A 132112-nucleotide genomic window follows, 5' to 3' on the forward strand; every position below is an offset into this window, starting at 1 on the left:
ATTGCAACCGTAATTCATAACATCAATTCTGTAATAATGCTTCAATATAATTTTCACGATCACACCATCTCAACTAGCGCAGTGTTCACCAAATATTCTTGTATTTGGTGCCACATAATATCTAGCGAGTTGGTTTAAGTAATAATAATAATAAGAAAAATATGAAAAAGCTAGCTGTTATACTAATAGCAACATAAGCATTGTTTGATATCGGATCATTTAAATTACTTGTAATATATTTTTATATATTACATATTCAATATTTTACGTTTTATGTTACGTTCTGATAATATTTACATTTTAATTTCATATTTGGATACCATGCATTCAAATAGAGAACAGACAAATACAAATTTAATATAAAAATATACAATTTAAAACTTGATTCAGTTAAATCGAAATTTATTTGTTTGTTTGCTAGAAAAAGTTACAGACCACTTATATTTTGTCTACAAATTCACGTTATCAACAAAATGTTATTAGAAAACGAGTTTTGTTTTTAAAGGATAAACGCTAAAACAGTTTCTAGATTGCAATTTCTAGATTATTTAAACTTTCCCTTCTGCAAGCTTGATAACAACGAGAACTTAAAGTATCGATAACTTAACGCCTGTTTACAATAACTCCGATTAAAATAACTTTCAAGATAAAACTGTGTGTTTTTTATTGAGAGAAATGAATAAGAAAGGGAAAACTATCGTGAATTAGATTTTAGAAACAAATAAGTCTAGTATCTATATTTGATTAGAGGTAACAAAATTAATGGATGCTTATTTTTGTATAAGTAACGTTTATTGTGATATTACGAGCATAATATTCTGAATAGAATTAAAGTCTGGAGATGCTGTAATTATATATTATTATTTATAAGAGACATGAAGCAAAATTTCAGATCTTGTCTGGGCTTAAATGACCAAAATTTACAGTATTCGTGTTACGATGAACATTTAAAGTGACTTTACAACTTGTAGTACAAAGAAATTAACATAAAGTTGTGGATCGGAAATAATTAACGATCTAAGACTTTCAAATGCCTGCCAAAGCACTTAAATCACAATTTGGAAGTTGCTAGCTACAATCGCCAGTTTCCCGTCAATCATCCATAAATTGGTTAAACTGCCATTTACAACGTTTACAACTATTACTGATTTATAGTTTAGTGGATTTAAAGCGTACACATAAATCTATTTGTCTGCCTTATTCCTATCTTAAGAGATATAATAATACAGTAATAAATTGGCACAGATTACTTCCAAATCAAACTGTCTTTACGAAATAATATTACCTAAGTAATACCTATATTAGTGCTGATAAAATAATAATATATTACACTAATAATATGTAATTCTCCGTGTTCATATATTATTATAACTCCGAGAAATTTCTGGATATTTAATCACGTTAGAATATGTATAATTTGAATATACGTGTATAACACTACTACTGCACACAACCAACTGTATGATGTACTGTTTTATAAACGCATTTTAGAACATTATTGATCGTACAAAATCCATACACAAAATACACCTTGGCTCTTAGTCTATTCCGAAAACACTTGACACAAAGCCAGTCAGCTGTTGGTTTAGGTTTGTCTATAAAATTAAACTAATATCGATCTGCAGTATGCTAATGTTTAGCGCGGTAATGGCCCCCTAATGTGGAACAAGCAATTACGTGCTACCGTTCTTGTAGCCCAGCTCAATAAACAAAATTAATAATACAATAATTACACGGCCTGGTTAAATTTAACGAACATGCTGGTAATTGAATCAGTTAATTTTGGCTAATGGATTGTAGAAATTAAAAATAATGTGTTGTGTGCAAAATTGCAAAAAAAAATCTTGAATATCCATGATCAATTAGTATTTTCGAGATAATATTCCAGTCTAAATAAATAAAAATAATATATTTTGACCGTACGATCTACTACACAAAATAATTTAAAACATGTGCACCTGATTGTATTGTACCTAACCTAATGAATACATAATATATAACGTAATATATTTAGATAATAAATGTAAAAAACAGTAGGTATACGAGTAATGGGCGATAAACATTTCCAAATTTACATCGCTCTGATTTACCAAAATCGATATATAAACGAGTAGGTATCGATATTATGAAACAGTGTTTGCCGACTCTCAATACAATCTCCTCCCTAACGACTCAATCTATCTGTATTTCTGACTATTGGTGATAGAGATTTATTTTACATGAATTAATTAACAATTGTCGTAACAAATACAGTAATTTAGAACAAGCCATTTGACAAGTAATAAGATGAAATAAATATTTTTGTTTTTATGTCATTCAAATGCTAAGTATGTATATAAATAAAGAATAGAAAAAATTCGATCACGAGGCGGGACTCGAAGTAATAAGATATTGATGTATAGGAAAATAGATAAACAATACATTTTAAAGGTTTAGATTTTTATAAAAAACAAAATAATTATCCACATAATATTAGGAACACATCGCTGAAAACAAATCTCATATACCTACATATTATAAAGACACAGTAAGACAATCTCGGCATTCTGTGAGCTTCATTTTAAAACGGAAGCTACTTAAGCTACTGCCTTATAAATTAATTTGTACGTCATCGCGACCTGAATAATGGCCGCGCTCTCTGCTTTATGTTGTTTCTTTTAATCTTTTGCTTTGTGTAACATTATCTTGAGTTTAGTTATTTAGCGACTATTCATATTATTATGCTTTTATAAGTGCAGCGTCTTTGTAGTAAATACTTGAAAACTAACTTTATTTTTGCATTAAATATTATGAACTCATTTTGATACAGTGCCCGCTAAAGTGCTTCGTGCAGGAATGTTTTCCTCGTTTATAGATGTGCTACTTTCTCAATATTCTAACATCACATTTTCCTATAGCTATGTAATCGAATATTACTTTGTGTCATAGGTTTTTCATTCCCAACTTTTAGAAATTGATTATTCCGTTACAATACAGTGAGTACACAAACGCATAAAGTTCGTACCGCTAACAAATATCTAACAGAGCTGTAGGCGTCCTTAATCACGCTGTACAAACATCGCGCAATAAGTGCTGGCTCCGACAGCGCGCCAGCAGCCAGCAGCCAACTAGTCGCCGCTAATTTATTGCAGCTCTTAATTACTGGGAGACAGTGTAGCAGTGGCCAACGGTGGCCAGCGTTAGCGCCAATGCCGACAACAATATGCCAATGTCAATGTAACTTAAACGTCACTTATTCAGAAATGATCCCTTTTTGTTCTCTTAAAAAGACATCGAAAAGGCTTATTTTATATATGTATTACACTAGCTTTCCATCCGCAGCTTTGCCCGCGCAGTCAAAGAAAAACCCGTATAGTTCCCGTTCCCGTGGGATTTCCGGGATAAAACCTATCCTATTACCCGGGATAAAAAGTAGCGTATGTCCTTTCTCGGGTATCAAAATATCTCTATACCAAATTTCATGCAAATTTGTTAAGTAGTTAAGGTGTGATTGAGTAACAGACAGACAGACAGAGTTACTTTCGCATTTATAATATGTATTAGTATAATTACATTAATCATTAAACAAAACGGAATTAAAAGCTCTACCTAACTAAGTTTATTAATAAAATACATGATTTAAAAGACCTGTCTCAGCTATACTAAGCTAAACTTTATCCTCCAATGATCATTTATAGAAAAATCTATACACAAAGGAATACAACAAAATGAGCATCACTAGTATTAATCTACCGTCTAAATTACACAGCCCACATCCACATCCACGGCAAACAATCAAAGCAAACCTCAAAATAACCAAACACCATATCGCGAACCAATCAAATATTGGCTAATATTAAAATGTAGTAATTAGAGAGCAAAGCAAACAGGTGCGGTGTGCGCACTGCACGCGTGCCCGCCCACAGCCTCACATAATGCACTGATTGATCTGTCCGGCTTATCTCATTAATGGAACCGTGTTGTCTTTGCCCACTAATTGTTATCTGCAAACACTGATTTGCTGTGAGTATGTACTAAGATTTATATCGAACCTTATCTTGAAGGGATAGATATGCATTTTTTAATTTTTTAAACAAAATCTTAGTGTCATGTCTAAGATGATATTTGCTTGATTGTATAGTGAAAACATATAGACACAGCTATAATATATGTTAGAGGAGATATACACCGTCATGTATACTAGCAATTTCCGTCATTGATTCCCAATAAAGTAATGATTGTGCTCATGTTACTCATATTACTCTCATTTCAAAAAGTGTTCTAGATTTTAAATTAAATATACAATGATGTCGTCGACATTAATGTTGAATTGAAAATTTGATTTATGCAAAAGTTCAGAGTTCAGGCATTCGATATAAAGATTTCTAAGAAAAGGTTAGTTATTTGATTACAATTTTCCTGGAAATAGGGCAAGTATTGTTGAATGGCTATATATATATTGTTAGTTTGTTATCCTTCAGTCACATACGGACTATCAATGTAGAACATAATTTACAGTGTAAAAGGTATCATTCGTTATATTGTCGCCCGTAGAGTGATATTCAAGACCTACTTCACAATCAAAAGAATTCGAATTTATATATTACTAGCTTTCCACCCGCAGCTTCGCCCGCGCAGCCAAAGAAAAACCCGCATAGCTCCCGTTCCCATGGGATTTCCGGGATAAAACCTATCCTATTTCCCGGGATAAAAAGTAGCCTATGTCCTTTCTCGGATATCAAAATATCTCTATACCAAATTTCATGCAAATTGGTTCAGTAGTTAAGGCGGATTGAGTAACAGACAGACAGACAGAGTTACTTTCGCATTTATAATACATATTAGTATGGATATAGAACAGCAAAATTTATATTGGCTTGTGCTTTAATTGTGAAGCGATTCAAAGTTAAAACGTTGTTGCATAATGTGTCAATTAATCTAAAAACGCATCTCATGATTTATGATAGAACTATTCAACTAAAAGGCAAGAAATAGATGCACCTTGGATGCATCTATGTAGAGACGGTGCTGTTGTCTTTATTAGATTTTCATTTACTGCAAAGACCAAATCAGCAGATATCTGACACATTTATAAACATATTGTATTATAAGTTGTGTATATAGATATAGAGCGAGCATCTAAATAGCAAAGTTTATGTGACGCATAGTAAGTCGTAACAGGGCTCTTTACACGCACTGACTGCTCTCCCGGGAGTCGTTCCGGCGTCGTGTCGGCCCCGTCCCATGCCGAATCCCTTTTTTATAACCTATTTACACTTTACGATTTAACATGTTGTTTTAAGTAGGATATGGATTGATTTGATTTATGTGTTCGCTGAATATCGTTTCTACCAAAATATGTTTTATAATTTATAAAATTTTCATTAATACATTTTTTAAAGACGACGACATTAGATAAAAGTTGCCAGAATGTTCCAACTTTCATCCTATTCAGAAATTATTTTGATAGTATAGTTATCTTTCCAGAATATAGTTAGTCCCCTTAAAGATAATAAAGAAAGAAAATATTGTTTATTTCAATGATATTGAGTCAGTTTACAAAGATAGCTACGTAATGTCATTAACACGACGACATAATTAAAGAACACAATCCACATAATCCCGTCAAAAGGCAAAAAAAAATGAAAACATTTTTAATTCCAATTACGCTAACAGTTTGGATATTCGATAAAGCAACATTTATCTCTATCCGCGACACGTCTGCGAATATTTGATTAAAATTAAATTTTCGCCCAAATGGTAATTTGGTTCCACGATACAATTACTATATAATCACAGCACGCATTGTGCCTGTATCGATCGGTGTGCCTTGCATAATATGCTTGTTCGACTTTACAGAAAACCAAATACGAATATGGATGATTAGATGTCCTGGTGAACTAAATAGCACATATTATTTGTCCACAAATATTTGAAGATTAGACTTCTTTCAAGTCATAGCAAATGGAAGCTTTTCCTAAAGTCAGTACCCAACGTTTCATGAATAATGACTAAACAAATACTAATAATAAGTAGGTAAATCATAGAAATGGCAGTAGTGCAAAATGTGACTTCGTCATATTGTCTGCTATGCAAGAATGAATACCTACCATTTTCCAAGTGATAAGTGCACCGGCTTCGAATTGCATTTCCAATTACATTGTTTAATGTGGAGGTGAAGATAATAATCACCAAATAATGGGTCTGTCAGTAAGCTACGCTCCAAAACGGTACACAAAGATCAATTTACGTCAGATTATAACATAAAGTTAATACAATATTGCCGATACACTGTCCCAGAATATCAGCACTAGTAAATATAGCTGAGGCATTATTACCATAACTAAATAGCCGCTACGTGCCTTATCTCCGATCCACATTACATGTGCATCTGACGGAGCAGTATCTATTTCCACGTCCGAGATTAATGCAATCCTCTAGGTGTGATTTTCGATCGTATCTTGTGCAATATAATATTCCTTCGAACGTCCGATCGAAATGGTGTGAATTCCACAAAACGCAATGTCTATTTGTTTCTAGAAATTTGAACATAAATTTCATGGAATGGTCATCGAAAAAGCGAAGCTACTTGATATGTGATTTTTACAACAATTATTAACTTGCTCATATCATTACGTTGTTGTATTGTATAATGTATATAATATTATTTTGTAGATTTGAAAAGAACTATTATTGTAAGGATTAAAGTGTAAGTAACCCGAATAGGTATGCAATCACACAGTAAACGTGATAATAAGCAAAATGTAAATCTTATACCTCGTATATTGTATGATAATTTAATAGAGATCCACACATACATTAAGCGTAATTGATTACAGTATAATTGTGAACGCGCTGTGAACATTAATAGACAGCTTCCACCAGATTAGATCAAATTAAATTAATGAAAGCAAAACAAAAGTTAGACAACGGTTGAAAAACGTAGACCTTAGATCTCGTTGTAAATTAGTAAGAGAATAAATTTATTGCACTTTTTTTATTTTAACTTTTTAAGATTTACATAATATTTTCGACAAAGAAGTAACCGAATGGATGGTATTTCTGTTACGTTTCTACGCTTACGCTATTATACCGATTCTAATGAAATTTAGTGCGGAGACAGAATATATGACCTTGGCAAAGGACATAGGCTACTTTATTCATATAAACCTAACTATAACGGAGTGGAAAAGGGGAAAAAATATGAATGAGTTACGATAAGCTATAACATTAAGAAGAGCAAGCAAACCGCTCTACTATTTTTATTCTGCATAATCGGGGCAGCGCAGCCGAAATTAAAAGAGCTGTACACGTTGCCTTATCCGGGAGCCAATAAACCGATAAAATAAAGTAATTACCGGTATCTAAAGGTATCTAAGCGGAGGAGGAGCTGGCGCCGCTCCAGGTGAGCTGATTTATGAATCTCGGTGTTACGTGCTTCATGTTGCTTCCATGTTCCACGATATTTCAAAATAAATCGCATCGGCGACGTCCCGAATGGACTGCGAATGTGCCGCTCCTATTAGAATATCGATTTCAACGTATTTATTACTGCATTCGATTTACCCGACGCTTTTATTTGACTATTATTTGAGTGTGTACATTGTAAATCTAGTGTGTTTTTTTTTTGTTCCGCAAATTTTAGTTTCATAGCTCGGTGTTTAAAATGGTTTACAGTTTCAATTCTAAACGCTGGATATAACATGACAGATTTTTTTCCGTATGTACCGTATGCACCATGTATTAAAATGTATCAGAATGTTTACAATTGTGTGTTAATAATTATAAATGGAATACAATTCATAAGGATTTTATGTCCAGTCGAGTAAGACACGTGAGTCAATTAAATTCGACATAATATTCTCTGCCAGAGTAAAATTTCATTTATACGAGTATTACTGTTGTATTAAGCTGGTGTTGGAAACGGTTGTCAGATTGTATTTTTGCAATGCAATTGATCGCTAAGACAAGACATGTTGCATCATTAATCCTTGAACTTAATTTCCTTCACTCTTCCTGATGCATGGCACATGATCGGTGTAGTCACATTCTTCAGTTCATTTTATATTATGTCGTCAAATATTATGTCTATTAACACAGTCTCCAAATAATGTCGACACTCTACATAAGTAACTCTATCACAATTTCTCCGTTAACAACAAACATTACTAAGTTTGTTATTTTTCTTTAATTTTCATGAGACGATAATAACATCATATTTTTACAAAACAGTTAGTTGTACTTCGAGCACATCTCAGAAGCAACGAATCGAAAGATGCTGTAACCCAGATTCGAAATTGAGTTTGAACCGCACAAGAGGGAGTTTCCAATCTCTTTGTAAGTTGCAGTAAAATTCCGATAAGTTATAACAACTTGCAGTTACAGGCTACAGCATACATGAGCCGATGTTGCGACGTGCGATATACTGCAGTTTCTTAATCGGTACACATTTAATATATTTTTTTTATTTATTATCATTAGCTATCATTAGCGTGATATCCGTGTAGGTAAAAATAGCCGATTTGCTAATTCAGGCTATAATCTATTCCGGTACAAAATTTTGTACAAGTAAAGCTTTTTTTGATGAAATAGTAACACACGTCCAAACATACTGTCACGTTTAAATTATTACTAGGTATTTTACAGTATCGCTATTGTTTCAGGTTTATTATTCCGAATAGTATGAAAACTTATGTTTAAATATCTATGAAGAATTTCTTTTCAACGAAGCGAAAAGTTGTTCCTTTTAAGAATAGTCAGTTGTTTAACTTTCTAATTTCCAAAAGAAATTCTTCATAATATGTATACATATTATTATATATATATTAAGTATACATATTAATATATTAAGTAACAACAAAATTATCGAAGGGATAAAAATAATAAATATTACATTTTTTATATTTATTATTTTGCCAACTTTAAACATGCTATCGAATTGGTTCAAATTATTATGTGTTATTATACTTCGCAACTGATACCATAAAGTATTTTTCGTTTTTGTACAGAATTGAAAGCGTTTCTTTATAAATAATTATTAATACCTACCTAATACCTATATTAAAAGAGTTCCCTTCTCACGTATTTCCGTTTTCCTGAAATTTTCAGAGCCGTACACCTTTGTAAAGCCAAACATGATTAATAAACCATAACTCGTGTACGTAAAGCTTTTAAAAATCAATTTTCCATACAATTTTTTCCTCAAGTATACTGTTTACGTACGGTTGTAATTCGTAACGGGCTTATGGCCTATTTAACAGAAAAATACATTTTCCATAGAAAATTCCATGTATCAAACAGAAAATAGAATCTTTTCCAAGAGAACATTCTGTGTAAAGTCCGAATGCAACCTCCCCAGCTGCTATCCATCAAACCCACCGAAACGCGCGCCATAAAAACTTAACGACCAACTATATTTTTATCTCCAATTTGTTTCCCACGCGCGTGAGAAATGGCGAACTAAAGCCTCACATTTACAGGAATATTCTTAGGAATTTATAATGCTGAAGCCCCGAAAATAAAAACATAATCCAGGACCCGCAGCCGCATAATTAAGCACTTAGTCTGCGTTCGCGGATTACGAGACGACCACGATATCGTACGCGCGGTTGCACCTTGAGTGGAGTGGGTAAGGTCTATAATTGTTTGTAGAGCGTGTTGTTATTGTGTTTGGTTGGTAGTGAGGCTTTGTCCCTCTGTATTATAATTTTTCAACCTGTCCCATTGCGCGGCTGCTGCGCTTTGTTCGAGATCCCGTTTATTAAGGAGTTGTCGCCAACTATGATGCTCCACGCTACGAGCGTCATTTGAATAATCTTTTTTAAATGCGATTTTATGGTAATAGATAGACGTTTATTTTTAGTTTAATTGTTTAGATATTAAACGATGCATAAATAATATCTACTTAGCTTAATAAAAATGTACTACTAAATGTATCATTTATTTGTATTGGAATATTACCTACTAATATACAATAGGTAAACAGGAAAAAAATATATAAATAATAATATTTTAGATAAAATATTCAGTACCTTTTAAATTAAAATTAATAATTTTTATTCCATGTTCGGTTTTACACCAGCACAAATTGTTTAATTACGTTTAAATGTAAATCCAAGTGCAAGTACATATTTTACCAATTTAATTAATTTATTATTAATTATCGTCACAGCAATTTATTGATTTCAATACACTGCACCATGAATAATATTAAATTATACATTTGAAACGTAAAATAATTTCATAATTATTAAATAATCCAAAACTATAAAATAATTTATCTTAAATAACGTTTGTATAGTATATATTCCCTTTAATTAATGCTCATGAAATTTTAAAAGGGTTTATCTTTTGGACGGTCTCAGTAAAAGCGAGACAGGTACTTAAAAATTAAAACGACAAAGAAGGATAACAAAGCGCTGTACAGACGCTGAAATAAGTCAACAAAGTCGCTAAAATAAAGAGCGGTAAGTGAGTTAGAGTTTTTGTACACTTTCAGCGACTAATCGCGAGGTAAAAAGCGCTGGCAGCGCTGTTTGGCGCGCGGCCAAGTGTCGCGCGTCGCCGGCCCGACACCGCACGCGACACGACTGCGACATAATATAATATTATGACGAACATTTCGTTATGTACACAGGTGTTTCTAGTTGTAGCTACAGTATCCAATGTTCCTAACTTCGCTTTTCATTGTAGTTATTGTTTATACTATACTTTATGGAAACAGTGACCAATTTTGTTCCATCTACATAAATATATTTAAAAAAATTTCAAAAGTTATAGTACTTATTCAAGTTGTTGTAAAAATAAAATTTTATAATTTATTTATGATTTCAACTACATAACCATAGGTAGGTAGCACACACATTATTGTACCAAGAAATGCTACTCATACCATTTACGGTCCTAAGTGGTTTTTAAAGCTGTTGTGCAGTAGTTTTTGATTTTATCACGCACAAACAGACGCAATGCAGGTTTGTTTTATAAAAATATGTAGAGATAGTAAATTAAACCTATTTAAAAGCTTATTAATCGTTTAGTTTATCATTTAGTGTCACAACTCACAATAAAAACACGCCATCCTATGATATCGTGTCGCATCCGTGTCGCATGTTGTAAATGCCTCACGATATCCTACCACGTTTGTTAGAAAGACATTGACGTGTAAGAACTAGAGTTAGGTGCACTAAATATTTCCACATCAACCACTATATTTTGTAGCTGTCCGCTTCCATCGTGTTTATTCTGTCTCGAGCTGGTTTTTAGACCAGCAAGGTTTACTCGTAAAATAGCCTGAAAACAGAAACTTACGATAGATATTTAGCTTTATTATTTATGTTAGATTAAAAACATAGTGGAATAAAATATTTCAGATAATAAATAAATAGTTATTTAGCGATATCTAACTTATAACAATTATTAAGCTTATATTATAAAAATATAATATCGAGTTTGTTCTATATTTTTTCTTCGTTTCAAAATGATGCACACATTGACATATTTTTCGCATAGGCAGATAATTTCACAATTTATATTCCGAGCCTATGCCTATTGTATGTATGAATGAATTTTGTGAATGTACGGTAAATAACAAAATGTGTTATATATTTAATAGTTCATTATATTTTCCAATACGCCAGCATTATACTATGACATGCTGATAGATATTATCATAAGAATTAACAAAACGTTACCAATGATAGCCATTAACAGTTAATTAACATCTTTACAGTACAATAAGCTCAAGTATTCATTAACAATTAAATGAAAGAGCAATTCGCTGATTGGTCGACGCGCGGCCTCTGTTAATAAAAGTTTAATCAAACTTCAGTGAATACCAAAATCCATACAATTGCAGCTAAATGAAATTACCCGCGGATCCTAGACGCCGAATGGAACGGGATAAAGGGATCATTTGCGATACATGTTTTCATTTAAATGTTACGACAATTAAGTCTTTTGGCCCAAGGCTTATTATACTTTATCGAAATTTTCACCTATAACTTATTCAAAAAGGACTCTCGAAAACTTCTTATCTACTCGAAACCAAAAAAGCTTCGTGATTGAACTATCAAATATCACAATACATACAAACAATAGATCATAGTGATCACTAACTCCTATGATTTTCTATCTAATCATACTACCAATACAAAAATTCTTAGTTAACATTCCAAAGTATACATTAATCTATACAATTATACATATAATTCTTAACCCAGTGTACTGACAGGCCACACTAATTTCACACTTACCCTGGCTAATGGGTCGCCACACCGCCGCGATAAAAGCAGGATCACTTAGCAACCATCGCTCTATCGCATTACCCTGTGGACCCAGGGCTGCTAACTATTAGTACCGGTATTTAATAAGGACCAACATGTAAAGATTCCCTTCACGTTTATGTAACTGATATAGAATTACGTATAGAGAATAATAAGTTCGAGCAATTCCCTCTCTAAAATACTTCACTGCCATTTACATAATATACAAATTTCTTGAAAATTCCATTAAATGAAAGCTTGCAAGTCCTCATTGATGATAGAAATGACGCCTTAATAAGTATACAGTAATTATAAAATTTAACGTAGAGATGATGTAGAGTAACAAAAATAACGCATCGAATATTAATAAAAAGAAAGAATTCGTTAAAGAACGAAACCTCCATTAATACGATAACTCATCTATTTTTTGAAAATCACACATCAAAATACGACTTCTAGCAAATGCGATTAACACTCATTTATACATTTATAACCCTTATATTTTCCAAGACACTCAACTCTGTATTCCGGTAAGTTTTCCGACCAAACTAACCGTTCTATTGAGTTCGAGATCATAGTTAGCAGAGCTCGCCCGTCTTAGCGGGATTACCACTACTTACGATAAGCTTTGTTAAGCCCACTATGCATCAACTATTGAACCATTACCTTATTAGTTTAGGTAATAAGCGTACATAAAAGTACTTGAAAAGCAAGAAAACATATCGATTGCATAATTAATATTCCATCTCATTTATTTCTTATTAGCTGAAGTATAGAAGTCTATTTTCGATAAGACTCTTAGAAAGTAATTAGATGTGAATTAATAATAAAGTATTTCCTGTACAATACGATCATAAGAAAAATGTAACTGTGCCAGACTGGATACATTCAAAAGCTCTCCTTATTTTCTACACAGAAAGAAATGATAAGTGGAATTATAATTCTCAGGCGCTTGGGATTCAGCGTGAGGCACTCTTAATACAATTTACAATATTTTATTCAACTGACTGCAACTGTAATACTTTAAAATGTTTTCTAAACCACTTTCGTTTTATATAAAATATGGTGTTGGTGCTAAATGTAGAGTGTTCAATGCAATGACCACCGAACACTCTAGTATCGCCTTACACCCTATACTAGGTATCGCGGGCGGCGTTTAACCCAAATTAAGTCAGTCAACAAAACAACTTTTTACCGTCGCGACGCGCAACATTTAGCATTCAACATATTATAACATAATTAACATATAATATAACAATTAACAATAGCATTAACAAGTGTAACAGTGTTATAGCAGTGATTTTAGTAATAAATTAATTAGTGTATATTTTACATAGAGTTATTATGATTTAAGCGATATGTTTTAACCTTTTGTAATACTACACAAACATTGACTATATTTATCAATTAAACAAAACAAAATATAATGTTTGAACTAAGAAAAACTAGCAATAATAATTTATTATTTAGGACCACTCTTCTAATTAAATACACCATCTATTAATTTCCACAGATTCCCCAAACATAAATTTTCACAATTTAATTTGTATTTACACAAACTAAATAGTGAACAGCGCGATTACTATTTGCAATAAGGGACAATAGATTGACACAACACGAACGGGCGTACAATTTCCCTCACGCGGCCTGACGTGTGTTTTTCTTTATTTGATCGTTACTTCCCCAACTGTGTACACATTTTACTAACGTTTTATGACAATACTATTTGTTGCAGCGAAACAATCAATAGGTATAGATTGTACTAGATTTCCGCCCGCGGCTTCGCCCGCGTTTTCAAAGGAAAACCCGCATAGTTCCCGTTCCCGTGGGATTTCCGGGATAAAACCTATCCTATGTGTTAATCCAAGTTACCCTCTATATGTGTGCTAAATTTCATTGTAATCGGTTCAGTAGTTTTTACGTGAAAGAGTAACAAACATCCATACATCCATACATCCATACATCCATACATCCATACATCCTTACAAACTTTCGCCTTTATAATAGTATTAAGATTAAGATATTAAGATAGGATATAGAAAGCAATCGTCCCTTGATGCATTTTAGACTCAGACAAAAATCAATTATAGTTTTGTTGGAAATACCGTTAATATTTTCAGATTCATTGCATCAAAGCTGTTATTTTAATCCTAGCTGTGCCCGCAGTTTTACTCGAGTTGTTTTGCTTCTATGGGTGTTAGTGTGCTGATAAATACCTAATAGCTTCTATCGATAATTGAGATCACTGAGCACTGATAAATTTTTCATATCGGAACAAACAAACAAGCTCTTCAACTTTATAATATTAGTATAGTTTATTAGTAGAGTAGAATAAATTAACATTCGTTGCCAAACAACAAACGTTTTAAATTCATAGAAACATTTTATTTTGTCCAAAGTGTGTACGCAGCGCTACGCGTGGCCGCACAATCAATCCAACGCGATTTTCCTTCACGGAATTCAGATACAGTTTTCCAAACGCCCTGATTAAATTCCTCCACTTGAGAGATAACACGGCCATCCCATGTTGTGACTTTGGGGAGTGTTTTAATCCGTACCCATGTCATTATTCCTCACTTCAGTAAACCCTCGCAAATAGAAAAAAATACAAGAAATACGAAGCTTATAAGAATGATCAAGTGCTGTAGTTATCACGTGAAAATAACTGAATAGATAATGTTGGTAAGGTTTATTCTAATGTGAATATTTAACTATGATATAAATGATATGATAATGATATTCCTATCATTTTTAACTGCATAATCAATAGTGAGCTTTTCATATTATGTAATTTAATTTTTATCAATATATCACTGGTTTCATTTAAAGTGTTGATAAATTGCAGACAATCCTAACTATTATGATAAATGAGAAATTAAGTAGCACAAAAAAAATACTCCGTCTATTTGACTGCATCTTCTTCACGTCTCAATCACTGAACTGATTTGGATGAAATTTGTTAATAGATAGCCTAATACTGGAAGACAAGAAAGAATTATTTTTGCATTAATAATATCAGTAAGGTTAACAAATGCTTTAAACCGTTGAGTAGTGTATACGAAATGTACCACATTAATAAGCTACATAGTTCCAGAAATACGATCAGATAATTATCGTCAATATAACTAAGCTTATTGACTCAAGATCCGGACTCTGTATTCAAATCCCTTAATCCAACTAATTGCTGATCGCTACCAAAAATTACCATTTATTATCTGAAGCAGCTCAGTGGATTTAACTTGGCCATTTCAAAGTAGATCATTGATTGTTGGAAGAGTAGATACTCTTAAAATGTATTTTTTGTTATTATCCACTTAGTTTTCTCTTAGTGGCACTGACAAGGTTCAGCTTAAAGATAATATATTCTCATTAAGCAACTACAGTTTCACTTAACTGAGAACTATTTTCAATTTAAAAATGTCTATATTTAAACAACAGTATTAAACCAACATATTGAGTTGCACACAACATATTGTATAATACCAGAAAAACAAAAGTAATATAATATAGAATGTGAATGTCTCAGTGAGCCGCGCTCGCCGCCATTACGTGCGATTTAACTCGGATATCCCTGCGAGTGACACTCTTCTTGTTTCCGTTATGATTTAATATCTGCTGATTGAATATACTTCTTTGAATCAATAACGCTAGATTAGTAATTCTATAGCCATGGTGATGCTTCCTCCAAAGGAAAAGGAGATAATTATTATGTTATGCAAATTAAATGACTTAAGTTTATTTTAGTAAAATGTTTTATAAAAATAGCACAGCCACGTTTTATGCTATGAACTTGGCCCTATGTGAAATATTATACACACCTCAACATATTTTCCTTTTAAAACAAGCTCTCAATACGGAAGCTAATTCACACAAAGCTTCATGCTAACTGCCCTTGCTAATAGCACAGTCTGACAACCAAATAGTGAACATAAAGCTACAAGGTGATTAGAATAAATATCGCGAGGCGACCACGCCAGCCGGCGGTCGCGGCGGGCGGCAGGCTGCAGGTGGCGGGTCAGCCGTGATGCATGGCTAATGTGTGCTGAGATAATTGCACTTTCATTGTTTGCTACGACCTAACTAGTGTTGGAATATTTTCCTTAAATATTATTTCTGTTTCTTTTAAGGGGTTCTGCCTTTCAGTAAGGATTAAGGATGTCTTTAGTTAAATATATAGAGACAAAAAACTTATTCCCTTGCCGTTATGCAGTATGCTTATGTGTTTTAGCTATAAAAATGTACATAGGTAATATTGGTCTGTTTATATTACCATATGCATACCATTCAGAGTAATAAAAATGGTTTGTTTGTTTGTATGGATACAGCTCTCTACTGGACTGTTTTTTGAAAATTAACTTTTACTAAGGTAAATTATTATTCCTGAACTACGTTTGCTATGTATAAATATTTTTTTTTACCTGTCACAACCCATGCAAAAGTGGCGGGTGAGTAGGTATAACCCTAAAAATTATAAAAAATATAATTTAAGCTGCCTAATATCTATATTACTATAACACAATCTCTATTACTTCTCTATGTACTTCTTGTGTAAATTGCTTTTAATAATATTACTCCAATATTTAAGCGATTTTCCCTACGAAAGGTAGTACGTTAGCAATAGGCTTAAGAAATTCCTGGAAGAGAGCGATAGTATGGATTATACAAGCTACAGGATTGGACTTCGTTAGTTTCGATCCAATATTGCCTTTGAGAGATTTAATACTTTTAAGACTTCCCGATTATAATTTGTGTGCTTTTAAAAACTATTTTTTTTAGTATCTTTGTAATTGGTTTGGAATACCGTTTTTGTTATCTTACTAAGTAAAGTTAGAGTGGTACCTATCGTTTAATCTTTTAAATGTTATTTTCTTAATCTTTCATAAGAGTTGGAAACATTGGAAAAATGATCACTCAGGCTAATAAAATATTTATATACCATGACAAATGAATATAACGATTTATGAAACACACTTATTAAACATTTATACGAGTTTAGTACCAAAATGCTACTCCAAAGTATCGCTTCCCCTTTATCATCAGAAGATTAACAAAACAAAGCACAAAGAGTGGAATGATTTGAGACAACGTCTGTCGTTAGGCGTAATGTCCCCACTTGTGTCCTGCCGCCATTAGCTTTTACACGAAAACTTCCAACCTTCACTTCACAACTTACGTGATTACGTTGACGACTCTTTGAGCAGTTGCAGTGCGTTTTTAAGGAGAGACTTTTGGCCTTTTTCACAAAAATTCCCGACTCATCTGATGGTTGGCGATTGTCACAATTTGGGGCTGTAAAATCATATCATAGAGCAAGTTAATTTACCTGCACCGAGTTAGTTGAAATACGTTCAAAATATTGGGCTTAATAATATAATGCTACAAAATTTATTTTACAACTAGCAGAGGACTTAAATTGCGTGTAAGTATACCCAAGTATTAAACCGCAATTATTTACATTTCTACATTTGTGACGTTTATAAATCTCACTGTCTAACCTTCGTAATTCATAAAGTGAACAGATAGACTGTTAGCTGGCCGGCATTGAAATCCTCAGAACAAGTAAGCCCTTTAAGACGCGATCCACCAAAGTGATTAATAAAATTTCAAAAGGTAGTTTTAATTTAGAAAAGAAAATATAAATTACAATTCGTAATGAGGTCCAATTAAAATGGATGAAGGGTTATTTGGAAGAAAAAAGCAATGAATGTAATGAGAGGACGCTAATCGTCGACGCGGAAATGCCAATTATGTAGATTATACTAATAAGACGAGCTCGCTGCAACCCGCTTAAATAAACATTTTACGGTGCCATTCCTTTCACTTTCTTTGTTCAACTTTATGTCGGTTATGATGAATAGAAATCAGCTCTTTGGGCATTACCTCTTACCGTCTCTATTGCTCTATTTCATATGCTGCATGCTATACCAGGATTATCTTCTTTGATAATTTTATCAATATGTAGCTTAAATGTTATCGAAGTCAGGTGGAGAGACGTTTCTATAATCATCATCTAACAAACTTAAATTTTTGTATTTTTTGTAGATAAAACAACATGATCTGATTGATACAGTTGAACAAAGTGTATACCTACTCTGCAGATTACTGAAGTAAGACAGATAAATTTACTGTACTTTATTACGTTATAAATAATTATTGTTATTTATCACTACTTCCATTGCATATTTAACAATTTAAATATGTCATATCAATTTTTATTAACGATATCGACGATGACAAATACAGTATCTTTATACAAGTCCTAATCGTACTTTAGAATTAGCCCTCCGCAAACGCAACAGTTAATACCTTGCAAACATATCCGGGCACCTCACTGATACCTATTACGATGGTATAAGGACCATAATCGCGTGCATGGCTGACGATATCGCTTGCCAGAATTATCTTTAGTGGGATGTCAGTAGAAGTTGGTTTAATTAAAGTTACAGTGAGCCGGGCGCCGGTTAAGACTCGATTCCTAAGTTCAGAATTGCAGTTCGTTAAGTATTTGCATTTTGTAAAGCTGTATTGTGAGCGTCTTCGACTGTATTTTGTAATTCGTTTAGGAGATGTAATGACACTCGCGTACTTGCGAAACGCCTTTAAATTTACTAAGCAACAGCGCTTCTTTGTGGTTACTGTACAATCAAATAACTGTCTGACAAACTCTATTTAACTAGGTATTTCAAGGGAAGAATAATATAAACTTCTCATTATTTTCTAATAATTTCAAAAGTCGTACTAGTTGCGTAATTAGTTACGTACCCATAGTTTTCACTATAAATATTTAAGCAAATAGAATCCTTTGCTTTTTGACTAAAATTATCACCATGGTATTCTACTAAAAGCAATTATTTTACCTTGAACATCACATAATATATCAACTAGTAAGTAAATTTTCACATCACACTAAACATTTCCAATTATTGTAAAACCTAAATTTCTACTCCATTCTGTAATTAGTAGGTACTGGCTCTATAATATATTATTTTCACCGTGTAACCTGAACTACATCGAAAACTCATTATAATTTTATGTAGGTACCATTCGAACCCGACACCACGCACCAAGCATTTTAGATCAATTTAACGTCTAGTCTAATCTTCATTTAAATAAACATAATTAAACGCGACTCAAAAATAGATTGTGGTACGTTTGTAACCTTTGAAGGTTGGAGTTTAATGAAAGGAAAGATTAATGGGAATACGTGCACGCTTTTCTTTCATTATTACATTCGCGTGTGTGCGTGTGGGTGCTACAGCCAATAACATGTAAATTAGCACATTAGGCTGGTCCAATATCGGACCTTTGTTAAAATGTGAGTCCGGAATTATACCACATATTTTCTCATCTCCAATTTCGCTTTTGGTCATGATAATAATAGAATATTATTTTATTCAAATTTAATATTTTTAGTTTTTACCATTAACAATAGAGCCTATGTTTTAGGATGTACCTACATCATTAACTAGATCCCAACTTAAATATTATGCAGTTAAGCTTTAAGCAGTATTCTGATATACAAAAGTGGAAAAAATAATGAAATCCAGGTTTAAATTGATTATTTCATAATTTACATTGTAATCTAAGGTAAATATTTCAAAAATGTACAGTTACTACTTCTACTACTTCCATCTTAATCAAGATATTACTTCCAAATCCACAATTTTCACAAATCGAACCTCTATTAAATATTATGATAAATTCGCTAATCTATCGAGTGAATATTCGGCTCAGTCAAACTATGAGAGCTTAACACGTAATTAGGCCAAGCCGATGGCAGGCCATTAGCCCGCGCCCGCGAGATGGTGCCTCCGCCGTAACTCACTACAAACGACTGCCTCCGCGATTTATCTGTCTGTTTAAAATTTAAAATTACCATTTGATTTCGTTCCCATTGTTGTGGCGAGATACAGCGAGACAAATGCGTCGCGGCTTTGTTTGCGGAGAAACATAATAAAAATGTAAGACGATGGAACGGACTGATTTATGATTACGCCAGCGCCATGCCACCTCGTACACTCTGAGGCACTCCAACGTTTGTGTACAAATAGCTTAGTTTTCTTTCTATGTCTTATAATAGTACACGTTTATAATTTACCACCATTTTACGATACATCTCTGAATTAAATTCCATAAAAATAGGTAATAATGAATATTATAACCGCTACAGAAAATGAATATTGCCACTAACGCGAACGTTCTGAATTGGCCTAAGTAGGTAATTTATTTTCTTAAGAAGTTAATCTTATTATTTTTACACGATCAATAATTGAAAATAATATTTATTTTAATTTCATTAGAAACTCATTACCCTTTTGCACAAGAAGTTGCTAAGCCAATATCAGCTACAGTTCTAACCGATTCCCAATACGGCAGCTCATTACAAACTTCGACTCGTGATCATCTGCAGTGATCTGATAGAGATGTCGTCCAGTCGCCGGGGACAGATCTAATGCACCTGTTACATAGCTAGCTACACAACATGCTATGCTGTAGCTACACAACACACTGTAGGTAACTTCGAAGGACCAACTTTTGTCATTTCACTGTTATCTTATAGGGTCGGAGTTGCAAACGTTTTATGCTCGCCTTGTATTTGATTTTATGTAATTTTGGTATGACTCTTTAGAGTTTAGCTGATATTGGTATTTAAATATTCTGTTTATACTTTTTATAATGTATATAATAATTCAATGATAAGTTAATTACTTTAGCGTGTTAATTGTGTAACTGAATCGAAATAGAATCACTTGAATTAATTCTATTTTCTTAAAATATTCAAAAACTTGTAAACGCTGTCTAATAGGAGTTAGAATGAAGATTGGTTGAAGCAAATATGCAGGCCAGTCACGTCGAATAGCTGATGTATAAACAACAAGAGTCGCTCACGAATGGATTAGCATTCATTCTGTACGTGTCGACGGACGAACAGAACGATATTGCTGAAACACGACACTTTAATATCCGTTAAGATGATCATTGTTTTCAGCAAAATCAAAATTATTTTTAAAATTTAAGATTTTGATCATTTGTTTAGGAGTAAAAACACTAGTAGTCGCTCCCACTGGCTCCATCTGAATTGATTCAACATGATTTTAAAAATAAAATAATTTTTATACCTCAGGTAATAATATACCTACGCTAAAGTGTAGACAATTTATTTTTATTCGGGTTTATCTTTTAACAAATAACAAACATAAACACAACGACATGAACATAAATAAAACTGAATGTGAATAAAATTTACAGGCAGATCAGAGCAATTCAAATTATGTATTTATTTTAATAAGAATACTTTCTTAGTGACTTAGAGAATACAATGCGATAAATTTAACTTAATCTCAAGCTTCAAAATTACTTACATTAAAAATAGTATTTCTATTTATAAAAGCAAATTAATGAAATATCTTCATAATTTAAATAGACTCACGGGCTAATTATACCAATCTCTGCAATGAATAAGAAAAACATCACAAACTTTGGTTCATTTCACTCCAAAATCCGCTAGGTGAATTTCCATAGTCGTTTATTTTAATTAACTGAAATCTCATTATAATTACGTTTTAGATTTATCTAAATACTATCAAATTAGTTCTGCCGTGAAATTATGTTGAATAATTAGAAACGTTTCGCACTTATAATTTCCATTAACCAAATACTGCGTTACTAATATAGATTAGAATCATTTATAAATTACGCTTTGTAAATTAGAGCCTTATTACGAATAATGTTGACTTCTGTGTTCATTACAAATGTAAAAAAAATATTTGTATTAAATTATATGTACACTACACGAATATAAGGTAAGATATTTTAGTCCAAAGATTAAGATATTTATAACAACAAATCAATAGAAAAGAACCTGCTCTATACGCTTGTACTAGTTCCCTTACCTTGAATTAGCCATCGAATCTTGCGTTTTCTTACTGTACTATAGAGCGTGTAACTTGTAAGCGTGGACTTACCTACAATCGAAAGAGTAGTTTTCGCGAGCATCTGTCAAACAAGTTACTCTTGGTACCTACTCTCTATATAGAAAACACTACATTACTCGCTACCGATAACATTTCGGAAGGTTATTTTTTTGTTTTAAGACTCATACTAACGAAATAAGTTTTCTAAGTCCTGCTGGAGGCGCTGTAGGTATAATTTTCCAAACAATCTTTTTATTATATATAGTACAGGAATACAAATACAGTCAAATCGCTATAATATTTATTTATTAATTTACCTTACCACCACCAATATAATATTACAATGTAACAATTTTAGTCTTTGAAATCACAGTATTATCAACATAGATTCGTAGGTATAAAAAATATTATTATACTCGAAGCTACTACTATAGCTCTAATAACTTTTTCACTCACAATACTTAAAAGGCTATATTGAGCTGACTAATTACTTCAACATAGCATATTAGTAAGTATAATGGTTTCAAAATAATATTTTCCGGCTTCCTTGTTCGTTCGCGGTTTCCACCTGCCTGGACAGCGCGCTGTCATTTGCATATAATAACTTTAGGGCAAATGTTAGCAAGTCAATCTCACCCTTAAGCATTGTAGCTTATAAGTGATAATTGCATGCAGGTAATTCAACATAGAACCTTGCTAACTGCGAGGTTGGTTGGCAGTTTCTAATTTGGCAACGTGTGTACTCCCGCGTGCATTGTAATATAATATTATATTATGCTTTACTGTCTAGAGAATTTTAACTTCGTCAGTTTATAAAATTATTATTGAAAAATATTCAATACTATTTCTAAAGGTGGAAAAAGGAACAAATTAAGGATTTAAAAAAATAATTAATTTTAAGGTTGTGATAATGAGTAAAATTCTATTTCAATCGCCTAGTTTTATGGGAGTATTTCGAAATAAAAACCAGAAGTGGGCCCGCGTGTCTCGTGTTATCCCATTATAATTGAGCCAAATCTAACAAGCAGACAGAACAGTATTATGACAGAACGTAATTATGCATACTTAATTCGTCTGCATCAGTTCACTTTTCCAAACAAAATTTATTCTTGTCTAGGAAGCCCAAAAATGCCAAAGATTAACCATTTTTCATAACCAAAAGCCGCGTCACAGTTCATGCACGTACTTCAGTGGCATCGCTAATCTCTACGAATGGAAATCTGCTCTCATCTGAATATTCTGCGGCAGATTTGCTGTTGATTTCGCATTACACTCGTGTAAATTATTCATCCTCCATGCTAACGAGTTGTCATCGTTACACTTGCTATGCTCTTTTTTGTAAGAAGTATCTATTTTTCCAACATTTGACCAAAGTGAATAATTTTGTAATAATTGATAACTGATAATATTAAAAGGTGTTATAGTAGCCATAGATTCCCCAAATGTTATTGTTTTAATTAATTACATACTACAGGCAACTATATAAATGAAAAGAATAAAGAACCTATGCACTATAGTATTATCTAGTAGAAAAGCCTAGTGCTGGAACAATAAATTACTGTAAAATTAAATCAAATATAATTATTCTGAGAAGCAGTTGTATTCAAGAGCACAAATAAGCTAACAACAAAAGTTTGATGCGGACTTTATTCCATATATTCAATTGATTATACATATCATGAACAAACTCGGACAGCTCTCTCGTAATTTACATTCAGTCCCAAAACAAATTCGTTTTTATTTCATGTATTCTACAAATCGTGCAATGTTTGCGAAATTCTAACCGACAATAGTTGTTATTTAGTGCACAAAGCCACGCCGAAATAATTTGTTTGCGCCTCGATATTTGTGAAACAAACGAAACGACATTTATTTCGCGCTCAATTTTGTAAAAAATGTCAGCGACAAACAATGGCTCGTATTTTAAATTAAAAAGGCGATAAATTAAACACGCACAGAAAGTCGGAACAGTTAATGTTAGAGGAGTCCAACGGAGTATAACATTTGTACAAAAAAAAATAAAAGCCATAATAACAGATATAAAAAAGGAACAAGTAATAAAAAATCTTGGATTGTGTGAAAATAATTAACGACGCAACACTTATTTTTTATCGTAAATCATGATTGTCATAATCACTTCAATGTATCTTAAATTTAATAAATTGTAACTTAAATTATCTTATACATACCATAGACAAATAGGTACCTAATAACCCGACTGTAACAATTAATATTTGAAAGAACCGGGTTAAAAACTCCTCTCCTGAAGCAGTTTCCCATACAAAGATATGGTAAACACAAGATATCAGTAGTTGCATCGTTTTGTTTAGAATTTCTAAATTGTTTGCCGAAGCGACTCGCCTGAATGCGCTGCCGGGGCACGTATCTACGTTTGAACTTTAAATTTCTATTTGCTTTACCGTTTTTTGTGCTCCAGCATAATCCTTTCACGTGATATTGCTTGTCTTCAATTAAATGATAGGATACAATCTACGGATAAGAACGATATTTTCTTCGTCAAAACACATGAGAGACGTATGACACGAGTTCTCCGGGATGAAATCAGAATGAGCAACAGCTTTTTTTTTCCTTTTTTAAAAGGCGTGTTTAAAATATTTAAAAAAAATGCAATAAAATTCACCCATGCATAAATTGTAAATTTAATACTAAACAATAAACTATAGATATCTTAGTTCCAACATGTAATGTATGCTTCTAATTTGTGAATCAGCTATCAGTTATCAAGAGTTCTCTATATTTTCCGGTGCACGTATTTGAAACACATCACCACCACCTCTTCTCCGTATAGAAGTCCGAGCCCAACGTATAATCATGTTTAATGTACGCCCACCTCTTCGGTCTGGGAGCTCCCCACTGCGTGTCGTCGAACCTGAAGTCCAGGTACTCATACGGTAACCTTCCATTATAAGCTTGGTACAGAAAGTCCAGCACTGGGTGGCAATCGAGGATGGTGTAGTAGAGCAGCATGTCGTCGGATCGCAGCTTCATGCCGAAGGAGTGCATGGCGACGAGGCCGTCGTATCGCCAGCTGTAGCCCTCGAAGCAGCGGAACAGCGGCCCGCCGGAGTCCATGCCGAAGCGTGCCCACTGGTGCGACGTCAGACATATGAACCAACCCCATTCCGTCTGAAATATTCGTTAGATATAATATAATATTATTCAGATGCAATCCTATTTAAAACTGTTTCAAACCATGCATGCAATCACTGCAATTCCTACAAAAATGTCGGCATAAAGAAGTTATTAAAAAGCAGAGGAATAGCTATCACACATTAATAGCTAACAACACTATACATGGTACACTATATACTATACACAATACAAATAGAAATAAAATAGATTAAAATCCAACACTGAATACATAAATATATTTTAAAAGCAAATATTTCAAAATAGGTAATTCTGAAAGTTCTTACCTTTGGACATACGACGTAATCTCTTGTACGAACGAAATACTTATGGAAGGGCGTTGGCTTTCTCTTTGTGGCCCACATGAACTGGTAGCCTACAGCAAACACCATCTCGTCCCTGGGCGTCGGTGGATACGCCTCCCACCTTCATACCAAATGATTAAAAGTTATATCATGGCAAACTGATAGAAAATAATAATAAAGTGTTTGCGATCACAGACCGTTCACAAGTATAGGTATTCTTGTGCTTAAGTATCGAAGAAATTTTCATAAATTATTGTTCTATATTCTCTAAAGCTTACGTAGAATTTATAAGGAATGTTGTAGGTTGTCTGGTAGATTGCTGTCTATAATTACCCTGCTTATGATGATTGTTGATTATGATGATGATTGTTTCTACATTAATAGGTAGCACATTTGATACTAACGTATGTCCCGCCCCCCTGGGACAGATGGGTGCACTACTGGTCCACAGGTAGTAGCCGTAGACGTTGTAAGTGGACGCCATCACGGCCAGGTCGAACACTGCCGGCAGCGGGTGGGAGCGGTTCACCAGCTCCGGGCGACTGAACTGGAACAATTCTTATATATGTATAAAATTAAATTTGAAATGTTAAGTGATTAAATAATTGAAAACGAAAGTTACAATTTCCAGATGTCACAAACTACATACTTACTTGCGGATGGTAGTGAATGCGAGCTATGGAAGCGTAGAAGCTGCTGTTGCCAACATTCTGGCCGTGGTCGTACCACACGCCGAGGATGTTTTCCAGGGTCTTGAGGTGGCCGTGGCCGCTCAACACCAGCGCCACGGAGGAGGCAGACGTGAGGAAGTGGCGTGAGGTGATCACGGCGCACGCGCTCAGCGGCGTCAGGCGCTTGTACACCACGCAGCACCCGCAACCGAGGGTCGACGGTATATCCTGTACATAGTGTTGTTGATAGTTATCTAACACTTAACAATGGTCGCTCTTAAGATAAACGAAGTAGATAACTAACTATGAAGGAATACAAATACAACAATGTACTTATTTTAGATGACCTACTAAAAACCTTACACAATCCTTTTACATAATAAATTGGCAAGTTTATCAAAATTGTTAAAAATTTACGAACATATTGCATTAAGCTATGAAGAAAAGTATTAGAAAGTTTACATCGTATAAACGTACCTAACAAAAAAGTGCTAAAGTCATAGACTTTCATACGACAAAATCATGTATACATGTTTCAATAAAAATAATATTTTATATTATACTAGCGACCTGCCCCGGCTTCGCACGGGTGCAATGCTGATACTAAATACACTACAGAAAAATTGTTAACGTTGTATAGGTATAAAAATATAGCGGCCCGCTCCGGCCTCCGGCATCGCACGGGTATAAAATACATAGCCGGGCGGCCGCAAACGCTACGTCCTGCAATTTTTAAATCTGTAATATCTTCGAAAATATTCACTTAAATCATACGGTGTAAAGGGCCATATAGATCTATATTAAATGAACAATGTATCCATGGTATTTAATTGGTTAAGGATTAATGCTGTATTGGTTAAAATCGCTTCGAAAATTAGCCATTATTTGTCGTAAAAAGTAAATGACAAAAAAAAGTTATTGTGGGTTATCCATAAGAGATAGACATATACCATCGCGGACTTTTCTGTAGACCTTTTCAATGTGTATAATACTTAGTACATTATTTTGATAAAACTCGTAGGGTTCAGCCTGCGTTTGCAATGTAAGCGGAATAAATGTAATTTTTTACGACATCACATTAGAAACCTCAAAAATAACAGTACTTCTCCACTACTTAATGGATCTTATTATACATATAAACCTTCCTCTTGAATCACTCTATCTATTAAAAAAAACCGCATCAAAATCCGTTGCGTAGTTTCAAAGATTTAAGCGTACAAAGGGACATAGGGACATAGGGATATAGGGACAGGGAAAGCGACTTTGTTTTATACTATGTAGTGATTTATGAAAATAGCTGACATCGGGTACACAAGATCACCTTAGAAACCAGATTTGAAAGGGATTAAATCTAAAGTTACAGACCAGCGTCTTACATAACTTGAAAATTTTTTCGTCATCTGCCAGTATGGAGACAGCCTGTAGGGTCTGTTATGTTCCCTGTACTTGTAGGTGTGCGCGGTCCAGGGCGGCTCCTCCTCGCGAAAGTCCGGGGTCATGGTCCTCGAGTTGTCGAGCGTCTCTCCACATTCCAGCTGTGGGTTCGGGCGTTTGTATGTCTCCCAGAAGTAGTTGTGCTCTTTCTCGATGGGCGCTATCCAGCCGACGCATTTCAGACCGATTGATAGAACTATCGTCGTGGTGACTGTTAACCTGTGGAGAATTGTGGACTTGGATGTGTTATTAAATATACTATTTTTAATTGAAATTTTTAAAGAATAGAAAGAATTCGATCACGAGGCAGGATTCGCCTTATCGAAATTATGGTCGATTTTTTTCTATTCTTTAAAAATTTCTCATTTTTTAAACATTTGGATGCTATAAAACTAATTTAATACTTTATATACTCTTATTTATTTCATCCGACACCTATAAATATCCTTTCTTGAAAATAAGCCCTAGGTACCTATAATTTTTATTGGGTGGAATTTATTTTGAATTGAATGATAGCTTACTCAATAAACTGCAATAATTCTTTTTCCTGCAATATTTAACAAAAGCACACATACCTAATATTAACATGTTATAAAATAGTATTAAAATGTAATGCAGAAAATATCTTAAAATAAATTAAGAACTAGGTATAGGTACATTAATTTAAAACTAAAATTAATTATTGCTTTAACTAAATGTAACTGAATACGTACCACAGTAGAGTCATTCTCTGGTGTTGTACCTCGAGATGATACATTTTACTACTTTCATTGGGTTGCACTGTGTTGCCGACATCATTTCTTCAATTCACAATTTGCGATCAATATTCATTTAAGTTTATTTTTGAACCGCTTACATAGAAATAAAATAATATAATTATTATAGATGTAGAAAGAGAATTAATAAAAATTTAAATCTCCGAGCTGTGTGCTCGGCATATCGAAATATGCCAAGCACACGTGTCAGAAGTGAAACTTCTTTGACAAGATTCAGCGATTCCAAAATCGTCGCTTTCCTACGTGACGTGACGGTATTGCCATGACGTGACCTTAAAATTTGAATATCAACGCGCTTAAAGAAGGTCCACTCCAAAAATTTTTAGCGCAAACAGAATGACTTATTTGCAACCAATAACCAAAAATTTCGTAATCTGAAAATATATTCATTAAGAAGCGAATACGACATCGCTTGATCAATTCTCACTTTTATCCAAATTTAGGATAACATAATATGAGCTGGTATCACTATATTGTTTATGCTTACACAAAGTTTTCCCGGCAAGTGCCTAAGAATTTTGCTCTATTGAAACGTGAAAAATGAGAAACAAACAATTTGGCCTTCATCAATATGACGATAAGCATATCCACATATACCAAATATTATTCGAAAATATTTAAATTTTAATTTGATTTATAATACCTATTCATTCATCATAACTTATATCTCTACCAGCTTTGTTTCTGCCATAAATTGTCGCCTACGATACTGTTGCTACAGGACTGAGGACATAAAGTAGGACATTAATTTAATTCTATTGTTTACATCATTAACTTCCCATATTTCACTTCCTCATTTACGTTTCCCCACCGCCAGCGCGGTAACAAAGTTTTAATCCCACTCGTATTTGAGATAAGAAAATTTAATTTTTATAAGAAATTAGATTTTATAAGGGCCCCGTGATTTACTGAGACCGCGGCGTGTAACCGAATTATTCGCTTGTTCCAATTAATATTAATTTACGTAAAAAATGTTCGATCCCAACGTTTCATTATCCTCAGCTTCATAAATTAATTCCTCTGCCAACAGATTAATTAAAAAACTTAGCGAAGACTTAACAATTTGAAAATCGGTTAAAATAAAGCTAGGTATTTCGAGTTTCGTTTTCTCGTAGCCAATAATTGTATTCGTTATTCACTCTATAAATATAATTTTATGCCATTATTATATTTGGAAACATCAACGTCTCCAAACGTTACACAGATACGTTTATCATTTTCACATAAATTAGCGCACATAAAATTTTATTCAATAAAATTACAAGGTCAAAGGTCGAAAGTACACACATCGCTTTCAGATAATGTACAAAGGACGAGCCACAATCAAAGTGGTATCAAATAAAGAGCAATTTTAAAAGTTTTAACAATATTTCCCTGAGTTAAATCCCCGCGAGCGTGAAAATATATTGCAATAGATTTATAAATACTGGATATGAGGTTGTTTTAATCAACTAGGAGCTATTATAGACTGGGGTAGAAACAGACCTTTAAAAATAATGAAAAGATGAAAAAAATCGCAGTCGGATGAAACCCATTAGAAAAGGAGAGGAATATGATGAAAATAAAAGGAAAAATAAATTACGGTCAATCCGAGTTCGGGAAGTGGGAGGGGGGAACTTTTAAGAGAAAAAAATGGTTTCTCTCGATTTCCGACAAAACTACAAGTCCTACGGAAAAAAATTCAATGGCAAAGTTGTAGGTAATTAAAAGTTCTACAACTTTTGTATTTACAATTTTTTCACATAACCTCAAAATTTAGGTGAAAAATTCAAAAAACCAAGTTTTTGGTTTTTTATTTTTATCTACTTCAAAATTTATTGTTTTTCTACGAAATTTGGTGGAAACTTACTTTATTATGTCCCAAATACACTGTAATTTATTTGATTGAAAATATTTATTTTTTTCCCCTTATTTTGAATTAATACCAAAAAAACAACCTAATTTTCAATCGAAAAGTCACCCGTCAAAATATCAGCTTTTTTCAAAAAATGGGGGTGCCTTTTATTCATTGAAATCTCTACTTTCATATGGTGTAAAAAAAAATAAACACCACTATAGTAAATGTTCTCAGGAAATGCATACAAACAGTGTGATAATGAGCTTTTACTAAATCAGGCACACTTCTCGAACTCTATATCTTCTCTTGTATCGGCTTTTCGGTAATATTTCAAAAGAAAAATAATTATCTGTTCTAAGTTTAATATTTTACAGCATATTCAAAAGCAAAATGATGTCGATAAAAACATTTCAGGTAGTTCGAGAAGTGTGCCTGATTTAGTAAAAGCTAATTTTCACACTATTTGTATGCATTTCCTGAGAACATTTACTATGGTGGTGTTTATTTTTTTTACACCATATGAAAGAAGAGATTTCAATGAATAAAAGGCTCCCCAAGTTTTTGAAAAAAGCTGATATTTTGACGGGTGACTTTTCGATTGAAAATTTGGTTGTTTTTTTGGTATTAATTCAAAATAAGGCGAAAAAATAAATATTTTCAATCAAATAAATTACAGTGTATTTGGGACATAATAAAGTAAGTTTTCACCAAATTTCGTAGAAAAACAATAAATTTTGAAGAAGATAAAAATAAAAAACCAAAAACTTGGTTTTTTGAATTTTTCACCTAAATGTTGAGGTTATGTGAAAAATTGTTAATACAAAAGTTGTAGATCCTTTTATTACCTACAACTTTGCCATTGAACTTTTTTCCGTAGGACTTGTAGTTTTATCGGAAATCGAGAGAGACCATTTTTTTCTCTTAAAAGCTCCCCCCTCACACTTCCCGAACTCGGATTGACCGTAATTTATTTTTCCTTACATTTTTATCATATTCCCCTCCTTTTCTAATGGGTTTCATCCGACTGCGATTTTTTTTTGTTTCAAAAATTATCTACTCTAGTCTATTATGCACTATATTAAGCTTAGAATAATTATATTTTTCGATAATGTTTAAATCAATAATATTTTAAATAAAGTTTTATTGCTCCTAAAATGAAAAAAAAACATTGTTTTATTTTTCCAAAAGTAGAGCTAATAAATTTTTATATAGTGGGTACTTGTAATTTCATAGCTCCCAGCAGACGTTGTTCTTGTCTGTATCTTATCATTTAGGGGTATAAAAAAATTGATTTGATTGACACACCTACCCGTTATGCGCACAACATTTCATGAGAATCGGTCAAGCCGTTTCGGAGGAGTTTAACTACAAACACTGCGACACGAGAATTTTATATACATATAAGATAGTAATTCCAGAAAAAGCATATCAGTGAAGGAGCCAATATGATATCCATACGCGAGTAGAGCTCTCGCTGTAAAAAGTTAAATATGAATGACTTTCAGCTACCAATAACTAAAAATTGGGAAAATTTCACAAAATTGTTAAGCGTTAAAAGAGCCTTTTATTAATACAGCATTTTTCATTTCGCGGAATGGATATTGATAAAATTTTAAAATATTATGTGGAAAATACATTTTTTGTGTTAGCACGGAAAATTATTAATAAAATGGGTCATGTTGGAACAATAAAACAATGATTGTTGATTGAACAGAAATTTCTATTGCTTTAGGCACCAGTCCAAATTAAAATATCATATAACGCTATTAGTTCTTGAGGTAAACGTTCCCTATGTAGGTATATTTTATTTGAGTAATACAAATGCTACACTCTATTTTTTACTATTTAAACTGAACTAGATGAATATTTTACTAAATTATTGAGTAAGCAAAAAGACAACTAAATATTTTTCTCCATCTATTTTGTAAAGTAAAATAAAATTTAGGAAACGAAGTAATAAAGCCAGATTTATGATAACAATAGGACTAAAACAGCCATAAAGCAGCTTAACAAGGTATTGTAGTGATATAAGGGCATATAGACACCATTTTCTATGCCTAGTAATACTTGTTAGGTCGTAATAGTCGTTTTACGTGTACATTGAGTATCAGTGAAACATGACACCTCGTGTAGCAATCACCGGCTAATTACAGCAGCCATAACTCCGAAGACACACGCCGTACCGTGTTGCCGGGTGTTGCCGCGTGTCGCCGCGTGTTATCGAGATATGATCACACGCCAAGTAACGACCGACGATTAGCCTAATAGTCGCAGTGTTCGATCATTTGGCTAATGTCACTAGCGAGTCAGGTGCTTCCTTCTATGGCTGCCTCTTAAGACGCGTCTTAATTACACCCTCCACAAAGTTATTACTGAAATCTATTTCGGTGGCAGAATCTAACATTATTTTCAGGCGTCAAGAAATATAATGACGAAAGTAAATATTACCTATATACGATAACTGTTTTAAAAATGTGTATGATTATTTAATATTTACTATTGAGAACCGTAGATCGAACCTGTAAAGGATTAAAAAAGTCTTTGATAAATTATAACTTAAGGTTGTAATAATAAAACTGAAAGAGAAGCAAATACGTTTTAAACAAACGTAGCTTTATCAAAAGTAGCAGGCGTTTCAAGTTATTTTCAAGTTCCAACGCAACATCTTTATCACGTTGTTTACTTTACTGAAAGATATTTTTACACGTAAAAATGAAAAGTTCGTCCCTAATATATGTACGTTGAACATTACTAAGACGTGGAAGCGAGCCAGGTAAGTAACGTGACGTATCGTGTGTCCCGCCGTGCGACACGGGAATCTTTTTAGCGCAAATCCCCGCCTTAGAAGTTCCGAAACTACTTCCATGATACAACGCCATTAATATTATAAATGTTCCTACTTTATGCCTTTTGTCATTGCAGATATATCTGTACTGGTGCGAAAGTAAGCAAACTTGCTTTACCCTGGTTTTGCCTGCAATATTTTTGGATTTTCGATTTAAAAATAAAAATCCGTCTATTTTACTCTGTTATGTCGAGATGTACCCAAGACTGTGTTATAAGAAAGGTACTTGTTCGTAGACGTCAGAAGAATTTGAAAATAACATAATATAAGCATTAATATAAGTTATAACTTAGTTATTCAAAACTCAACAAACTTATTTGATTAATAAAAAAATATTAACCTAAAAATCAAAATTAAAATTATCGACGCTTTTCATCATGATTCAAACATAATGTCTATAAATGAATCGAGAACGGAAGCCAATCGTGGAGTTTAGTTATAAAATGGAGATAAAAAGCACTTATCGACAGCCTGGGATCTAATTACGCGAAATCGGAGAAATGTCGAGCAGCGAGCTACAGCTACGTGGCTCGCTCGCTCCTCGACACGTCGACACTACGTGGATTTCACCTTAGTACAATTGCAATCGCCATCAAAATAAAGCATTCATTTATTTATTTAAATATCTCTCTAAATATTTATTCTTGTCACAAAATCTACTGATCGGATTGGCTGATGTTTTAGGCAAATTAATCCACTATTCTACGTTGTATTCTGCTACCAACATTTTAAAAAAAAGTAGACGTGAACAGAAAGGTCAGAAGTGAACATTTTAAAGTTTATGCGATTGTATATTATTATTGAATATTTATACCAGAGTTATTTTCCATCAATCAGCAGATAAAACCGAATCATCATGTAATTATATCATTAAAGGCGAAGTAAGTAAGTAAATTTGGGATGTAGTTCGAGTACCTACCTAATCCACATTTAATTCTAACATTTATACCGAACTTCTAAACACATGATACACAATGCTTCCAATGCTTTACTAGTTATTCCGCTATTCAGGGCGGAGATTATGTGTTAACCCATTGACCACCGTAAGCCCCGATCGGGGCGCGACACAATAGATTTTCTATTGTGTCTGTGATTCCGAGGACTGATGGATTAATAACCCCACTTTGTTGTACATTACATGATAGAGTATATCTCAGTTTTTAAAATATACTATCTCTTCTGTAACATATTTTCGGATTACATCGTCCTGTATACACAATATTATACATTTTCAAGCATTCTTATAGTAATGTGAGTAATACAATAACATTGTTGATACAAGGCAATGCGAAGAAAAGATCGCAAAGGTCAAAGGAACAACATGATCGCAAACAAAGCCGGGTGTATGGAGTCACGTAATGGGGATGAAGCGGTCAATATCTAATGGAAAATGAAACCAGCGTCGAGAAGTGGGTACCTCTGCCCACACCTTGCACACACTAACGTTATATTGGCGAAATATAAGGCCTTACTTCTCGTTTATTTAAAAGTTATCGACAGGTGCGTCTGCAATTGTTTGAGTATGTTCTACTAATTGCTTTGCAAAGGCTATTAGGTAATGAAATTGTCCATTATTCCTGGCATATTATGTCGTGGTGGTTTGTTCAGAAAATGTTACGTTCAACTCAGTATTTTCTTTGAATTAATATCAAATCAATACCAAACCACCATCTATTCTTTATAAATTTATATCAATACCAAACCAATTCATATAGAACAAAGAAAAAATATTGCGAAAATTTGCGAAGAAAATAAACTAAAGAAACACGCGATTCTATCACAAAGTTTAAAACTTTAATTTGAAAGTCATATATTTACAAGAAAACACGTCTCTAATCAGCTTATAAAAGTCTACATCAATTTGTTAACTACTTTCCTTAATTCCTCGAACACAGGTTGCCTCAGGTTGAATCAGCTCAAACTCACGAGTTTCTAGAATATTTCAAACAATACAACAAGTTTAAAGTCTTTATATTATACGTGTATGATGTTAGAGGAATTCTCTCCATTCAAAGTTCCTCAAAGTTGTTTCCTCGGCCGATCTCTCCTATGCTACAACGTAATTCCTAATTGAACGTCCATTACATTAAATTGTAATTCATTTGAATGAAGACAACAGAGTTTCTGATGCAAATTCGATATCGCAGTTAATGTTAACAGCTAATATTGATGCAACTAATTGAGTGAAATAGAGGCACTGTCTATTGTAACATTATCCCTTTAGGGCTATAAATGGATGTGCACTGTCATGTAACTAGCGGTAATAATTATTTAGTTAATATTGAATGATGATTTAATTCTACTGAAGCATTCATTTTCCTCAATGTACTAATATGATGAAAAATATTATAAAAACATAGATTAAAAGTATACGTCATGGCTGTGTGATTATTGATTGTCGTATTAAAAACTAGCTAGTAGAGATCGCGGCTTGGCTCGCTTGCAAAAGAAAAAAAAAGCATTACGTAATATTATTATATTCTTGAGCCATAGATTAACTTACAATTTAGGATTTCATACATCGATTTGCATATTATAATTAATAATGTCTATTCGAATCAGCAGAACAATATTGTGATTCAATTTTTGCTAAACGTAAAATACTAACGTCTTAGGTCTTAAAGTTTTTGAGAGTTGTTTTTAAACAGACGCCACGGTCGTTCGGTACGGCACAGTATCGGTCAGTAATTTCACTGATTTCCGAACAGGGTTTATTTCAATATCGAACAGACTTTTCTGCGAATTAATAAGTATTCGCCAGTTACTGAATACATTATATTTGTGATGTGCAAAAAAGAATTCACTTTTATATTAATCAATGTTTCATATTATTTGAATTGAAAAGCTTCAAACACATTTAATATTATATTCCAGGTAAACTCAAAATTATTGAAATATTCTCAGAGAAATAAGATAACAAAACGTACCTAGTTACTCGCAAATTGTTAAGTATTACATACATATTAATAGTAAATAAAAATATTAATATAAAGTTAAAGGTATCACTTACTTTACTTTAATATCTAAATTTGAAAGTAATGTTTGATATTTTTAACTTTGCAACTCGCTAAGTAAAAGTAGTCTCCTAGTATATTGTGACCTCTGCGAAGGCGCTCAGTCCATTTCACAGGTTCGCTTTCACGTGAGATGCGCTCTTGCAAGCTGATCCCACATCCTTTCACAACCAGAAACTGACATCGGTGACCTTTGCTTGTTTTCTTGTTTTATTTTACAATTTAAAAGTTGCTTGATATTTTTTATTTTGTGTTTATATATTGATTATTGATTATGTTTCAATTTTTCGAGTTTAATAGGCATGACGAAAGATTTTGAAATCCTCTTCCATAATGTGTGTATACGTTTACTATACAAGAAAAACCCTATATTTCGGTAATATACTTAAATTTAACGAAGATAAAAGCCATTTTTCAAAAAATATTTATTAACTGTGCCAAAACAGCTCGCAGGTGTCATGGCGTAGGCGTGACGTCAAACTTTGGTAAATACGTAATTATTTGTACGCATTGCGAAGATAATTAAAAAAGTCTGTATTTAATATGTGTTATAGAAACTAATTTAAAAGTTTATGAGTGGTGTGCAGTATTGCAGTATGAATCCACATAAAAATAATGCTAAAAAATGTGTTAGTAATTATTTCAAGCGAGAAATAATAAGAAATGATTGTATAAAGTTGGTGCGGAGAACCCCGAACCACGTATTCGTGAATTCGCAATTGTATTTCTGTTCTGAGTCGATAAAGCATACGTGAAACAATAGAAAATAAATAAAAATGCGTATTCTCAACATATTCATAACAACAAAACACATCTGACGCGAGTTGTTTACTTAAGCGTGACGTCACGCGTGTTTTAGTCAAAATGGCTAACTACAGAATTTCAATGTTTTATTTTATTAAAATAATTCATCCGGATACCGCGCAGAATAAATCGTAGAATTTAAGATAATTATCTGCATAGAGTTTGTACAATGATATAAAAATAAACCTATTAGGTATCACAAATTCATGTGATCCTCACGTTTACCTTTTCAATTAATTCTTTACAAAACAATTATGATTTCAATATTAGTCATACGTGATACATCATTTATCAGCCACTCTAATCTTACTTTAAATAAAACAACATTATTTTATTTTTATTATTTTTTTTTTTTGATGTATGACTTATAAAAAATTATCTTAATCTCATCTAAAAATAGTTCAAGATATCATCAATCACAAAATGAGCATATATGACACATACAAAAATATACGTATTTTTTAAATTAAAATCTTAATACTATTATAAAGGCGAAAGTTTGTATGGATGTATGGATGTATGGATGTATGGATGTATGGATGTATGGATGTATGGATGTATGGATGTATGGATGTTTGTTACTCTTTCACGTAAAAACTACTGAACCGATTACAATGAAATTTAGCACACATAGGTATAGAGGGTAACTTGGATTAACACATAGGATAGGTTTTATCCCGGAAATCCCACGGAAACGGGAACTATGCGGGTTTTCCTTTGAAAACGCGGGCGAAGCCGCGGGCGGAAATCTAGTATAATATACTAAGTAACGTCTAGAGATTGTCCGATATTTTTTATGAATTAAGGGATAATTTTTATCTAAAAAATTTTCATCAGTAAGTAAGTAATTTTCTTCAGACCAAATCGAATTAAATTTCTACTTTCCTAATAGCGATTGAGTTAGGTTTAGCGGTGCATTTACATCAAAGGAACGAATGCTCATTCTAACCCCACTATGTCAAAATATTTAAGTGTAAATTACAGGCGGCGTAGAGCATTCTTTCGTTGTTCTTAGTGCGCGGCGTTCGAAAAGATTCTATGCAATGTTTTTATATTGAACACGAGTTTTCGTTTACACTAAAAGATCACAAAAGATTATGCTCTTGCTCTACCTCTAGCTCTATGTTCGTTTGATGTAAATGCACCGTCTCAGGAAAGCTTTCACATAGATAGTTGTAAAATCATTATAATAATAATATAGTAATATCTGAAATTTTGTCATATTATACCAGAAAATGAACTGTCTAACTTGAAATGTTTATATCTCGTATTATTTTTGAATATAAAATCACAATATGAGCTATATTATAATTTCAATAAGAGCTCTACATACATTATATTAAAGTATGTGGAACTTGGAAGCTGTTTTTAAAGCTCTGATACCGGTAACCTTTGTAGCGAACAGTCGGCAAGTACGTGATTTGGTTTACAGGAATCGCGCAATATCTGAATAAAAAATAATATTATTTTTCGTCATTGAAACATGTAGTGATAATAAAATCATTAATCATATACCTAGTATTAATCCCTATTTTGTATACTAGTCATTCTTTTTATATATGTATAAAATCAAAATATATAACAATGAATAATTATGAAATAGAGATACTACGTAGAGATACATAACTTGGATCAGTTCGTAGAATGTCCCCTATCAGTAAATGAACGCATGATATTATTCTTTGTTATGGTTATTCTTGCTTTTATGCTCTCTTTTTCCTTAAAGATTACTGATTTAACTAAATCTATAAAACGATAACAAATATAATCCCTGTGCAAAGTCACACATAACCGATATCTTGAACATCTGTTTTTAATTTAAAGTTTCCTTATTTATTCCGAGCCACGAGGATATTATTTCGGTAACAGAGATCCATTAAACAGATTAACATTGAAATACAGAGAATAAAATAATATGGATTTAAATGAAATATATTATATTGCACGTAATTGCTGCTAAATTCGAAATTAAAATCAAAAAAATGTTGTGTGGTTTTATGAAACCACGGTAAAAGTGAAACTGTTCGAACGGTTCCGAACACTGCTTTGTGTAGCGCATGTCGCGTGACGGTCGGCTGCCGAGTAGGTATACCTACTCGGCAGCCGCGATACACGCGACATGCGCTACACAGACCAAAAAGTTTGAGACGATGTAATAAAAGTTTCACTTTAACAATAAGGAGTACACTTTATTCATTGTTTTAAATGTATTCTACAGGAACTGCGTTCGTACTCATTATTACTGTTTCCACAAAATATATAATGATGAATACTCGATCAATTCCTAATAAAAGCCGTTGAACTCATTTTATGTCTGAGTTATTCCAATGCAGGCGTTATAAATATAGCATAAAAAGAATGGAGAGGCAGTAAGAATTGTAAGAGCAAGTTGGTTCAATCCGCGACTCAGTTTATAACATTCGGCGGCGATCTCGCCCGCAATAAAGTTTCGATATCAAAAATCGAGTGTCGATCGCGGCTTTCGACAAAATGCCCTCATAAAGCCACGCTCGAGTTTATGACGCCTTGCAGTCTCCCGCCGCGCCGCGCCGTCCCGCACTCCCGCGGGAGCGCAGCCGGCGCGCGCCATGACTGGCCCCGCTTCACGCCCCGCACTGCACGTACAGTACCTACGGCTACGAGCCTCCACACTCCACACTTTATTTTATTCAACTGCGGCTGAAACGATACAAATAAACTTGGCAAAATTGCAGATTTGTAAAACTACAAACCGGGAATCTCTTTGAGTGATTTAGGTGCGAATAATTTAACTTTGCGGGGCCTTTGTTATTTATTTAGCGAACTAAATAATTTATATCAGTACGCCTCGTGTAGAATTGTGCGAAAATGTACGGTAAACTTTTCATAAATTAATAATGTTGTCAAAGACAATATAATTAGTTCGAGCGCGTCCCTTGTGGTGGAATACATTATTTTGTGCCTGTTTGTAAAACCACCTCTTGTGTGCGCTACTTTGTCTATTTATACGGTGATTAATGATAATTAAACTTTAATTAAAACTCTAAAGGCGTCAAGTCTAAAGGAACACGTTACACGTGATCATTTATAGTCTTCCTGAATTCTATTTCATGTTTCTATTTAAGACTTAACACCAAGTAAATGGTTGATTGCAAGTAGCTTGTGGATGTGTGGATACAGCTCTGTGCTAACTAAAACAATATAAAAGAATTGATGATTTTGTGATTAATAATTTAATGTACCTATCTACATCAAAAAACCTCTCTGCTAGAGATAAATTTTCCGGGAAAATTTTCATGAATTCGAGGTAAAGACATATTGGATGTGTGTGATGTAGCTTCGTCTTGCTGCAACCATGTTCTCTGGTTAAGATAGCCAGGAAATTTTTGCAGTGCAGGCACTAAAAACTCGTCTACCTTCGCTCTGAATTTACTGTAACTGCACGCCCCCTTTCGTCTTCGAAAAAGTAAGGGCCAATAATTCCTCGCTAATTTCTATTCTCGATAATTTCTTGTGGGGGTATCTTAAATCTAAAGAGTATGCCAACAAACCTACTTCTCTAGAGCATTTAAAAGAAAATATCCGGCACGAAATGGCAGCTATCACTGTGTCTACCTGCCGAGCTGTCATAAATACTGTAATTTTAGTGTTCGATTAAATGAGTGCCGTGAACGCAATGGACTGCATTTGGACGATATTATTTTTAAGAAATAAATTCCCATATTATGCACTTTAATAATTAATAAACATTTTCAATACACCTCTTAATTTTTTTTTTTTATTCATCCACAAATTTTTATTTAAATATAAGCTTTCTTTTGAGACACCCTGTATAATATCAACTATGAACCATGTAGTGTAATAACATAACTGTCTACCTTACAAATTACATGGAACTTCGCTATTGATCTATAAAAATTTTAGTACTACAGACACGGGACACCATTGCCCAAAACTATTGATATTAATTTAAAGACCAAAATGTAAAATATAAAGCTAAGAATGCATCCATTCAGCCACCCTTTTCCTAACTATTGACGTGTTCGTGAAGTGAAGGCAAGAGGCAGTCCCCCCCTGAAAGCCTGCACGACGTTGGCAGTGGGGCTGAGCGGCGGGCGGGGCGGGTTGTGCGGGGCGGGGCGCACCGAGCAGTGACGCAGCACGGCCACCAGCCCGGCCAGCGACTGGACTGTGCCCAACCGCTCTCCTGTTTGGGAATACAGTGGGACATTACTCTATTGTTGTGATTATCTATAATATAATTGGATAACCCGACGTTTCGAATACTTTGCAGCAAGTATGGTCTCGGAGAGACTAAAAGTATACATATTGAATATAAAATAAAACATTAACAAATAGTGACTTCTTGCAATATAATTTGCAAGTATTCTTTTTTAAATTATAAACCTTTAAATTGAATTAAAACGCGACTTTACGAGATCCGAGCTTAGTGACGTTTATCTGCCATGACTAAGTACACTGGGGTAGATACTCGAACTCTATAATATCTTCTCTTGTATCGGCTTTTCGGTAATATTTCAAAAGAAAAAAAATTATCTGTTCTAAGTATAATATTTTACAGCATATTCAAAAGCAAAATGATGTCGATAAAAACATTTCAGGTAGTTTGAGAAGTGTGCCTGATTTAGTAAAAGCTCATTTTCGCACTGTTTGTATGCATTTCCTGAGAACATTTACTATGGTAATGTTTATTTTTTTTGCACCATATGAAAGTAGAGATTTCAATGAATAAAAGGCTCCCCAAGTTTTTGAAAAAAGCTGATATTTTGACGGGTGACTTTTCGATTGAAAATTAGGTTGTTTTTTTGGTATTAATTCAAAGGTATTAATTAATAATTAATATTCAAAGGTTTTTCGCCTTAATTTGGTATTAAAATTAAGGCGAAAAAATTAATATTTTCAATCAAATAAATTACAGTGTATTTGGGACATAATAAAGTAAGTTTCCACCAAATTTCGTAGAAAAAAAATAAATTTTGAAGGAGATAAAAATAAAAAACCAAAAACTTGGTTTTTTGCATTTTTCACCTAAATTTTGTGAAAAAATTGGAAATACAAAAGTTGTAGATCTTTTTATTACCTACAACTTTGCCATTAAACTTTTTCCGTAGGACTTGTAGTGTGGTCGGAAATCGAGAGAAACCATTTTTTTCTCTTAAAAGCTCCCCCCTCCCACTTCCCGAACTCGGATTGACCGTAATTTATTTTTCCTTTTATTTCCATCATATTCCCCTCCTTTTCTAATGGGTTTCATCCGACTGCGATTTTTTTTTGTTTCAAAAATTATCTACTCTAGTCTAACGCTCTACATTACATATTACAGACACATTGAATTTATAATCAAAGTATTTTTAAACTTACCGATACACGTACGAGGTCCAGATCCAAATGGATTAAAAACATCCTTATCCACAGCCCCGAAATCACTCGATAAAAACCGTTCAGGAACAAATTCATCTGGATTTTCAAAATGCTGAGGATCATTATGAAACGCCTGCAAGGGAATCACAATAAGGACACCTTTGTCTATTGTTAAATTAATGTCAGGGAATGCATACTTCTTAGCGCATTCCCTCGTCACGTAACCGATAGGTGTCAACATTCTCATCCCCTCTTTAAAGACACATTCTAAATAAGTCATTTTCTGTATTGCTTCATAAGTTATTTCATTGCCATGTTGTGCGAGCACAGTATCTATTTCCGAGTGCGCTTTAGCCTGTACGTGTGGATGATGAGCGAGTTGGTGTAACGTGAAACTTGTTGCTACCGACGAAGTCTCGAAGCCGGCTGCAAAGAATATAAAAACTTGAGCAGCCAACAGCGCGTCGTCCATCTCCAGAGATATCTTAAGTGGTGTTCCGTCTTCATTTTTATGTTCCATTGACTCGCTAGTGATGACACTTCTTTTGCACTCCATAAGAATATCTATAAAATCATTTCTTCCGCTCGGTCGACCGCCACGATCCTCTTGTATGTCCCTTACGAGTTTTATGAGCTCTCGCTCGACTTGATGAATATACTTTAGGTGTTTGAAATACGATGGAAATGTATCTTTGAGAAAAAATAACAAAGCTTCCCTTAGACCATATTTGAATATTCTTTTGCCCAGACTTCGAAAAGCGGAGTCGTCATCGTTGAGTGAATCAGCATCGATACCGAAACCGCAGCTGCCAATGAAGTCGGTCGCGTATCGAGCCATAAGCTCGTGCGCATCGGTGACACCACCATCGGCGGCCACTTCGGACACTCGGTCTTTCAAACGTTCAGCTTTTTCAGCTATCAAAGGAAACATAGCTCGTAGTTTAGCCCCCGTGAAGGCGTGAGTCATGCGCTGCCGCAGCAAGCGCCACAGGTCGCCGTCAGCGAAGAACAAGTTCCGTAACATCGGCTCCAATAGCGGCTTGTGAGGGTTCAGGCCTCGCAGGTAAAACGAACTAAAGTCGGTGATCAGAATTCTCTTCAGGATGCTGGGATCTCTAACGAGGAGAACCGGCTGCGAAGAGCGAAATAGTCCGACCACTTTTTCATTTGGGTAATTTTTATATATTGCTTCAGAGAACTGTGAAACGCTTTTTTTCATTAAATAAATATCACGACAGCTGCCGAAGAATGGATACGGTTGAACGAATGGCACTTTTCTTATTTGCCAATAGTTGAAATTTCTAATGCTATAAAAATACGCGAGATACAATAATACCAATACAAACGAAATAACAAGCATTTTATATGTAAATTTTTATGAACGTCGATTCACAACCACGAAAACTTCGTAAATGAAAATAATTTTAAATTATTTAATATTACGCATACTGTTTAAAAAGTCAGGTTTATATGTATATTTTAAATCTAGGTAAGTACTTAAAACAATTCAAGAGTCAAAACACGTTTAAATTATTGTTTTTTAAATAAAATAAAACAACAAGAAGTAAATAATATTCTGTAAGGCCGTATTTCATAAAGATTAATACATAATAGCCATTGCAAAATATCTCTCTAGTAGGTTTTGTACTTATAAAAGCAAACCTTCCTTTCTCACCCTTCCGTACTTTTATGAGAAGTTATATATAAATTATTATGCATATTTATAATGTAAGTTATTAATCGTATAAATAAATGTAAATAATAACTTCCGTGTTCAGTTACTTACTATTCGCAAGCATATAAATTTCAAGGTTTAATAAATTCCTCGTCTCTTAAAATTTGTATTTTTAGTATTACAAGTTATAATTGAATGTCAAGTGAACATAATATTGTAATTAAAAATAAACAGTTGAACCTCCTTCTTTTTTTAAATTGGTTTTCTAATAATTTTACAACGTTGTCCTTTCATTTTATGTTTAATAAGTTAAATTATAGAAATTATGACTATTTTATAAAGACTTGATGCTTATTGGATTTTTATTTCTGTGGTGGTAACTGGTAGTGATGCCATTTTGTGTGGATTTTGAATCGGACGAAAAAATAGGGGACGCTTTGTGAGCGGCTTGGCAAACAAACACTCTTTGTGTAAAATAATAATTATACAAAAGAAGTTCTAGGTACTTAATTATTTTAAACGTTATTTCCTGTCTGCAATTTAACTGTAAATTTTATCGATAATTTAGGAATAAGATCGATGGTTTGATAAGGAACATGTTGGTTGTAAATCTACGATTTGAGTTGTTCTTAACTTAGATTTAAAAAATGTGATATTAACAGATTGGTTTTTAAATTATTTTTCTTAAAATACAAGTAAAATGGTGATATATATACACGGTCAAGTAACTGTGTGGTTATTATAACATTGGCTTGCTATGTAATCAATTTAGTTCTTTAATACTGAATTATTATTTGAATATCAGACAAATTCTGGTAAAGTTCTTAACGCAAAAACGTTGGCTATGGGCTAATCAACTCAAACTCAAACGTTTATTTATTCAATCAGACTTCTTCTAGAAGCATTTTTGAATCGTCATAAGATAGATATTTTTGTAGTGAAACTTCTTTATCGGGGTTGGAAAAAAATTTTGTGTAACATTTTTTCGTTACGCGCAATCTTTTTCTTGTCCCTACCACGCGTATTTCTGTAAAGTTGCATTTAGTAAATTATTTTTTGAAAAATAAGGTCATAAAGAAGTTTCACTTCTTACGTGTGTACACCAGTACACGCACACATTTTTTAACATTTACCACCTAAAACCATTATCTATGGTAAAGAACCGACAAGAAACTCCATAGCTGCTCTTTTAAAATCATGTCAATATTTGTTAAGTATTGCTACTCTCGCAGGATTGACTCCATTTTATAATAAAACCTTCTTAAACATGTAGGGGAAGCGTTCATCGTTCTTAGTATAAATGAAACTAAAAATCCATTAAAATAATACGTGGATATTATACAGCAAGAATAGAAGAAAGCAACAATTAAATTAACTAAAAATGTAGAGAATGCGGTTATGCGCGTGTGTGTGTATCCCATGCACACACACATCTACAGCCGGTAATAGCTGAGCCGCTTTTAGCGAGCTTATTCGAGCGCGTTATTTTCAGACCAGGGTAGACTATGCTTCGCGCCTGGTTTTGTTTCTATATATTATGTACACTGTATTTTCCAGTAATATCAATAAACTTAAGTTCAAAATGGATTTTTTAATTTCTTTTATATTATCGGGTAAATATGAACTTATTATTTTGTCATCATTCTGATAGATAATAAATTTGTAGTAGGTACTAAGCCAGAACTAAATATGTTATCATTAAAATTACATATAGGTAATATAATATTCTCTTTTGGATTCGCATCAATTCTTCTAATAAGTAGAGTTTTAAAGAAACTCCTATAAAATCTTATATCTTATATATAAAAATGAATCGCAAAATGTGTTGGTAAGCGCATAACTCGAGAACGGCTGAACCGATTTCGATCATTCTTTTTTTATTATATTCCTTGAAGTACGAGGATGGTTTTTATGTAGAGAAAACGTAAATATTATGTACCACGGGCGAAGCCGGGGCGGACCGCTAGTAATATATAAAAATGAATCGCAAAATGTGTTGGTAAGCGCATAACTCGAGAACGGCTGAACCGATTTCGATAATTCTTTTTTTATTATATTCCTTGAAGTACGAGGATGGTTCTTATGTAGAGAAGACGTAAATATGTACCACGGGCGAAGCCGGGGCGGACCGCTAGTTTTTTATAATAAAGACAAAATTGTAAAGCATTCCTTAGAATTAGAGTATGTGTGTAACAATGAAAGATTAACGACATAAACAAGCAATTAATTGGGGTCCACTTTGTTGCAAGACTAGTGTGCAATGTATATGTAATATGTATTATGTGTTGTGATCGGCCCGATATAGTACCGCGCGTGCCTCGCCCGTGCCAGCCCTCCCACTCTCAAATCAAACGCAACACTTCGTCATTCAATCATTTATTTACATCATATAAATAACTGTACAATATTTACATCGAGTTCGGTTTTTCACATCGTTCCTAACGTGCAATGACCCTAGATCTAAGTTTGGCTCGCGTCAGTTCCCTGGGTAGCCAAAGAGTCGGAAGACTGACTGTCACGTAACAACCATTCGCAGCAAACAAATTGCTGTTAACACGATGCCGCTGCTGTGAACGGCCGCAGCGCTGACCCTGGCGTCCGCTTGGTCTCTCTGCATCTCCATTTCACCGTCTGAAATATTAAGGAAATAAATAAGGAAAATGTTTTAAGTATTAGATTTTACTGAGAAACTGATAAAATCAAAATATTAGCTTATCACACACCGGCGTATCGCACCCGGATAATACATGCACGTTTGGATGACTAATTCATATAACTATTTATATTTCGTGATAATACGTTGGCAAAATTACACATTTATTATAATTTTATCAAAAAATGCTTAGTCAAACATTTATTTTTAGAAGACGGACTTGTTTTTGACTTGACTATCCAACACAAACATTTTTGCGTTCAACAAAACAAATAAACAGCTTTAATAATATAATCCGTATTACTTTTACCAATAACTATTTAGCTAACTATTTGTGCTATAACTTTAATAATAAACATTCGAAAGCACTGGCATCGTTTATAATTCTTTCAAGTTACAAAATATTGAAATATTTTACCGCGTTGAATCACATGAGAATTCCCTTCGACCACGCTATCGAAGCCGTTGTTAACATTTAGTACTAGCATATACGCAAGCAGTAAATGCTCACCGATAATATCATACTCCTGGTCGTCAGCGCCGTCCCGGTAGAGGTGCACGAAGAGGTCGGCGCTGGCCCCCCCTCCCCCCCCCACCGCCGCGCACGAGTAGCGGCCCGCGTCGCCCGCCGCCAGCTGCGCCAGCGTCAGCCGCGACACCGCGCGCCCCGCCCACCGCTCCGTGTCCAGCGAGATGCCGCCGCGTGTGCTCTGTTGTGGACTCATTGTTTTTAGACATCTATAGGTTCTTAATGTATAAACGGTATTTTATTATTTGATACTTTTGGATAATCACGTTTAATTTCAAATAAGTATGTAGCTAGCAGAAAGAGTCTCTAGCTTCAGTCATTAATAATAACATATGTAGTACCTGTGGATCGAGCGTCTCCCCCTTGTGCGTCCAGCGCAGGCGCAGCGGCGGCAGCGCGGCCAGCGCGGCGGGCGGCAGCCGCGCGCCGGGCGCCGCCACGTAGCGCGCCTCGCACGCCAGCCGCGCCGCGCCGCCCAGCGCCGCGCGCGTCACGCTGCTGCCCAGCGGCGACACCGACACCTCGGGTAGCGCTGTGTCTGAACCGTTTACGACTATATTGATACCATTAACTATGAAAAGACACGTATGTGAAGGTATTTTCATATATACCAATACAAACTTGATTACGTAGACCATCTGGCTTCCGGGTGGAATTTATCACATAAAGTTATATTAATTATATTAATCAATATTGGGTATAATTTGAATATCAGCGTTTATGATCGACACGATAAGGTGCTTATTAGTACTTTCCTTATCACTCATTACGATTCATTCGGCATCACGCAATACAAAGCACAAATATGAAATACTTACGCACTAAACGTACCTATTACGGTAAGATTGTAGAATAAGCTGAGTTTAGGTTCCGTATTGATCTGGCACTCGTAGCGGCCCGAGTCGCTCAGCCGCAGCCGCTCGATACGCAGGATGTGCAGGCTGGCGTACGGGTCCCAGTCCTCCTCGGAGGTGAGGATGTCGTCGGCGTCGAGCGGCTCGTCCAGCCCGCCCGCGTGCAGGCCGCCGCCCGCGTGCAGCCCGTGGCCCGCGTCGCGCGCGCTCGAACACGACACGCGCGAGTCCGCCGTGAATACCGCGCCCGCGTGCGTCAGGATCTGCAAGTCGCTGGAGCGGACCCATGACACCTGTATAATATCATTTATATTATAGTTATATATGTCACGGCTAAAGGTAGGTGAGAACATAAACTTAAGATTAGCCGGCTAAACTTAGGTTTATTTTCGACGAGGTGTTAATGTTAGTTTGTTCTATCTTTAGCCGGCTAAACTTAAGTGTAACCGCAGGCCCGTGGCTAAAAATGTCGGGGTGGGTAGATTTGGTTAGCGCCGGGCCGGTGGAGGGCTTGAGGGGCCCGCACAGTGCCAGAAAACACTCGCCCTGTTCCTTACATGTATTATAGTAACCAAATCTACCCACCCCGACTCAGGGCAGAAAGCTGGTGGCTAGGTTAGGTTAGGTTAGAACTCTTAAGACCCGCACGAGCCGAGCGAGCGCAGCGAGCGTGCTGCGGCAGCAGCCGGCGAAGTGCCAGAAAACACTCGCCCTGTTCCTTACATGTATTATAGTAACCAAATCTACCCACCCCGACATTTTTAGCCACGGGCCTGCGGTTACACTTAAGTTTAGCCGGCTAAAGATAGAACAAACTAACATTAACACCTCGTCGAAAATAAACCTAAGTTTAGCCGGCTAATCTTAAGTTTATGTTCTCACCTACCTTTAGCCGTAACATATACATATCATTTTCAATTATGAGCTCATTGACATAAAAATAACATTTAAAACGAGGGAGTAATAGCTTTCAGATAATAATTCGCAATAATGTGAGCGACCAAAGTATAAACTGTAACAAAATGACTAATATGGCGATAGCACTTTAATAATGGAGCAGCAAAGCGGCACAAACGGTTACGCATTAGTGTGGAGCACAAGCAGCTCGCGGTATTTGGGCCACGGCTCCGCGCTACTCTATTGCAAATTTGTCGTAAACCACTCACGTGTGGTAAAGCATTCATTTTCATGTACTACCGTATATTTAGGTTAAAGCGAAACGGTTTGTCAATAAATTTTCTTTTATTCGGTATTTTAATCGCTATTTGTCTAGAGTTATGGATGACTCTACCGTTTAAATTAGAGTAAGTTTATATGCGTTATCTTTAACTCTCTTGAGTTTCATTCAGCGTAGTGTCACGATGATAAATCTCATCAATATTAAGCGCAGGGTAATAAATTATAATCACACATCGAGTCGGATGGGAATTGACACACGATACGAATCTGTTCCGGGTGCGCGCTATTCCCAGAGCGAGTCGACGACCGGTTTGCGTAGGTCTTATGGTTCCTACGAGCCAGCAACGTACTGCCAACAAATAATAGTATTCTATTTATTTTCTACGTTCAGCGTGACGATAAAATACCTACTATTTTCTTTTATACATCAAAATGCTTACATTTACATACTACAATGTACAAAAGTTCCCTCCCGCTTGTTATGCGGTAAAAATGATATTATACGTAATGATTGTCATCTAATATCTAATATATTTATCTTAATCTTAATACTTACTATTATAAAGGCGAAAGTTGGTAAGGATGTATGGATGTATGGATGTATGGATGTATGGATGTTTGTTACTCTTTCACGTAAAAACTACTGAACCGATTACAATGAAATTTAGCACACATATAGAGGGTAACTTGGATTAACGCATAGGATAGGTTTTATCCCGGAAATCCCACGGGAACGGGAACTATGCGGGTTTTCATTTGAAAACGCGGGCGAAGCCGCGGGCGGAAATCTAGTCTAGTCTAGTATATTATAAAGGCGAAAGTTTGTAAGGATGTATGGATGTATGGATGTATGGATGTTTGTTACTCTTTCACGTAAAAACTACTGAACCGATTACAATGAAATTTAGCACACATATAGAGGGTAACTTGGATTAACACATAGGATAGTTTTTATCCCGGAAATCCCACGGGAACGGGAACTATGCGGGTTTTCCTTTGCAAACGCGGGCGAAGCCGCGGGCGGAAATCTAGTATATTATAAAGGCGAAAGTTTGTAAGGATATATGGATGTATGGATGTTTGTTACTCTTTCACGTAAAAACTACTGAACCGATTACAATGAAATTTAGCACACATATAGAGGGTAACTTGGATTAACACATAGGATAGTTTTTATCCCGGAAATCCCACGGTACCGGGAACTATGCGGGTTTTCCTTTGCAAACGCGGGCGAAGCCGCGGGCGGAAATCTAGTAATATATAAAGCTCATTTAAGCGTGCGGCTGGGCTGTAGTACGCTACGCCGGGGCCGCTACTCAAGGATGCGGTTCCGGCGTCACACATCGCGGGCATACCAGCTCGCTCCCGAACTATGCCGCATCGAAGCCGATTCATGCCGCGAATATTTGGCAGCGCATCCGCTAAATTTTACTAGAATAATTTTTACGTTGTCAATTTTATTTCGTAGTTTGATGGTTTGGATTGTTCACGAGTTCCACGAGTTTATCGATGTATAATATTTCATACTAGGTAATGCCCACATCGTTTACAGTTGGCCAACATTTTTAGATATTAATTTATTTGTATGCAAGAAAAAGTCCAGTCTAATACATGATAAAGTACAAACTTGTGCTTCAAATAGACAACAATTATTTAATATAATCAAAGGTTCAGTTAAACTTCGTTTAAATCTGTTCCAAGGCATTACGGATGTACGTCAGGTGATCACGGGTATAGGTTACCTGTATTCAATTACTGTCTCAATACATCATTAAATTTCAAATGCGGTGTCATATTCTATCATTTCAAATGAAGCCTGGAAACATGGTGAAAGGCCGCAAAGTGCAGTCAATCTTAATAATTTAACATCAGAATATTCATCGATAGAGCGATATAATATTATGCCAAAATATTCTGATTTTGAATAATCATTGCAATGTTGGCGGATGTGAGGTGAGCGCGTGACATTGGCATCGTTTAGTGTCGTGTGGAGCGTGGAGCTGGGTAGTGGACATGTGGGTCTGTCAATGTTCTTCATAATGTGCCTGTTAGATATGCCGCGTAAATGGCTACCTTGCGGTCAATGTCTAGCAGTTTGAGAAGGGTCCTACAAAGTTTCACACCTCCAGTTAATCTGTTATTCCTTGTTCATCTTTTCTCCTTGCCAATCCTTGAAATCTAGTGAATCCAGTGAATCCAGTGAATCTCGAAATCCATATTTAGAATGAAAATATAAGATCGGAAATTGAAATCTTTTTACGCCTACCTTGTTATTTCCTTGTTATCACCCATCTGTTTATTTTCTCTTCAATTGGGGCACATTGGACGAAATTGAGTTAAAAGATCTATTTATAATCATTCAAAAGCAGGCTTTGTTTTTCGTTTCAATACAAAATGTATTTGACACAGCCGTTAAGTTGAAACGGCTCTTATTTTAGATTCGAGCCTCAGCTGGGAGAAACATTGGTGGCAGATACACTCAAGTGGTGCTCGTGTCATGCTTATTTGGGACGTGTTCCGTTTCTACATTCTGAGAATGGTGTGTAGGATAACGGAACACGGATTGAGTTATTTATCAACGGGGTTGTATAACAATCACAATTTGAGTTAACATTTTAAACGTTTCAACAAGTTAACACAAATAACTACAAAACTATTACCTAATGGCAGAAACATGAATTTATTGTCATTTTTCGAAGGTGTAGGTATACTGTATAGTTAATTAGTTAGCTCGCTCACATCTCGCTCATCGCTTCTATTGAAATAATATTATAAAACTAAAAAGGTTTTCTTTCAATCTTTTACGCCAAAAAGGATAGACGTTTCACCTTTAAAACAACTGCCGGTATGTGCGTGAGTGTGCCAACCACTGCCGAATTTTTCGTAAATTCAATGCCTTATTTTCCTAAACATTTAAGTCGTCTGCTATATGAGCAATGAAGCAAGAGAAGCATGTTGGCTCAGAATGTTGTGTAGAGTATCGCGTGATGTTAGCACTCACAGCGCGGTCAGCCAGGCGCAGCACGGTGCAGCGCAGGGCGGCGCTGTCGCCGGCGCGCGCCACAAGCGCTGTGTGCTGGTTCAGCGCGAAGGCCGGCGGCTCCGCGCTCAGCCGCAGCGCCGCTCCGCCGCGCGGCCCTACAACAATAAATATACCTATTATAATATAACCCCTACTCAAAAATATTATTATGAACCATTTTTAGAAGTGAAAACCTTGTGTAAGCAAGATAAGGATAAAGTTTTATAGGTTTCAAATTTCAATCAACACAATACACATTGTATGTACCTTCCTACTAATGTTATATTATATAATATGCGAAAGTTTGTGAGATGGATTCTCTTTCACGCACTGAACCGATTACAATGAAATTTGGTATGTACGTAGAGCTGAAGACCCATAACAAGACATACTTTTTATCCAGGAACTGTCACAGGAACGGGAACTGTGCGGGTTTTTCTTTCGATACGCGGGTGAAACCGGAGGCGCATATCTAGTAAAATATATATTTTTTTAAGGCTGCAGTCTAGCAAAATTGCGTTTTCAACAAGTTATTTGACAATTTTTTCCCGGCTAATTAAATGATAAACTGAATTTTTTTTTTCTTGTTTATCAATTAATGTTATATAAGCAATGCGCGTGAATTTTTTCACATTTATAAAGTTACTTTATGTTACCTTAATCAGGCCTTCAAGATAAGTCTCTTTCCCCCAAAATCATTTCGAGCTAAGTTTGTGCACTCACTACGTTGCAACCGATTACAATTTATACAATCTGATCAGCGCATTATTATCCTTATATAGTCGTTATTAAAAACTGCTGAATACAATTGCCGAAAAACTTATGATTTTCCTAATTAGAACGTTATAAGTTCATTAAATTTCCCATTTTTTGCCTTACAAAATCTATTGATAAATACTGCTAAAAGTTATTTTTTCCATTAATTTATTCGAGTTGGTTGAAGACCAATGAGTATTAATCCTTTAAAAAATTTTTTTTTTGAATTTTGATAATTCTTTAAATATTAAAAAAATATTTAAAATAATTAGGAAAAATCCTAGCGAATTTCTTTAGTCGCGCTCCTTGGGCCGGAGCGTTCTGACGTGTGCTCTACGCTCGATTTTCCTTCATACCGAAGTGAAAGTTGCTCTACTTCATTAAATTTAATATTTTTGTTAATTGATTATTTTTATCTTAGTTTTGTGCAAATATTCGTATTTTTAAACATTTGATTTCGATATGGAAAATAAACGAAAAAAATACGCGTGTAACTACTAGAAAAAAAATTATCTTCGAACATAAAGTTAATGAAACCAAATAGATTGCAAAGGTGATTGGCAACAATTTCTTTATTTTACGGGGTGTCAGTAAAGGGATGTATATTTCTTAAAAACTAAAGTAATCTCATAAATTTTCTTATAATATAACTTTTTTTGAAGTTCCAAAAATGTTTATTTTTCGTTTGAGAAATACGAAATATAATATAAACTTGTATTGAGAACTTGAACTTCCCAAATTCATCCGGGGAAATCCCCATACGGGGAAAATGATTTGTTTACTCCAAAATTATATGCCGAGGTGTTTTAATTTTTTCTTCTAGTCATTTTCAACGTAGCGGAATGTTGTTTGATTATTAATTTTGTAACTTAAATACAGGATGTTGGTTTTATATTCTGATCTTACAGACGCGCTGACAAATTTAGTCCGCCATTTCTAGTTTAGTCCACCAACTCTTAGTACCAATATTAAAACGAATGGATTATCATCACATCATCAAAACTCAGATGTAATGGAAGATCACAATAACATAGGAAATTCAGTGGGTGTTGAGAACTAAACAAACACAAGTAACAGAGACGCGAAGAATAAAAAAAGAGGACGAAAACGATAATTCGTTGATGCTTTCCCTTTTCGACGTATTGTTAGGGTACATCACCAATCTGCAAAAAACAAAACTGATGATGAATTGCTGATTTAAAATGAAAAACAAATAATCGACAACAGTGGTGAAAATTTGCTGATCACAATGAAACATCCTTCAGTGGTAGCAGATTTACTCATTTAAAATGTATCGGTGAACAGCGTAAAGGAGAGGAGGACAGGAAAACATTATGAATGTGGATGGTGGATTGTATACAGGGTGTAATCGTTAAGTATGTGCAGGCGATTATGACGTTATTATTGCAGGTATCAAAAAACTTAAAACTGATATCGAAATAACTTTACCTAATGAGCAAAATGACAATAATAACTTTTTAAAAGTATAACGAGAAATATCTAAAAAATTTACTTTATACACTCCCATATCAAAAAGGGAAAATGGGACTATAGACTAGAGTAGATAATTTTTGAACCAAAAAATAATCGCAGTTGGATGAAACCCATTAGAAAAGGAGGGGAATATGATAAAAATGTAAGGAAAAATAAATTACGGTCAATCCGAGTTCGGGAAGCGGGAGGGGGGAGCTTTTAAGAGAAAAAAATGGTTTCTCTCGATTTCCGACAAAACTACAAGTCCTATAGAAAAAAGTTCAATGGCAAAGTTGTAGGTTATTAAAAGTTCTACAACTTTTGTATTCACAATTTTTTCACATAACCTAAAAATTTAGGTGAAAAATTCAAAAAACCAAGTTTTTGGTCTTTTATTTCTATCTACTTCAAAATTTATTTTTTTTCTACGAAATTTGGTGGAAACTTACTTTATTATGTCCCAAATACACTGTAATTTATTTTATTGAAAATATTTATTTTTTCGCCTTGTTTTGAATTAATACCAAAAAAACAACCTAATTTTCAATCGAAAAGTCACCCGTCAAAATATCAGCTTTTTTCATAAACTTGGGGTGCCTTTTATTCATTGAAATCTCTACTTTCATATGGTGTAAAAAAAATAAACACCACCATAGTAAATGTTCTCAGGAAATGCATACAAACAGTCTGAAAATTAGCTTTTACTAAATCAGGCACACTTCTCGAACTACCTGAAATGTTTTTATCGACATCATTTTGCTTTTGAATATGCTGTAAAATATTAAACTTAGAACAGATAATTATTTTTCTTTTGAAATATTACTGAAAAGCCGATACAAGAGAAGATATAGAGTTCAAGAATTGTGCCTGATTTAGTAAAAGCTAATTTTCAGATTGTTTGTATGCATTTCCTGAGAACATTTACTATGGTGGTGTTTATTTTTTTTACACCATATGAAAGTAGAGATTTCAATGAATAAAAGGCACCCCAAGTTTTTGAAAAAAGCTGATATTTTGACGGGTGACTTTTCGATTGAAAATTAGGTTGTTTTTTTGGTATTAATTCAAAATAAGGCGAAAAAATAAATATTTTCAATCAAATAAATAACAGTGTATTTGGGACATAATAAAGTAAGTTTCCACCAAATTTCGTAGAAAAAAAGTAAATTTTGAAGTAGATAGAAATAAAAGACCAAAAACTTGGTTTTTTGAATTTTTCACCTAAATTTTTAGGTTATGTGAAAAAATTGTGAATACAAAAGTTGTAGAACTTTTAATTACCTACAACTTTGCCATTGAACTTTTTTCTATAGGACTTGTAGTTTTGTCGGAAATCGAGAGAAACCATTTTTTCCTCTTAAAAGCTCCCCCTCCCGCTTCCCGAACTCGGATTGACCGTAATTTATTTTTCCTTACATTTTTATCATATTCCCCTCCTTTTCTAATGGGTTTCATCCGACTGCGATTTTTTTTATCTTTTCACTATTTTCAAAGGCTTCTACCCCAGTCTACTAGTAGAAGTTAAATGTCTAATTCCGGCAAAAGACATGAATGCGGAAGATGCGGTTAAAAATAAAAAAAATAATATTTGAAATACAATGCAAAAAATAACACTTTTGTCATAGATAAGAATCATGACTATTTTTTCCAAATTCAGGGACAACTAAACGTTGCAGAAGCAGAAGTCTGCTTATTTGCTGTTTGGACTGGAGTGAATCATTCGTTAAAAATAGAATATATAAAAAATTATGTAACGTTTAGGCAAAATAAAATGATGGACCATTATCAAGATTTTACATAAATTGCCTACTGTCAGAATTGATTGATTCGAGACTTCAGCATTCGATGCCTATCAAGGACCCATCCTATATCATTCAAGCGATTGAAAAAGAGATCAATCCAGTGCAACCGATAAAGCATCAGAATGCTAGCAAAAGATTTATAGGTTTATCAATATAAATCTATATATTATACATAATATAATAAATCTGTAGAAGACGCGAAGACCGACATCCGCGCGGACGGAGTTGCGGGTGGAAGCTAGTCAGAAATAAATATCTTTTGTTTTCATTTGCGTATTTTTCTATTTTATAATTTTTTAACACAAACATTACATTTTTTTTATTATATACAAAATTTGTTTATCCGTTTTATTAGTTAAACTGAACAACTTTCACTAAGAAACTTAGGTCGAAAAAAATGTATAGAGTTATGCATTTTGTATGGAAAGCTTATTTTTTTTTATATTTCGTCCAAATTTCTTTGTAAAAGTTGATCAGTTATATAAACATGAAGTTGAAGATATCAATAGAAAGTATTCGCAAATTTTGTGTACTGATAAAAAAAAATCACCCGGTGTAATTTTCACGAAAATTGTTTCAAATTGTCATTTTTGGTACTTATTACGAATATTAAATTATGCATACGAATGATTTAATTTTTAAAAATTAAGTGGAGCAACTTTCCCTTAGTACATTTGTATTATTTACATATAGGATGACAGGATGCATTTGTTTGCACTACTAGACCAAGCCCTTAAGAATAGAAAATAATCGATTAATACCAGGATATTAGAACATAATATATATAAGCACTCCATCTATCGCAAGAGCCCAGAATCCAGAAAGGCTCTGTGGCATCTCGCTTTGAATCTCACAAATGTACTAACTTCCAAACTAAACTCCTAGATGGCGGTACTTAATTATTTTTAAAAGTACATAATATAAGCAAAATGATAATTTTAAATTAATAAAAACGTGTACAAACACGCAATCGACAATACGCTTTTTTACCTTGTTATTTAATTCCTTTTATATCGTTATCTATATGAGAATAATAATAACGAGGAAGGAGGAGAATTTTTTTATTTTGTATTAAAATCAAAAACGTATTTCTCATGAACCTCGACTAAAGGTTGCCTGGAAGAGATCGCTGCTGCTGCTTTAGCGATAAGGCCGCCTTTTTGTACGTTTTGTTTTGTATGTGTTTTTTCGAATTGTTTCCTTGTTTTGGTGCAAATAAAGTATTTTCATTCTTTTCATTCATTTAAAAACTTCTAGGTATATAGGTAAATCGGTTCGAAAATTATAATTATTTGCGATTAGTTATTGTATATATTATCAGCTATTTGTTGATATCCATAATATTATGGGAAAGAATCATCATATGGTTATGGTTTACATTATAGGTAGGTATGTTTGTTTTGTTATGCCTCTGGTCCATACGGACACGTATGAAGTACTTATACGAGTAGGAAATAAATAATAAAAAAAATTAATTCATATTTTTAATCTCAATCATCTTTATAAAGCTGTTTATTGTTAGATTATACAATGAATCAGCTTGATAAAAATCTAAATTGCCGTATAACGGATTGCGTACAATTTTTTATCACTTTCCCATTATAGGTATAGCTTTCTTTTCAATTAAGGAAAAACGTATTTACTTATGTTTATGTAGCGAATTTTATGAAAATACTAGCCGTCCGCCCCGGCTTCGCCCGTGGTACATGTTTACGTTTTCTCTACATAAGAACCATCCTCGTACTTCAAGGAATATAATAAAAAAAGAATTATCGAAATCGGTTCAGCCGTTCTCGAGTTATGCGATTACCAACACATTTTGCGATTCATTTTTATATGTAGGGTAAGGTTGCTCAAGTCGTACCCCCTAAGGAAATTATGCTATAATATTCACGACAATTGAAATAATACAAAATAATCCACATTTACTGAATCTTTATTTAGTTGTCTATTATTAAAAAATCACAGAAACTTACAATGTTAATATTAAAATATATATTTTAACGTTTTTCAAAAACATACCTTCGGTACGATTAAAGCGCCTAGTTGCCTAATTCGTACCACATACAGCCTAAGTCGTACTTAGAAAATACACTTTAGTGAAGATATAATAAACTATATAGAAAAATTCTTAATAATAAGAGATCAATTTTAAGTAAGTTAAAATTACAAATAATTCAGTCTGAGATTAACTTAAGCATATTATTTGGTAATTATTTTAGTGAATAACAAAATCTTAGACCTAAATAGAAGTACGAGTAAAGAATTTTTAACAGGTACGACTTGAGCATACTTATCTTTGAGGTTGAAAAATAAAATTACTAACACAACCTAACAATTTTCTCCTGTTTGAGTATGCCCAAACGATTGACAGATAAGCATTAAAAATCGTTGTAAACAAAGACAAAATATAAAGATAACATTCCTGCCGTAAAAAGCTTATGAATGAGTCGTTAATTTTACATGAAAAGTGATAAAAACCTTACTTTTTGAATTATTTTCGCTGCACGAAGCCGACCGCCTGACCACTTGTTTACGCTTGCTCGCGCGACTAAATAGTTCACGTTAACAACACTAGATGGCCCAATTCAATGGTATCAGACGAGATATTGGTGGGGTACGACTAACGCCGTGGTACGACTTGAGCAACCTTACCCTATACTTACTAGCGGTCCGCCCCGGCTTCGCCCGTGGTACATGTTTACGTTTTCTCTACATAAGAACCATCCTCGTACTTCAAGGAATATAATAAAAAAAGAATTATCGAAATCGGCTCAGCCGTTCTCGAGTTATGCGCTTACCAACACATTTTGCGATTCATTTTTATATGTATACTTACTAGCGGTCCGCCCCGGCTTCGCCCGTGGTACATGTTTACGTTTTCTCTACATAAAAACCATCCTCGTACTTCAAGGAATATAATAAAAAAAGAATTATCGAAATCGGTTCAGCCGTTCTCGAGTTATGCGCTTACCAACACATTTTGGGATTCATTTTTATATATAAAGAAGATAAGAGAAGAAAGATACAAGTAGATAACAACGTGTGTCCTTTATTTCATGTATTAAATCGAAACTATATACAATACAATCGCCAATAAACTAACAAAAAATACAACGTCTTAGCAACTATGTACCTATTTATTTTAATGAATTGCACATGAATAATTTGGCTCTGACACTGACGATTGTATTGGCCGCGATGCAGATCGTAGAGGCACATGATCAATGTTCGGTTTCTTGATATTTCACCTGACTTGTGATATTATGGGGGTTTATTTATTATTTGCCAAAAACTACGACATAATAATATTATACCTACCACTATATAGACTTTTTAGATCTTAAATATTTTGAATCAAGTGCATGTATCATAAGCGCTCTATCATGAATAATTATTTTTATTGTAAGTAAGTAAAATATAGGACAAGGCTAAAACGATTATTGAAAATGTATCAAAACATTTAAATTTTAAATGATGTACCTATTCACAATGCTATTTATTAGTCATTCAAAAAATTACAACGGTGCATTTGCTCTATTCAAATCTGTATCTGTAGGAAAATATTTGTACAAGAATGTTAACACTGGATTGTTTGTTGTTTATTTTATAATAGAACTGATTTGATGTTATCGATAATATTATGCAGCGTGTAAGATTGTAGTACTTTATCTGATAAAGCCAGTCTGTATTGGAATTTATGAATATGAATCATTTTTTTAAAGTAGGTAAGTAAGGTAAGTTACTATAAAATACTTTGATAAGATGAAGCCTGTACTTATTACGTTTAGGTGTTGTCGACAAGGAAAAGTGTACACGCAAGGGTCTAAAGACACAGAGTTGGCACTATCTTCTTTTCCAGGCCAGAATAAGTAAATCAAATTACTTACAACAAATTCTTCAGAAGTTTTTCTTGTGTTTGCAGGTTTTACGCGAGCTTTATACATTTCGAAATTAAAGATTTTGACGGATTTTAAACGCGATTTATTCATTACTAGTTGCGCTCTCTCTCTCGGTTTCACCCGCGTGGTTCCGCTTCTGTTGGTCTTAGCGTGATGATATATAGCCTATAAGCCTTCCTCGATAAATGGGCTATCCAGCACCGAAAGAATTTTTCAAATCGGACCAGTAGTTCTTGAGATTAGCGCGTTCAAACAAACAAACAAACTCTTCAGCTTTATAATATTAGTATACATATATTATACTGCAGCGAGCGTGGACACGGGGAGACATCTCTTTATTTCTTCAGTAGTTTCCAAAAAAATTCCGTGACCTTTTTGTCATTATAATTTCATTACGTATAAAAATAGACACTATTTATGCTATCTGTTGTACAACGATTATATTATGGCATTCTTAAGTGCTGGTGATGATTAACCGCGTTGTAGGTATTTCATTCTTGTGTTGTTTCGTACAAATAAATATCCAGTGTTCCGGGAACAGCAGATTATATTATGAACATTGTAGGCGTGGTGAAGGGATACTTTACAGTATACCATGCCATTAGTTCCATTAGAACATGGTACTTACAAGGCATTGATCTATGGTTATTTTAGTTCTATAACAATACCTGTGCCTAAAAGATTTACTGCGAATTGTTCTCAGTTATCTGACCTTCACAATACCAAGTCAATCTATTCTTGATGAATACAAAACATGAAATGCAGAAACAGAACTCCCGAGGAGTCCATTTTATTGCAAAATATCGGATGTGGCGCGGGCGGGCGGCGGGCGGCGGGCGGCGGGCAGCGGGCGGCCTCGCGTTAACATTTCGACACTACTTACAGAAACATCTCTCGATATATTTAAACTAACACGCATATTATATGGAACTGTGGTAATGGTAAAACTATTAACACGATTCGATAAATTAATACAAATAGGGTAAAAGCTTTCCCGTTTGGTGCGAATTAAACAAACGTTTAAAAATAGATTTTAAGTACCTACCTTCGTATTTCCTCTGCTTCTTATATTCCTTCTTAATTATTTTAGTCCCAAATGAAATGATGAACTTATCAAAACGAATGAACTTTTGAAAATTATTAAAATAGTTTCCACGATTGAAAGCAGTAAGTATCGCCGGATGGTGGCGCCTCGCCGATACTGGGGCACACCTGATATGCTCAATGCTCATACCGCGGTGTGCAATATCCAATTATATATTTCTGATTGTCAACTAGTTTAGTGTTCCGCTCTACCTTCGCTCTACATTTGAGGAACTAGTTAAAGGTGAAATGGAAGCCTCCAGGAAAAATGTAGCCAAAGCCCGGTCAATCAACTGTCAGCTCAACGTTTCCGTAAATTCACGAAATAGACACTTTCTATATAAATACGCTCTATTTAGGAATGTTATTCATTAAGAGAATTGAACGCTACGCTATTTCCGTCTCAGCTGTAACAGGCATTAAATGAAGTTATGGTGTAAATACAGTCGTTTAAATGGCTGCCAGAGGAGTACTCAAAACAGAAATACAATCAGTACTAACGTCACTATTTATTGTTCTTGAGATAAACTACACCTTCTTTACGTTCGACTTTTATGTGAAATAAATGAGAACATATGAACGCTTTGCAAGAGCCTCATTGCCTGATCGACAAGTGAACAACATCCTGATCACATTTAGCAAATTAATCTACAAAATGTTGCATACGCATAAGATTTTGAAATGTTTCGTCTAAATGAGCCCCTATCGCGTGTCGCGTTGCGCCCGCGCCGGCACACGTGCACTCCGCGGGTGGCTTCCAACTTCCGCCCACTTCAGCTATTCGCCCAATTGTTACTAATTCCCGCCCCAGACCCCCTCAGACCCCCTCCAGCCTCCACACACATTGATTTACTCAATTATCATGCAAATTACTACAAAATTAAACACCCGATGACGTGCAGCAATCAAACCGTCCTTTGTTGTGAATCGTGAAGTCCTTTGCTCCATTTGGCCTGAAAGCTGTTAAACAGCTGCTGTGTATTCATCATGTGGAATTTTAAAATTAACGCCGCGTGCTGAATGAATTTAATTGTCGCTTTTGATGAATCATGAAGGGCTCCGCTTGCATTCAATTAGATGCTTCTGTACTTTATACTATTTTTTCCACACCGAAGAAATAGATCCAAATTAACTTCTCGAACTATGATAAACACATTCGCTTCAAAATAATTGATGATTGTTTATTTTAATCAGTAACCATTTCAGCCTACTCACTGCCTATTATTTGAGAATTTAGCCCAATGTAATGTTTTGGTGGATTTCAGTTTAAAGAGTTCATATCGACGAATATATAGACTACTAGATTCCTAATTTCGTAAAAGTATTTTTGCGACTCACAGCTAAAAATAGAAACGAATAATAAATCCGCGAGCTTGCACAACTCCGCCGAGATAAAAGGAATCAATTAAAACTGTTTACATTCGCGGTCGCGGGGCGACGAGCGGCGAGGCAGCTTTCCATCATTTTTGAACAAAAAACAATAAGCGCAAACGCAATAACTACATTTCCAATATTTTTATCGGTTGTGAATTTCAGTGACGCAATACGTTTGATATATTAAATTGCGAGATTTTGCAAAATCATGAGACATAAACAGTCTATATTAACCGATGCAGACTGTTTAACAATAAGCAGTCACTCGAAATGAAAACGTAATCATACATCTGAGGCGTCTCTCATCGGCTCTCGTGAACAACTGTGTGCTGACCGCAAATCAATCACAGCTTCAATAACTGAGCAAATGGACCGCCGCTGTTTAGCCGTCAGCACTTGGCATTACGGCTAACTACGCCTCCGCTAACGTGTCAATGAATTCCTGAACGCTTTTGTTATTTTATGGTGTTGCTGACAAATCGTGTAAATCGCAAAAAGCGCGCGTCAGAGATATTTATCGTGCGCCCAGGGACCCCGCCCAGGGCGGAACGAGTCGGTCACATCTGGTGCGCGGGCCGCGGATCTGACTCACCGATTTAAAGGAAGTCCACGCGTCCCACCTACCGCTCAATAAAAATATTTCCTTCTCGTATGATGTCCCTCTCGGTTCCAGTGCCAAATGGTTTTGTTTCAACGGATATATATTTATTTTCGCTAAGCGATCGGACGGAAGTGCGCTCGCGGAGAGGCGCCACGGCCGCGAGCACGTGGCCGCCTGGCGCGCAACACCGACTCGTTTACTGCGAAATACAAATACGCATTCTGTGACTCAATACGAGCACTATGTCGTTCGCTACATATTTTTGACAAATATTTCTGTCCCATTACAATAATACCCGGCTATTTTTAAACTCGTTATTTATTCGTTCCAGCAGATCTCAAATAAAACATTTGGCAGTGATGGCGTATTCCGGTCGACTCGATGAATTAATAAAAATCCAATTGCGCTATCTAGATAAGCTCAGTGGGAACAAATTAGGCGGTCGTAGAAAATAATTATAAATTGTTTCTTGGCATCTCTCTGCGCGCGCTATTAAAATGAAGACATTTGAAAAGCGCCCCACTTTCGGGATAATTAATGACTTCAAGAGTACGAGCACGCGTGTCGCTCAGTTCTCTGTAGATACTCAGTACCGTGTGCTGGGCGATACACGGAACTGAGAGTGATGGCGGCGGGTGTGGGCCGCGGCAACATGACAGCTTGTGATGCTTTCACGGATTATAGCATTGTTATTTGCTTAATATAGAATATTGTTGCGGTCGCTATCTATTGCTGGACAAAATTATTAAAGCTGATTGCGTTCTTCTACCTAAGTTTATATATTATGTATTCAAAGTATATGTATAACTAGCTGCTCCGGTTTTACCCCCGTGGCTCCACTCCTGTTGGCCGTTGCGTAATGATATATTATAGCCTATAACCTTCCTCGATAAATGGGCTATCTAACATCGAAAGAATTTTTCAAATCGGACTAGTAGTTCCCGAGATTAGCGCGTGCAAACAAACAAACTCTTCATCTTTATTATCACTACATAGTATAAAATCACTACATAGTATAAAACAAAGTCGCTTTCCCTGTCCCTATGTCCCTATTTCCCTATGTCCCTTTGTACGCTTAAATCTTTGAAACTACGCAACGGATTTTGATGCGGTTTTTTTTAATAGATAGAGTGATTCAAGAGGAAGGTTTATATGCATAATAAAATCCATCAAATAGTGGAGAAGTACTGTTATTTTTGAGGTTTCTAATGTGATGTCGTAAAAATTACATTTTTTCGGCTTACATTACAAACGCAGGCGAGTTTTATCAAAATAATGTACAAAGTATTATACACATTGAAAAGGTCTACAGAAAAGTCCGCGATAGTGTATGTCTTTCTCTTATGGATAACCCACAATAACTTTTTTTTGTCATTTACTTTTTACGACAAATAATGGCTAATTTACCAATTAAATACCTTGAATACATTGTTCATTTAATATAGATCTATATGGCCCTTTACACCGTATGATTTAAGTGAATATTTTCAAAGATATTACAGATTTAATAATTGCGGGACGTAGCGTACCGGTACCGGCCGCCCGGCTATCTATTTTATACACGTGCGAAGACGGAGCGGACCGCTATGTTTTTATATACAACGTTCACAGTTTTTCTGTAGTGTATATTTATTATTTAGTATCAGAATTGCACCCGTGCGAAGCCGGGGCGGATCGCTAGTAATATTATAAATTAGTATAGATAGGTATATATTATATGTTTCGCATACGTCATAAACGATTTCACGTTGTTCATATTTGGCAGTGAGTACGGCAACGCGGAAAGATTGTAAGATTGAGCTCTCTGAGATTGACGGTCGGCGCTCGCGCAGAAATAGTCCCCACGTGACATCCCCGCACCCCCCCCCCCCCCCCGCGCCCCGCGCCCCGCCCGCGCCGCCCTGCGCAACCCGCAGCCCTGCGGTCAGCCGTAATGACAAATGTACGCAACTAAGATAAATTACACTTTAAATTATGACCCCACAAATTACGTTATGCAAGTAGCCCTCAAAATTATTATAAATGGCATCTTTTCTTAGTAATTGTAAGAGCGGTTAGATTTTGGTCTCAATTCTTATCTCGTAAACTGTAAAGATTAGACGTCGAATCGCCCACACAGCAAATTATAATGTTTTCATGAGTTACTAGTTTTGCCATCTTGTAAAAAATTATAATAGAGACATGAAATGGGTATCATACTCTATGGTCTCTTAAAATTTAGGTACCTAAAACATTTTTAGGGAACCACTGATGGGTTCACCGTTTATATTGTATCCTCGTTCATACGCAAATAGAAAGTGTATTGTAAATTATCTCTTCATAATCAAACATATCATGCTACGACAGCGATGAATATCCTTGACATTGTACTTCATAACATATTTTAATCGTCTCCAGGGCCGTGATCATGATCACTGGCAATGACCAGAATGAATGAATGAATGAATGAATGAAGAATGGTATATATAGAAATCACAGAACAGTAGAAATACATATTATATTATTTATAATAATATGTCTGTGTGATTTCAAGCTCTTGCAAAATGAACCACAAATAATCCTATTGTATTCAAAGATTAAGCTCTGTGATTAAGCTTCATAATGTCGATCTTTACGGGTTCACTCCGCTTTCTGTATGAATCATAGCATTCTTCGGAAGTGCGAAAATGTTTATATTTCCATTTATAATTGGCGATTTCGTTAATCTTGAAAAATATCGAATTAGATTTTTAATGATTTAATCGGAAATCGATCAGAATCGGAGTTGTTAGAAAAATAAATTAATCCTTAGAGTATTATCAAGATCACCGTGTCATTGTAATCATCAGCATTATCGTTAAGTGATCGTTAATCATTTTACACATAGCATACCTATTTAATCTACACATTTTTGTAGATAAAAAGTTAATCCAGTTCGTTATTATTTAAGTTTATAAAAAAATTACTTATGTATGTACCTATTTGTGTTAATGAATTTAGGTTTACAACAACCTGACTTCGGATGTACGAACAATGATAATTACTATTTCATAGATACATTGAGAGCCTTTTAACAGCATACTTTTCTTAGGCATCATAATTTATTTAATCTCTATTATCAGAAGATTACAAACATAAAATTGATTTTAAAGCAAAATATAAAATGGTGTCCCCTCGCGAGCCATGTGCTGTAGCATCTGCACAAATCAGCGACACACGCGTTCCATAAAAGCTTTTATGGGAACTCGACGGATGTATGACCGTGCTGCTCCCTGCTGCCGCGCCTCTGACGTCACGAGACACGTTCCCCGTCCGATCGGCAACTATAGCGAACATTTCCCAGAAATCAAAGCACATCGAAGGGACAATAAAACTTTTATGTCTCAACCTTAGTCAGATTCGCTTTGTGAAGTTTATTGCCCAGTACCTTCGTATGTGCTTCGTATGACACATGATGTAATGATTTGATTATAAACAAAAAAAGGAAAGAGCTTACCTGCAAAAGCGGGCAATGCAGCGAGCAACAGTAGAGATACACACACGCACATTGTCAATGGTAGCACAGTCACGCACACACGCTCACTCGGTGGTCACTACACTACACCGTTCACGGTTATTGTCTGATACTAAAGTTATTCTTGGTCCAGTCGTCACAGATGAAGCGATCACAGTATCATTAATGCAACCGATGCAGTTTTTCACACATCACAAAAACTGACGAAATAGCTCCCAGCATCTGAAAAAAATATAATTTGATCATCACCTCTATCAATACGCATATCAATAATCTTCTATAATATAAAAATGAATCCCAAAATGTGTTGGTAAGCGCATAACTTGAGAACGGCTGAACCGATTTCGTTAATTCTTTTTTTATTATATTCCTTGAAGTACGAGGATGGTTCTTATATAGAGAAAACGTAAATATGTATCACGGGCGAAGCCGGGGCGGACTGCTAGTTGACAATAAATATCTCATAAAAGTAAAGGTTATAACTTCTTTAAACGGGTCTGAAATCCATACTAATATTATAAATGCGAAAGTAACTCTGTCTGTCTGTCTGTTACTCAATCACGCCTGAACTACTGAACCAATTTGCATGAAATTTGGTATAGAGATATTTTGATACCCGAGAAAGGACATAGGATAGGTTTTATCCCGGAAATCCTACGGGAACGGGTTTTTCTCTGAAAACGCGGGCGAAGCCGCGGGCGGAAAGCTGTAAATAATTAAAAAAAATACGTTTTAAATAGTGACGTCATAGTGATGAGCTGTCGGCACTCGGCTGTCTATTGTGATTACGTCTAAAATGTGATAACTGCATTCCATTACCTACTTCACGTTTTCAATTATGAAAAATCTATTTTAGTTAATTTGTAGAGCACAAAAACTAACTACATAATGGTTCTCATTAACCGTATGCTTTTGGTTCTTCGTGTGTACGCTATCAGAGATTAACGCAATCATTAACATATGATGATAAAGTTATCGCCTATGAAATGAAAAGTAACGCAAGAGCGGTCAAAAGTGTGGGAACTTGGGAAGCGGCACTGCGGCAGTATCAGGCTCGCATCTCATTTGTTTTACTGCGTTTCACATGCGACATGTGGTCTGCGCGGCTCTGTGCTTTATTACCTATTACGTTGAGGACACTCACTACGGCGGTTATAAATTTAACCAACAATAAAACTATCGCTACGAATTTTTATGTATCTTTGATTACCTTTTTAAGAACTCATTGATTTAAGACTGAAGTTCGTTGTAAAGACATAAAATTCATAATTAAGGGTGGGTCATAAGATTCTACTAAGAAATTTAACTTTAGCTAAACAAAATGCGTTACTCTCTCTATTCTTTCCATTTATTTAAGCATCATCTTTCCAATTTTGGTAAAAGCCCATTCTGTTATTACAACAAGTAGATAATGCCACACAGCATTTGGAAAAGTGCCCATTCCGTGGTTTAGTTGATACCTCATACCCGAAGGTGATCACACTTCGGTAGATATCATTTTTGAAACTAGCCATAAACAATTTATATATCATTTAAAACCAATACTAAATTTGAGATTCCCTTTAATAATGACATACGAAGAAAAATCTAGTCGGCGAATGCGTTAAACAAACATCAAGAACGCGGTATTCCTAATAAAAGTAATATAAAACGGAGTATACTTATTGCAAAATGGAGAATATGGCATCCGTATCGGGCCGGTTTCGGAATGCGGTGCGCGTGCGCATCTGAGGCGCGTGTTCCTCGCCTCTGAGAGCTTCACACTTGGCGCTGGCACTCAACTCAATTATTATTGTATCGAATACTGCATTATATAATAATGTATTGATTTGTTGTATAATTTTATGTATAGTTTATTTGTAAGTACAAGAGGTTAATATTGCAACAGGGAGTTTTATAGAAGAAAGTGCTGGTGCACCGAATAAAACGCTAATACATAATGCTAACATTTCTTTGATTGCCAAATTCTGTATAATATGTTATAAAATGTTAAATGTAATAATATGTTAACTTAGAATGGACTTTCTATTATTTCGGTATAACTGTAATTCAGAATAACTTAAATAAACGTTAACAAGCGTACAAGCAAATTCCAAAGCTTACGTGTTACCTCAAGCAGCCATTAAATCGTACGGAAACTTTAAAGTCTCGTTTGTAGCCGCCAAGCCCTAAATACACCAAGAAAACGTAAATCAGGTGAGATTTATGAGATATCGTGAAGTTCTTCTGAAGAACGAAACGTTTCACTGCGACGGTAAAGCCTTCTGACAACTGAACCGATGCACGCTCTATGGTTCAAACCCTACAATTTAATTGTTTATCTTACAATCTATGCGCGTCTCAGAAACGAACAAAAGGATGTTATGGCATCTTTGTTTTTACTTTTTATTATTTATATCTGTGTATATTAATAATGTACCTAGTAAACAAAAATAAAACTTTTAAACAAGCAATAAAGGAAACCATTAGGTACTCAGTTATATTGTAAATTTAATCTATATATTGTAATTTTGATCTAATTGTGTTTGTTATCATTAAGCATTAAAAAGTATTTTCTTGTGTTTGATTTTACACGAATAATAAAAAGTTACGAAGATTTTTACGACTCTAACGAAACCCATGTACCTACTTAGATGATATCGTTCAAATCGATTACGATAAATACCTACTTACATATTATTATAATAATAAAATATATAAAAAAACATGATGTTATTATACCATTACCACCAACGTTGAACTCAATAGAACAGATTGGGAAATAAAAAAAGAACAATAATCACAACAGAACCAAGGGCAGAGTTTATTTGCTTATGATGTTTGAAGAGAAGTTTGTTTACACAGGCGAATTGCAATAGCTCAGAGCATTGGATCTCAGTTGTCCGTATTTATGCAAAATGGAACCACTCGACAAATTTCGTTTTTTGCTTTTATTGAAGAATACTCATCCAAAAGTGGTCTAAATTCTTATACAAATAAGAACCACATGATTTTTACGTTGGAAACAAGGTATACTAAAAGCAGAAAGGAACCACCAGCAACAACGAATAATTACATATTAAGCAAAACCGAACCACAGCACCACGGGACTGCTTTGTTCAAACAAATAAACAAAATTACTATCATGTCATTTTATACAAAACAGATCCACACCTACTTGGTACCATTATACATTACACATATTTCTATTAATAACAATTATTTTTAATACACAAAATGGAACCAGGTTTCTGTGGTATGGTTATGCGTAAAATAAATACATAATTTAATTGTAATTTTTTATTGCAAAATAAAACCACAAGCATTCGGTTCTATTATGCATAAATAAATATTGTAAAATATCCTGAAAGCCATCATCGCTATATGGAATCAAATGCCTTGACTTGTTACAAATTACAATGCTTCTCATCTTTAAACAATGTATTTCATTACTTAAATACTTATGATCTAAGCTTAAATAGCTCAAAGTGCAAAACTCCAATTTTTAAAGTAAAACGTCGAACATCTGTCAATATAGGTGACATATTCAGCGAAGTAGTTCGAATACGTGACGGTGTTATTTTCCTCCGCGAAGTAAGTTCTATTGTTTTTGTTAATTACCTTTAAAATTAAATGTGAAAATGTTTAGTAATACATAAATAAGCAAGCAATTGGTAAGAAAAGCATTGGAGACGAACACCGAAGATAATAATGAAGATACAACGGGTAAGTAGTTTTATTTAATGCATTTAAGTACTTATTGAATCTGAGATGCAGGTACGCTTTATCCACTTTTGATTCATTCCCGATTGTGGTGTGATTTTAAGAAGATAGTTCATTAAGTAAGTGCAAGAGGAATCCTCTGTGGATTTACGTATTTTAACGACAATGTTGTTGTTCACGAAGGCGAGTCGAATTAAGAGTCATTTTGTTACGATTCATCTGTCATTGTGAGATGAAACTACTAAACCCTGTTTTAAAAATAACTGTCGATGATCTAGGTACCTACCTACTATTTTGGTAAAATACGTTTAGATTCAGATTCAGTAGGTACAGTATATTCAGCCACATCATTCAGTGCATTATTTATTTATTTAATTATTTGTTTGATTTTAAAACTCGCGCGGCCACTGTTTTGACCGGAACAAGGCCCTAGCCTGCGAAATTCAAAATTTTAACAAGTTTATTTAATTTTTTGCTAGGGTTGCCACTGTTGCGTATGATTTTTAGGGTTCCGTACCCAAAGGGTAAAACGAGACCCTATTACTAAGATTCCGCTGTCCGTCTGTCTGTCCCTCCGTCTAGTTAGACAGTTGAAATTTTCATATGATGTATTTCTGATGCCGCTGTAACAACAAATACCAAAAAACAGAATAAAATAAATATTTAAGAAGCTCCCATACAATAAACCGTGATTTTTTTGACGTTTTTATAGATAATGGTACAGAACTCTTCGTTGCGCGAGTCCGACTCGCACTTAGCCAGTTTTTTGTACATGGCGCATGTACATACAACATAGTCATAGACACGGCTTTATAAGAACTAATAATATTTTGCTGTCGCCATATACTTACGTATAAAAGCCACGTGGCTTTGTTTTGATTTAAAGCTTTTTTCTTTTTATTACAGAAGCTATAACGAAGAACCTTATACGTCGGTGCCTCTGGAGAAGCTTTCTTCACCTTCTAGCGATATTCATGCCATATTACATCTCATTCCACAAGATGCACAGAGTTTTTATAACGGTCTCATTAGTGATGATGCAATAGAAGACCACATAGATGGACTAGACACGGTGGATTTCGAAATGCAATTTGATGATAACGTCGAATAAACGTCCTATATAAGTATTATTTTATATATTTTTTTTAATTAAAGCTTTATTACGATATTATAAATACATAGTTTCATTTATATCATTAAATCCCTGGGTTGTGGTTCCTTTTTGTATAAGAGAAAACCTATCAATTGATAAATGTTAAAAGGAACCACATGCACATTTTCTTAATTATCTAGAAAGTTTAAGAGTATTCAGAGCAAATTTATATACACATACTTAAATAAGTAATTTATCAATGAATTTAAATAAAATAAATTTCAATTTTACTTCATCTAAGAGAGCTGCAAATGTTTTTGTAAATCCTTTGATATCTCAGAAGTGCGTCTTTGCTGGGTGGTTCCTTTTTGCTTAAATACGGACAGTTAATGGCCGTATTACTTCGCCCCGAATCGGATCAAACGATACAAAATCGATGTTCTTACCAAGAGACTTAAATGCAACACTAGGTAGGTACTTTTATTAACTGTTTTCAATCGAAATTATAAATAAAAAGATATACCGGCAACAATAGCTTTTATGCATTATCTCTAATCATTGACCACAATAAAGAATCTAGCAGTAGCAAGAAATTTCAAATAGCTTTATAAAGTGGGTAGGAAATATACGAAATTGGTACGAGCTCGAGCGTGGGCGTCACCAATGGGCGCAACTAATTTGCAATAAATTTTTACATTTCATTTAAAATTCCGCGAGCTCTGCCGGGTCATGAATTGACCACTTCCAACGCAATCACAGTATCGCACCATCCATAACCGCCTTTGATCTCCACTGCTCCAGCTCTGGCCGTGATTTACACTCCTCGTCTCACCTCCCGCTGTCAGCGACTAACACTTCATCGTCTTTATTATAATCACTTTTTGTGAGTTATTGATGCTCAACGCTTTTTGTTATAGGCCGAAATTCCTTTGGCCAAAAAAATAATTTTATGTTTTGATTTCATGTTTATGGAAATAATGGTCTAAGATCCGAACATAAGTCGACCTGCACCGACGTGATAATAGAATGAGACCAATTTTATAATAAATTATTTAGTGTATTAAAAAATGTATTAAAAATGGGTTGACTGGGAAAATCCTGGACAGGATATTTTTTAATTCATTATTAAAAAATCTTTTATTTTCATTTTTATTAATTGCAGTTTCGAGATAATAAAACAATTTTGTAATAAAACAGCGCTGACATAATTTTTTTTTTTAATTTTTTTCATCATCCTATCAAGTGAAAGTAACTGGTACCGACATACCTGTATATACCTGCCAACCTAGCCGTTTGTCCCGGTAAATATTAGAAAACGACTATGACTGCACATTCTGTAGGTTTCATACTTTAAGTCTATTATAATTTTTTTTTTATTATCTTGATAAGTACTGCAATTAATTAAAAAAAATGTTTTTTGTCCTGTCCAGGATTTTCCCAGTCAACCCATTTTTAATACATTTTTTTAAATTTATTATAAAATTTGTCTAATTCTATTATCACGCCGGTGCAGGTCGACTTATGTTCTATATTTGCTGTGACAGAAAAATCCTACAGAAATAAACCGTTTGTTCATTCTTAACTTTCTAACAGTCGGAACACATTAAATGATGCGTGTGGGCTATTTATATAGTTGTGATATTTCAGCAGCGCGTAGGTATAGGGCCAGATCTAGGCTGTATAGGTATATCGTTTGCGCGGTCTATTTGTGCGCGACCGCAAATAGCTGGCTCGAAATACCGCCCAAAGGTCGCAGCGGGTCCTCTCGCACTCGAGGCTCTCGACCACACTCTCACAAGTGCAATTCGTCAGTCGTCACTAGCCTCCGCCTATCAATCTCAATAGTCTATCTTGATATGGTCACAGCCAACACAGCACATTGCCTGGGAAATGTCGCTGTCATCAGTTCTATAATTCTAAATAAGTATGTTTGTGGCAAAAAACTGGAAGATCCCGACTAAACATTTTATGGTATGTTTTAATACAATTCTTATATTAATTAACAATGAATACATACCTAAGTACATAAATAGATATAATTTATGATAAAATATCTTGGAATAGGTAACTGTCACAGTTACATTTTTTTAAAGTTGGATTACTCCTTGTTGAAAACAAATTCAGTTATAATACCTAGTATCAATATTTTTGTATAAACGTACAAAAATAAGAAATATATATGTAGTATTCTACAAAAGTTTCTTCCTTGCTAAATCATAAATAATGTTTGTAACGTAAGCATAATTAAATGTTAATGTTTACCGGTAAATCTCTCATCGTATTAGAAACCTGATTTATACAATGATTGAGTATAGATAAAAATAGGAAATTAAGTTTAAGTTGGCTGTAAATAAATGTTGAATAGTAAATAGTAAATCATAGATTGGGGCGGCTCATACTGAGCGGGACTCGCTCGTCTTATCCGACTCATAATGAGCTGTCATCGCACTTCACCTAACTAATTCAGAACACACGGTTCGTCTTTCAACGTAATAACTTCCGTTTTATAAAATATATCTTTACAGATAAAATATATTGAATTCTTTATAAGTGCTAAAAATACAATATCCTTACTACTATTATTGTAAGCAATACAATTTTGCGTTGAAGTTAAGGTACTGTATAGGTATGTACATAGTTATTTCACAGCACTTGCATTTTTCGACCCTCTAAGTCAACTGGTTTTCATTAGATAAGGATATTATGAAAAATTATACAGACTGCAGCAGCTAACTCTCATGAAAGCGCCGACGGGCCGTGATATCCGGACATCCTTGTGGAGTCATCGCTCTATAGGAAGGACATTATTTTTTGTGATTTTTGTACAAAAAAAAAACGACGCAAATCCGGTTAACGTATTATGTACTTTAAACTTAAATTATATGAACTTTCAAACAAATAGCTTGTCCCTCAATAATAATTAAAAGAGATTTCAGTTAAAAGAGTATTGAAGATCTAAGAACAGACTTATGCGCATGTTTTGCAGCGCTGGGAGGTAGCTGACCCTTCGGCCCTCGAGCCGTCAATGTTACAGGAGATGTCGATATAAATTATAATTAGCCCATGGTGTTCACATTCCGCGCTCGCGGCTCGTCACGCGGCTCGCATCAGCTGACGGTGTCCCGCTTGTCACGCTCGCGGCCGGGGCATACTCGTCTTCTAGCAAATACATTCAAATATTACAATTTTGGGTTCTACGTACTCCATAGAATAAGTACACACGTTTTACTCTTCCCATAAATCCAATTTTTGTAGTAGACCACTATACAAAAATGTTTTACTTTTCTTTTTTATTATTATTTTTTTTTAATGGCACACAATAGGTAATTGTATATAACACGAAGATTATAGAATATAATGATGTAAATAACTTGGAAAATACCACGAAGGAAACACAATCCAAAAAATTTGGAACAAAGCTATGTAAAGAAATGTAACTTACAAAAAAAATGAAATCCCACCAGAATATGTTCATGTAAAATGTTGTCAAGAATCTCTTGCAAACTAAAAAAGTTATGAAAATATGTCATCAATAAATTTTTACACCCATCACTACGTCATAGTAAAACAAAGTCGCTTTTTCTGTCCCTATATCGCTATGTATGCTGAAAAGGCTGAAATCTTTAAAACTACGCAACGGATTTTGATGCGTTTTTTTAATAGATAGGTAATAGAGTGATTCTCGAGCTTTCTTTAGTTATTAGGTTAGACAAAGCGGGCGAAGCCGCGGGCGGAACGCTAGTAAGTGATAAAGTGCTCCTAATAATTAATTAATTGAAGCATACAAAAGCTTAATCTGCACCTTGTATTTTTTTTTTGTATTCTGTATAGTGTATAGTTTATTCGGGTGCAAGGTGGTTTTTTCGTAGGTAATGGAGCAGATCGTCACAAGAAATAAAGCATCTTCGTCAAAATTTTCGCAGTCGATATGGTCCTTCGAAAAATATTAAGGTAATTATTTTCTGTTTAATTACTATATTTTAACCAATCCCGAAACAATGCAGTTTCCAATTTGTATTTTAAGGTTCCATACCCAAAGGGTAAAACGCGACCCCATTAGGTACTAAGCCTCCGCTGTCTGTCTGTCTGACTACAGGCTGTATCTCATAAACCGTGATAGCTAGAAAGCTGAAATTTTCACAAATGATGTATTTCCGTTGCCGCTATAACAACAAATACTAAAAATTAAAAAATAGGTATATAAGGGTCCCCATTCGTAACTATGTACATATAAATATAACCCGTCGTGTGCGAGTCCGACTCGCACTTGGTCGGTTTTTTTTAACATTCTCTTTCAAACCGCTACCTATGTAAGTTATAGTTACGAACATTATTATTTAATAAAAAATGATAAACATATAAATTGTTTAAACAAGCAATAATAGTAGGGAATGGAAAGTCGCGTTACGTTTTATTAGATGAGATGTGCAAATAGAAAACCAGTACTTACATTTACAATTTATAGCCCGCAACACGTCGTTGTGTAGTAGGTGATAGAAGAGAGTGCGATAAGAATGATAACAATTATCTTATAAACAAATACAAACAATGTCTCTTTCAAATCTTTTAATATCATATCTTATAATTTACCCCAACCCCCATACAAAAGGCTTATAATTTCAATTAATTAATCACAGCTACGTTTACATCAATAAGAACGCACCTTGATTATCGATTTCCATCAACATATTTTATCAGCGGTCGCGTAATCCGCTCGCGTCCCTCATGCGCGCGCGCGTTCCCGCGCCTCGCTAGCTACTACACTCGCACACCGCACACCGCACACGCAATCCGCGGCTAAACTGAACAGTGAACACGCACTAGCAGCGCAGCGCTCGGGGCGCGTCGGGCCCCCACACCCCACAGCCACAGGGCCGGGGAGCTGCGCTCGCCCCACGTGCGCTGCGCATACGCCTGCGTGTTTGTTTACGCACCCTCTCCGAGGGCAGCCGCGCGCCGCGCCATGCGGGCGCTCGCCTCTCGCCGACACTATCACAACAATGAAAACGTAGCCGGTATTGTTTATGCGCTGCAAGTGAGCCACGATTTACGATAGTAAACATTCGACAATATTTTGACGGGTAGCATAAACGAAATTACCTAAATCATTAAATATTATAGATACAAATATATACGAATTTACGTTTTCAAAAATAATTTTCTTAATATAAAAAATGTGTTTGTGCAATTGCAAAAACACATTTTTTATATAAACAACTAGCAAACCGGGCGAACTCCGTTTCGCCACCAGATACACCTTTTCTTTGCTATAAACCTCACGGAGCCCGAGACCTTTCCAACGAATGCAAAACCGTGGAAATCGGTTCGTGCGTTCTGGAGTTACAGCGTCAGGAAGGAAAACCCGACTAATTTTTATATTAACTTATTTTAACTTATTTTTATAAGCATGTACAATAACATAAATATAATTTCGTTTTCTTAAATGATTTGTTCATAATATTATTATCGTGAGGGGTCAGCTGTAGCAAAGGCTGCAGTATAGTAACGTTGCGTGATCACTTAGCGCGCTTTTGTTAATGAAAATTTGTTTAGGGTAGAGCATAGGTTACAGGCAAGTTACGGCTGATAAAAAATACAATTTTCTACCATACTTTTTATATACTTTCACCTACAATAAATCCACAATATAATAATACTTATTAATACCTATATTATTATACTAGTCGCCACTCGGAGCCTTCAAGCGGCCTTTAGGAAAAATTAAGCACTAGTAATTTCAACCTAATTAGGACACGTTAATGATAAACGTTTTTGAATAAATTTATATGAAGTTGACATGTTTTTAGGGTTCCGAACCTCAAAAGGAATAAACGGAACAATTTACTGATTTTCGGCGGTATGGCGACCATTTGGAACCGTCCGAAAAGTATGGCATGACGATTTTCGTAAATGGCAGCACGATGATGATTGAACTGTGCAAAAATTTGCCAGGTACAAATGTGTGAATTTCTTTTTTTTTTCAATTAATGCATTCGCGTTGGTATGGCGGGCTGTAAGCCTGTAAGTCACACCGGAAAAGTATGGCATAGCATTACCACCTATTTCTTTTTTATAGGCTATTGGTAAATCCTAAAATTTTAGTGGATCAAATCGTTTGACACTCGTAATTTATCCGACGAGTTCGACTAACACCCACGCGACTAGGCGGCCGGTACCAGCAGCGTTAAGACCTTTTTAAGACCATCATTTTCTTTTTGTCATTGCGTTGTTGCGTACTAAGACCCCTGTAGACCGCCATACTGTCACAAACATGTCACAAATGACCCAAAATTTTGTGTCAGTATCTTGACACAAAAATGCAACACATTAAATCGGTTATAGCAGTCGCCTTATTCAATTATATTTGCATATTATTATTCTCAGCAAAGAAAAAGTGACTTTATTATTAAGCTATTGCATAGCTTCTATCGCGGGCCTTGAGCGCGGGGACCGAATCCAGAAATTTAGTAACGAAAAACCTCACGCTCCCCAATCCGACGGGCGCGGAGGTGTGGCTTGAAGGCATAGCATGCAATAGCTTTACCGCGGCAGTCCCCGAGTGCCACACGTCTTTTTTATATTATGAAAGAAGAAGTAGATAAATTTCTGGATTCGGTCCCCGCGCTCAAGGCCCGCGATAGAAGCTATGCAATAGCTTAATAAACAATAACAAGATTATTGTATATAATTTATTAGTTTAAACAGCAAATCGGTGGGGTGCAGCTGAGAGGGGAAAAGGTCAGCTGCTCTTATTATAATTACTTTTATTTGCTGTGACTTTAAATGATTGCATGTTCCATTACCTTTTACCGTAAGTCAAGACCTTTTCTATCCAAAAACCTCACTAGTCAGTAGGGTAACGGCACCAGTGGTCAGCCTCATAACAGCTTTTTGAAGTTTTGACAATTGCCATTTCTACACCAATCGTCGAATAAAAAAACGTACAACATGTATGGATTTATTGTTTATTGTAGTTTCGAATCAACGTTTATCAAAAACAATAATTCTCTTAGTAAAATATATAATTAATTTTAAACAAAAAATGGCCCAGTGTCCCAGTGAACAGCCTCTAAAAACCAATAAACAGCCTTGTAGAACCCAGTGTTCAGCCTTTAGTAAGTATAACTAATAATGAGATCAAAATAAACAATGTTAAATCAAAATCAACAATATTAATCACATTTTTATAGCAACGATTCACTTAGCACAAAAAATGTATATCGCACATAATACAAATATTATTTTAAACATACCATTACAATCTCTTTGTGTCTTCTTATTTTATAGGAACTTCTTATTACTTATCATAAAAACAGCAATAATTCTTTAAAAAAAATCAACGATATTAGTATGTATACAGGGTGTAATCGTTAAGTGTGCACAAGCGATTATTCTGTAACTATTGCAGATATCAAAAAACTTTAAACTGATATCGAAAGTACTTAACCTAATGAGTAAAATGGCCATAATAAATTTTTAAAAATAAAACGAGAAATATCTAAAAAATTAACTTGAAACCCTCTCATACATTTAGTATGAGATACGAATATCCCATGTACATGTACAAAATTTATGGCCATTTTACTCATTAGGTTAAGTACTTTCAATATCAGTTTAAAGTTTTTTGATATCTGTAATAGCTACGGAATAATCGCCTGTGCACACTTAACGATTACACCCTGTATAATATGTCCTATTGATGTATCTATAATCTTCTATGGCTTCCATGGCAGATGAGAGTTTCTCTGGAGGATACTGCTCTTGGCGGCATTTTTAGCTAAAAAAAGGGAACAATAATTACTTTTGGATATGAATACACATAATACCATTATTTCAGGTAAAACTTAACTAACATCACAGAATACATAATAGTAGCTAAACGCTACAGAACGGACACTCTCCGCCTCCCGCCAAAATTAAACTTACCTCACCCCCGCGCGATCAGACATAAAATGGGCCATATTTTTCTGCAAGGACGATACGCAACGAAGTTTGACAACATTAATCAAATTGACTTAAAGTAATTTTATTATTTTGGATTTGTGATTATCGTTTTTCGTAGAAAATGGTTAGATATTGTGCTGTTTACGGATGTATTTCATCAGAAAAACGCGAATTTTTTTTTTACGCTAGTCACAAATGTGCCAACCATAAAGCGTTAACACACACATTTGCAGTCTCTACAGTGTGACTGTCAAAACGATCATTTTGTATGGAGTGTCCGGGGTGTGCTAACATGAAGTATTACTTATAGATTTACACACAAACATTCGCATTTATACTTAAAATATTATTTCAATAACATCGTGAAAAAATATTTTGAAATGCGGCTGACCACTGGGTTTTCTAACAATTTAGAAAAACCCAGTAATCAGCCCCGGGGGCTGTCCATTGGATCTTTCATAAAAAAATAGTATCCAATGGTCAGCCCCTCAAATTTTTAAGTAAAAAAACAATATTTTTTATCAAATTTCATAAAATTAAATGCACTAAGTAATGTATAAAGTTATTATCTATAAAACACAATCACCTTTCATACTAAAATATGTTATTTCTCACCTTTCAAAAGAGCACCACGTGAAACAAAAAATATGGCGGACATGACACTTCTGCTCTTGTCGGCGGACAGCACCTGTATGAACGTGTTTACTTCTCTCCCCTGACCCCCTGCCGCTCCTATCGTGTGATGCATGAACCAATAACGAAACAGAGCATCTATTTAAGTGCGCGTGATTTGGTTATTTTGATTACAGCGATATTTATGGCCAATAAACAACGCAATAGGCTGATCACTGGTTCCTGGCTGACCACTGGTGCCGTTACCCTATATCTGTAGGTACTTAATAAGTATCTCACCTCAGTATCTCAACGGTGCATGTCCTCCTGCACAATCCTCTGACTATCTGATTCTAATATAGGCCAACATAATAACGTTATTACTAAATTGATTGCATTTGAGAGTCTAATGTGAAATTCATTGTGCTTAAAAATTGCACACGTATGATTTGGATGGATCTAGTAAATTACCTACGGTTTTCTGAAACATAATAATATTTAAAATTGACGAGACCACTAAATATATAGGTATGTATAATTGGTATAATAATATGATTGAATTGTACATAGAACAGTAAAAATTGTTCCAGGTGGAATTGTAGGTAGGTAGTTAATACTAGATACTATAATAAAACAACAGAATGAAGAGCAGAACAGAACTGACATCATTTATTATTTGAAACATATATATATACCTATATCACCAAACCAGCCAGTACAGTAAGAAGTTCACATATAACATATTAGATATTATTTTTCTACACCCCCACTATATCTAACAATGTTATATTGATAAGTGTACAATAACAAATAACTCAAACATAAATATGCTGAACCCCCAACTTATCTAATAATGCTTATTAGAGCATAAGCTCTTTGTAAGTAAATTTCAAATGGATTTTGAGTCAACTTTAATGCACTTTGGTTATCATTATACAATTCAATAGTGTACTTTTTATTAATGATTTCAAACTGTAAGTTTTTCAAATAAACAATACATAAACAAATACATTACATTACATTTACAGTTTGAACAGTTTTACATTGACTCATATTAAATTTAAGTAATAGCTGTCACATCATCATATGTAGTCCCACCAGCACAAAAATTTGAAAAATTTAAACCTGTCTGGTTGCTTCCTCTCTCGTGTAGGTCTTTGAGATCTGATCTGTGGAACCTCATCAGCTTCAGAATCACTAGGTTTATATGTCTCATCAACCACATCTGGAAATGTGTCCTCTGAGCTATCTGTGTTTTCAGATTCCGAGTTTAGTTCATTTATCTTAACTTCTTCCCCCACTGAATCAAAACTCTGAGATGAAACTTCCATCTGACATTCAGATTTTGATTCCTGCTCTATTATGACCACATCTCTACTAGTCAATATTTTCTTTGTTTCTGGGTTATACAATCTGTATCCCTTTGTGTTTTCAGGATATCCAAGGAGAATACATTTTTCTGACTTCTTGTCCCATTTCTTGCGCTTCTCTTTAGCTACATGAACCATTGCAGTACTACCGAAGATTCTGATATGACTTATGTCGGGTTGACAGCCAGTCCATATCTCATATGGTGTCTTATTTCCCAATGCTGCAGCCACGCTTCGATTCTGTAGATATACTGCAGTGTTAGTGGCCTCGCCCCAGAATTCTTTTCCTAGGTGGGCATCAAAGAGTAAGCATCTTGCCTTTTCAACAATAGTGCGATTGAATCGCTCACATAATCCATTCTGTTGTGGTGTGTATGGATTAGTTTTTTGATGTATTATGCCAGCACCTTTTAAATAGTTGTCAAACTCTTTATTGCAGTACTCTAGCCCATTGTCACTCCTTAATACTTTGATTGTCTTCTTAGTTTGATTTTCCACTTGGGCTTTAAATTCCTTGAAACACTTCAAAGCCTCATTCTTGTGTTTCAGAAAATAAACAAACACCATTCGACTACAATCGTCGACAAACAACAAGAAGTATCTGGACCCTCCTATAGATACGTTTTCCATAGGCCCACAGATATCTGTATGGACTATATCTAATAGGTCACTGCTTCTATGGCTAGTACTCTTGAAAGGTAACCGACACTGTTTGCCTTCACAACATGTGGCGCATGAAGACTTGCCAATATCCAATTTTTCATCAAAAGACATACCTTGTACTGCAGTCTTCATCTGATTCAAGTAGTCTTTATTAATGTGTCCTAATCTGCGATGCCATGTAACACCTGATACAACTGATGCAGCCAAAAATTCCTGGTTTTCTAAGTTTACTTTGTATACTTACTCCATTTTTTAATATTGCTGTAGCTACTAACTCATTATTTTTGTTATATATTGAGCAGCTACTGTCAGAAAAAGACACCTTGTTTCCTTTGCTTATGAGTTGGCTGACTGATAACAAGTTAGTCGCCAGACTTGGAACACAATAAACGTCTTCAACCGTAATGTCGTAATCAATATCCCCAGTTGTAGTTGTAATCTTCACATCGCCAGAACATAAAACTGACAACTTTTCACTGTTTGCAACGATAATTTCCTGTTTCTGATCATAAGACGCATTCATAACCCAACTTTCATTTGCCGTAAGGTGTACACTGGCTCCAGAGTCAATATACCATGCATTTTTATTGAAATTCCCGCTTAGGAACACAGCACTAAAAGCATTAGACTGCATTCGGGGTTTTTCTTTGGAGTTCGACGCGTTTTCGTTATTTGTACATTGATTTCGATAGTGTCCTTTTTGTTTACATCGGTAACATGTCACTGTCTTCACTCTTCACCTTGACGTTTGATTTTGACGGATCGACAATGTTACCAACATTGACATTTTTTCTTGACGCCATTTTATTTTTCATGTACTTCGAACGAGCTGCGAATGCTCCGCCAACTTCATCATGTTCATTCATCAACTTCATTACTTGTGATGAAAAATAAATAAATAAATAAATAAATAAATAAATAAATAAATGTTCCTCTATGGTTGACTCCATGTCTAACAATTTCGACTTTATAGAATCAGCCGTTATGTTAATGCCTGAATGCTCTATTGCCATGATCATCGGTGAAAACCGCTCTGGTAATCCTGCTAATAACAATGAGCCTGTCCACTGGTCATTTATTTCAAAACCTGTGCCACTTAATTTTTGAGCCGTGTCAATTATTTGAGTCACATAGGACGTCATTGAACTGCAGTTTTCCAGTCTTATCGAAATTAGATTCCGTAACAGATTTATCCTTCTTGAAAAACCGTTGTCATCGAATAACTGTTGTAATTTTTCCCAGAGTTCTTTTGATGTTCTTACACTTTTTACATGTACAAACAAAGACGGATCGATTGTCATAATCAGCTTTGCCCGGGTTTTTTCGTCATCTGCAGCTACTACGCTCGCTCCTTCTGGCTTTACACAATGTTTCATGCCTTCAAGGATTAGGAAATTCTCTGCCGCGAAGCACCACTCGCTGTAATTTTCCCGTCCACGTAATTTAGGTAAGTACATTTATCAAGTAGTTGGCCGCCATCGTAATTCCAAATAAAAATTTTATTTCACGAATATCCAACAACACAATGAAAAAAACGTGTTGAAAAAGCTTTTTAACACTCGTACCAAAACGAAATTCTTGTTAAAAAAAATGGTTGCCTGTAAAGTCGGTTTTACGGGCGAAGATTTTACGTGACAACGATCATAGTTGAGTGGGAGAGAGACGCAAGGCATTCGGCGGGCCTCTCTCTCGTTCGGTGACTCATCGTAACGTTACCGAGCGTTACACTTTAATAAACATAATTTTACTAAATTATGCATGAAGAAAATGCATAAAAACCACTCTAAGTACATATATATACATATCGTCTTCGGACGCTCCGGGAATATGACAGTTGCCGAACAGAGGCGAAGATTTCTATGCGTATTATTACTTTTGGAGTACTGTAACCATTGAGATAATATTATTAATATGGAGACAATACCGCCTACACCACTTATGTTCCGCTCAACATACGCCATCTGGCGTAACTGCACTCAGTCGCTTGCTCGCTCATTGGCGCGAACGTCACGCTCATTTTTTATTTGTTTTAAAGTGAAACGCATCAAATATGCCTACGTGTGTGTTACGATATTGCACAAATAATACAAATAATACGGAAAAGTGCAAAGGAATAACTTTTCAATCAGAGTAACTAGATAATAATTTTTAAAACTTAGTTAGAGCAAAATTTTTGGCGGGCGACATTTTGCGTCATTTGTCATAGATTAAAAATTTAAGATATGACATTGGGCATGAAATAAGTGTTGTTAGTAATATTTGCTGGCGTATATTTTTATAGTATAAAATAATAATAATTTTACATATTTAGAAAAGCATAGACTGGTTGTTAATTGAAAAAAGGTGAAATCATGAAATATGAAAATCAATTACTTAATCACCAATTTTTTTTTTTTGTTAATTGATTTTAATCAAGTTTTTAATTGATATTGTATAAGCTACTGACTTGAACGTATAATTGAATTATTATTTATTTATCTGCACTAATATTATAAAGAGGAAAACTTTGTTTGTTTGTTTGATTGTAATGAATAGGCTCATAAACTACTGGACCGATTTTGATGAAATTTGGCACAGACAATCTTTAGACCCTGACATAAAACATAGGCTACTTTTTATTGCGAAATATGTACCACGGGCGAAGCCGGGGCGGACCGCTAGTTCAGAGATTAATATTTTTTCTATTCAAGGTTTCCATGTCTGGGCCGTGAAGAAAGGGAAAAATGGGTAAAATTTGTCCAAAACAACCGCAGTGAAGAAACCTGGTTACCATCCGATAGAACTTGCGTCTGTTCATTGCATTTTCGCGATGAGGATAATTAATATAGGTACCACAAAAGCGGGAAGGCGTTTTCTAAAGAAGTCTGCTGTTCCTTGTATTGATGTTAGTAATAATAATAAAATTTTACGGATTTGTATAACAAATAAAATATTATTTTAGCCATCACTAACATTATTATTATTATATTTATTTTAGCCGAAGGTGTGCTACAATAGTAGGTACTGGAACAATACAAGCAATTTCTGAGCCGGGAACATGTTCTGAGGATGATGAACTAAATTAACACAATTTTTACACGGCTTTTATTTTTTTTCTAAAAAAGGCTCAATTTGTAAGGAATGAAACTTCCCATAGCCCTGACTGAACCTCCTCATCCTATATTATATGCCAGATATTGTTAGCCCCGCGTAGTAAAGTCAGTTTATATCTAAAATAAATATTAAGTAAGTACAAAGAAAATTTCAAGTCAACGTGCATGTAAGGAGTGGCACCCAATAAAATAGACAGAATGAAACAAAGTGTCGCCTCTATAGCGGTGAGTCAGTGACATCGCATAATCTATGACTGTCTAGCCGTCATTCGCGCGCCCCGCGCCGCCGCGCTTGGCGCACAGATTTTGTTCGTGGTGTCTGCTCCATATTAATATTATCTCAATGACTGTAACAACGTTTGTTCTACGACTACCTACTACTCGGAGCAATTAACAAGCCTGGAGAAGTAACAATTAATTGAACGTTTCTTATATAGTGGCTCTCTTTTATTCAATACCCTAATTAATGCGATAGAAAGAGACAACACACTGTTATCGGCTTGGCATTCAAATCCACATGTAGCCACTTTTTGTTCTAGAATACTAAAATATCGATAAATAAAAAAATTAAGTTATAAAATTGCTTGAAGATAATTTAAGATTCTTTTAATTTTGAATTATGGATAGGTAATTCCAAATTTTAAGATTCGTTTAATTTGGAATTATTCATTTACGATGCGTATTGACTGCCTTGCATTGTATGGTAGTGGTATTTATAAAAAAATTAATTAGGTATTTCGGTTTAGGTTGTTTTTTATGGTTTCGTAAAAAGGTACGTATTTTTTCCTGTTTTCATAGATTCATTCATAGAATTATACGGAACCCTTCGTGCGCGAATCTGACTTCCACCTGGTTGATCTTTTTACAAATCAATAATCGTATCCTACTAATATTATAAAAGCAAAAATATATAAGAATGGACATTTGATATTCTTTCACGAAAAAACTACTGAATGAGTTTTTATGGAACTTTACAATTATACATATTATAGATTAAACATCAGAATAACATATAGGCTACAATTTACCGCGGGAAAATAACTCATTCCCACAAGGAAAAAATTGGTAAAAGTTTAAAATAAATTGCTTCAAATAAAACAAATAAAATTTAAAAAAAATTTTTACAACATTTTATTTCGGTACTTAATTAACAAATTACAATATTTATTATTTAAAACAGATGCCACCTTAATCTTGTGGGCTGTGGCACAGCATCTCTGCAAAGCACTTTGCTTTTCTTCCCGTCTGATTCGAAATGATTTGAACAAGGCCGAGAATGTTTTGAAGGCTTCCAATTTTCCCTGTGCTATAGCTTTAACCCAAACATCTTTTAATTTTTCTCAAGCCAGAAACCTGCAAATAACAATAAAATCCATACTTAAATACCTTTTTTTTTCTCCTAACCTAAAGCAGTCATTATCAATGAAGTACTTCGTACCTACTCAAGTATCGATAATTGCACAACACTATGGAAGTTACATTTTGCATTTTTTCTAAAAACTAAGCTGATTATGATTTCATTTCAATGATTACGGTTAGATAAAACATAGATGATTATGAAAATAACGTAAATTAACTTATCTTATAATATAAAAATGAATCCCAAAATGTGTTGGTAAGCGCATAACTTGAGAACGGCTGAACCGATTTCGTTAATTCTTTTTTTATTATATTCCTTGAAGTACGAGGATGGTTCTTACGTAGAGAAAACGTAAATATGTACCACGGGCGAAGCCGGGGCGGACTGCTAGTTTATAATACAATTAACAAAAAAATTGATCAAAACACTAACCTGTGAAAAGACAAATTCCAATCTTCATCCGATTTCCCAGTACTACGGCTTTTACAGCCGTGAACAACACAAGCCATGTAATCTTTAGTAAATTATCTTTTCAGAAAATAACATAAGAAACTAGAAAACACGTTTTTCACTTCAAAAACAATAATTAAAATCACCATGCGTTAGTGACCAGACTGGTCACTAAAACAAATTGTAATGGCTACATGTCATTTCAAACTGTCGAACTGACATATATCTGTCCTCTTTTTTCGCATGACATTTTGCCATAAGCCAAAAAGGCCAAACTAGTGCTTTATTGTTCAATTAATTGTTACTTCTCCAGGCTTGATAATTGCTCCGAGACCTACTATGTAAGTACTACTATGTAACTTCTTTGAAACAAAGCGAAAACGGACTACAAAAGCGTTTACGTTGAAAATATTTTACCTTATTGCTAATGCCTCAAAATTTCTTGTCAAACTAAAATTAGGGATTATTTTAAATAACGTGATAGTAATAATATAACTAACGTTTTATATAACGTACATAATTTTAAATGTACAATTTAATACCTACATCTGAATAAAACATAATAAATATTTAGTATGTACATAGTAGGTCCGTTTTTTATTTCCCTATATCCCACATAATACGCTTTCCCGCTTAAGACGCGTTTTTCGTCGGCGCAAACGGGTCACCGGTGGCTATTATATTATAAACTCACATTAGAAAACTTCTTTTGAGAGAAAACTGCCTAATGCCCCTAAAGGGCAAAATATAGCCATTTGAATAAACATAGAAAAAATGGAATTATATTATATGATCGGGTTTGGCTCTCAGGAATTACTACTACTCTGATTTGCATAATTCTTTCGGTGTTAGATAGCCCATTTATCGAGGAAGGCTATAGGCTATATAAGTATATAATATCATTACGCTAAGAACAACAGTAGCGGAGCCATGCGTGTGAAACCGCGAAGCGCAGCTATTGTGTTGATAAACAGAGACAGGTGTGAAAAATTCTTATATTAGTAGATAGGGTTATTACAAATAAAATAAAATACCACATTTTGTGCACAAATATAATATAAAAAATGTCAAGTGGCTTCAACTGGCGGTGTCTGCCGAAAACGGATTTATGTCATAATATCTCGCCGTGTACAGCGGCGATGTCACAGAGCGACGTCTACCTAAGTGTCTACCACACAGAGACCACGCACCAAGAAGCTTCTATCTAATACACTGGAGATTTCAGTATGAACATTAACTTGTAACAAGAAAATATGACCTTGAATGACGCCTGTATGTTTTTTATCTCTTTCACACCCACTTGCCAAGTTAGGTGTGAAAGGGATAAAAAAAACATACAGGCGTCATTCAAGGTCATATTTTCTTGTTACAAGTTAATGTTCATACTGAAATCTCCAGTGTATTAGATATAAGCTTCTTGCCACGCACACATGCACCGTGTGCAACCGATTCGCGCGCATTGTCTCTGAACATTTTATTATAGTAGAGCCATTTTAATAGGCAACATTTGACAGTTCAACAAAATTCAACAACGTAACCTAGTAACGACGACACAGAATAACATGAAATTTCGTTTTGTTAGAACTGCACATTTGCTTAACTTTTTTCAATTATGATTACATATAATTATAATAATAATGACCGATACAAAGTAATTTTAAGATTTGATTTTGCTGATAAACCATTCTAAACATAATAAACAATTTCTGATTTAAAGAACTGACGTCGCTACAATTCTGTGTCAATAAGGCGCGGGACATATACAAGCGGCGCGGCGCGCATCGGGCGCACCGCGGGCGCACTGCCGGCGCGCCGCGGGCGCGCCGCGGGCGCGCCTCGGGCGCGCTGTTGGCGTCCGAAAATGATATTTATATAGAGTGGTTAAATGCATTTTCTTCATGCATAATTTAGTAAAATTATGTTTTTTGTGCTAAAAGAGATTAACATTAATTTGAAAGTAACGATTTTGTTTTGATAATTCCTTGTAAGTAAATAGCGAGGATAACCCCACGATTGCAAATATATCTTTGTTGGAAATGTTGGAATTTACTTGGAAAATTTTATAGTACTTTTAAAGTAATTTTAAAGTAGTACTGGTGTAATGATGGAAGAAAAGAAGGTTAAAATAACACAAAATTTATATTGTACTAGCGGTCCGCTCCGGCTTCGCCCGTGGTACATATTTCGCAATAAAAGGTAGCCTATGTTCTTTCTCAGGGTCTAAAGATTATCTGTGCCAAATTTCATCAAAATCGGTCCAGTACCTAGTTTATGCGTGAAAACCATACATACATACATACATACATACAAACCTTTCCTCTTTATAATATTAGTATAGATAAAATATGGTTTTCAAACACAGGTTTACATTTAAACCATATAAATCTTATCATTTAAATCTCAGTTCAAAAGTATTTACAGTACTGATCATTCCACAATATTATTACAATTACAAATAAATAAAAAACACCAAAATCAGGATTATCTTTATTTCTGACATTGTAAATACATGGGAACTTTCATTATGCTCTTCTTCATTTTCACTTTCCCTACTGCCATCACCTGTGTAAATCATTTCATCGATTAATTCAATTCACCTTTAAAAACAAAACGAAGAAGGGTATGTAATAGCAGCTCTATATAATTCCACACAGAGAGAACACATTTTTGACTGACAGGCTACCGTCTCCTACCACCCGATTTGTTTTTGATTGTGTATGACCGTGAATTGACCTCTATTTGGATGCGATGGGGGAAGCGCGCCTGCGGTACGCCTGCGGTACGCCCGCGGCGCAACGGTGGCGTGCCGCCTCGACGCCTGTCCAAAATTCTTTCATACAAAATGTATAAGAAGGACGTGGTGCAAAACAGATTCAAGAGGTGCGCTTATGGCACGCCCGCGCCCGCGCCGCTTGTGTTTGACCCGCGCCTAAACCATTTTTCTTTTTAAATACCAGAGACATCACTCTAAAAATCGAAATCTGACATCTAGAATCGAATGCATCGATTACTTGTGAATAAAAATCATCGTAAATTAATAAATGCGTTGTGTTTTTTTAATTATGTATTATAATGCTATCGTTACAAATTTTTTGGCGAACAATAGTATGACGGGGCAAGTGTTAAACAAAAGATAGACGCATAGAGGTATCGGTATATCAGACGCAGCGTCAGGCCGACAGGTCGCCGTGGTCGAACAGGTCCTGGTCGTAGAGCGCGGCGCGCACGGTGCGGCCCCCGAAGTAGCGCCCCTCCAGCGTCAGGCCGACAGGTCGCCGTGGTCGAACAGGTCCTGGTCGTAGAGCGCGGCGCGCACGGTGCGGCCCCCGAAGTAGCGCCCCTCCAGCGTCAGGCCGACAGGTCGCCGTGGTCGAACAGGTCCTGGTCGTAGAGCGCGGCGCGCACGGTGCGGCCCCCGAAGTAGCGCCCCTCCAGCGTCAGGCCGACAGGTCGCCGTGGTCGAACAGGTCCTGGTCGTAGAGCGCGGCGCGCACGGTGCGGCCCCCGAAGTAGCGCCCCTCCAGCGTCAGGCCGACAGGTCGCCGTGGTCGAACAGGTCCTGGTCGTAGAGCGCGGCGCGCACGGTGCGGCCCCCGAAGTAGCGCCCCTCCAGCGTCAGGCCGACAGGTCGCCGTGGTCGAACAGGTCCTGGTCGTAGAGCGCGGCGCGCACGGTGCGGCCCCCGAAGTAGCGCCCCTCCAGCGTCAGGCCGACAGGTCGCCGTGGTCGAACAGGTCCTGGTCGTAGAGCGCGGCGCGCACGGTGCGGCCCCCGAAGTAGCGCCCCTCCAGCGTCAGGCCGACAGGTCGCCGTGGTCGAACAGGTCCTGGTCGTAGAGCGCGGCGCGCACGGTGCGGCCCCCGAAGTAGCGCCCCTCCAGCGTCAGGCCGACAGGTCGCCGTGGTCGAACAGGTCCTGGTCGTAGAGCGCGGCGCGCACGGTGCGGCCCCCGAAGTAGCGCCCCTCCAGCGCCGCCGCCGCCGCCGCCGCCTCTGGGGACGCACCACATGTTCCCATTATATTACACAAAATACCAATACGCTCATATAGTAAGATAATTCACACGCTCGGGACTCGCTAAGAGATCGCTTTCGGATTACTGAGGGCCGAGACGAACGTCAAAACGCAAAGGGATAGAAACCGCTATCGATGCTAATTGACATGAGCGTATGATGTTTCGCTAAGGATTAAGTCACCCTACCGACGACGACGACCACGAACATAGTCGAAATTTAACAAAATTGTGCAAAACACAATTAAAATAAAATTTTAAAATTTCCTGTCGTTCTGGTGATAAGTCGGTGGAAGTTAACATTAAATTCGCAAAGCATGCTGCAGTAGTGCTGTAATTTTGGTATGTTGTTTGGATCAGTTAGGGTGATGTAAATCTCAATTTGCAACTTCGAATAAGTTGTGTTCACTGCTCACCACGTGATAAACTGCGAAAATTTTGGACTTTTTTCACTTTTTGCTCTACAAGTCATAAACTATATTTAGTAACTAACATTCACTACATAAATAAAGCTAATTAAATTTGCAAATATTTAAGCTTAACCGCAGCTCTCTTAACCTAATAAAAACTAAGCTGTGGCCCTTCAAAGATGGTCCGATTTTTCCCGAAAATTTGAAATTTTTAGTTTTGCTCCCGTTTGAAGCAAAATTTTGGCAAAACCGCTCGTTCTATGAGAAGATCGTAAAATAAAGTTGTAGTACATTTAATTTTCTTTTATTAGATCAAAGTCTGTGAGACAAATAGTTCACTCACAAAATATGAAAAACAAAAAGATGGTAGAAATAGATTTTTAAATAATTGAAACAGAAGGCATATAAAATCATAAAAAGGATAATACTTTTTCATTTGCAGGCTAGATAAATCAACAAAAGTACAAAATTTGGTAAAGTAAAAAATAAAATTGTTTATAGATAGAGATTTGTGGAAGATTTGTCAATAATCAGCGATAGCAGTTTCTAGTTATTTAATTCGTCTGCCATTTGTCTCGGCCTGCTGGTATCCTTAATGTACCGTCACCGTAAATATTTAATAACGTTTTGTACGATGGAAAGATAGCGGTTAAGTTTTAAATTATAACGTTTTCTGTATGTAATTAGAGATTCTATATTTTTTTTCGATTTTCGATATAATAATTATATTACACTATCGATTATGGATTTAATAATATTATAGGTGTTTTTATTTTCAAAATCAACGGGTTCGATTCCCAGCTAGAACCATTATGATGCAGGGTGAATTCCCAAGTTCCCTTACCGTCGGGCTCGGCGAACTCGACGAAGATCTTGACGTGCGCGCGCGCCGGGTCGTCGGCCTCGCTCTGCCGCTCGTTGTAGATGACGACGCGCCGCACGCGGCCCCACTTGCCGCACTCGTCGCGGATCTCGTGGTGCAGCGCGTCGTCCACCTCGCGCGGCGACACCATGTTGCGCAGCAGCAGCGTGCGCGACGCGCGCCGCCGCATCAGGCGCTGCATCACCAGGTGCCGCGCCGACTGCCCCGAGATGGACAGCGACTCCTGCTGCTGCAGCGTGTCCGGCGAGCTGTCCAGCAGCTTGCGCTGCAGCGCCGCCTGCCCGCCGTCGGCGTCGGGCGCGGGCGCGGGCGGGCCGGGCGGGGGCGCGGGCGGGCCGGGCGCCGGGATCACCACGCCGGGCGGCGGGAGCGCGGCGGGCAGCGCGGGCAGCGCGGGCAGCGCGGGCAGCGCCACGGGCAGCGCGGCGGCCAGCGTGGGCAGCGCGGCCGCGGGCGGCACGCCGAGCGCGTTGAGCTTGGTGAGCCCGAGCGCCACGGCGTTGCTGGCGACGGCGTCCATGGCCTGGATCTTGGCGGTGGCGGCGGCGGCGGCCACGGCGGCCGCGGTGGGCATGGCGCACGTGGCGGGCGGGCCCAGCAGCGCGTTGGGCGGCGTGATGGCGCGCCCCACGCGCAGGTACTGCCCTGCGAGCGGCCCCGAGTGAGAACGGCGGTCCACGTAAAATAACAGTGTCAGAAGTGAAACTTCTATCGCAAAATACGAATTTAATTTATGAAGTGGAGGATCCTTAATGAAATAAATAAATAAAGATTCAAAGATACCGAAATCCTAGCCTCACTCCGTGACGTGACGGTTTTGCCGCGACGCGACCTTGAAATTTTACTCTAGAGGCGCTTAAAGAAGTTTCACTTCAAAACCAATAATAATCGACACGAGTGACGTCAGCGCATCGGGCCTCACCTCCGAGGTCGAACAGGTTCATGGAGGCGATGGCCTCGAGCGCGGCCGGCAGCGTGGCGTACTCGATGAAGCCGTAGCCCTTGTGCTTGTGCGCCGACGTGCCGTGCGCCAGCTTGCAGTACGTGATCGGCCCGAACGCCTCGAACACGCTGCAACACACAGAGGCGTTACGTTCCGTGACGCTCTACGAACGAGCCCAAACTCGATAAAGTTGAGTCAATTAATTACTGAGTTCCTATGGCCACGTTCCGATTCCATCATCAAATATCCGAATCAATTTTTTATGGGACTAATTCGAAACTATTCCGCATGAATCAAAATAAGAATCACTCAAATCGGTTCAGAAACCTTGGCGCAATCGGTGTACATAGATAAAAAAATATACCGGCTGAATTGAGAACCTCCTCCTTTTGTTTGAAGTCGGTTAAAAAGGAAAAAAATAAATCGTGAAACTTATATTTTAGAGCTTTTTGTATGTATATATTATGTATGTGGGCGTTCGATATGCGGGGCTCACTTCTTAATGTCGTCCTCGGTGAGCTCGGGGTGCACGGAGGCCACGTAGATGCGGTTGTACTGCTTGGCCTCCTCCTGGATCTCGTCGATGACGGCCTGCGCCTGCGGCATGTTGGACGGCCGCCCCACCACCTTGATGTTCCTGCAAGCCGACCGACCGTTGCGAGCGAGCCCGGAACGGATCAAACAGGTTATCAAGGAAATGGTGACTGATTTGTATTGGAACTCGTGTCGCGCTTTTCTGACGATATTTACCTCGATTTAATCATTATGGAAAATATATAAAGCGCGAACGCTCGCTTAGTATGAGACTGTGTACGTTTGTCATTGTGACGTAATTGCGATTCAGAAAAATCTGTGTTGTGCTAAGTAAAAGTGACTGATAAGAAACAGAGAATGCATAAGAATGCGCATAATCTGAGTGTTTTAAAATATGAGTGGCGCGCCTGCCCCGCCCACCCTTCAAACCTCTTTTTCTGTTCTGAGATACGAGTAGTCTAACATCCAAGACGTTACACTATTAACTTGACGGTTCACCAAAAAATATTTGTTTTGGTAAAATAAGATAAATAAAATAAATAAAGCCTTTATTCATTCCTTTACTTATATCTAATTACAAATTTTATTTGTTGTTAGTGTGGTTAGTATTAACATTATTCATATTTTTCTGTAACAATTCTATTTTTAAATATTAAATTAAGGGCCGATTTTTCAATCCCGAGATAAACAGTCTAATAACTACCCCTCGAATAGATTTATTCAATTATTTATCTAACTCATAACGGGTCGCCTATTTTTCAATCGTGATTTATTTGATGAATAACTATCTGACCAAATATTTCCATATTGGCAGCTCTGCTTTCGGAGTGGCGAAACAAACATATTAAATTAGTCAGGTTAGAGCGGGATAGAGTCAAATCTTGCAATTTGTCAACTTAACCGTCATTATGACTCACGTCAGGAGTGCATTTTAAGTTTGTCTTGTATTGCTCTTGTCTTCTATGATTGTTGATTGTTGTTTTGATTCGAGTAAAGAGTTTGGTTAAATTTGTGTTTCAATTTATATATTTTACGATGGAAACGACATACTTAAAGGCAGCGTTCGGCAAATTTTCAATGGCATGATCATCAGTACTATCAAAAACATCAATTTCAATATGATTTTAATTGATAATAATTATATAGAAAAAGGTTTAATTGTTAATAATTCTACGCTCTATGTTATGACATACGAAAATATCCCAAATTTGACGCGTCAGTTGTCAACTCAAACGCCTAACCGTCGAATAGCGCGCTATCTGGCCGTTGGAGCGGCAAATAGATTTATTCCTCAAATAACGTAGTTATTCGATAGATAAGTCCTATTCGTCTATTGAAAAATTGAATATTTTGTTAACTGAAGAATAAAGTCTATCTAGCTGTTTATCTGGGCATTGAAAAATCGGCCCTTAGTGTTAGTAAATTAGAAAGATAGTATGTAATTAAATATAATAAGGACCGCTTTTTTGCGGTAAAAGCCTCCTCCAATTTCTTCCACTCATCCCTGTTCTTAGCTAATCTAGTATAAAGGGCACCTGCGTGATTTTTTATATCATCACTCCATCGTGTGATTGGTCTCCCTCTTTTACGCTTTTTATATAAAGGTGTCCAATTTAAATTTATTTCTTTCTTTCTTTCTTTCATTCAATTTATTACCGAATGTGACCATCTGTCATCTCTCAATCTACACAGGTGACCTGCCCATTTCCACTATATTCCACTATTAATATTCCACATTTCCACTATATATACATTTATTAAATCTGTAGAAGGGTCAATTCTGTACATTGAAAATATTGAAAAAATAAATAGCAGGGGGTGTTACTGGATCGATACCAAACCCATATGTGATTAAAAAATTTTTTGTCTGTCTGTCTGTCTGTATGTGAAGACATCACGTGAAAACTAACGGTTCGATTTCGATGAAACTTGGTATAATTATACCTTATTATCCTGGGCGTAAAATAGGATACTTTTTATCCTGGAAAAATACGTAGAAAAAAAACAAACTTAATTTTTCAGTTTTATCCATAGACGTTGTTCTGTAGGACCGCGAACACACGTTGGGTATTATTATAGGCCTAGCCGTATTTGGGTAACCGTCTGTGAAGTTGTTGAAAACATAATTATAAACAATGTCTAAAAGTTCCCCATCATTCCCCTGTAAGCTAAAAATTTTATTCACGGTCAAAGGTCAAAAAAAATGAGTTTTTCACGATTTTCAGCAAAACGGTAAGCTTTATCATAAAGTACCTGAGGCAAAGATTGTAGATCATAAAATTGTCTATAAAAAATGTATCAATACTTTTTTTCTTACGAGCCACCGTTTCTGAGATACTTATAACGATTCAAAAAGTTATAAAAGTTGTTATCGTCATAATATGCATGAGTACGCCACGTATATACATCTAGAGTTGTAACTTATACAGTAGAACCTCGGATAACTTAAATCTCGGTAACATAAAAACCTCTGTAACTTCAAAAAATAATATGTTCCCTTCCCATCAGAGCTCAAAGCCTCTTTAACTTAAAATACGCAACCTCTATATCTTAAATAAATAATCTCTGTATTGGCCCTTAGTAACTAAAAGAAATGTTTCCACAACCTCTATAACATAAAATTGTTTGTCAATGAGGTGAAGATGTTGACTTACATGTAATACTGCTCGAACGCCAACTGAAAAAACTATTTTTTTCTTAAAACCAGGAAAAGCTCAGCATCAATCAAATATATTATATTCATCAAAAAGTTTATTTACTTTAGTTAAGTGTAAAGATCATGTACTATTTTTACACGCAATAACTGGCTGTGATACGACATCTGCATTTTACAGGACGGGTAAAACAGCAGTTTTCAAAATGTTTGAAAAACAAGATTTAATTAAATGTGCTGAAGTTTTTAAAAAGAGTAATTCAACTCAACAAGAAGTTATTACCAATGGCATCTGCTTTCTTTTTTCTATGTACGGAGCTCCTAAAAAAACTACCTGTTTAGATAAGCATCGATATGCATGTTTCGTTAAAAACACTAAACATAAAAAAACAAGTTCAACTCGCTTGTCTTCCTCTAACCTCAGTTGCTGCTCACCAACATCCTTTTCGAGTATATTACCAAGTTCAAGTGTGGCTTGGTTATGATCAGCTAGACCCTACAGACTGGGGTTGGAAGTTGGTCAACAATAATATATTAGAGCCAGTTCAAACTTTACTTCCACCTGCGCCGGAAAAACTGCTGAACACTATTTTTTGCAACTGCAAAAAGGGATGCAGTGCTAAATGTGATTGCAAAATGTCGGACTGTCTTGTTCTTTGGCATGCACAAATTGTCAAGGCCGGTCGTGCTCTAATATTGAATCACAAACAATGGAGGATTCGTTTGACTCCAACGAAGTATCATGCGATACATCGCTATTGACGCAATTTACTTGCATCCAAAATGAAGATGAAGAAGAAGCAGAAGAAGAACAAGAAGAAGAACAAGAAGAAGATCAAGAAGAACAAGAATTTGAAACTTACGAATAAGACGAATAGACTTCAACACTTTTTTTTTTCATTTACATCGCTTTTATCTTTCCCAATCTTTGAAAATTTCCGTTATTTCGCAATAGGAATAACATTAAACAGGATTACAACTGACCCGTGGAGTAGGCCTACTGGGGAAACCACGTTAAAAAACGCGCGAAGTACACTACCTCATAGGTGGCGTGGAAACGTGTGCATATTATGACGATAACAACTTTTATAACTTTTTGAATCGTTATATCTCAGAAACGGTGGCTCGTAAGAAAAAAAGTATTGATACATTTGTTATAGATAATTTTATGATCTACAATCTTTGCCTGAGGTACTTTATGATAAAACTTACCGTTTTGCTGAAAATCGCGAAAAACTCATTTTTTTGACCTTTGACCGTGAATAATATTTTTAGCTTACAGGGGAATGATGGGGAACTTTTAGACATTGTTTATAATTATGTTTTCAACAACTTCACAGAAATTCAGCCTGTTGGGACTTTATGTACCACCGAATGTTTAAATTGACCGGGCTATTAGCTTTTAGTGGAATTGGTAGTTGTCGTTTGAAAATCTCTTCATATTATAAATTTTTATTCCATGTTTGCTTGACTCTTCTTTAAATTTCTTTTTCGTTGCATAGCTTAAATGAGATAAGATGTCCGAGGTAAATATAGTCTTCAACATATTCAATGGGAGATTCATTTAATGTGACTTGTAATTGGTGGCTGTTTGTTATAATTTTGGTTATTTCCTGATTTATATTCAAACCTGCTTTTTTACTATATTTATTTAGCGATTCTATAATTGTTTGCAATTCCTTAACAATTTCTGACAACAAATCTTTATCGTCTGAAAGTCTGAGGTGCGATAAATATCTTCCGACCATATGACTCCCAATTTAGCTGGCTGAAGATATATTCCAGTACTGATATAAAGATTTTTGCTGAAGTTTTTTCCTTATAAGCGGAAGCTAAATAAAAGCGGTACGAGCGAGAGGTCTCTCAACAATAAATTGTCCTTGTCAAACGTTTTGCCAACTCAACACATCATTGATGTTTGTAGAAATGGTAGCTAGGGCGACCATTAATTTTGTGTGACTGTGCGAATTATTTCGGTAAAAAATGTTTTAATTTAAGATTTAAAAGCGTAACCCTCAAATACGTAAGATATTACGTACAGACACACAAAAAGTGCATAAAACTGTATTATACAACAATGTATGAAAAACAAATCAGTATTATTTTATTCATTTCAGTCCGATACGTCCAGTGGTTTGGGCTGTGCGTTGATAGATCACTATATCAGTCACCTTTAAGTTTTATATATATAGATAGATTATCCTTTATTTAGCTAACATTATTTTTAGGAAACATAACTTTATATCGAAACTTGTTTTCCGAGCATACTCATAAAGCAAAGATAGATGGAAAGAGGGGACTCACCGGCCGCCGAGCATGACGCCGTTCATCTGCTCGAGACTGAGCTGCGCCGCCTCGGGGATCTCGTACTCGACGAAGGCGAAGCCCTTGTGCTTCTGCGTCACCGGGTCCCACGACATGTTGATGGACTTGATGGGCCCGAACGGCAGGAACGCTTGCCGGATCGTGTCCTCCTTCAGCTCGAACGAGATGGAGCCCACGTACACCCTGCGGACGGCGCGAGTCAGCGCGACTGGCGGCGCCGCACGGGGCCGCGCGGGGCCGCACGGGGCCGCACGGGGCCGCGCGGGGCCGCGCGACGCCGCACGACGCTCAGATCTTTTCAGCTGTTGGACTCATAGACTCGACCCTTAACGGGGAATCTCCAGATATCGCTCTCATCACGTATTCAATGACGATACTAAAATGCACTCGCGTCGAAGCGGACGCGAGGAGCCTCGGTATTTATAAAATAAACTATAGGTAATTTAATAATATAAAATAATTCGATATCCATCTAAAATAATATCATAAAGAGGAAACATTTGTATGTTTGTATCGGCTCAAAAGTACTGAACGGATTCGAATGAAACCTTCCATTAATATCGTCAGTATATGTATAATAGGTTATCATCAGAATAACACATGTGAAGTCCCGTGTCCCCTTACCCCACGTAAGGGGCAGATGCATTATACATCTGTTTCACTGATCGATTTTTCTTTTTAGGGACAAGTAGGTTATCAGCCTTCTGTGTCCTACCAGACCGAGACATTTTTTTTTCTTCGTCTCCACCGGGAATCGAACCCAGGACCTCTCGGTGCTACGCTCACGCGTCAACCACTGTACCGAGGAGGCGGTTAGAATAACACATGATTTACAGAAATAATTGATTTCTCCTGCGGATGAAACCGCCCGGCATAGCTCGTCATATATTAAAGAAAAAAATAGTCACGTCTGCTCGAGTCGGTGAATGACCGGAAGGATTAAAATGATTTTAGGTCCATTGGATTTTTCTCTGGTTAAGTAACTTTTTTTTTCAAAAGATTAGCCCAGCTTTGCGGGTCGATTAGCTAGTCGGGTGGGGGAGGGACACTCGCCTGCACATGAGCGCGAGCGCCTGCTGGCGCTGCACCTGCGTGCGCTGCGAGGCCATCTGCTGCTGCTGGTGCGCCAGCGTTTGCTTCATGAGCACCATCTTGATGCTCTGCTCCATGGCGTACTTCTTGGCGCGCGCCACCGCGTCGGCCTGCTCCGAGCCGAGGCGCGGCAGCGAGCCGCCCAGGATCGCCGGCAGCGTGGACCACTTGGCGCCCGGCCCTGCGACCACCGCGCCGTTAGGTACATACCAGTGGCGTGCATTCCATAAAGACATAAAGACACTGCCTACCCTACCATTTACCAAACTCTGATCAATATTTAATATGCATAAATGAAATTCACAGCGTCATTAAATTTTATTAATTGCGCAATGTAGTTATGAAATAAAAATATATTTCAAATATATTTTAGATCCATCTATCGGTATTTTGGTAGCATTATTATCTAATTTCTATAACACCGGCTCGGCTCAAGTCACTATTCATGCGCTGCACTAGCGCCGCCACAGGACCAAGTACGTCACGGGACGGCAAAGACACAAACTATCCATGTCTAAGTTTTTATATGTGTGCTCTGCGTGTCTACGCATATTTTATATGTGTGCATGCCTATAAACACGGCACACTGATGTAATAAAACCACGCACACAAACACACAAGGTAGGCAGTGTCTTTTTACGAAGATATACGAATTAGGTACGAACCGAATTCGGAACTACATCGAAAGTCGAAACTGAAGTTGAATATGCGACCAATTTAAGAAGTGTGATAATGTATACAATTTTGTAGCGGTAAAGACCATCTGCAAATAGTATCATTATTCGTTTGTTTTGTTTTGGAAATAACAAACGTTTACTTTGAGGTTAAATTTGTTTTTTGAGAAAATTAATAATGTTTACTACGACAATTTGCAAGTGAAGTGTTTTGAGAGTAACTAAATAGATTATGTATATCATCAGTGTATTTTGTAAGATAATAAGGCATACCTAATTTAACGAAAAATTCTTATTTTTGTTTTATGAATAAACTTTTATCAATCAGAGAGTGATAGGAAAAAGGCCGATCTATAAATGGATCTATACCGGAATTTGTAATACACAAAGGTAAAGTTAATCATTAATTACATAATATAGAATACTAGTTAGGATATCATACCTACTTTGACAATTATTTTATAGATAATATGACCTATGTTCGTGATATGTTTTCCATTATTTTGCGGAAATACTATGTATCTCCAATCAAATATCAGTACTGCAATATGAAATATTAGTTTTTATGACTTATTATCATTGCAATATTTCTGCCTACCCTGTCCAAAAACTCTGTGCACGCCCCTGGTACATACACAAAAACTTCCCACTTAACGTGCGATGCGGCTCACTCACTTCTGCATATCGAAGGAGCGCATCCACGAGACTCCTGAACGGTCGTCGCGGTCGCGGTGCTATCGGTCGTGAGAGCGGCGTTCACACAAGTCGTCGTGTAGTAATTCTTATCTCGTTTATCACGTGGTCAATAGGCCACGATCAATAATTTTTCACACAAAAAAAATCACAGTAGGAAGAAACACATAAGAAAAGGAGAAGAATGTGATAAAAATGAAAGGAAATAAATTACAGTCGATTCGAGTTCGGGGAGTGGGAGGGGGGAACTTTTGAGTGTAAAAAATGTTTTATCTCGATTTCCGACAAAACTAAAAGTCTGGAAAAAGTTATATGACAAAATTATAGGTAATAAAAAGATCTACAACTTATGTGTAATTTATTTGATTTAAAATATTATTTTCATTCGCAGACATTCGCAAGGTAATCAAAACCTACAGGGTACTAATTCCTGTGAACAAAGTGTCTTGAAATTTGGTACTAAGCAATGTCTTATAACACAGATATAGGTATAATTGCGAAAAAAAAAGATTTTTTAATTACAACATAAAAAATAATAGGTTTGTTCGAGTCCGACTGGCACTTTTTTTTTATTGATAATAGGGAAGCGCATGACCACAATCTCGCCTGATTTTAAGCTGAGATGTGGTCTAAGGTGGAAGGTACCTGTTCACTCTACGCTTCATGTAAAATATCTCTAATTTTTACTAAACACAAAATGTATTTTTCTGAATGTTCGAGTCAGAACGTCCTCTATCTACAGTTACCGTATTATCCATTCATATTTTAACGTCATACCCTGTACGTAACCAAAGATTTGAACTTTTTCCTGAGTACGAGGTTGCGGGGTGATATTGGGATACTAAAATTCGTTAAAATAGTTTTATTTCCTTATTTCCATACCCTTGTCTCACCTGTGTATACGTCTCCAACTTGGTTCAGATCGTACACCGGCGCAGTGAGAAAACCTGAAAATTTAGAGTGAAAGATTAATCAAAGTAAAGAAAATCCTATCCGAAAATTGGGGGCTGGATCGCACCCGGGCGCACCGGGCGCACCACCACAAAATTAAAACATATAAATATTATTTATAACGGTAAATAATATGTATTTATAATATTATTTACAACGGGAAATAATATTTATATTCTTTAATTTTATGATCGACGATCCATGTGATCTTCATATTTATTGTGTTTCATTCTCAGTTTCAATATCGGAAGCGAACAATTAAGATGGGGCGGTCTGCATGACCTGTTTCGTTAGGTATGTTTATGAAATAATATAATGAAGCAGTTTCCATAATTTAGGGCGCGAGTGCGCCGCCGCCAGCAGACGGGCGTCGCGCGGTACAATACCGACTACCGTAAGCACACCGCGAGCCGCGAGCCCGCGCCGCCCCGCGCCGCGCCGACCTAACTTATATCTAGCCTGGAACAGAAAGCAGAACGGATCACTGTGGTCGGTCGCGCGCCGCCGACGGGACGGGCCCTCGCATCGCACGCTTGCGATCCATTATTTTTATGGGGTTCCGTGCCCGAATCTATTCTTCGTTCACGTTCACAACCGTGAAATCTTAAAAGAATCATCGACTTAGTATACTTGAATGAAAATTCAACTGTAACATGATTATAAGAACAAAGTGCTTATCTGTCATAGTCAACGGCATAATGGCTCACTATTCATTTTAACGTCGTCTCATCTGTAAGGGGATAACGAGGTGGTTTGCAACAGGCGTGGGTCCGCCGCCGCCGCCGCGCCTGCAACAGCGAGCACAGGCCGGGCCGTTAGAGGGCGAGAGCAAAGTGCGGCAAGCGCACGTGGCCGAGGGCACACTCACCGTCTCCGAGCGCCGGCTCCGCGCCCGCCGCGCCGCCCGCGCCCGCCGCGCTCGCCTCCATGCCCTGCAACTGCATCGTGTTACTCATTAGCCCCTGTCCAGCCACACTTGTTTACTTTACATTTCAATTCTCAAAACATTGTATTTTTTACAATTAATTTTCTCGAAATATCTTAATAAATTATTTTTTGCTTAAAAGCATGCATGGTCACTAGCAGACTGAGATGGAATGTCTCTTGATGGTGAAACAATGATTGTTATGAGTGAACTAACTCAACTTATATAGGGTAGTGGACATATAATTATATTTCTTATGAAAATAGATAAAAAAGTGTTCTATTATATATGAAATAATGCTTAATCTCTTAATATTATGTTGTTACACAAATGTCAAACCAAATTGATGACTAATAATTCATAGTACTAGGTGTTTCTAATTATATGTTCATCACTGTATATCTCAGTGTATGAGAATATCACTTTACTCTTTTTACAAATCATACTATAATAGGGGCATTTCACGCGAAGCGGACACAGATTTTTGGGTCAGGTTTCCGATTTCGGTTATATTTTAGTATGTTACACCTGTATATATCCTCGGTATGTATACGAAATATTTTTGCATTTAGAAGCTTAGTTTTCAAAATACAGGTCTTTGAAGATGTCAGCAAGCGTGAGGCATGCATGACTTTGTATGTAATTATCAGTTCAAAAAAGGATTTTTTTAATAAATTGATGACTGAATAATAACCCACATTATAAAACCTTTTTATTCTCATATTTTTGATTTCGAATTTATTATTAAATTCCTAAGAAAAATTAAAAAATATTTTTCTTTGTAATTTTTTACAAACTTAGCATATTTTAAAAATTTTTTAAGATCATTAAATAAATGGCTTATATTATGCTTAAACTACATGCCAAGTTCTAGAGTGGTCATCGCAGAAGTTTCGAAGCTACATGTATTATAATTGCGAAACGCGGCAATATCCCCATACTAGCCCTAGTTGGTTAGCGCGACATTCTGCAGTGGGGATGCAGATATATGGGGATATTGCCGCGCTTCGCCATTATAATACATGTAGCTTCGAAACTTCTGCGATGACCACTCTAGAACTTGGCATGTAGTTTAAGCATAATATAAGCCATTTATTTAATGATCTTAAAAAATTTTAAAAATATGCTAAGTTCGTAAAAAATTACAAAGAAAAATATTTTTTAATTTTTCTTAGGAATTTAAAAATAAATTCGATATCAAAAATATGAGAATAAAAAGGTTTTTAATGGGGGTTATTATTCAGTCATCTATTTATTAAAAAATCCTTTTCTTTAACTGATAATTACATTCAAAGTCATGCATGCCTCGCGCTTGCTGACATCTTCAAAGACCTGTATTTTGAAAACTAAGCTTCTAAATGCAAAAATATTTCGTATACATACCGAGGATATATACAGGTGTAACATACTAAAATATAACCGAAATCGGAAACCTGACCCAAAAATCTGTGTCCGCTTCGCGTGAAATGCCCCAATAATTATATACAAATACTAGCGGCCCGCCCCGGCTTCGCCCGTGGTACATATGAAAAATAGATGTTGGCCGATTCTCAGACTTACCCGATATGCACAGAAAATTTCATGAGAATCGGTCCACCCGTTTCGGAGGAGTATGCAGACTAACATTGTGACACGAGAATTTTATATATAAGAAGATAATAATATTTACTATCGGAACTCTTGCTTTTGCAGCTTTTTACCAGATTTCAAAAGAAAAGAAACAGTCTTTGTTCATTGAAACTGACAGATGTTAATTAAATCAAAAATTAAGTAACAATCTTAAAATAATTGTAGGAGAAATAATTATATTACTATTGATTATTATGTGTCTAGAAACTTCTAAAGGATGTTATGAAAACATAAACATTCAATAATAAATATTTATTTATTATTTATCAATATTATTACTTGTTTTCATTGAGAAGTAAAATATATACTTAAACTATAACTGTATCTGCTTTTTAAAATCTTTAATTGGTACAAAATTCTCTAATACTTATGTAACTTAAATACTCTCTATACTTGTTTTACAGTTTCAATGATTTTAATTTAACATTTTTGCTGTGGAATTTTGACAGATTAATTGTTATTGATGCCATATCGGCCAGACAGATATATTTATTTCTCCATCCCCACCGGGAATAAACCCAAGACCCCTAGTTTCTACTCAAATGCATCAACCACTGTACCAAGCAGGCGGTCAACATTGCTTGGTAAATTTTCATTAATTGATTCTTTCCAAATGACTCAATACATAGCAGTTTACATTATAGTCTTTGATTATCAACAGTGTCAAACCTCCTTTTTTTTTGAAGTTGGTTAAAAACTTCTTAAAGTTATATATATATAGAGGTTGGAGGCTCCTTTTACCTTAGCTTAGCTTTTTTTTTAACGTTGGGAAATGCTTTTACGCATCCCCCTCGGCAGTTTTACTGTCCAAGGGGGTATGTGGGACTCGCTGCAAAGCCATACCCACTAAAACCCAACGGTGGCCGTCTATCACCCTGAACGCCGGGGGTTAACAGCCAGGCCTTATACCCCCGCCGTCTGTGTGGCGACTGCCGCGTCTTGGCGACCCTCCGAGGCCCGGGAGCGTGTAATGGGCGCCGATATTAGACAATATCGCCATTCCATTCCGGACTTATCCACCTTACGCCACGGGGGGATCTGGTTTCCTTGTCGCGAGCATAACCTTAGCTTAGGTAACAGTGAGGTATATCAAGGAGGTTATACTAACCTTTATCCTAGTGTGATTACATATTTTACATTTAGACTATTTCAATATTTTTGGCTAAAGTTACTAACCTTTGGAGGTTAAATGAAGTTTATGGTATTTTTTGTCAAGCAAATGTGGGTAATTTCTCATTTTAGATTAATTAAAACAACAAAGCGCAAAACATTTATGATCACTTACCAATTCCATATTTTATACAGTTTACAACTAGTTCATAACACAATAGAATAATAATTGATGCCTACAAATAAATCCAGATTTATTTATTTAATTGCATTACGCATTGCTTAACAACACTTGTTCTTTATATTATAATTTAAATATAATATATTGGTAGGTATTGAAAACTATGATTCTAGAAATGTTCAATGCTTTCGTTGGAAATTTTCGTTTTTCAAAACTGTTAAGTGTTAACTATTGTGGTAATAAGAGGCAAATGACAAATCCCAAATCGTTTTTGTAGAATTTAGAAACACTCAAACCGCAAACGCCGTTTACGAAAGATGACACTGACAATTACTGACAATGACAAATGACACTGCGAGTTTCCGAGTTACGTAGTATTTGTATTCTCTTTGTTTCCGAGTTCCATAGGTAGTTTTCCTTTTTCCCAAAGAGGTTATTCCGGGTTATTCTATTAAACTAGACAGTGCACCAAAAATATTTGTTTTGATAAAATGTGATATATTTGTTTATAAAAACCTAGGGTTACTTTTTCCATAAAAGCGGAAGCAAAGCAAAAACCACGCAAAAACGGTCCGAGCGAGATGATTCCCAACGGTAAATGGTCCTAAGTCCTTGTCTTACGTTTGACAACTCAATAATCAACCAATCATCGACGTGTAGAAACTAGAAATGGTAGATATGGTAACTTCAGAGGAATAGGTTTATTGCTCTGAGAGGGTAACCATGAATTTTGTTTGACTTGGCAACATCTCACGAATTCTGTATCGGTAAAAAATATTTAAATTATAGACTTAAAAACGAAATCCACGAGCACGTAAGAGATAAGGCTACGATAAAAACTATATTATTCAGCAACCAGCTATGAATGAAAATTATAACATAAGGCCGGCCACATACCTTTTTCCTGATACGATTTCCTGATCCGTTTTCCGAAACCGGGCCTCCGAACGCAGTAAATTCATACAAAAGTAATTGCATGTCACACACATTCGATAACTTTCCATACGGTTTTTTCTCCGTCCGTTCTTTCCGAATGCAAGCCCATGCATCCGGAATTCCTGACGCGGACGGAAAAAAAGCCAAAAACCTTTCTGGATATTATGCTCGTAATTTAGCTCTTTTTACATAATGCTGGCCCTCCGTTAATCTTTGTGTGTTTAGTGGATGTATCCAGTAACGACGACGCTTTTTCTTTTTCTGAGAAAGTAAAAATGCGAATCTAGCAAGGAGGAAATCGTAGTCGAAATTCATGCTTCTTCCAAACGTGTGCACTCCACTGAAGCTACTCCAAGACTAATCTCGGTTTTCCCAATGGAACAAAACGCATGCGTGTGGTAGTCGTACGGAATTTTTCATGATACGGTTTCCGAATCAGGAAAACTGATGTATGTGGCCGGCTTAAGGGGTTTTACACTTTTACGGTACCATATACATAGGTACACTATGTTTTAGTTACTTTTACATAAATTAGGTAGCGTATCATCAATATAATATCTACTGGACATTTACCCGCTCGCTGTTCAAACAATTTGTCCCATAATTTGTTAAGCCATGGTCACCTAGTTAGAAAGAGACAAGTTGGAATGAAAAACGCTTGCACTTGTACCAGTTTTTGCGCCATTTAATCTAAAAGACCAAATTAAGATTTCAATATGCCTAAGCGTTCAAGTTATATACCTATTTAGATTTTTTTAAATGGTTTAAGTCTTAGATTACAAAATAAAAGACAGATGGAGCGTTGCCAAACTAAACCGAAATTTTTATCGTCATTTCCATAAAGTGCTGTCATTTCGCCGCTGCACTGTACGAACACGGTGCTTCTGTGTGCGTGTTATGTTACCAGAAATTGAAAAATTTCCCAAATTTTTGCCCGACTACGGAAGAAAGAGGGTTATGTTTTTCGAGTGTATGTGTGTATAATATTTCTTTGACACGCCCTGCAGCTGCAGTATAAACTGTTGGATCGATTTTGAGTTGTGAGGTGTCACTGTCATGGTAGTGACGTAGGCTACATAAATTAGTAGTCATGTTTTAATTTTTATTTTAATATAAATTCGGGTTTATGGTTTTATTTTATAATGCACCTATCTACTAAAGTTATATATGGACAAAATAATTTTATTCAATTTTTAATTAAATAAATTACATTAAAAAAGTTTTTATTTTTCAAAACATATGAATGCAAATAGCGGTAGTTTTTAGTCGAGAATGCGGGACATTTTATTTTCATCATATATCCATCATGGAGTTCACATGAATTAAATCGCGAGCGAAAACGACTATGACGCTTTTTATAAAAGTAACAAAAAATGTATAGTGCTTATTAAAATAATCTAATAATGATCATGAACCTTTATTGCACTATACAAATAATCACATTCACGATCGAAAAATCCAACAGCACTACCGAAGATCTTTTAACCATTTTACCGTTTTACCCCTAAAAATGGCAAATTCATTTTCAAAATACTGGCAGCATACGTTGAAGTTTTGAATTCCTTCGTATAATATGTAAAATTATTATTTGTATACAAAATTAAATAAGCCAAATAATCTAAAGAAAACCTGTAAAACGATGTTTTATCTTTTTGTTTGTTTTCGGGAACAAATTTTACAGCGTTTTAATATCACAAGACAGCATTTTTTTAATAAAATATCAAACCCCTTTTGACGTATTGCATGACACTAGAATCGCTATAGCACTGGCGGAGGTTCGTATTCGTTTTTGATTTCGTATTTTCTTTGACAAGGGCGATGGACGATTGACATGCTCCATCTGCCTTTTATTTTGTAATCTAAGGTTTAAGTAAAATAATAAATGGGGTAAAATCTCAACGATCTGGCGTCAAAGTCAAAATGACGTTTACAAGATGACAATCGACACGATTCACGCCATCCGCCATCGATTCACGATTGACGATTTGACGAATGACGAATGATGACTGATGACATTAGAATAAAATTCATAATATTGTGTACCGGTAAAACCTGCTAGCTTTGCCAACGGTTGCAGACTTTGCCATAGCCAACTTCTGAGGGAAAAAGTGTAGTCACATCTTAACATCAGTTTTTTGTCATGTATGCATGCCTGTATAGTAAAATTTATGAGTTAAATGGCAACACCGAATGTGATGTGGCAACTGGCAACCCAGCTTGTTTTTGAGATGTCATTTTCGGCGGTTACTTTTTTCGAATGTTGGCGGTATGAAACTTAGTGCTACGGAACTTTTACAAAAACAAACGGGAAAAGCATTGCCTACGTAAGTATTTTTTTGATATTATGTTAACATAATGTTCTTTAGCTAAATAAAAGCTGATTTACTGTGCTACAAGCTACCTTTACTTCGCAATTGGTATTGGTAAATTCAACAACCCCAATCACAACGTCTGTAATGGTGACTTTGCCATGTTTTGTTGGAGGTTAGGGCTGCCACAAAATTTCTGATGAATATTTTAATTAAATTGTCATTGTAAGTACCTACTGACTGGTGAAAAAAAAAATATAAATAGTTAGGTAGCCAGGTATGAAATACACAGTGCATGTGCTTAAATGAAGGTTGTTTTACAAAAGGTATTTATTTATTTATTAATTTAATTATTTATTGCACACACAAAAGAAATAGAGACACATAAAGTACAGCTAATAGGGAATAATGTGTACAAACGGATTTTAAAACTTGATTGGATTGGTTCCTATCAAGTTTAAAATAACAACAATTTTTATATTCAATCAAGATCATATAAATAAGAATTTCTCATTGTTTAAATCTTTTAGGAATGTCGTGTAATGTGTGATATTAAAAAAAAAGTTACTTAGTTTAATGAATACTATTTTTTTAAAGTGAAACTTTTATTACATCGTCTCAAACTTTTTGGTCTGTGTAGCGCTTGTCGCGTGTATCGCGGCTGCCGAGTAGGTATACCTACTCGGCAGCCGACCGTCACGCGACATGCGCTACACAAAGCAGTGTTCGGAACCGTTCGAACAGTTTCACTTTTACCGTGGTTTCATAAAACCACACAACATTTTTTTGTTTTATTATGTAAAACAATTCAAAGTTAAGAAACTAACTAGAAGTAATTGATTATGTTTTTTTTTTACTTTTACTAAATTGTTCCTACTACGAAAACATTTTTATTTGACAACCCTAACCCTAACTTCTTCTTATATAGGAAATATTTTGGAAAGGTTGGTGAATTTGCCACCTTCTTAGAGAGTTAAATTACCAGTGCTAAATAATATAAAGTTTTTGTTTTTACTTTATTTTACGGGATATAGGAAGAGTGCAAATATATTACTTTTTAACCTCATAAACTCCAAAAATTTCATTTTTTTTTTCATATGGCAAATTAACCAGAACTCAGAAGTGACAGCTAACTTTGCCATAATTGTTTTTAAGCTTAAAATATTATAATTTACAAAAATGAAATATAGTATATAGTGAATATTTAGTGTGTAACAATATAACATCAAATAAACACAACAATGACAACAAACACAACGTAATTAGTTACAATTAACGGAAAAATTACAAAAACAATAACGTAAACAGCGTAACAATAAAAATAAAAAAATGATTATAATTACATTCTACTAGTAACTTATATCTTATATAGCTTTATATATTATAATTAGAAATAATGTTATTTTATAGTTTCAAATGATGAACTATTCACACTCATTGTTCATTCATCTGATTGAATGTGAACTGAATTCCTCACTATTACTTTAAATGTGGCAACATTATTTTACAAAGTGACATTAGCTGCTGTCAGTTTACTTTATCTAATTAAAAATCCGAGTAAATATTTAGTAATAATGTAAATTTTCATGAAATTTACTACGTCTAGGTGCAGGTTACTCATTACGTTTTCATACAATTATATTTTTTTAAAGCGAATCAAACTTTTTGACACATGAAAAAGTGGCAAAGTAAGCAGGTTTCACGGTACTTATTTATATTTACTTGCTCTGTGATGAGAATTATGAAATTTCAAATTAGATCTAAGATCAGATGATTCCGAATTTCGCCAAAGGTAGAAAGTAGAAAGTTCCAAGACTAATACCTAATCACATATTTATCTACATAATATTACTATATTATGACCTATATCCTCCGTCCACTGGAAAGTGGAAATCCTTGTCATATAAGTATCTATTTGTTTTGAGTTGAAAATTGAAATGAGTTGTGACATGGTTGATGAATAATAATAGTTTTTAGTTTTCTTTCTTCAAAAGAAATTGGATAAATTACAATTTTGAGTTTAGTCTTGTTTTTATTATCATGATTCATGTTATAATTTTTTGTTTCAGTTCATAATTATTTACACGTCTTGACTTAAAAATATATGTATCTTGTAGATATGGCGCTTAAACAACACATGAGAGTTATTTCTACAGAGTTAATGAATTTTAAAGAAAAACACAAGGTAATAGAAGGAAGAAAAATTAATGATTGGATTAAAGTGGGGGAAAAAGTATTTGCATCTTTTTATAATCTTGGAGTACAGCAGAGATGGAACTTGTTTGATATTCAATATGAAGAGGAGACGGCTGCTATTATTTCATTGGTGACTCAAAACAAAGATTGGCTGGAAAGCTTTATAAGCCTGTATCCCAATCTGCGAATGAACCTAGACTTGGTCTGCTCAGCTGCAGACATCTGCACAACTCGCTCAGGGATAGAGGTGTTGCTGCGAGGTTTTGTGAACATTGATCCCCAATTCAACAATATCTTAGCTGACTTAGAAAGTATGTCAGAGGTGGATGAATTTGATAGAGTTTTGAAAATATGGATTGATACTGGTCATCGTCCTGACAATTTTTGTGTTGATTCTACCATACCACATACCCACTGGTGGTGGTTCTGATAAAAATTATAAGGCATTTCAATGCTGTGATAGTTATCAGTAACTTTGTGTATCTCATATTGCAATTGCTTGTTGTTTTACTTATGTATACAGTATGTTCAATGATTGAGATTTATTTTGATTAGAAATTTGTAATCCTACTATAGTTTTATTTTATACTAGCATAGCAGTCGGCCCCACTTCGCCAGTGGTACATATTTACTTTTTATCTCCATAAAAACCATCCTCGTACTTCAAGGAATAGTATAAAAAATAATTAACAAAATTGGTTCAGCCTTTCACATGTGATGCCGTGACCAAGGAAAATAGGCTTTCATTTAGTAAAAGTCATAAAATCTATATTGAAACATAAAAAAAGGTTATTTCTATTTTTTGGCAAGTTATTGTCACTTAGGTATCGGTTTTTTATTTTTCCTGAAAAGTTACGTTTTTTTAGTTACCTAGCTACCTATCATTTTATTATCCGGGGACGGCGATATAATGTCCAAATTCCTTTCAAACACAGAGGAGCGTACATGCAGATGATCTGCAGCAGATCTCAAGAGGAACCCCAATCTTTTAAATAGACTGCGTGTCTTTGGGTCAGTATAGAATACTCTGATGATGTTGGTATGCTAGATTCATTTATTTTTTGAACTACCCACATTTATTTGCAACAGTTGGTATGTTAGTACTGTTCATAAAATCTAAATGTGAATAGCCGATTCCGTTACATAAAAAGTGATGCTATGCTTGTTAACAAGATCGGATTGTAGATCTAATATATTTTCTTTTTGTAGTTATTTAAAACAATTATTGCTGATTTTACTCTGCTTAGCTTATCCTTTAAAAATGACAAATGTGTGTGTACTGTATAAAAATATGTTTGGCAAGTCTGATTGTTACATTGAAGAACTAGAACTTACAATAATAACAGCAATATACAACTACTGTTCCAGGATCCAGCTACGGAACCAAGCGGAGGTGGACCCGGAAGACATCTCCGTCACATGTAACGATGTGAACTGAGGTGAAATTGAGGCTTGTTTTACATTCTCATCTGCGCGCATTGTTTAATTTTTGAACTCGGAACCTCGCCCCGCTCGTCCCGCATGTGCCACACCATACCGGCCGCGCGCAATATTTTTGTTTGGAATAGCCACTCTAGTACGTAGTACATAGTAACTTAATGGTTCTATTTATCTTTTCAATCCCTAGAAAACAGAACTCAGTCGCATTAAACGCATTCCAGGCGGAATTCCTGAGGTCACCGGAGAAGTTCTCGTCGCTGGGCGGCAAGCTGCCGAAGAGCGTGCTGCTGGTGGGCCCGCCCGGCACCGGCAAGACGCTGCTGGCACGTGCTGTGGCGGGCGAGGCGCTCATTATCAGCTGTACATCGATAAAATTACATAAAAAATATGTACACTAAAATATAGAACATGATGGACTACCAATAAAAAATGAGCACTGCATGCACTTTAAAATACGTTACAACACATTCAATACATTCTAAAATAATCAGTTAATCCATACTAATATTATAAATGCGAAAGTAACTCTGTCTGTCTGTCTGTTACTCAATCACGCCTAAACTACTGAACCAATTTGCATGAAATTTGGTATGAAGATATTTTGATACCCGAGAAAAGACATAGGCTACCTTTTATTGCGAAATATGTACCACGGGCGAAGCCGGGGCGGACCTCTAGTAAATTATAAATAAGTAAAAATTAATTCTTAAAACACTTTTGATAATTTATTATAGAGCCCAACTTACAACGTCCGTACTGCGCGCCGCGCGGGGGGACCGCGCGAATAATACTGGTAATATTATGGATAAACTTAAATTTAGAATTCATTCACAGCTATGATGTCACAATTTTTTTTTCTTTTATTATACTTTAAACTTTATCAAAATATTTTGTTAACTGTTAATTACTTAATTTTTACTTCACAAATATTTAAAATAATGTTCATGTATAAATATCACATTTTCAGAAGCAGCAAAAGAACGGGCGCCCTGTGTGACATTCATTGATGAAATCGACTCTGTCGGTGCCAAGACAACCAACAGTTTGTTACACCCGTACGCCAATCAGTTATTTACAATTTACATACTCAGCTAGACGAGATTATATTTTATTGGACACAAAACATTTAATTTATTAATTTTTATTTTGCAGACAATAAACAAGCTGCTCTCCGAGATGGACGGCTTTCACCAGAACGAGGGCGTGATAGTGCTCGGCGCAACCAACCGGCGCGACGACCTCGACCAGGCGCTCCTGCGACCCGGACGGTTCGATGTCGAGGTGAGCGAGTTAGTGAGGGGGTGAGTGTGTGAGTTGGGGAGTGAGCGAGTGAATGAGTAATAATATTTTCATTCACTAGTATATAATACAAATGGACATTATTTTGGAGCGTCGGTGTCGGTGCCGACGCCCGACTACGGCGGGCGGCTGGTGATATTGCGGCTGTACGCGGCGCGCGTGGCGGCCGCGCCCGCGCTCGACGTGGAGCCGCTCGCGCGGGCCACCACCGGCTTCACCGGCGCCTCGGGAGCATGGTCAACCAGGCCGCGCTCAAGTGAGCACACACACACACACACGTACCACGCTGTGTCGCACACGCACTACTAGTAGTAGTGCGTGTGCACGCTACAATACCCTATATTACGCTACAACACACTACATTACGCTACTACACACTACAATACGCTACAACACACTACTTCACGCTACTACACACTACAATACGCTACAACCCACTAGTACACGCTACAACACACTACTACACGCTACTACACACTACAACATGCTAATATACTTTAACGCTATAACAATACTACACTTTACAGTACATTTCTACACGCTTTCTCATAAGCGTTTCACTGGTTGCAGGTACGAGACGCTGGACGCGGATCAAGGCGATCACGAACGGAGAGAAGATCAAACTGGCGAAGCAGAAGCCAGAAGGACAGCGCCCCCTCCCCCGCCCCCGCGCCCGTCGCCCGCCCCGCCGCGCCCTGCTTGGCCATAAATGTTATATACAGTGTCTTGGAAAATTTTGCAGGAGTTAATGATACAATAAAAATAAGTACATAATATTATAATGTTTTTGGACTTTTATTTCATACCCCTTTTTTGTTGTGTTCTCATCCCTGTAAATCCTTTTCTATGACATTAAATCTATACTTTTATTAAAGCTGACGAGTCTGTTTGTTTGTTTGCTTGAACGCACGCATCTCAAGAACTACGTGTCCGATTTGAAAAATTATTTCACTGAGACAGTCCATTTTATCAAGGAAGGCTATAATATTATAACACCTATGACCTAATTGGACTGTCCGTTTTGTAGTACTAAAATAACCGTTTTATGGATACTACAGCATATCCCAAAAAAAAAGTGTTTTATATAATCTTTTTCTGTCTGTTTGTTCAGGCTAATTTCAAGAATTGCTGGACCCATTTTGACAGCATTTTCACAGACAGATTACGCTGGTGCCTGGTGTTATAAGAATAACTTATACTATTTTTATATTTGAAAAATTCTTTCGGTATTAAGATATCCTATTTATCGAGGAAGGCTTTATTATATCATCACCCTAAGACCAACAGGAGTGGAGGACTGCGGGTAAAACCGCAGGGCACAGCTAGTTAAAGATAAATAGGAAAAACTATTACGCGGGTGGAACCGCAGGTCGCAGCTCCTAATTAATAAAGTTTTAAAACTATTTATATTAAAAACAAGCTTAAAATTGTTTTATTTTCGATCCTTGATAAGTGTTGATGTGTGCTGACTCGAAAAGTATTTTGTGTACAATAATGTGTGTTATTCTAGCATAGTTGCTAGAAGAACATAATATTTCATGAAATCATAAATCATAAAATGTAAAATAATTGTCAAAATACGGTGCTAAACTGCTAATTTGTATTAGCATCGTTTTTGACGATTATTTTATTACATTTCGCTGCTATTTTATCGGAGTACGAAATATAATTTTGACGATTTGACGAAAGACTATTTTAGAATTTAGACCGAGAATCCAAGAACAAGCAACACCAAACGACCAAACGACCAAACGACCAAACGACCAAACGACCAAACAACCAAACAACCAAACAACCAAACAACCATAGGACTACAGAGCCAACCCGTGAAGGGTAATTTAAATCAATCAATCAATCTCGGGGTCTTCCACGCAGGCCTTCACAGGCCTCGGGGTAACTGTTCGGGGCGACGGCCCCTTTCAGTGGTGGCAACGCCGCCTGCAACTACAGGCGGGGCACTGGGTGGGACCTAATGGTCCGAGGTGTCGTGTCCGGGAAGTGTCCTGCTGCAGTGCGATCGAGCCCGCGTGGTATCGCGGGCGATCTGCTAGCTGCTGCAGGAAGGAATGTCCGTGGGTGAAGCCACCCGCCGCTTAGCGAGGTCGAGCCCGCCGGCAAGGTGCCGGGGGGCGCCCATCAGCCAGCGGCGAGGAAGCGGTCGTGTCCTAGGAGATTAGGTCACGTGGTAGGCCTCTTATGTCCGGCGGTCGCCGATGGTATGGCGCGATGCCCTGCAAATGCTGGGATCGCGCTCCGTCGGCGCGCGCGAACATGGAGGAACTCAGGCGACGAACGAAGTCGTCCAGGCTCTCCATGCGCAGGTCCCTGGAGATGACCTGATTCCGTACGAAGCGTGGTGCTCCGGAGATGGTGCGGAGCGCTAGCGACTGCTGCGCTCGCAGCGACTTGCGGTCTGTCTCTTTGGTTAACGCGAACCACGCTGGGGCCGCATAGGTGAGTCGCGTGCGAACGTACGCCTTGTAGATGCACAGCTTCGTACGGAGAGGCAGGTGAGATGCTAGCATGGGGCGGAGTATGTTCCGCACGGCACGCGTCTGGGCAACTACGTTCTTCACATGGGGCCGCATCGAGAGCGTCTTGTCAATGGTCACACCAAGGTACTTGGCCGTCGGTGACCATTCGACGCTCTCGCCCATGAGAGACACCGGGGGCGGCAGAAGGCGCGCCCGCCCGATGGAAATCGCCTGAGTTTTACCCACGTTGACCTTGAGTCTCCAGTCCTCCAGCCATGAGGGAAGCGCATCCAGTGCTCGCTGCATCTTTACCGATGCGTGCTTGGCGTTCAGCGAGGTGGTGATAAACGCAGCGTCGTCGGCATACAACGCTAAAATAGCTCCGCCAGCGACTGGAATGTCGTCCGTGTATCTGCTATAGCAGACGGGCGACAGGCAGCTTCCCTGGGGCACACCGGCTCGGATGGGGCGCTCTGTGGACAAAGCGTCTTCAACCGCCACTTGAAAACGCCTGTCTTGCAGGAAGGTGGCCACAGTCTTAACTACTCGACGCGGAGTAGTAGACGTGGACAGCTTGTAGACGAGTCCGGTGTGCCAGACGCGATCGAACGCCTTCTCCATATCAAGAAATACTGCAACCGATTGTTCTCGCTTGTTGTAAGCGGTAGCGAGGTGGTGCAGTACTCTCGTCACTTGTAAAGTGGTGGAGTGTTCGGCGCGGAACCCGAACTGTTCGTCGCGTGGCTGAAGGTGGGGCGTAATGTGCAGCAACAGTAGTTTCTCGAAAACTTTCGAGGTCGAGGACAGAAGAGTGATGGGGCGATAGCTCTCAGGCAGCATGATGTTCTTGCCTTGCTTGGGAATCAGGATGACTCGGCCGAGCTTCCACGGGGATGGAAAGTGCCCGGTACGGAGGATTCCATTGAAGAGCCGCGTCATCGTTGCGATGGCTCGCGGGGGTAGGTGACGCAGCGCTTCGTTGGTGACTCGGTCGGGACCGGGGGCTTTGCGCAGTTTAGTTCGGCGAATCATCCTTTGGACTCGACCAGGGGAGAACACGACGGGATCTTCTGTCGGCGGTATCGGCAATTCTAAGTAGTCCATCACATGTCGCTTGATGGTCTCTACGTGCTGCACATTCGCAGTCGGATTAGGCGTAAACTGCTTCTCCAGGAAGTCTGCGAAAATCTCCGCTCGATCCTCGGCGCGGTAACGTGGGGTTCCGTCACCGGCCATGAGGGGTCTAATCGGAGAGGGCTTCCTGGAAAGCTGGCGGCAAAGGCGGTGCATGCCGGACCAGTCATCGCCGGCTCGCTCGATGGCGGTGTGCCAAGATTCGACTGCTACCGTTTCCAGTGCGTCTGATATCTTGGCTGCCAGGGCGTTCAGCCGCGTCTTCATGGCCGGGCATCGCAGGTTTTGCCATAGTCTACGCAGCTTCCTCTTCTCCTCTAACATCGCTAGTATGTAGGCAGGGAGCTGGGGTTTTCTACGAGTAGTTGCAGCATCGAGTCTGGACTCTCGAAGCGCATTGGACATGACTGCGCTGAGGTCCGTTGCGAGTCGATCGACGTCTGCAGGGCTCTCTACTCTAAAGGACGGCGAGTGTTCGGCCATGTGTTTGGCGAAGATTCTCCAGTCCTGGCGATGCTTTGGAGAAGGCAGCGATGTCGTCAATGGAGTCATTGTCAGCGTCAGGAGGACGGCTTGGTGGTCGGAGATGAGGTGGTCATCCAGGACGTCAAGTGACGGTGCGGCAGCGAGGCCGCGAGCTACTGCTATGTCGATGACGTCCGGAGTGTGGGCTGCACAGTACGGGTAGTGCGTTGGGACCTCTGGTCCTAGCACTTCGTAACCGTGGCGATCTGCATCGTCCAGTAGGCGTCTGCCGTCCGGGCTCACGGTGTTGGAGTTCCATGCCGTATGTTTCGCGTTGAAGTCGCCAGCGAGGATCGTGGGCAGTGGCGAGTCCAGCAAGGTTCGGACATCAGCCACTGCCAGTCGATTTTGCGGCGGCTTGTAAAAGGCGAACACACGGATGGGCTGGCGGTCTATGCAGATTTCTACGCCGAGGGCGTACGACGACTGCAACTGAGGTACTGGCAGCAGTTGGTGGATGAGGTTCCGACGGACCAGGACTGCTAATCCCCTGTAAGCAGTCCCGATCGGCGAGGTGTGGTCCTCCCGGTAGACATAGTATCCGGAAACCTTCAACTTGTCTGCTGGTCTGAGGTGTGTCTCGTTAACCAGGCCGATGTCCACCTGACGCTGGGAGAGCAATGTTTTAAAGAGACGGGCTTTTTGAGCTGAGAGCCCGTCGGCATTCCAAAAAGCGATACGGAGCTCAGCCATAAGAGGCGCAAAGCTCCGCGATACAGCCCAAGATCAGCGGTACTGGGTCACGCTGCTCTTGGATGGCTATCAGCACCTGGTTAAGGGTGCTGATTACTTTGGTTAATCGGGGGTCCAGCGGCATCACTCGCTTCGCCTTCGTCCCCCGTACAGGGGCGGCGACCACGGTGGGCTTGGACGTTTTGCTACGCTGGGTAGGTTGCGGCGCGGCGGGCGGCGCAGAGCGTGGCCTAGAGGTGGATGCTGCAGGCGGTACACTAGGCGGTGCAGTGACTGGGGCTGCAGTAGGTGGCGCGGAAGGCTGTGTAGCTGGTGGCCGCTTTTGTGTGCGTTTGCCACGTTTACGGCGGCGTTTGCCCGTCGGTCCTGGCTGGTTGGCGGCAGCCATGAGCGAGCCAGGTGCATCGACTTCTGTTGCGGGCGCACGGGCATTTGTGGCAGTGCGTGCGACGGTGCCTGCTCGGCGGTTGCGCGTCTCCTTGCGAAAGATGGGACAGTTCGCATTATTAGCCGTGTGGGCGCCGCCACAATTGGCGCACGTTGGTGGTTCCTCGCGCGAGCGTTGACACTCCTTCGCCGGGTGGTTCTCACCGCACCGCACACAGGCTATTGGCCGGTGGCAGTTTTGGGAGGAGTGTCTAAATTGCTGGCAGCGATGGCATTGCGCGGGCCCCTTTCTGCCGCGCCAGGCCTCAATAGTGATCCCAGGCATACAGAGCAGTTCGCTCACCTCATAAATGCCTGGGATGAGATCCGGGGTCCGCTGCAATTGCGCGAACATCAAACAGCCCGGCCTGCCTGGACGAGCGGGTATTGCGCGGACGTGCTCTGGGATGAACCCGAGCTCTCGCAGCTCTGTCTCTACTAGTGCCGGTTCTGTGTTAGCCGGCAGGCCGCGGATCGCTACTTTAACGCTTCTTTCAGCGGGCAGCGAGTAGCAAAACCAGGAGATTCCGGTATTGCTCTCCAGCTGCGTAAGATAGCGCTGGATGAGTCGGAACTCCTGGTCCGTCTTTGGTATGAAGCGGACGCCCTTGCCAAATGGACGTCCGTTTGGGGTGTGCCCGAGGACTTTCTTTAACTCTCTAAAGTGGGTGGGCCAGTCGGGCAGCGTCTCCACGATAAGCGGGGGGTAGCGGTTGGGCTGTTTGGTAGGGGGCGCGGCGCTTGTGGCGCCGGCAGCAGCAGAGGTGGAGGCATAGGCAGTAGTGTCGGTCGCAGTCGAGGTAGAGTTGGTCGCGGCGGGCGCAACGGCGGCGGAGGAGGTGGAGGGTGTAGGTGCTGGGGATTTTTGAGACGCGGCTATGTTCGCGTATGAGGTGCCGGTGGTCCCGGTTTCCATAGGAGAACCCGGTGACATCATCGGCATATTCAGCGTAGGCGGAGACGAGGATGCTGTGATGGCTTTCTCTTCTACTCTATGTGGAGGGGAGGGAAAGCGTCCCACCGGAATACCCGGTAAAGGGGCGGGGAAGCGCGGAGTGCGCGGCAGTGGTGCCTGTGCGGGGCGCTTCAAAGTGCCCGGATTTGGTGTGGCGGCGCTTACCGAGGCCTGTCGGCGACTCGGTGTGAGCGAGCGAGTAATCGACGATACGGATTCGGTGGATTGGGCCGGCGACAACGTCAGGGGACTCGCCAGGAACGATTCATCGCCGGCACCTGACAGAGGTTCCGGTACCAACGCGGGAAGCCGGCCGGTTGCTGTTGAGCGGGCCACGATTGCAGCCTGGCCGGAAGCGGCAATGGCGTCCAGGCCCATTTCAAGTGCGGCAACCGATCGACTATAGACCCTGCGGCCCAGTGCGCGCGGACGAGTCGCGCGTCGCTGCGGCAGCAGCGGCACGCTCGGCGGCGGCATGATCGCAGGATGTGTTTATTCACATCTGGCCGCAATAAAATTTTAACAACTCAGAAATAACCAAATTATTTATGAGTTATCAATTTATTTATTTAATCAATTAATTAATTAATTTTGATTAATCAATTAATTAATTAATTAATTATTTATTGATCAGCGAGCAGAACGCTGAGAACGAGAGACCAAACGACCAAGAACAAACAACCAAACAAAACAAATCACTATCTCGCGACTCGCAACGATTTAAATTTAAATCACACTGACCCTACAAAAATATGGACTCGAGAAAAAACAATTATAGTGCGATATAGAAATACTATAAATAAATTACTGTCATCTACTATCAATTCACTGAACTAATATTAATTATCGAACGATCTGGCGTGAACACTCCATTTAGGACAGGTAATGATAATTAAAAATAATTCTACATTAAGACAATTTTTATTTATTTATGCATATGATTTATGATTACCGAAAGATAATAATATAATGAAAATGTTTGCATTATTCGAAAACAGTGCCATCTATGCGATGAATTAAAATCTTTAACAATCCCAGCAGCACTCTTTGAATAGAGCCTCGGACTTCACCCGAAAAGGCCAGGGTTCGATACCGGGTGGGCATGCTAATTATTTTTTTTTAGTTTATCTGCGAATTATTGACATCAGATGATATTATAATTTATATACCCTATTTAGATGTATTGTGTGGATTTTTAGTGTATTTTTTTTATCTTTTAGATACACTTTACATTAATAGGTAAAAATTAATTATTATTATTCTTTATTCTTGTAAATTACTGCTTAAGGAGGATAGTAGTTATAAAAGGTAGTTACAACTTATTTTTTTTTACATTTCTATATTATAATATAATACATTAAACTACATAATATAACAATTTTGAAACAACATAATTTTATTTTATTTTATTTGTGTACGTGAAGTTTTTGTTGTTTTTACCCTAAATACTTCAAAGACGGTGTTAGACAGGGTGTCTTAAATAAAAATAAAAGTAAATAACAAAATAACTACATAATAATAATTGTTCAACCGAGTTTTATAGTGCGGATTAGCGTTAAAATCTTATCTCGTATATTTTATTAACCGTTTGTTTAATTCAATTGAATTTGGTATGTATAGATGCGCATCAATGAGAACTTTTATAAGAAACTAATTTTGTGAAAATTTATCCATCCGCTGAGGAGTAGTAGGGGAAAATCACTTCCAAAAGCGCTAAATCTCTCCCTCGAATAATTAATCAACCAGTTATTGAATATTATCGACTTTGGTGTCTACGGATACGCAATAACGAGATCTATCGTCTGATAATATTTTCATGAGGATTTGCTTACCTGTTTAGGAGAAAACGAGGAAAATCACGTTGGGAGCCACCTCTCATATCTATTGAACTGGGCTATGCACCCCAATCAATTTGGTGTCCAGGGATGCGTCCCAAAAAGACTTTTTATTTGATACCAAATTTGTAAAAATCCGCCCAGCGGTTTAGGAGAAATCGGCGAAAAACGAAACGCAGCGCCCACCCACCCTCCCAGTCCACATCTCTTAGGCACATCAACTCGGTTTGCACAATTTTATACCTATTTTTATTTTTTTTTTTTTAAATAAAAAAATGATAACTGATAAATAATATTTGAAAATTTTTGAATTTGGACTTCTACAAAGGGCTACAGAAATATTTTAAGTTACTTACTGTTTTTTTTTTTTTTTTTTTTTTAAAGTTGTTATAGAGAAACCTACCCAGGCCAGAAACCTAACCTAACTTTGACATTAACCTAACCTACACTAACCTAACTTTGACATTAACCTAACCTAACCTAACCTAACCTAACCTAACCTAACCTAACCTAACAACCAATCAAAGTTAGGTTAGTTTAGGTTAGGTTAATGTCAAAGTTAGGTTAGGTTAGGTTAGGTTAGGTTAGGTTAGGTTAGGTTAGGTTAGGTTAGGTTAGGTTAGGTTAGGTTAGGTTTTTTTTTTTTTTTTTTTTTTGTAAAAGCACCCGCCATCACAGGGTGTTGTGTGCTTTCCTCTGGAATATTGTCCAGAGATGTTTGTTTTGCTTTTAATCAATTAATTACCACACTATTATTTATTAATACATTAGGCCTAAATGAATGCAATTTAAAATAAAAATACAATTTAACAATTTACAATAACATTTCCAAATTAATAATAAAATTCTAAAATTAAATATTACATTTATAAACTTACATTAATTAAAAACATTGCAATGAGAATAATAAAAAATAAAATAAAATAAATTAATACAATTAAAAGTACATTTAAAACTTACATTAATTAAGACATTACAATAAAATACAATTGAAACAGTACGGCACAACAATAAAACTTAACCCTAACATCACAGCTTATCACAGTTTCGTTTGTTAACCACCCCAACAATGTATTTACAATACTCCAAGAATTCGGTTCTCGTCTCATCCCCCAGGGCCGCGGGCAGATTCTCACCCGTCATCGCGATGCCCAATTTTTGCTCAATAACATATCTATCTCTTGCAAAAATCGGACACTCGAGCAACAGGTGAGAAACCGTCTCGTCGACTCCGGGCTGACATAGGCACGATGGATTCTCCTTCAGCTTGAATCTGTTCAAGTAGAAGGCGAATCCACCGTGTCCAGTCAGTGCTTGTGTGGTGTGGTGTGTGATGTCTATTTTCCGTACTATTTTGTATGCAGCAGCAGCGCTTGGGAAAAAGAGCTTCGTGCCTCCAGCCGTCTCCCCCACATCATATCTCCTGTCCCATTCCCCGATCGTATCCCGTCTCAGGATACGCTTGACGAATGAAACAGGACACAGATCGTAGTCGGGTTTCTTCTTCGACCCCAGAGCGGCCTCCTTGGCTAACTGGTCCACTCTTTCGTTCCCCCTTAGCCCTGCGTGCGCCTTGATCCAAAACAGAGCGACCTCCCGCCTCTGCGAAGCAGCTTTTCGGAGGGCCGCCCTTGTTTGCACAGCAAGGGGGTGGGGGGAACCGAGTGTGACTGCCTGGAGGGCCGATCTGGAGTCGCTGAAGATGCCGACCTTCGACACTCCACTCTTGCAGGCTCTAATTACTGCTCTTTGGAGCGCTAGGAGTTCGGCCTGGTAGACGGTGCAATACGGCGGCAAAGCAAGCTTGACGGCCTTCGTCTCGGCCTCCCCCTCCCATACGGAAAGGGCGGCTCCGACTCGACCCTCAATCTTGCTGCCGTCCGTGTAGATCCTATGTACGTGGCTATTAGCCACGTCGGAATACGAGTCCTCGTCCACCAGCCCGAACCCCAGCCCTTCCTGCTCTGCCGGATGTGGGTCCTCAATCGCCGGAGCCATTCTTTCCACCTCCCTGTCTCCCAACGCTGGGTGCGACACCCCCTTCTTGATCCCATATAATCTCGAGACTTCGAGAATTCTGAGATCAAGGGGGAGTATCCCAGCCAACAGCATAGCTGAGTTCAGGGAGACGGTCCGATATGCTCGGCAGATCTTTTGGGCGAAGCCCCGTTGTACGGTGTTCAGCCTTTTTTGGACCCCCATCTTTTCCACGGTGGGTGCCCACGCTGCCGATGCATACATAATAGTCGGTTCGATAACAGCTACATAAATGGTCCTAATAATATCTGGGCTAAGTCCCCAACCAACTCTGGCTGCCCTAGCCAAGAGTTTATATCGGGCGATTGCCTTTTGGCATACCGTCCCGACGTGGGCGTTGAAAGTGAGGCCGCTGTCAATCGTTAGGCCTAATATCTTTATTTGAGAAAAGTATTTAATTTCCACACTCCCCATAGCGAGCCGTGGCACGTCAAATTTTAACCTCCTCGTTGAAAGGAGAGCACAAGTTTTATTAGGTGCAAATTTTAGCTTGTTTTCCTTTCCCCATTCATTTATTACATTTAGGACACGGTTCGCTTTCATTTCAATTTCAAGGGCCGTGTCACCCTCAAAGACCAACACAATGTCGTCGGCGAACGCCTGACAGAATACTTTCATCTCCTCTAGCATCCATAGCAGAGGGTCCAGCAAGAGGTTCCACAGGATTGGTCCACCTATGGATCCCTGCACGCACCCCTTGCTGGTCCCCCTACTCACTTCCACGCCCGCATATCTAACTTTCACTCCCCTTTCACTCAGGTAGCTGCTGATCACCCGCCTCACGTTCCCCGGGCACCCAACTTCAGCCAACCGCACCTTTATGGCTGGCCACCAGGCGCTGTCGAAGGCTCCCTCTATGTCCAGCGATACCACAACAGAAATCTTCTTCTCCTCCCTCATATTTCTGATGTGGTTCACTAGTCTATAGAGGGCGTCCTCGGTGCTCCTCTGTGGCATAAAGCCATACTGGTGGGGGCTTATTTTGGGCAACAGGTAAAACCTGAGTCGGCCGACCAGCATCTTTTCGAAGATTTTGCCGAGAACAGGTAAGAGGCCGATCGGTCGATAGGCTTTCGGTACCCGATATGATTCCCTGCCCGGCTTTCGCAGTATAACCACGGTCGCCCACTTCCACTGTGCGGGGAAGTAGGCGGCAGAGAGGCATCTGTTGAGCAAGGCAAGGAACCATCCCGGGTTACAATCCACAGCGTGCTGACAGATGTCGGCCGTGAGGCCATCCGCCCCGGGGGCCTTCTTGGGGTTGAAGGACCTTACGGCTCTCTTCAACTCCTCCATGATGAAAGGAGGGTCATCCGGGCCCGCCGGTGGTTCGGTGTCCAAGGACTCCGCACACCCGCGCACCCGACGATGTCCCTCACTTTCACCACTTTCCTGGTCCTCGGGGTAGAAGGTCTCCGCCAACAGTTCTGCCGAGCTCCGGGCATCGAGGGTCTCACCGCCCCTCGAAAGGGGCAGATCCTCCTCTCTCCCTGTGGCTCTATTAAGCACCCTGTAGATGCCCTCCCAGACCCCCTCCCTATCCTGTTTCCGGCAAAACTCCTTCCAACTCTTCTCTTGCGCTTCTTTCACTGCCTTTTCATACATCTCTCTTTCTTCCAGGTACAATCCAACCACGCGGTCTCTGCGATCAGGTGCTGCGTTTCGGATCCTGCGTCTCCTCGTGGCCACCTGCTTCTTCATCTGCGCGAGCTCATCATTCCACCACGACAAGGTGAATTTCTGTGTGTGTTTTTTGGTCGGCATTGTGTCTCTGCATGTCTGTGTGATTGCTTCAGTGTATCTGTCTATTGCGTCATCTATTTGTTGTGTGCTGTGTATTGTGTCTATGTCTTGTATAGTTAATTGTCTGTCCGACATCAGCTGGGTCAGTTTCTCATGAAACTGAGTCCAGTTTGCCTTGTGTGTGTTAAATATGCGTGTAGTTCGTATTATGTTCGTGCCTGTGGATTTATGTTGTCTGATGCCGAAGGATATGCCGTTGTGGTCCGAGCTCGTGAGACTCTCCTCAACCCTCCAGTTGTCCACTCGGTTCAGCAGATCGTCGGAGCACGCTGTCACATCCACGTAGCTAGAGTACCTTTTCCCACCTCTGATGGTATCGAACGTAGGGATGTCCCCGGTGTTGAGTATGTGCATTCCCATTTCTTCCAGTACAGCAGACACATCTCTTCCTCGCGAGTCTTCCACTTCGCCACCCCACCACGGGCTTTTTGCGTTCGCATCGCCTCCCAGGACCATCCTATGGATACCCAGCTCTCTCCCTATCCGCCTAAGATGGTCCAGGTAGAGCCCCACTGGTTTATCGGGCTCGAAGTAGAAGGACACTACAATCATCTCCCAGGCTTTGGTTCTGAGAGTGGCCACAACGATGTTGTTACTGCTAAGGCGTGTATGTAGTTCGACATCCAGTGTGTCGTCGAGTACTACAATACACGCCTTTACTGCTCCACCCCCTTCCCCTTCACTCTGGAAGATCCTCACTCCATTGTATGTCCTCATACTTTTCGCCCCACCAACGTAGGGCTCTTGCAGCAATGCTACGCATGCCTTACGCTTGGTGGCTTCGAGCAGTAGCTCCCGTGTGGCGATTTGGCTCCGCTGGAGATTGGCCTGCAGCATTCGGTACTGGAAGGACTCACCTTGGGCAACCTTAGCAGGCGTTGGAGGCGCAGGCCGAGAAGGAGGTTGCTGAGTGCGCCGAGCGCATTGAAGTGGCGCAAGCTAGCGCTCCTCTCCCTCCCATTCCAGCAAAGACAAACACGTCCGAGGCTCTCAGTCGCCGCATTGCCGATGACCTGGCTGCAATCCTGAAGGTGATGACCAAGTCATCAAATCTCAAGGGCACTTTCAAAAAGGCCTTGAAATTGGCCCACGATGACATTGAGCAGTCGGTAGCTCTATTAGAGAAACACACTGTCTCTGAGGAGACGAGATTGCTGCAGGCAGCCAATTCCCGCCTACAGGCGGAGCTCGACTCCCTGAAAAGGGAACTCCAAGAGGTGAAGGCCTCTCAGGGCTCGTCGCTGCCTGCTCAGCCCCAAGATTCGGATATCTTGTGCCAGGTCGGAGCAATGATTAACGCGAGATTTGAGGCTCTAGAGGAGCGTCTGCTGCCGGAAAAGCGCATAAGACCTCCGCTGGCGGCAGATAGCAGGAAAGCGGCAAAGGCGGCTGAACAAGCGATGGCCGATGACCTCGCACCGCCCCCTCCATCAAAGGCGAGGACATATGCAGGTGTTGCGGCTTCATCGCAACCCGGTAGATCGGTGTCTGGGCCCGCAATTAAGAAAACCGCGAAGCAGACGGCGGTCCCAGCTTTGGAGATCGAGGCAACCTCGAAGAAGAGGAAAAAGAAATTGGCGAAGGGGAAGGAAAGGGTCCCCGTGCAGCCTGATCCGGAGGGTTCAAAGCCCCCCAGAAAAGATACGCTGGCCACGTCATCCGGCCCCCCGCAGCAGCCGTCAAGGACGGAGAGTGGACTGTGGTCGGAAAGCGAGGAAAAGAAAATAAAGGGAAAGGGAAGAAGCCTGCGGCTAAGTCCCGCAAGAAGAAGTCGCGAAAGCTCCACGCTCCGAATTCCTCGGCTGTCGTCCTTACTCTGCAGCCGAGTGCGAAGGAGCGTGGCATAACCTACGCCGGTGTTTTGACGGAGGCGCGGCGTGGAATAGACCTCGCCGAAATTGGCATCAGTGCAATGCGTTTTAAGCGCGCTGTCACTGGTGCCAGGATACTAGAGATCCCCGGTGCTTCCAGCACCAAGGAAGCGGACTCCCTTGCCGCCAAATTGCGGGAGGTCCTCGGTGAGGATAACGTTAAGGTGTCCAGGCCGGTCAAGTGCGCAGACTTGCAAATCACTGGCCTGGATGACTCGGCCACAGTCGAGGACATTGCGGCTGCGGTATCGCGCGCAGGGGAGTGTACCGCGGAGCATGTGAAGTGTGGTGGCCTGCGCACGGGCCCCCGAGGTGCTGTATCAGCCTGGGTTAGTTGCCCGGTGACTGCGGCGAAGAAGCTGGCGCAGGCGGGGCGCGTAATGGTTGGGTGGGCTTCGGCGAAAGTCTCTCTCACCGAGCAGAAGCCCCTGCGCTGTTACCGCTGCCTGGAGGTGGGCCATGTCAGCGCCACGTGCTCCTCGCTGACGGACAGGAGTGCCACTTGCTTCCGCTGCAGTGAAACAGGCCATAAAGCTGGTGGATGCGATGCCGCCTCCGCTCGCTGCGCCCTATGCACGGAGGCAAAGCTACCGGCAGAGCATCGGCTTGGAAGCGCAGCCTGTAAGGCCCCGAAGCCTAAAAGAGGTGGAATGCGGAAGCAAGATGGCGCTCCAACGCCATCACGCTCTGCTCCGGTGCCTGATGAGGTACCGCAAACGGAGGCAGCCATGGAAACGCAGTAATGGCCCCACTGCGCTTCCTACAGGCCAACATCAACCACTGTGCCAGGGCCCAGGACCTTTTACATCAGAGTCTGGCAGAGTGGGAGATTGACGTGGCGGTAGTGTCTGAGCCATACAATCTGCCCCCCCGGGATAACTGGGTGGGCGATCTGGACGGCTTGGTGGCGCTGGTTGCTCAAGGCGACACACAGCTTGAGCAAATCATAAGGCGACGGGGATGCGTCTCGGCGGTTATCAATGGCTTCACCGTTGTGGGGGCGTACTTCTCGCCGAACCGCTGCCTCGCCGATTTCGAGCAGTTCTTGGTTGAGCTGAGGGATCTGCTAGACTTCGCACAACCTCAATCTGTACTTCTGGCCGGGGACCTGAACGCCAAGTCGGTGTCTTGGGGCTGCGTGGCAAGTGATATACGTGGCTCGACACTCGCTGACTGGGCAGTTGCGTCGGGACTGACGGTTGTTAACCGTGGAGCAGAATTAACGTGTGTTCGGCAGAGGGGTGGATCCATTGTAGATGTCACGTTTGCGAGCCCCCCTCTCGCTCGTCGTATACAAGACTGGAGGGTTCTTTTGGACGTGGAGACGCTCTCGGATCACCGTTATATCCGGTTTAGCGTCTCCACGCCCTCGACGGCTCCCAGTCAATTCCCCCCTGGCGATTGTCGTCCGCGCTGGGCACTTGGTAGCCTCGATAGGGAGCTCCTCATTGAGGCTGCCTTAGTGCAGGCTTGGCTCCCGTCGCAGCAGAATGACGGCGAAAACGTAGAGGAGGAGGCCACTTGGCTTGCCGAAGCCATGTCTCAGGTGTGCGACGCGAGCATGCGGAGGGTGCGGTCGGTTCCACGTAGGCGCCAAATGTATTGGTGGTCCGCCGATGTTGCCCAGCTGCGTGCTTCATGCGTGGCTGCGAGGCGGGCGTACACCAGGCACAGGCGCCGTAGGCGGCGTGACGAAGAGGAGGAAGCGCGGTTATACGCCGTCTATAGGGACTGCATTGTGTCTCTGCAGGACGCCATCAGCAGCGCTAAGACCCGTGCATGGGAGGAGATGCTCGAGAGTTTGAACCGCGAACCTTGGGGTCGGCCGTATAAGAGGGTGAGGCAAAAGCTTCGCCCTTGGGCCCCGCCCTTGTCTCAAAGTCTCGAGCCACGATTTCTGGAGCAAGTGGTGACGTCCTTGTTTCCAAGTCGGGGAAGACATTCTCCCCCACCGATGGCACCTACGATGACTGCGCAGGAGGAGCTCAACAACGAAAATGTCCCTCCAGTCACTCGCAACGAGCTCGCTGTGGCAGTAGAGCGCCTTAAGGCGAAGAATGCCGCCCCCGGCCCTGACGGTGTTCCCGGGCGGGCCTGGGTGCTGGCGCTAGAATCTCTTGGACCCAGGGTGGAACAGCTGTTCACAAAATGCCTCCAACAGGGCCAATTTCCCCGTAGGTGGAAGACCGGGAACTTGGTCCTGTTGCAGAAGGAGGGACGCCCGCGCGACTCGCCCTCGGCTTATAGGCCGATCGTGCTGCTCGATGAGGTGAGCAAGCTCTTTGAGCGCGTCTTCGCAGCTCGCCTCATCGACCATCTGGAGGGAGTGGGGCCGGACCTAAGCGAGAACCAATTTGGATTTCGCCGGGGAAGGTCCACTATCGATGCGATTGCTGAATTGCGAAACCTCGCTGATCATGCAGATAATGAAGGCGGAGTTCTTTTGGCGGTGTCCCTTGACATCGCCAACGCATTCAACACTCTGCCGTGGAGTTGCGTGATCGAAGCGCTCCGCTACCACAACGTGCCCGGGTATATGGTGCGCTTGTTGCAGTCCTACTTATCGGAGAGGGCTGTGGCGTACCCCGCGCGTCGTGGGTGGCAAGAAAAGGAAGTGACGTGCGGTGTTCCACAGGGCTCGGTTCTTGGGCCCCTTCTGTGGAACATCGGCTACGACTGGGTCCTGCGTGCCACTTATCTACCGGGTGTCAGCGTGCTTTGCTACGCGGATGACACCCTGGTAACTGCACGCGGGGCCTCGTACAGGGAGGCAGCCCTCATTGCGACCGCTGGTGTGGCGGATGTTGTGCGCCGAATCAGACAACTTGGCTTAGAGGTCGCTCTGAACAAGTCAGAGGCAATTTTGTTTCGCGGCCGTCGAAGGGCGCAGGCTGCTGGTTCAGCTATCCAGGTGGGTGGCACGTCCATCGGCGTCGGTTCCACTTTGCGCTACCTGGGCATCGTGCTGGACAGCCGGTGGACATTTGTGGAGCACTTTCGTCGCCTCGCCCCCCGTCTTGTTGGGGTGGCCGGGGCACTTGGAAGTCTGCTCCCGAATCTAAGAGGGGCTGGGGGTGCGTGTCGTCGTCTATACACCGGCGTCATTCGCTCCATGGCCCTCTATAGTGCGCCCATTTGGGCCGACTCTTTGAGCGTCCGTACCAGACCATACTTGCGTAGACCGCAGCGGGTCATGGCGCTCAGAGTCGTGAGGGCATATCGCACAGTGTCCTTCGAGGCCGCGTGTGTCATGGCTGGGACGCCCCCGTGGGACCTGGATGCCGAGATGCTGGCGGACGTTTATCGCCGCGTCACCGCGTCCAGATCGCATGGAATTAATCCATATCTGGAGCAAGTCCAGCAATGGAGGGCTGATGCTCTCGAGCGGCGGTTCAGGGAGTGGGAACGCCGGCTCGAGAGGCCCAGCGCAGGAGCGAGGACGGTCGAAGCTATCCGACCGGTCCTACGCGAGTGGTGCGACAGGCGGCATGGGGCAATTACCTTCCGCCTGACACAGGTGCTGTCCGGACACGGCTGTTTCGGGTGGTACTTGTGCAAAGTCGCCAGGCGAGAGCCGCAAATGGCTTGCCATTGGTGTGACAGTCCGGAGGACACGGCAGACCACACTCTCGCCGTGTGCCCCGCGTGGTCCGAGCCCCGTGCTCACCTAGTCGCAGTCGTCGGCCCTGATCTCTCCCTGCCTTCCATAGCTCGCGCAATGGTTGGCAGCGACAGATCGTGGCGCGCGGCTATCACATTCTGTGAAGATGTGATGTCGCAGAAGGAGGAAGCAGAGCGGGTCCGCGAGGGAGATCCCAACGCGGATCCTATTCGGCGGCGACGTCTTATTGGGCGCAGTCGCCGAGTCGCGACCGCTGCACACGGTCGCGACTTGCTTCCCTAATGTTGGGTGCCGGACGGTGGAACGGGGACATAATCCATCGTCCGGTGCGGTGAGGCGGCGTGAGACGTGTTCCGTTCACGCCGCCCCCCAGGAAGGAGGAACTGGCGAACACTAGCCAGGTCTTAATCGCGATGGGCCTATATAAAAAATAGGCTGCCGCTGACAGGGTTACGGAAGCGGTTACACCAAATACCCGCGACCCTGCCAATATAGCGGAGAGACGGAACA

The 132112-nt window shown here is 37.9% G+C and overlaps 5 protein-coding genes across 6 annotated transcripts; 1 reads left to right on the forward strand and 4 right to left on the reverse strand.

The window, feature by feature from the left end:
- Nucleotides 1-24937: 24937 nt before the first annotated feature.
- LOC149900392 (uncharacterized) lies at nucleotides 24938-28440 on the reverse strand. The gene is made up of 6 exons (XM_090113421.1): nucleotides 28427-28440; nucleotides 27656-27932; nucleotides 26262-26507; nucleotides 26013-26155; nucleotides 25591-25729; nucleotides 24938-25300 (listed from the first exon to the last, which is right to left on the reverse strand). Exons 1-6 carry the CDS (start codon nucleotides 28438-28440, stop codon nucleotides 24938-24940), a joined length of 1182 nt encoding a protein of 393 aa, XP_089969547.1.
- Nucleotides 28441-40999: 12559 nt separating this feature from the next.
- On the reverse strand, nucleotides 41000-43710 carry LOC149900393 (cytochrome P450 6B2-like). The gene is made up of 2 exons (XM_090113422.1): nucleotides 42351-43710; nucleotides 41000-41175 (listed from the first exon to the last, which is right to left on the reverse strand). Exons 1-2 carry the CDS (start codon nucleotides 43708-43710, stop codon nucleotides 41000-41002), a joined length of 1536 nt encoding a protein of 511 aa, XP_089969548.1.
- A 2683-nt stretch (nucleotides 43711-46393) lies between these two features.
- Nucleotides 46394-76365, reverse strand: LOC149900394 (uncharacterized). Its single transcript, XM_090113084.1, has 7 exons — nucleotides 76205-76365; nucleotides 66729-66968; nucleotides 52242-52378; nucleotides 48039-48354; nucleotides 47549-47745; nucleotides 47190-47388; nucleotides 46394-46656 (listed from the first exon to the last, which is right to left on the reverse strand). Exons 2-7 carry the CDS (start codon nucleotides 66778-66780, stop codon nucleotides 46541-46543), a joined length of 1017 nt encoding a protein of 338 aa, XP_089969210.1. The 5' UTR covers nucleotides 66781-66968; nucleotides 76205-76365; the 3' UTR covers nucleotides 46394-46540.
- Nucleotides 76366-90773: 14408 nt separating this feature from the next.
- On the reverse strand, nucleotides 90774-106267 carry hfp (Poly(U)-binding-splicing factor hfp). Of its 2 annotated transcripts, none has more exons than XM_090113434.1 (9): nucleotides 106042-106267; nucleotides 103071-103140; nucleotides 102145-102198; nucleotides 99846-100065; nucleotides 98772-98975; nucleotides 93777-93917; nucleotides 93260-93408; nucleotides 92299-92982; nucleotides 90774-91024 (listed from the first exon to the last, which is right to left on the reverse strand). In XM_090113434.1, the coding sequence occupies exons 1-9, from the start codon at nucleotides 106048-106050 to the stop codon at nucleotides 90915-90917; spliced, it is 1641 nt and encodes a 546-aa protein (XP_089969560.1). In that variant the 5' UTR covers nucleotides 106051-106267; the 3' UTR covers nucleotides 90774-90914. The 2 variants fall into 2 exon arrangements, with proteins under 2 accessions (XP_089969560.1, XP_089969561.1); XM_090113435.1 differs by lacking the exon at nucleotides 106042-106267 and adding an exon at nucleotides 102910-102990 and having other exon boundaries at nucleotides 103071-103118.
- Nucleotides 106268-111920: 5653 nt separating this feature from the next.
- On the forward strand, nucleotides 111921-114976 carry LOC149900396 (uncharacterized). Its single transcript, XM_090113424.1, has 4 exons — nucleotides 111921-112499; nucleotides 113896-113983; nucleotides 114081-114209; nucleotides 114798-114976. The coding sequence occupies exons 2-4, from the start codon at nucleotides 113935-113937 to the stop codon at nucleotides 114974-114976; spliced, it is 357 nt and encodes a 118-aa protein (XP_089969550.1). The 5' UTR covers nucleotides 111921-112499; nucleotides 113896-113934.
- The last annotated feature ends 17136 nt before the right edge of the window (nucleotides 114977-132112 follow it).

Source organism: Colias eurytheme, chromosome 19, assembly GCF_061535395.1.
Source record: "Colias eurytheme isolate Ceu_HAF_F1 chromosome 19, ilColEury1 Martin Lab GWU primary, whole genome shotgun sequence".
NCBI lineage: Eukaryota > Metazoa > Arthropoda > Insecta > Lepidoptera > Pieridae > Colias > Colias eurytheme.

Excerpts from the sequence above, each read along its gene's own strand:
- hfp (XM_090113434.1), bottom strand. Across the intron at positions 102,199-103,070 it reads GGAGCCGGCGCTCGGAGACG|GTTTTCTCACTGCGCCGGTG; the intron begins GTGAGTGTGCCC and ends CTAAATTTTCAG. Across the intron at positions 93,409-93,776 it reads ACCGAGGACGACATTAAGAA|CGTGTTCGAGGCGTTCGGGC; the intron begins GTGAGCCCCGCA and ends TGTGTGTTGCAG.
- LOC149900393 (XM_090113422.1), bottom strand. The coding sequence starts at position 43,710 with ATGCTTGTTATTTCGTTTGTATTGGTATTATTGTATCTCGCGTATTTT. Across the intron at positions 41,176-42,350 it reads TGGACCTCGTACGTGTATCG|GAGAGCGGTTGGGCACAGTC; the intron begins GTAAGTTTAAAA and ends ATTCCCAAACAG.
- LOC149900396 (XM_090113424.1), top strand. The coding sequence starts at position 113,935 with ATGAAATCGACTCTGTCGGTGCCAAGACAACCAACAGTTTGTTACACC. Across the intron at positions 113,984-114,080 it reads ACCAACAGTTTGTTACACCC|ACAATAAACAAGCTGCTCTC; the intron begins GTACGCCAATCA and ends TTTATTTTGCAG. Across the intron at positions 114,210-114,797 it reads CCGGACGGTTCGATGTCGAG|GTACGAGACGCTGGACGCGG; the intron begins GTGAGCGAGTTA and ends CACTGGTTGCAG.
- LOC149900392 (XM_090113421.1), bottom strand. Across the intron at positions 26,508-27,655 it reads CGAAAAAATTTTCAAGTTAT|GATATACCGTCGACCCTCGG; the intron begins GTAAGACGCTGG and ends CACTATGTACAG. Across the intron at positions 25,301-25,590 it reads ATTACGTCGTATGTCCAAAG|ACGGAATGGGGTTGGTTCAT; the intron begins GTAAGAACTTTC and ends CGAATATTTCAG.
- LOC149900394 (XM_090113084.1), bottom strand. The coding sequence starts at position 66,780 with ATGTGCGTGTGTGTATCTCTACTGTTGCTCGCTGCATTGCCCGCTTTT. Across the intron at positions 52,379-66,728 it reads TGCATTGCCCGCTTTTGCAG|GGCCGCGCGGCGGAGCGGCG; the intron begins GTAAGCTCTTTC and ends TTATTGTTGTAG. Across the intron at positions 47,746-48,038 it reads CTACAATCTTACCGTAATAG|ACACAGCGCTACCCGAGGTG; the intron begins GTACGTTTAGTG and ends TAAACGGTTCAG.